Source organism: Nyctibius grandis, chromosome 5 (genome assembly GCF_013368605.1).
Source record: "Nyctibius grandis isolate bNycGra1 chromosome 5, bNycGra1.pri, whole genome shotgun sequence".
Taxonomy (NCBI): Eukaryota; Metazoa; Chordata; class Aves; order Nyctibiiformes; family Nyctibiidae; genus Nyctibius; species Nyctibius grandis.
In genome coordinates, this window is record NC_090662.1 from 17,161,313 (window position 1) to 17,283,208 (window position 121,896).

The 121,896-nt window shown below is 40.5% G+C and overlaps 2 protein-coding genes across 4 annotated transcripts; one reads left to right on the forward strand and one right to left on the reverse strand.

The window, feature by feature from the left end:
* The first annotated feature begins 4,596 nt into the window (after nt 1-4,596).
* Nucleotides 4,597-31,244, forward strand: ERGIC2 (ERGIC and golgi 2). 3 transcript variants are annotated; one of them, XR_011048259.1, is made up of 15 exons: nt 4,597-4,782; nt 7,193-7,338; nt 11,966-12,074; nt 14,076-14,122; nt 15,268-15,359; nt 16,929-16,969; nt 17,698-17,799; nt 19,279-19,374; nt 21,139-21,194; nt 22,034-22,132; nt 23,268-23,365; nt 27,024-27,186; nt 28,413-28,492; nt 29,168-30,133; nt 30,720-31,244. XR_011048259.1 is itself a non-coding variant. In XM_068401967.1 (14 exons), exons 2-14 carry the CDS (start codon nt 7,233-7,235, stop codon nt 29,231-29,233), a joined length of 1,155 nt encoding a protein of 384 aa, XP_068258068.1. In that variant the 5' UTR covers nt 4,597-4,782; nt 7,193-7,232; the 3' UTR covers nt 29,234-31,244. The 3 variants fall into 3 exon arrangements, 2 of the variants coding, with proteins under 2 accessions (XP_068258068.1, XP_068258069.1); XM_068401967.1 differs by having other exon boundaries at nt 29,168-31,244; XM_068401968.1 differs by having other exon boundaries at nt 15,289-15,359; nt 29,168-31,244.
* A 16,319-nt stretch (nt 31,245-47,563) lies between these two features.
* On the reverse strand, nt 47,564-121,447 carry LRRK2 (leucine rich repeat kinase 2). The gene is made up of 51 exons (XM_068401038.1): nt 121,118-121,447; nt 120,930-121,015; nt 116,520-116,626; nt 114,506-114,594; nt 112,451-112,585; nt 110,666-110,800; nt 107,073-107,204; nt 105,399-105,518; nt 104,111-104,235; nt 103,475-103,554; nt 102,503-102,609; nt 100,706-100,835; nt 99,418-99,542; nt 97,615-97,745; nt 95,798-95,942; nt 95,354-95,493; nt 93,865-93,993; nt 93,608-93,778; nt 92,081-92,336; nt 91,674-91,862; nt 90,120-90,241; nt 89,259-89,328; nt 88,575-88,795; nt 87,814-88,064; nt 86,377-86,525; nt 84,456-84,549; nt 82,387-82,573; nt 81,818-81,999; nt 81,033-81,262; nt 76,624-76,751; nt 75,143-75,361; nt 72,134-72,335; nt 71,402-71,490; nt 70,238-70,425; nt 69,154-69,308; nt 68,008-68,154; nt 67,663-67,854; nt 66,770-66,916; nt 66,338-66,438; nt 65,978-66,168; nt 65,165-65,325; nt 64,187-64,357; nt 62,239-62,339; nt 61,383-61,577; nt 60,180-60,373; nt 59,809-59,881; nt 58,792-58,976; nt 57,265-57,417; nt 56,043-56,251; nt 52,805-52,879; nt 47,564-50,871 (listed from the first exon to the last, which is right to left on the reverse strand). The coding sequence occupies exons 1-51, from the start codon at nt 121,278-121,280 to the stop codon at nt 50,750-50,752; spliced, it is 7,599 nt and encodes a 2,532-aa protein (XP_068257139.1). The 5' UTR covers nt 121,281-121,447; the 3' UTR covers nt 47,564-50,749.
* Between the last annotated feature and the right edge of the window lie 449 nt (nt 121,448-121,896).

Sequence of the window (121,896 nt, forward strand, 5' to 3'; positions counted from 1 at the left end):
CCAGCACCTCAATGTCTTTCTTGTAGTGAGGGACCCAAAACGGAACACAGTATTCGAGGTGCAGCCTCACCAGTGCCGAGTACAGGGGGACAATCACTTCCCTAGTCCTGCTGGCCACACTATTTCTGATACAAGCCAGGATGCTGTTGGCCTTCTTGGCCACCTGGGCACACTGCTGCCTCATATTCAGCCAACTGTCGATCAACACCCCCAGGTCCTTTTCCGCCAGGCAGTTTTCCAGCCACTCTTCCCCAAGCCTGTAGCGGTGCATGGGGTTGTTGTGCTCCAAGTGCAGGACCTGATACTTGGCCTTGTTGAACCTCATACTGTTGGCCTTGGCCCATCGATCCAGCCTGTCCAGATCCCTTTGCAGAGCCTTCCTACCCTCAAGCAGATCAACACTCCCACCCAACTTGGTGTCATCTGCGAACTTCCTGAGGGTGCACTCAATCCCCTCATCCAGATCATTGATAAAGATATTAAAGAGAACAGGCCCCAATACTGAGCCCCGGGGAACACCACTTGTGACTGGCCGCCAACTGGATTGAACTCCATTCACCACAACTCTTTGGGCTTGGACATCCAGACAGTTTTTTACCCAGCGAAGCGTACGCCCATCCAAGCCATGAGCAGCGAGTTTCTCCAGGAGAAAACTGTGGGAAATGATGTCAAAGGCTTTACTGAAGTCCAGGTAAACAACATCCACAGCGTTTCCCTCATCCAGTAAGCGGGTCACCTTGTCATAGAAGGAGATTGGGTTAGTCAAGCAGGACCTGCCTTTCATAAACCCATGCTGACTGGGCCTGATGGCCTGGTTGTCCTTTACGTGCCCCATGATGGCACTCAAGATGATCTGCTCCATAATCGTCCCTGGCACCTAGGTCAGACTGCCAGGCCTGTGGTTCCCCGGATCCTCCTTCCATCCCTTCGTGTAGATGGGTGTCACATTTGCTAACCTCCAGTCACCTGGGACCTCCCTGGTTAGGCAGGACTGCTGATGAATGATGGAAAGCGGCTTGGTGAGCGCTCCCGCCAGCCCCCTCAGTACCCTTGGGTGGATCCCATCTTGCCCACAGACTTGTGCGGTGTAGCAGGTCGCTAACCGTTTCCCCTGCGATTATGGGGGCTCTATTCTGCTCCCCGCCCCTGCCTGCCAGCGCCTCCCTGAGCGGCACCGCGGCACCGGACCAGCGCGGGCTACCGACGGCGCAGCTCGGGGCAGGGGCCGGCGGCGCACAGCTCCCCCCGGCGGCCGGCGAGGGCCGCACACTCCCGGCGGCGGCCCCGTCCAGCCCCTCGGCTCCCCGGTTCCTGCGCGCGTGGATCCTCCCGATTGGCCGCGGGATCTCCCGCCGTCATCGCCGCTCTGTGGGGCCCGGCGGCAGCGCTGGGGCCCGCTCTCCCCCACGGCCGCCCCTCACCGCCCTCACCGCCGCCCCTCGCTGTCCTGTCCTGTCCTGCCCCGCGCCCATCTGCCCCCTCCCAGCCCCTCCAGCCCTCACCGCTCGGCCCCCAGGACTGATTTTCTTCCCGTCCCCCACCTTTCCAGCCACTCCCTCCCCCTCATCTCCATATTTGCTCCTCTGCACCTGTACTTCTTCCTCCTTCTGCTTCCTAAATGCCACCTGGATGCCTCCACGTTCCGGTAAAGCGGCTGCTGTCCCCGCTCTAGCCCCTGCCTCGCCTCATCCCCTCCGCGCTGCTCCCCTCCCTTCCCCGCCGCCTCCGGGCTCTCCCAGCCGCCGGAGGGGCGGCCGATCCCCGGTCACCCCCGCTGCCCGGCCCGCTCTTCTCGCCCTTTCTCGCTAACCGCTTCAAAGCGCCTTTTCAGCCGTCGTGAACCACCTGTGCAGGCGACTGTAGCAGCAGCAAACCATGCGGGCTTGGGTTTACTCTCGAAATGCTTTAGCCAGGTTTTTAATTCTGTGTCTCTTGCATACGGTTTCCAGCATGTTAACACCGAAGTGTGCTGAAGCGCAGGTGGGGAGTCTGTCCGTGTTTACATTAGCTGCTCTTCTTTCGTTTACCACCTTCTCTGTTCCTGGCTCTGCTATCGATGTGCTTCATAGCCTAATATTCCTGGGAATTTCCTTTTTTTCTGTCCAGTTTAATTTGTGGTTTGCTAAACTGTACGGATATGAGACATCTTAGGTGGTTTCCCCTCTTTGCACACATCAAGGGACTTCATAAATCACCAGTGTTAAGAAGCGCTGGGGTTTTTGGCAAGGTAGTTGTATTTTTATGTAGATGACTGCACTCAGGTCTCAGGGTGCTTTAGGATCTTGTTAAATACCGTAGTGAAACAAATGTGTATAGAGCAGCAGCTGAGGGGCAGCCCCTTGGCTCGCCTGTGTGGCTTGCAGTTCACAGCTGTATTCCTTCCTGGTTCCCTGCTCCCTTCAGCCTCCTGAAGGTAATTTGGCAGGTGCTCACAGGCTGCTACCACTGAGGTGGGATCAGGAGAGCAGAAAACAAGCACCCTGGTGCATAAGGAAAGGAGCACGGTTTGAATCGGAATAGTCCGGTGTTTGGTAGGTGCAGTAGGATCACTGTTATGTCACTTTAGCACAGTGCAGTTGAATATATAGCGTCAGTATAATGCAAAGTGTTATCACTATATAATTTTCTCCATTTTTCTTGAATTCTGAAAAATGTTTACTGCGTTTTCCCTCATAAAATACTATAGAGACATCTGTAGTTAAAAATATGACTATGATGGTGCAAAGCTGCAAGCAGTTTTGTCCCATGCCACTTATCTATAAGCGGCATCTCAATGCGGTGTTGAGCACTAATGCTAAAACTGTTTTTGTCTGTGAGCAGATTGGATCGCTTTAGTTCCTAGCCTGTGAGAACAGCTGTTGAGCATCTCTGCTGCACAGCTAACAACCAGATCTATTAGTTGCTCTTTCCAGGCCTCAGTGCTGAAAACATTTAAAGGGAAAATAGGGCTTAGCCAGCAAAATCCCTGGCTGCTGAATTATACCCTACAACCATTGGCATGTCAATATAAGAGCTTTAAGTGCTGTAGCTAAAGCTGTCTGCTCTTTCTGAGATGAGGGAACATGCACACATAAACATATTTTCGGCCTGGTTATTTATCTCTTGTAGTATTGTTCTCCCACCCCCTTTTTCTTTCTGACTCTCTGATCCAGTTGTTATTATAGTTGCCAAAATGATCAAAACAGACTGATCAGAATCCAGTGACAATAGTAGCATGTTGCTGTGTCTTCTTTCCTTCCTGGAAACCCACTGTCTGCCTGTACCTAAAAAGCAAAAAATACTCTTTGCATCTGTTCGTACTACTTCCTCATTTTCAGGTTCCTTTCGTTCTCAAAAGCTGTAGATACTCAAACAGTTGTTTTCTTCAAATTATATATACTTTAGCATGCTACTTGAGACTCTTGCCATCTACTTTTTCCTCTAAACTATTAAAAAGAGCAAATCTTTATTAATGCTGTGAAACTCATCACTTTCTATGTTTCTGGGGTGTGACTTTCATTTGCTTGCCTCGTAAAAAACTACTGGAGTCTTCAGTCTCTCTCCTTTCTGACCTATGAATATAAATGTTTTGTATAATTTTTTTTCTTATTTTAAAAAAAATCTTACATAGAGCACTTTTCCCTGAATAATTTTGATGTCACCTAAGATGTCACTACTTCCCAAAAGGTATTGGAGTGCTCTCCTTTTGGCTGTAGGAGGATGTCTAGGTTGGCTCAGCTCCTCATAAACTTGCGGGTACGGTAGCAGTAGCATAATGTCACCCTGTGATGAGTGTGTAAGTCTGGGTAGCAGCACAGTTGTAAAGACTACAGGGGACACCGGCATAGAGGAGAATGAATTGCTGCAATTGTAAGGGAAATATCTGGAGATAAAACTAAGAACGCTGTTACTAAGGGGGTAAGGTTTGTGGTGAGAGGCAGTGCCTTTTTATTAGCTCCACCAACACAGGGAAAATAGAGATTTTGGGCATAAATGAGCCCTCTTACTTTTTTCACTTCAGGTTTGAAGACTGGCTTGTGAGCTTAAAATCTGCCTTTCCCCACCATTACAGCCCACTGTCTTAAAGCCTTTTCCCTCACCTAAAAGAAGACACTGCCTCTTCTTGCTTTTGAAGATTCTCGATATACAATCACTCAGTAACTCGCAGCTTCTCAAGTTCCCGCTGACACCTATTTTCCCCTCTTCGGAGCAGTTATGTCCCTTCTGTCTGAGCATTCCTGCGGGGGTGGCGTTGGGCCCCAGCGCTGCAGGACGCTGCAGTTCCCGGGAGCCCAACACAGCTGAAGCTCTGCTGCGGGTCTGTGCGCGAAGCCCCCGGGCTGTTCCCGGCTCTGCTCTCCAGCCGGGGCTGGCAGCGACCGGCCCCAGCGCGCCGCGCTCGCGTTACGGCAGCCGCCGCTCCCTCCGAGCCGTACGGGCAGGGAACAACGCCCGTCGTTGCGTATATACGTGTTTGTTCTTAGTCCCTCCCGCTCGCCAGGTCGCGGACCCGACCCTCCCTGAGGCGGCGGCCGCCCTCCGCCGCTGTCCCAGGCCCGCCGGGCGGCGCATGCCCGTGGGGCGCCGAGCATGCGCGCAGGCGGGGCGGGCGGGGCGCTGGCGCCGCCGCTGCTCCCGTCGGCCTGTGCCTCCCGCCGCCGCCGGGCGTCGGTGGCGGAGCCAGCCCGCCCCGGGCCACAGCGCTGCCATGGTCAGCGAGGCGGGCGCCGAGCAGGGCGTTGCGGTTCCCTTCCCCTCTCCGGCCTCGCCCGCAGCGCTGGGTAACGGCGAGAGAAGCAAGAGGTAGGGGAGGGCGAGGGTGAGGCGGCCGGTGCGGCCTGTTCCGTCCCGTCCCGTCCCGCGGCTGCCCGGTGCCGGGCTGCGGGCCTGCGCCCGCCTCAGTGCGGTAGTCGGCAGCGCCCGCGACCCGCACAGGCGTGTGGGCTCGGAGCTGACGGCCGCCTTCCGGGGCCTCCCTCGGCGTGGGCAGCCGGGCGGGGGTCGGCCGGCCGGCGCTGGGTGCGAGGGCCCCGGGAATCAGGCGGGGCTTCGCTCCGCGGGTGTGGGAGTGGGTGTGCGTGTTCAGACGCGCACCGGCACGGATAACGGCTTCGCTTCCAAATTGTCCGAGTAAGAGAAAACTGCCCGAGCCCCTCAGGTGGGTCAGGGTGCGTCTCAAGTGGCATTGGCGCTATGCTTTTTCCTTCTTTTAGCTTGTAATTTATTTTTTTTTTTTAACGCAGTTGGCTCTTGGAGTCATAATATGTTACTTTTGTAGCAGTGGTTTCCAAATTTTATACTTTGTGTTTCTGAGGTACGGGTGTTGAGATGGGCAGCAGGGAAGGTATGAGATGTCTGTCTCTGTTACAGAAAGTGAGTTTCTGTATGTGGGATAAAAGAAACAAATGAATAAGTTGGATAACTGTAGCTAGATTACAAAAATCTGCATACTCACTGATGCAGGATGGTTTAGAAAGTTTCTTACTAAAGTACTCTTAAATTCTCCAGGTTTTCTTGTACCGCTTTATGGTGTGCTCCTACACATGTGATAGCAGAGGAGACATGGGGAAAATGCAATGGTGCTGAGTTGACTTCAGTGCTGCCCGTGTAGGACAGCAGGCAACCCTGTCCAGTGTTTCCGCAGTGCTTACAAATGGTGTGGCTCCAGTCATTGTGCCCAAGCAGCTGCTTTGCCATCTATCTGTGTTCCTGAGTTTTCCAACTTTTCCTTAAGCTACTCTGAGTGGAGTTTAGGTAATTCTTTAAAACACAATTATGTAGTGTAGTGAGGACAGGACCTTGCTTCGCTGGTTTTTTTTTTTTTTTTGGTTGTTGTTGTTGTTGTTTTTTTGGTTGTTTTTTTTTTTTTTCTGATGCTTTAAAACTGAAATTCTGTTCCAGCACCCATCTTCTCTGCCCACTTTAACTGTGGTTTCTTTGAATCCTTTGCAACACACATAGTATCATTTTGTTGGTCTCTGCAGGCTGACTTGACTGATGCTCCCGCCAAGTGCAGAGTCTGTATCTTCTCAGTGAGGTCTGAAGTGAGTTTGTCTAGTGAGGAAATTGCAGGCATAGATCGTGATTCTCCATGTGTGGACTTCCAGTAGAGCCTATTTCTCTGTTATTGCACAGTACGAAGCCTGCTCAGCACCAGGGCGGGGCAGGGCAGGGAACAGCTCTTGAGTAATTTCACTAGGACACACTGGAGGCTGGATGTGCTCTTGAAACAGGGGACATGAGTTAACAGATTTTTCTACAAGACAATGATGAGGACTGTCTCACATGTTGGCAGTGTAGGTTAGCTTGCCTGCTTTGCTGTCTTTAAATAGGGGATGATAATATGATATATTCTCAGAATACAGTAAATGCATGATGGTTTTCGTAGCTTCAGAAATTCTGGGCAAAGTGCAGCATTTCCTCAGAAGGAAAAAAGCAGTGTCAACTTGTTAAAACATGCAGTGTATTGGCAGGACTGGGTTGTGAGCATATTTGCATGACTGGGAAACAGTTTAACACAGTATTTCCTGGGCAGGCTGCTTCTCTCAGCATCCTGCTGCTTAACGTATCAACGCCTCCAAGCGGAGCAGAGATTATGTTACGGACAAAAAGGATTCTGAAGGATGGAGCTAGGATTTGATACTCCATTTGCTTTGGGCAGCATTTTTATACAGGAAAAAAATGCTAATTTTATTATGACCATAAAATTCTACAGCTGTAAAAATGTGAAATGCACTTTTTTCCCCCCCTTTAGCATATAGTATGTGCCCACATTGGCTGAATATAGGAGCACAGAGTGGTTTGACATCCTGCTGAGTTTATGCAGCCTATTAGATATTCCCTGCTAAGTCAGTGACTTTCATGCATTGTCAGGTCTGTTTAGCAAGCTTACTTCAGGACTGAGTTTGTTTTTTTTTTTTTTAATTTAAAGTTCAGTATATCCAATACAAATAAGAATTTAATTGAGAAGGAAATTAGTCATAGTGATTAAATGGTGAATGTGCTGGATGTGTCTGGAACGTAAGCAGCAGTTTCCATGCCAATTTTAACAGTTTTCTTGAAGCAAGAGAGACCATCCAGTTGTCGAGCATGTGTTTCTTGGAAACATATTTCTCAGATTTTAATTGCCTTATTATTGCTTTATAATTATAGCCAGTTGGTTTGAGCAATATTGCTTGTGTCTTTTAATCACAATAATTTATCCTCAAATCAGAGGGAATATATGAAGGAGAAAGTGGAGGAGCGTGCTGAAGATGAGGCGACTGAATCGGAAGAAGACCTTGAATTTGATGAAAGAGTTGGATGCCTTTCCAAAGGTTCCTGAAAGCTATGTGGAGACTTCAGCGAGTGGAGGCACAGGTGGGCTTTATTGAGATGCTGACATGATTCATGTTGACTGTTAGCTCAGTCTAGCATGCTCTGGGAATAGAAACTTCAACAGGAGGAAGACAGGCATCTGTGCTCATTTGAAACTAGCCAAAATTGGTTTCTTGATTTCTTTTGTGGAGTGACAGAGCTCATCTCCTTCAAGTAAAGACATAGTATCTTATCCAAATAGATGCATTCATCACTCATCTCAAGGGAGATTTTTGTGTAAAATAGTGAGACTCAAAACAATGTAAAGGTTCACTGTAGAAACTTCTAACCGGTTACAACTGGAAGTGCACTGTACCAAGGCCGTAATAAAACTTTCTCATTTTTTGTCTCGCTAAGCCCTTTTCTCTGTCAGGTTTCTGGGTGAGACTGTGTCAGCATGAGCTGAAACACAGGTTGGATTCAGCTCTGTGCTTTCATAAAAGAGGAAAAATGTTTTCCAGAGGTGTCTAAGAGCTGGCTAAGTTAAGCATCAGGATGAAGAGCAGCTTTCTAAAGCTTTTTGTCTTGAAGATGTAGTTGATTTTAAGAGTAAGGAGAGCCCTTTGAAGAACTAAGCACTTTACTCCAGGGCATGTGCTTGTACTGTCCTTAGCAGTCGCTTGAGCTTCTCTCAAAAAGCTGTAGCTGTAAGAAGTACCTTTTCTATATATATCTGAATAGAAAATTGTGCCTGTAAGTTGGGTTAAGAGGTAGCCTGATCTGGAAACTGAACTTCTGGAAGTGACTTCATCTATCAGACTATTGGAATTGTTTGCAGTTAGATAGGAAACTGCTAGCAGTTAGTTTGAAATGGAGGACAAAACTCTTTCTCATGCGACTATGTCTGAAACTTGGTTGGATAAAAAGTACATGAAGCAATTGCAATCTACAGATAAGCCTTCAAAATCATTACTCCACTTGTGTAGAAGTAAATATCACAAGGATCTTTATTACTTTGCTGTTTCCTGAATTGCAATGTTAATAATTAAAGGATTATTGTATATAAAACAATCTCTAAGAGCTGACTGAAGAACTCTTTGTTAATATTATTCCCAATTCCTGAGAAAGCAAGTGAGTTGTTTTTATATTGTAATTCTTAGAAAAACAATAAATGCGTAAAAATTCCTTTTTTATAGCATAGCACCATCCTTCATGAGAACTTCACTTTGGTGAAGGGTGCCTTCAGGATTTCTCAACACCAGAAGTTACTTTAGCATTCCTTAGTTTATCCCAGTAACCTTATAAAGGAGTGTCTTATTCTATGCCATTATAAAATGTTAATATAATATTCCCATTTCATTCAGGATTAAAGTGCCAGGCTTACTTTCTGATGTGACAGGGATGCAAAACATACCAAGGCTCTACTCTCAGACTTCCAGTACTTTAAAACCAATTGCAAAAGGAGTACCGGTCTATCATATGGGCTCTGGGGCTAGGAGAACCTTCAGAAAAGAGGATCTGTCTTTGGACATTCTACAAGACTTTATTTTCCTGTTCAGATCCACAAATACCTTTGCTCAGAATTACCCAGAAAGCAGCTACAGCTCTAATAGTTCCCTCGTGTTTGAATAGACAGTATGGCTCCAGCTTTCCTGTTGCAAAGCTAGGGTGAGTCTGGCCTACTGGGCTCCAAAAGGAAATGGATAGCCAGAATAATTAACTGGTTAGTGCATCTGCTTTCACAGTATGCATTGACATGAAGGTTTTCATATATCACAGAATCACAGAATGTTAGGGACCTTGAAAGATCATCTATGTGATCGTTACATAGCTTCAGCTGAAAGCTAGAACTTGAAATCACAGAATCACAGAATGTTGGGGATTGGAAAGGACCTGAAAAGATCATCTAGTCCAATCCCCCTGCCGGGGCAGGATTACCTGGATCATATCACACAGGAATGCGTCCAGGTGGGTTTTGAATGTCTCCAGAGAAGGAGACTCCACAGCCTTTCCAGTGGCAGCCTGTTCCAGTGTTCGGTCACCCTCACCGTAAAGAAGTTTTTCCTCATATTTATGTGGAACCTCCTGTGTTCCAGCTTGCACCCATTGCCCCTTGTCCTGTCAAGGGATGTCACTGAGAAGAGCCTGGCTCCATCCTCATGACACTTGCCCTTTACATATTTATAAACATTAATGAGGTCACCCCTCAGTCTCCTCTTCTCTAAGCTAAAGAGACCCAGCTCCCTCAGCCTCTCCTCATAAGGGAGATGTTCCACTCCCTTAATCATCTTTGTGGCTCTGCGCTGGACTCTCTCTAGCAGTTCCCTGTCCTTCTTGAACTGAGGGGCCCAGAACTGGACACAATATTCCAGATGCGGCCTCACCAGGGCAGAGTAGAGGGGGAGGAGAACCTCTCTTGACCTGCTAACCACCCCCCTTCTAATACACCCCAGGATGCCATTGGCGTTCTTGGCCACAAGGGCACACTGCTGGCTCATGGTCATCCTGCTGTCCACTAGGACACCCAGGTCCCTTTCCCCTACGCTGCTCTCCAACAGGTCTGTCCCCAACTTGTACTGGTACATGGGGTTGTTCTTGCCCAGATGCAGGACTCTACGCTTGCCCTTGTTATATTTCATTAAGTTTCTCCCCGCCCAGCTCTCCAGCCTGTCCAGGTCTCTCTGAATGGCTGCGCAGCCTTCCGGTGCGTCAGCCACTCCTCCCAGTTTTGTGTCGTCAGCAAACTTGCTGACAGTGCACTCTATTCCCTCATCCAAGTCATTAAGGAATATATTGAATAGAACTGGTCCCAGTACTGACCCTTGAGGGACTCCGCTAGACACAGGCCTCCAGCTGGACTCTGTCCCATTGACCACCACTCTCTGGCTTCTTTCCTTCAGCCAGTTCACAATCCACCTCACTACCCGATCATCCAGACCACACTTCCTCAGTTTAGCTGCGAGGATGCTGTGGGAGACCGTGTCAAACGCTTTACTGAAATCAAGATAGACCACATCCACAGCTTTACCATCATCTATCCACCGGGTTACGTCCTCATAAAAGGCTATCAGGTTGGTTAAGCATGACTTCCCCTTGGTGAAGCCATGTTGAGTGCCCCTAATGATCCCCCTATCCTTGATGTGCCTAGAGACAGTACCAAGGACAAGTTGTTCCATCACCTTTCCGGGGATGGAGGTGAGGCTGACCGGTCTATAGTTACCCGGGTCCTCCTTCTTGCCCTTTTTGAAGACTGGAGTGACATTCGCTTTCCTCCAGTCCTCAGGCACTCCTCCAGTCCTCTCCTGTTCCCCATGACTTATCAAAGATGATGGAGAGTGGCCTAGCAATGACCTCCACCAGCTCCCTCAGCACCCGCGGGTGCATCCCATCAGGGCCCATGGATTTATGGACGTCCAGATTGCTTAATTGGTCCCTGACCCAGCCCTCATCAACCAAGACAGATTCCTCCTCTATCCTGACTTCTTCTGGGGCCGCAGGGGTCCGGGGCTCCTCAGGACAGCCTCCAGCAGTATAGACAGAGGCAAAGAAGGCAAAGAAATGTTGCAGATCAATGCAACAGTCAGTGCTGCAGCCAGTGGTTTATTTTCTGATCCTGTAGGACAGTGCCTTTATGTCCCTGCGGCCACCTCTGGGCTGTAGACCACTGTGTAGTGAATTGAGGCCTATCAATAACAGGCTTGTTTTTTCTCAAGTTGCCCTTCACAGACTCCATAGAAATAGTCCACAGAATGCAGATGGAAAACATATACTGTCAATAAGCTGTACAAATCACTACTGTGCTCCATAACTGAACTTTTTTCCAACTTAACAAAAGCCATGATTTAATAAAAGGGGCGTAGCAGGTGCTTCTGTGCATCTGTTGCTATGTTTCTGACTATGTGCAGCAGGATGATCTTCCTTTTGCATTGTACAACTTTGCAAGTGTGATGAATAGTCTGCTTTGGAGATAACTGAGGCACATATGCAATTAAAATATACCAATTAGTTTTCTTCCTAAAAATAATTTCAGATCAGTTCTTCACTTATTCAGCTGTTGGTAGAGTGGATAGCTACGTGTTGCTTATTGCCAGAGGGAGAATTGTTTGAAATATTGGGGTAGGCGTCCTGACTGTGCAGCTATACACAAGTAATACAATCAGGGTGCCTTTTTCTAACTGGACAGTGTATATAATGCAAATTATTTCTCTTGTCTGCTAGCTTCTTGGCTCTAAAACTAGATATAAAAAAAATTGTTATAAAAACTCACGTTGTAGACAAGTGGTGGCTTGAAGGGACTTCAAGGTGCACCTTCTCCCTCTTTCATGCTTGAATTTAGGATTGAGTTTGCCCAGACCATCCCTGACAGTGATTTGTGGGCATTTTGTTTTATATGCAGAAGAGAATCTAGCCTGTTCTTAAATCTTCCATACAGGGATTTCACAACCTTCCCATCATTCTAGTATTTGACTGTACTTAATGTGAGAAGTTCTTTCTTGATGCAAAGGTAGGTCTTGTTCGTTTCCCCTCTTATGTAAAGGCGAATACTGTAGCTATGAAAATATTCTTCTAAGAGCAGCTTCCAGATTTATAAATCAAAGATACCAGTATTGTACTGGTAATGCTCAGATTCTGGAATAGTATTTCTGAATACTATTTCTCACAATCTAAACTTTTTCTTTTGACCCCTCAGTTTCTCTGATAGCATTTACAACAATAGCTATCCTGACTATAATGGAGTTCACAGTGTATCGGGACACGTGGATGAAATACGAATATGAAGTAGACAAGGATTTTACTAGGTAATTTTTATTCATTATAATTTCTTTTAAAATTTAAGTTGTCTGCATTTCAGGACAGAATAGATTTAAAAAGTTTGTGTGACTTGTAAGTAAATTATGATTAAAATGAAAAATGAAGTACTAAAGGGACTTGATTTTTCTTCTGTTGATTGATTTGGGGTTTTTCTTTTCTGGAATGTATGAAGAAAAGAGATTGAGATTTCTGCAATGAAGAAGTCAAAATAATGTAGGTTTGTTGGTGGACTCCCCTGAGGAATTATTTGCTAACAATTCAGAGGACATTGTAATATGTCGCTCCGCATCAGCTATGTAAACCCACCAGATTCGCATGACTCTTATTCAAGTTTATACAGTTAGTACATTGCCATTATACCTTGTGCTGCTGGAGGTGAACCTTAAGCACTCACAACTTTGACTACGTTACCTAGAGATTGCTACTGATCTTGTCTCCAGTTACAGCCTCTAAGAACAGCTGAAGATTTGCTGTTGGTTTCATGTGCTTGTCTGGAGTGCGTTCGCCTTTCTTCCCCTGAGGTGGTCAGGCACCCATGAGTCCATGTAAAGTTAATGGAGATTTTGTGTACTGAACACCTTTCAATGTTTGCGTCTGGAACTGAAATAACTTTAAAAGCTGTTAGACTAGTTGCTGGGGTAACAAGCTAAAGTCACGTATGTTAGCTGGATGTCTTGTACGTCAGAAATACCAAAGGCGTCTGTGATGAAAAAACAAATAATATGAGAAATTTAAGGGAGGTGGATCAAAAACTCAAGTTAGAGTAAATCCATTCAGACAGATGGGAATTTCACATTTAGGTCTTTGCCAAAGTAGGTTATTTCCCTAGTGAAGCTATCACACACGAAGACTAGTGGTTAAGAGACTATTACGGGACTTGGGAGACGTCCTGCTGCAGATTTTCCAGTTTGATTGTGGGCTAATCGCTGAGCCTGCGGTTCTGTGACAATTCAAACCAATGGAGTTGGTATCACTTTAACTGCTTTTCTTCTGTCTGCTGACCATGTCTGATCCCAGGTTGAGCCGACGTTGGATCTGTTGCTTACGTGGTTTGTTTGTGGTCAGCTAAGTTCTCAGAAGAAGCTCCTTGGAAGTGATAGGACCATATGACTATAGTGAGGGAGTTTATTAATTATAGTTTAAATGACTTTTGTGAAACTAACATGAAAACCAATAGGAAATGCCCAGAATATTGTGGAGTGCCACACAATCAGACTTTTGGTGTGCTGGAGTTTTTTGGGGTGTTGGTTTTGTTGTTTTTTTTTTCTTTTTCCCTGATGGGAAGAAGTATGTTTCACCTCCCCTCATTATGGAAACGTTCAGGATAAAGATCTTAACGTACAAGGCATTTTGCTATTATGATATGGGAGCATTTTTGAGAAAAGAGCTTTTTCCAGAAGCACTGCTAGCAAGACCAATGATCCTTATGACATGGCAGCATTTTCTGGGAACTGGGTTTAGCAACTTCTCAGCCTGATCCTGAGTGTCACTGTCCTGAGGAATTCTGATTAAGATTGGAAATAAAATGGCCTGACTTAAGGACAAAACAGGAGGAAGGTGCTGAAATATTTATTCAGCTTTAGATTTGTAACTTCTACATTGTCCTGATTCCCTGCATTCTGTGGAATTGATTGCACTGTTGTATTTGTGTGCAAAAAAAAATGTGTAAGATATTGAAAATTATATATTCTGACGAACTCTTGGGCCAGTAATATTTCCAAAAAATCTATTAGGAGTTTCATAGTAAAATTCAACAGGGAAATCTGATGCTTTTGTCTCTTAAGTTATGAGTGGTCATCAGTGCTTTAATAATTAAAAGTCCATCTTGGTTCACCCAAATTTTAAACAGTTTAAGTTTATATTTATTGCTGTAAACTTTGTTATTTGACTGTGTTTCTGCAAGTAATCTGAGAATTTTAGTAATATGTCTCTTGATACTTGTACTCAATGTTACTCATTAGCTTTTTGCCTTTTTTTTTTCTTTCCAGTAAGTTAAGAATCAATATTGATATTACAGTTGCCATGAGGTGTCAATGTAAGTATTCCTTCAGTGAAAGTTTTGAAACACTTTAAAGGCTCTTCAGAGTATGTATTTGCTTGCAATATAGTTTGGTATTGTTCAAAATATTCTAACAGTGAGATTTCTTCTGATCTTGGTGGTATGTAGTGATCTTGATAGCATATGAGTCACTGAAAGAATTGGTAGGAGATGTGCAGAAAAGTATTTATGCCATCTCATTCGCATCTCGCAGAACTTTGCTTTGTCTGTCAGCAAAAAAAGGATCTGTCATTCCAGTTTCTCTCTAGCTGGAATATTCTAAAAGTTCATTGTGAGACACAACTCAGCAGCAGGAATTTATCACAACTTTTATTTATTTATGAACTTGGCAAATACTAACTTGGTCTATTGTTTCACAATACTGGAACCATCAGGTAATTTCATCCTCCTGATGAATGTATGGATGCCTTCCCATTTAAAGGCAATGCTTACTATTCTTTTGACGTCATTTAGGTAATTATTGTTTGGACTGGTTTTGGTTGTCCTAGACTGAGAAAGAGAGAGAATACTACTTCTACCAGGAATGCAAGCAAATCACGACTCGCTTTTTTGGCTAGCTTAAACCTTGCATTAGTTGTATTTGTATTTGTCTCACAAGTATTAATTCACAAGTCATCCCTTCTTACTCTTAAAATTTATTTTTATATTTTTCAATTATTTGCCAGTTAGCATAAAAAATTTTGAAAATTCAGATTTGTTTTTTATTTGAGAAATAAACGAAACTTTATCCTCTGTTTTGACTAATCTTGGTTTGGTTTCAGTGCTTGTGAAACGGGAAAAAATATGTAGGTGTAGCAGATTCTAGAAAGCTTGTGTATGTAGTTCATACAACATCTCTGAAGGTGTTACATCAGTAAGAAAATATTGCTAATCTGAAAAATTTGTTTCTGGTCACTGTGCATCAGTTGATGATACTCTGATACAATAGGTTGAAAAGTAGGATTCTGAGTTTTCCCCCTACCTCCCAGTAATCTGCTCCTTGCCAGATATTTTTTTCTTTTGGTTTGGACTTTGTTAATAAGGAACAGTAACTTATACTGAAAGTTTGCCGCTGTACTGTGAAACTTCATTTCAACTTGAACTTCTTGTTTGTTTATGATCATATGTATGACTCTTAGTAGTTTTCTTTGTGTTTAAAATAGATGTGGGGGCTGATGTTCTGGATTTAGCAGAAACAATGGTCGCCTCTGCAGATGGGCTAACCTATGAACCAGTAAGTTGATTTTTACCTTTTATTTAAGTAGGAAATTGCTCTTTACTTGATGCGGAGCGCTGCTGGGCTGGCTTGCTTTCTTGTATTTTTTTTCTCCACAAATGAGCTGCACAAATCTTCCCCCAGTATTGTCTGAATCAAGGATGGATGCAGTGAGGTCTGCAGTGCTTACCCCAGGAATCTGCTAGGGAAAAAGGCTAGCATTGGGATTTCTGCGTGTTCACACTCTGCAAATACAGGAGATTTGAATACAGCAGACTCCCAGATCAGTGCTTCTTAACAAGCTAGAGATTTCTACAGCTAGTTATTTTCACATGTGCAAATTCTAGGGGTAAATGCTAATAGTATTTGATATGGAAGGAAGACTATCAGAGCTCTCATAAAAAGATAATTGATGTAACTGCTTTTTAACTAGAAGAATACTATGATTCTAAAAAGGGGTAGAAAGTCACCATGATATCCTTATGATATGGGATGGTGTTAAAGATTGTACATTAGGTTAGTACCCTTTTAATTTCTGTATTGTGAACTGAAGGCTCTTGAACTGTGTAAGCCTGTGCTCTTAAAGTTGTTTTGCTTGCATAATACAATAAGCTTTGATATAATTATGCTGTGTGAAAGTAATTTATCATTTACAGAAAACCTATTAGAGAATGTAACTTCTTGCTGTAATTATTACATTCTCTAATAACTGAACCGTATTCCAAACTATAACAGTTTTGTCCAAATTCCTGCTTGTGTGTGTGCAGGCAGAGATGGCCGAATGGAAGGATGCACTTGGGAAGGGGAAGGAGCTTGGTTTTGTTTGTTTGTTCTCCTTGGAATGTTTCCTCTTTTTGTCTGGACAGTCATCTCTGCGCTGCTGTAGCTGCTGCATGCTAGCACTTGCCCCAATTATTATAATCTTAGAAAGAGGAAACTCCCTGTATTTGATCTCTTTTGGCCATAGCTCTGGGTAGGTTTGAGCATTAATTACAATTAAATTTACTCTCTGGAGTACATCAGTGTTAACAATACATGAATATGAATTCAGTGCACAGATGTTATTGACGGTATTCTTGTGCTGATTGAAGTATAGCAGGTCTGGTAGCTTGTCTTAAAGAAGTACTCAATGCAGGATGACCCTAGAAGTAAACAATCTGCACCTGGACACTTGTCTTTCAAAGATTGCTCCTCTGCTTGTTTCATTGCTGTTTGCATCAAAACCATGCATGTCAGTGATATCACTTAGAATTAAATTGCCACTCACTGCTTCTTCTAGACCATGTCGGTCAAAGACTAGAAGGGTAGAGACTGCTGACTCAAGTTACAAGAGCTTTAGGAAAAGATGCTGAAGTTATAAGTGCAAACAGGTGAATAATTCTGGGAGGGAAGGGACAGAAATTTTCATACTTGAACACTGAAAGTGTTATTTAAAGTGCAAAGTCCTTTCATAAACTCCAGCATGTGGTACCAAGTGTGAAGTTAATTATAACTCCCCACCTCTTCCCACGCCCCAATTCTCTTCTGGGTTTTGTGGGACTTCAATGCTTCCTGTATGTTTTATTAGATGTGTTATTTTTGTTTCAGGTAGTATTTGATCTCAGCCCACAACAAAAAGAATGGCAAAGGTAAAGCACTGAGATGCGTGCCTGTGGTTTGTATTATTTGTACTGGAGGTGACTTTGAGGTACACCAGAGTCACATGACAGACCTATGTCTTGGGTCTAACAGCTCCTGCTTTTAACTTAAGAGTGCAAACCTGTGAAAAGATATTAATTTACTTTACTTTTCTCATGATTTGAGATCTCTGTTATGGAAAAAATTGGCTTTGGACTTACTTGTGGAATTGGGTCATGCAGTTGCAAGCTGAGATGTATGGACCCACTCAAATATGTTTCCAAACGAATGCTTGGTAGCACAAGTTTTAATTATGGGTTCAGATGCATAACACAGCTTGCCATGTAAATGTCAAAGCTGAACCATAGTAACAAATTGGCATGTTCTTGTGAAAGCAAATGAGTTTGAGTCCTTCCTATAACTGAATTGATATACTGTTTATCATTTAAACTGACATAGCTTGGTTATGTATGTGATTGCTATACTGATAGTCTTGTAATAGAACCTGAAGCTTATTTGGGAGTCTGGCTATTTTTGGTATTTTGGTAACACACTGCTGTGAACACCAGAGGTTTAAGCTCTGTATAAAATACCATTCTCAAATTTTAATATAACACTTTAATACTGACATGAACCTTGCTAACTTCTCAATTTATAATCTGCAACTGAAACTGATAATTGTGAAGTTAATTTGTGTTTTACTGTTGCATGCTTTCACACTTGTCTGTGTAATCTTTAGGATGCTGCAGCTAATTCAGAGTAGGCTGCAGGAAGAACACTCTCTTCAAGATGTGATATTCAAAAGTGCTTTTAAAAGTGCTTCTACAGCACTGCCACCACGGTAAGAAAAATTGGGATGTTGTGTCGTCATTCCCCTCTGCCCTGTTTAATTAGACTTCATGTTTTATTGCGGTTATGATTTTTTTTCCCCAGGAGATAAGGTTGTAAGAAAAGAAGACCTTACTGCTTTTTATTGCATTTTAAAGCATTATACTTGATACTTGGTTTGGAGAGCTGTTGTTTTATGAAAACCTCTGGGGTTTCCAGCCTGGAGAAGGTTTCCAGGTTTTATGTGTGTATTTATACATATATATGTATGCATAATAAAGACACACACCTTTTTAGTCCATTTTATCTGATCCTTCCTTCTTAATGTGAATTAGTAATGCCAAAGCAATACTAAACAAGAGTCTTTTTTTTTAAATGAAATAATACCTTTCTGTCCAGCAACTTTTAAACAAAGTCCTGCTATTAGCTGTGACTTAATACTTTATGGTTTTAAAAGAATCAACCTTTGAATAAAAATGTATTTTGTTAGTAAATGCCCTGGTCAAAGATAGCACTGTTAAAGCTGTGTGGAGAAACCTTGCTGTTTACACTTTATTCCCGCTACCCACAAAATGCTGAGAGACTAATGCATAGAAAGCTTGGTCTGCCTAAATCTAGATGCTATGTGATTCCTAGCACCCCCTGGGAAAACACTTTCTACATGAAAGCTGAAATTTGTTTCCCCTTCAAAACAAACAAAAATACCCCACACAAGCAAGCCATAAATAAAACAAACTCCTAAAATGCTGTATGCACTTTCCGTGTTGTAATCTCCCTGTTTGATGACTAAGTACATCCTTTCTTCCTAAGGCAAGGCTGAAGAGGGCTCAAAAAAAAAATCTTTTTTCTCATTTAGTTGGTGTCTTCAGATTAATTAAGTCCATCTGTGCCTCTATGATACTTGTTAGTGCAGTATGTGAGCTGGTATTTATGTTTGAGATGTGTTTAAAAAATTGTGTTTTTTTTTTTTTCTTTTTACCTCCCTTTAAGGAGCAGATTTGGAAATATGTTCTGAGTTGTGGACATCCCAACAAGCATGGGAAGAGGAAGGTTTCATAAAAAATAAATGTTGAAAGCTGTTCTTGCTACATTGTCGTTAACGTGACTAATATATTTTGTTCCGTTCATTGAAGCATTAAAAATTTTCCAACAAACCATTTTTGGTAGAAGTAATTGAAAAAAAATCCTCAGGACAGCAAGATACACTTACGGTCTTAGGTTTTCTGTTCACACATTCAGGTATCATAAGTTAGCTTTGCAGGCCCGATCTCTGAACACAAGTATGAGTGAAAGCCTACTGGTTTCATCAGACTGACCTTTATTAGTTTCCCTCCCTTCCACCATTGCTGCTATAATTCCACAAGAATACGATAAGGAGAGGTAGATGATAACGCTATATCTTTATGCTAGGAAAAAGAAATCTAACTGTATTGCTGTTATTTCTGTTAGTGAATATTCTCAAGTACTCTTTATGTTGTTTTTGTCTGAACAGGGAAGATAATTCATTACAGTCTCCAGATGCATGCAGAATTCATGGTCATCTCTATGTCAATAAAGTGGCAGGGAACTTTCATATAACTGTGGGCAAGTATGTTCTGTTCACTTCCTGAAAATAAAAAAAAGACTTGACTTTTACATTTTGTATATAGTGCATGCGTGTATACGTGTGCATATGCTTTTACACTTCCGAGTTAATGACTGTTTTTTATTAACCTTCCTGTACACGTGCTTTGTTTTATTTTCCATGTGGTATCTTTTCTTGCACAGTTAAAAACTAATTTCTTCTAAGTTAGTAAAACAATGCAGTGCAGTGTATTGTTGCACGCAACATAGTGATTAGGTATTCCAGTGTCTTACAGGATGAAAGCTCAGTAAGTGTGTGACGTGGAGTGGACTGCTTGTACTTGCCTTCATTCTTCGAGCCTGTCCAAACTTCTCCTTTCTGTTAGTACACAGTTCACTAACATGGATCAAGTGCAGATATGTGCCATTTCAGTGCTGAGATAACAGTTATAGAACCATAGTTAGGGAGCTAAATGCCAGTTCATCTTGATTTGAGGAGAGACTTTCTGATACGCTTCGGCAGTGGTGTTAGCTTATATACACTGCATACAAACTTGTGTTCACTTTTCTCTGTGCTCTCCAGCTCTGCTGTCCTCACTTGTCTTCCTGCCACCTCTGTCACCAGAGATCTTAGCACGCAATCTCAACTCTCTAATTTATCCGCATGTAATTCCAGCTGTTGTCTTTGTGTGGGTATTTCTCCAAATGTCACTTCTGTCTGGTCTTGTACCACCTCTCTGATTTGCCCCTAGATGTCCACTTTCTTAAATGCTGTTCAGAGCTGATCGTTTCAGCCTTCATTCTGTACTGCCATCACTTCTCTCTTCCTGTCTCTAGTTCTGCAACCCTGAATAATCTTCTGCTTTCCTTTGCTTCCTTTTGCTCATAATTACATTTGTATTTCTGTTAAGTTGCTCTTTCTCTTGTAGTTTTTTTTTTTAAATAGCTTTTCTCACTGACTGCCTTTGTCCCTTATTGCCTGGTTATTTATTGTAGTCCTATCTTGACTGATCTCATTGTCTTTCTTCACCTTCTGTTTGTCCAAAACTTACATGCATTTGGTAATGATTTAACTTAAGCTAAGTAGGGAAAGATTCCTGCATTATTGGCTGGACTGATAGGGATGAAATGTGGCTGAGAGACTTTTTTTACTTGCCAGACAGAGTTGCACTTTCCCCCCGCTGCTCCGTTCACACTGTTACCAGCCTCTGCATTGTACTTTCTTTGCAGGTCTATGAACAAGTGTCCAGACCTGAAGTTAACCTGCTTAGTCAGGGAGCAAATACAGAGCGTAGTTAACTTGCTTAGTCATAGAACAAGTATGGTCAAGTTTTCATTAGTCACTTGAGCAGTTCTGCAGCTTTTCACATGGTAGGCCCTGGTGGCTCTTCTAGTAGCCTGGTGACTTGATGTGTTTGACATTTCTAAAAATGCAAGACACTAATTTTGTGTAAGAGGGTTTTCATGAGTCTAGTGTTTCTGTACCTTGTCATTCAGGCTGTCTGTACTCGGCAGTAATAAAAAATGTCTTTTTTTTTTTTTGTTAATATAGATACAAACAATTTTTATAGATCTATAAGTTTGTAAAGCATATATATAATATTTATATATATATTTAAACATACATATGTTATATATATGCACATTTTTATATATATATATATAAAAAGTATTTATTGAAGTAGAGGGGGAGAGGTAATTTTTCTACATAGTCCTTTTTAGGAAAACTATGTCTTTTGTGTGGATCCGTTAAACAAATTTTTCATAAAACATATCGTGCTTTCTTTAGGGCAATACCACACCCTCGAGGCCATGCACATTTGGCAGCCCTTGTAAGCCACGAGTGTAAGTTCTTTCTATTATCTCCATATGAACGAGTATCGTTTTGTTCAGACTGCTGTCTCCTAATTCATATGTCAATATAGGTTGCTGTTGTAAAGATGTTCTAGCCGAGCAATTGCAGTGTAGAAAAAAGTGAAGAATGTTCTTTGCAATGTTATGACTCAGTAGCGACTTACTTTCATATGTTTAACACTAATAGTGTTATCTTCAGGTTGTTTCTACAGTAATGATAACACAGGAATCTCAGATGTACTTTTGTTTTAACACAGATACCACATGGAATTCCCATATTTCAGTCCAAACTACCTATTTCCTGCGAAGTCTGGTTTTTATAAGGTTAAAAATTTCTGACCTTTGTCTTTAGAAACTTCATTATGAGTCTAGATACTAAGTGTGTGTTGCTGCTGTACTTAATGTGAGACAAGGGTGACTTACTGTGAAAAATGAACTTGGTGTTGGTTAAACCTCCAAATGTCTGCCCATGAATTTATTTCAACACAAGGGTATTATATTACAGAGCTTAAATATCTTTGCAACATCAGGCAATGTAGTACCTTGGTAGTTGCCTTATGCTTCCTCTGTACATCTCATTTATGGAATTTTAGTCTTTTAAATACCATTACATACAAGAACCTGAACTGTGGAATAACTTCAGTATTTGGCCAACTAGAAATTTCCTGTAATGAAATTTTAACTCTCTTCAGCCTCAGGACTGATTCAGATAAAGTTATAATTTGTTTTAGAAGTTCTTTTCTAGAGAAACAGGCACATCTTTTTCTTTGAGAAGAGTACAGAATCTCATAGTTAAAAATGTTGTTTCATTCCTCTGTATTGTCTTTCAGCCTATAACTTCTCTCATAGAATAGATCATTTGTCATTTGGAGAGCTTATTCCAGGAATTATTAATCCTTTGGATGGAACAGAAAAAATAGCATCAGATCGTAAGTGTTATGTGTTTAAAAAAGCTTCTTGTTGTCTATATTTTTCCAATAATTACATTTAAAATACTATCACGTTTCATGCATGTTGTGATTTACTAATAGCATGTCCTGCTGAATTTGGTAGTGAGCAATGCACTGTTCAGTTATCTACATGGCATCTTAAATAGACAATTTAATATCAGTATCACTGTACTTTGCTGTTTCGCTGAAGTTGATTTGCAGTTTCTTCCAGATTTGTGTTGTGTTGAAGTTACAGTATGTCTCAACAAATGGCAAAGAATTCTGCAGCAGTATGCTGTGGTAGAGATTCATAGATCTGATTGTTGTCGTAATGGGGAAAAATAAGTCTGACTTGGTTTAAAAAAAATAGCATCAGGAGTCTTGGATTCTGTTCCTGTACTTGCTTTGTCACTTCCAGGGTGTATTTTGTGAGGCTACTACAGGAAGGGTTTGTGTATCACTTTGTTTCCTCATCTATAAATAAAGGAGTATAGTGACCTACTTTGCAAAGCTACCTACGCCTCATCTTCTGACTTGCATTCCCCATGAGACGAATACCCAGAACCTTCTAAAGCTTCTGTTGTCTCAGAGTCAGTCAGTCCGTGGGCTGTTCCAGCCAGAATGGTTTAGGGTAGTTGAAACATGCTGATTGCTTTAGAGGAATTCTCTAGAAGTCTGTCTAATCAAGAGAAAAACTGTAACCAGTTTAGAAGGACTTCCAGCATTGTATAGACAATTCAATGGCTAAAATCTATTTAAACCACTGTCAAGATGTATGTATCATGCAAAATACGACTGTGTGAAACTTGTGCAGTTCTAGTGCCCTGGAAAACACTATCTGTGCGTTTCGTTTGAAGCTTTGAGCGGCCTGACCTTAATGAATCTGTTCATTACGTGTGTAAAATGTAAACTTCTGAGTACAAATGTGACATAGGCCTTGCCCATGGAAACTAACTTTGTTCATGCAGATGTTGCTGAAGTAGTCTTGGCAGTGCTGGGACTCCTTGAAGAATGTCCCTAGTGTAAATGCTTAGCTGATTAACCACTTTAAATATTATTTGTTTGATTTATTTGTGGATGTCTCAGATGGTTTTACTCTGTACTTAATTCAACAGTGAGATTTGTTTTCTTCTAGACAACCAGATGTTCCAATATTTTATCACAGTTGTGCCAACCAAACTCCATACGTACAAAATTTCAGCAGAAACTCATCAATTTTCAGTGACAGAAAGGGTAAGTAAAAGTAATAAAAAACCATGCAGAGAGAAATCTAACAGTGATTATTCTTAACAAAAACTCAAATGTGAAACCAGAGACTTCATTGTACCATGGTTTTGAAAAGTCCTTTAGCATGAAGAGAGTCTTTGTAGAATGTTCCAGTGCACTAGATTTATCTGTAAATAATTTAATACTGATGGTAAAATATATATGCTTGGTGACACCTGCTAACTTCTTACATTAGTGTTTTGCATCCATAGATCTGGAGTCTGATATTAGAATTAATAATAGATATCCAGTCATTTCTACTTCACTGGATGCTAATAATGGTGGTGGTGGGGAAATCCTCTAAGTTTTAGGTCTGTAATTTTGTGTGTAGCTTTACAAATATTTAATCCACCTTTAGCTTTTTGTCCATGTGGGAAGCAAACCAAAAAATGCAGCTCTTGAATGTCATGAACTTGGTTGTGGAATCTTGGAAATGGAAACAAGGTAGTTTGTATGAAAAACTAATCACACAGAAAGCATCTGTGTCTCTCAGCTGTCTTGTTTAGCCTTTGTTGAGCCACCAGCTTTAATTATTCTCCACACCAGAGAGCTTCCACTTCTGGGCTTGGAGAGGGTTTTAATTCTGAATCCACAAAGAAAGTAGTTATTGCAACATAGTACATAGGCAAATCATAAGGTAATAATTTTAAAGACTGCTGTACATAAGAAAAAGGCCTTATGTGTACCAGTTACATGTCTCATTTCCAGACACTGAGTTCTGTTTTGATCTTTTATTCAAAAGCCAAAAAAACCCCACCATTGCAAAAAGTTTAGTTAAAAATGACAGATAAAGCGAGAGGTAAGAAGGAAGCCTTGGGCTGAAAGGAAGTTCAGACATTAGGATGGCAGTTCACTGTAATACGGTTTGTGGTGCTCTCCAAGGGAGAAATATCTTTATTTCCTCACAATTCTGTGCTGTGCTTCTGAAAAATACATAGCTAGGGGAAGTAGGATAGAGGTGATGGCTTGGTGTTCAACTTGGGACATGCAGGCTGCTGAAGGGAAAAGTTCACTCTAAAACTCATGAAAGCTGGAGTGAAGAGAGGAATGAATAGGAATTTCATAATGCAATGTAATCCCATCTCCTGCTGGTCTAGTAATCTGCTTTGTTTTCTCTGCACAATCTTTGCAACGACTAAGGCACTTCTTAAACCTCTGGACATCGGTCAGCTGCTTATCTTACTCCTTATTGCATTTTTTTCATCTTTTATTAACTGTTTCTCTCCTGCTGCTGTAAAGATGGTTCCTGTCAATTAACTGTGCAGTCTTAGTTAGGTCTTTAATTTTTTTGTGGGGATGTATTTTTTATTAAAGTTGCAATACAGTTACAGGTTGCTTAGGAGAAAAGCTTGTGGATAGTGGAGGTAAAGTGGTATTAACGTGCTTGTTCTCGCTGCCTCAGTAGTTAGCGTTGTTGCCTATAAAGATTGTTTGTGTTTATCTTTGGAAACCGAATACGCCTAGCAGATGAGCTGGGAAAGGCTATTAACAAGTTATTCACTGAACAGCTTAGTGCATTAATTTTACAAGAGTAGGCACATATGCAGGCCTGGAAAAAGGTGGTCAGCTAGCCATGGCTAAACTGGAATACAGTGAGAGAACAGACTGGGAAGCAGAGTTTGAAAGGTGTGGGCAGAGTCATCTCTGCTGTTGTTGATGTTTGAGATACTGTGTTTATCTAAGTTGAAAAGGTTTAATTCTAGCAAGGCTTCACTGATACCTGAGAGATCTGATGCAGGGCTAGTGATTTTCAGGAGGTTTTAGCAACCAACAGTTAAATCTGCAGCAGTAGAAGCTAGAAGCCGACCAAAATGGTTTGTGGAGAGAGAATTATGTATCTTTTGAGGGTGGAGTTTGGGGTGTTCTGTTTAACTTTGTATTCTTTTTTCAACATCTGACCTCAAAAGACCAATAAGGCTTAGGGAAATAATAGAGGAAAAACAAACAAATCTTTTTTTTTTTTTTTTGTCCCGTGCCAATGGCGAGGTTCTGTTTAACTACCTTCAGTCTTCCCTTCCTTCTTAGGTATGCCTGGTCATCCATCCTTTAATGCTGAATGTTACTGTGCTCTTGAAATACAGAAAGCATTCTGTACTGTTTTGGGGGATTTTTTTTATTGCTGTTTTTTTTAACTGTTGCAAAGTTTCTGTGACCTATTGTCATAACTGATGCATTGTTTTGGCATCCTTTTTACTTTGTTTGGTAGCAAAAGAAACAATATGGTTTATGTCAACATTAGCTGACTGGAGAAGTTGCCTAGTCTGTATTTTTCCAAAGGGGTATTCTCCTTTTTATTTTGTACTATGTTCTACACGGTTTTTGAGCACAGACTGTTAAATCTACAGGTGAAATGGAGCTGTGATATATTGCTTTTCTGTTCAGTCTTGCTTGTCTGTCTTTTCTACTCTTAATTAGCCAGACATGGCTGAGTTTGTCTTCAGTCAGTTGTGTTCTTTTCTGCTGCCCTTGTATATTTTCATCCAGGCTTACCTGGCAGTGCATTTATGAACACCTTTCACTAACAACAAAATGATAGCAAACTTCTGAAAGAAACTTAAGATTGTGTTGAGGTTTTTTTCTCCTGAAACCTTTTTTAAAAAAGTAGAGATTTATACCGGCCACACCCTCCTCTTTGGGGTCTTTTGGTTTAAGAATTGGGGCAAATGAGAAGAAATTGTAGAAGTTCTTGGATTAGGACTGAGGCATCTGATCTGTTCAGAGTCATCATGGCGAGTTAGTTATTATTTTTAGTGAGGTATATTTCTTGGTGTGTGATTGTTGTCTGAAATGACCTGACTGACAGAAATTTTGAGAAGAGGCTCAATAGTGGTATTCAGTTTTCGGACCCCAGAAATTTTGATCTTTTTCCTTTTTTTTTTTTTTTTTTTTTTTTAATCGAAGTAGTGGATTATGGCATATATGTAAGTATGTACTGAGTTAAAAAATATGGCATTGATCTAATTTAACTTAAGCTTCTGAATTTCTGTTATGGTATAGTCTAGTTTAGAGTCTTCCCTGATACTTTCAAGAACCAGCAATTAAATCCTCTGTGGCATGTGAATCTAGAGGTATGCTCCAAGGAAGGAGGAGGATGAAGCCTAATGAGTCTTAGATGCAGGGTGTAGATTTATATACACCCTCTGGGAAAACTGCCATTGCTGAGGCTGTTCAACAACTTAAGTGTCTTCTGAAGGTCTCATCCTGATTTAAGTGATTAATAGTAGCGCATAAAGTAGGAAGAATTGGGGCACTGCATTTTACCAGTGTACTCACTTGAGTTCACAGGCTAGACGAGGTCTGTGGCGCTTATCCTCATAGGTACCAAAAGTAACCTAGTTATATACATCCTTGTTTAAAGGACCACGTAAGCAAATCTTGAGAGGATAGTACCAGAGCATGGTAGTGAACATTGATGTGCAACACAGAAGACCAGGGACCAGGAAAATAAGTTGTCATTCAATGGTGTTTGACTTTTACAAGGTACTGGCCAAAGTTATCTAGATGTTCCTTGGTCGTCTGTTGATTGCCAGTTGATTAAGTAGCTCTTTGTCATCACATCTATTAAGATTGTTTTCCTTGTGACTAATAAGAAGTGACTAACTTTTGTTTCTCTCTCTTCTTTTAGGAAAGAGTAATTAACCATGCAGCTGGCAGCCATGGGGTGTCAGGAATATTCATGAAATATGACATCAGTTCACTTATGGTGACAGTGACAGAAGAACACATGCCTTTTTGGCAGTTCTTAGTGAGGCTCTGTGGCATTATTGGGGGAATTTTTTCGACTACAGGTAACTATCAGTGCATTTCCTCCTAAGTCCTATTAGAATTTTTTTTGGTCGTGGTGATGATGTTATGGATAAATTACAAGGGAGTCCTGCATCTCTACTAGGTTTAAGACAAAGCACTCATTTGTGCACACTGAAACGTCCAATGAAAGCGACTCATTTTTGGTGTCCCAGTATGCTGTTTCTGCTGTTCTGATGGCCTGTTGTTTCCTCTTTGGTAACTATAGCGTAGTTTATTTATTTCTGGAAAAGCAAGGAGATATATATATAGAGAGAGATACATACACACTGACTTCTAGTATTCTGTGTATGACCTATAGTTGGGATCCAGTGCAAAATCAGTGCCCAAAAGCTGAGATAAGATTTCCATCTGAAGTAGCTGGGAGGATTTTTCTTGTGTAACTTGTCAATATACTGCAGGATTTGGTCCTTCAAAGAAAACTAAGTTGAAAAGGCACGATTCACTTATTAGTCAAGACATAATAGAGTATCTTGATTACAAGTTATTTCGTTTTTTGTCTTTCACTTGAAGAGAGCATAGGGAAGAGACCTTGAAGTAAGAGCTGCCTTTCAAAGTAGATATTTGTCCCACAGAACGTACTTTCACCTATGAGAGCTGGGCAGAGAGAATTACATTTGCTTGGATAGCTTTGGTTTTGCTTTTATTAATGCATTTCAGAATGTTAGAATTCCCGCTGACCTCGATGTTTCCTTTTTATGTTAATTTCTCAGTGTTTTACATACGGGTTTACTGCACTGTATCCTGTTAAGTATCGTGTGGAGTTTTGTTGTTTAGCCTGGAGAAGAGGAGGCTCAGAGGTGACCTTATTGCAGTCTACAACTACCTGAAGGGAGGTTGTAGTGGAGTGGGAGTTGGCCTCTTCTCCCAGGCAACTAGCGATAGGACAAGAGGACACAGCCTCAAGCTTCGCCAGGGGAGGTTCAGGTTGGACATTAGGAAGCATTTCTTCTCAGAAGGGGTCATTAGACATTGGAATGGGCTGCCCAGGGAGGTGGTGGAGTCACCATCCCTGGATGTGTTTAAGAAAAGACTGGACATGGCACTTAGTGCCATGGTCTAGTTGACATGGTGGTGTCAGGGCAATGGTTGGACTCAATGATCCCAGAGGTTTCTTCCAACCTGATTGATTCAGTGATTCTGTGTAATACATCCATAAATACTACAGTTTTACTACTTGTGACAATTTAAATCTTGTTTGACATTGCAGGAATTTTACATGGCCTTGGAAGATTTGTAGCAGAAGTTATTTTTTGCCGTTTCAGACTGAGCTCTTACAGATCCACATCGGTAAGAAAAACTTTCTCTAAGTATTAAATAAGTGGTACAGCTACCTGAGGATGGATGATAAGGACAACTTTGGGACTCAGTCCCAGGAGAATTTAAGATGCTTGCAATAAACCCTCCCCTTGACATACATATGAGCAGAGATTCAACAGCTTTTAAAAATAGTTGGAAAACCTAACAGGTAAGGAAGCAAGGTGTTTTTGAAGAAGCTGAATTAATGAAACCGAGTCTCTTAGAGGTTTCTCTGCTACATTCCCTCCATTGTCCTTACTATATTCTTTTTATTTTCATATTGCTACAAAAATTACATGTTTTCCCAGGCCTTGTCAGTCTCCCTCACATATTTTTCTGCTTGGCCTGCTGACTGAAGAAGAGACACTGCCTGCTGCAGGGGTTCAGTGTTGCTACTGCCAAGCTACTGCTAAGCAGTGTGTAAGAGCTGAGCAGTCTTTACCTTTCTCTTCATTGGGCATCAGTAGGATTGCTCCTCTAGCAACTACTTGATTTTATTTTACTAATATAAAAGAAGGGAAGGCAAGCAGATTTGTATAATTTTTGAGAGACCAGGCAAAAGACATACAAGAAATGCCCAAGAATAAAGTAGTGTGTGTTTTGGGGGAGGGAGGGGAGATTCTGTTTCTGGACAGGCCGTTAATAACACTGTTTTTGTTTGACTAGGTCCCAGTTCCTGATGGCCACACAAGCAACCACTTACCTCTAATTACAGACAATAGTATGCATTAGCCTCCTGAGAAGACTTACTTTCTTCCTGCCTGATACAGAAGACATTTTTTTATAACAAAGAAAACGTTGTGCAATATGCTGAGACAGTGCTGACGGGCAGCAAAAAATGAAGCCTTTACAAAAAATAACAACACAACAATTTGTGTAATTTTTTGTCTTTCTATGTGCACATGGGGTCATAGGAGATTGTGAGACCAGTTAGGTGGACCATCTTCTGGAGATTAAAGGAGCATTGCTGCCAATACAGTATTCATGGTCGAGCTGAACGTCTTTGTGATGACTGCCATTGACCACTGAAGTGATGTTGGTTCTGAGCCTGGGAAGGCTGGCAGGCTGCACGGGGAAGAGTTGCAAGTGGGATGTGTGGAAGGGCCGGGCAGCAGGTGCAGAGGGACAGTAATAGAGCTGGGGTTTCTCTTAGGTGTACAGACTGGGGTTTGGGTTTTCTTGTTCTTTTATAATGGTGGGGCTGGGGGCTAAGATGCAATTCTTACAGGTGGGGAGCGATCCTAGAGAATCCTGTAGAAAAGGGAGACGAGAGAGAACTCAGGGAGTAAGGCAGAGCCCAAGCCATTATGTTGGTCACAGCTGCTGCCATTCTGTAGTCCCACCGTTCCTTAGTGGAAGAAATGTAATGTGAAGCAAAGGAGTTCCTCTGTGCTTTCACACAGCTGCTTCGCCACCAGTGAGAATATCACTTCTGGTGTTGATGTGGAAGTGCCCAAGGACTCTGAGAAGGGGCTCCGGTGAGCACAGTTTTTTTGACTTGGAATAAGAAGCATTTGACTGTAGTTTTGATAAAAGGCAAGACTCCCTAGCAAAACATCTGGAAATCTTTCTACACCTCTTTCTTGGTAAAGGAATTGCTTTGATGCAACTGTCGTCGTACCCCTGCAGCTGGTACGTAAGCCACGGTGTGTAAATCCTGGAGGTGGGGAGGAAAAACAGCAAGAAGGTGCCTTGCTTTGGTTCAGCTAAATACTGCAGAAATGTGGAATTCAGGGCAGTTGGGAGGTATGCTAGTGCCCAGGCAGGGAGTGGGGGAGTTGTCTCCAGGTGGTAGGTGACTTCAGGGAATCTGAATCATTTTGCTGCAGACAGATGATAAGGGGTCTGCAGAATTAATCCATATTGTTCATGAAGGTTTTTGTAAAATAAATGAAGAGAGCAATATCAGTTTTATATTGTAAATATGCTACTGAGAATGAATGTTATTAATGCAGATGGTGCTTTGAGAAACTAAACATCCTCTTACTGCTGAACTACTGGCATACACCTGTAGTTAAACAGTTACTCCCCCAGGGTAAAAATTAATAATATGATTCCTTCTCAGCAAAACTGATTTAATAATATATTAGGAGATGATGCTGACCCTGGCCTTACTCACCAGGGAATGAATATTATAGTTGAGAGGACTAACTATGGAAAAATAAAAATCTCTGTGGCGTTGTCAGATTTTGCTGACTTCTGTTAATGTGCTTTACAGGGCGCTCGGATCTTGGAGATGAGCACGGCGTAAATAATATAGCTGATTTGCTCTGCAAAGCAAAGGGCTTCCTAAACGGAGAAATGATATGAAATAGTAAATAAAATGTGGGAAATGAGGAGAGACCTTTGCTCAATTCAACTTGTTGAGAAAGACAGAATTTCAAAGAAGCCAGATCCTTGGGGCTGACAGCCAGGTTTGGGGTGTTCTCTTTTGTGTTGTTTTTTTTTTTAACACTGATTAGAACTCCAGCAACTTGAGAAACTCTTGTCCTCGGTGAGCAAGAAAATCAAAGGCTGTAAATTTTTGGTTCACATTTCTCTTTGGCATTTTCCTCTGAGGTTTCTTCTCTACTTCTGCTCAGACTGGGTCTGCTTTGTGCTTTGTCCTGACACTTGCTGCTTCTCTGCCTGGAACAGACTGTACTGGTGGGAGATACTGATCTCAGTTGACTTTCTGTACCAGAACTTAAATGTTATTTTCTATTCTCACATAAAAGAGCCAAGCGGCTTGGTGTGTCTTAAATCCTTGTGTGGCATATTCTTGGTGTTCTGTCTAGAGCAAAGCTTGTGTCATGGCTGGTTGCTAACGGAAGAAAATTTGGGTTCAACCTGCAGACGTGAGATGCTGCTTTGTGGAGTGAATACAGGATCGGTTGAACCTGTGTTGCTGTGCCGTTTGCTTTCTGTCCACAGAGGGTTTAGTTGTTACAGCCAGTACCACTTACCTGTGTACCACACCTTGTCATTAGCTTAACCAGCACGTGCAAGGGTGTTCCAGAGAAAATAGTAGTTTATTGCAATGACTTATTTTTGGTCATGTTTATTTACGTTCTGGGCAAAAAGTGAGTGTAGTATGGAAAAATGAAAGGAATGGGTGTCCCAAGGGGAACAGAAACCCTGATGTTGATGCAATGTAGATTCTCTGAAAGGAGGTTAGTAGATAAAAAATACCATCTTCTGCGTCAGGAAAGATGGTCAAAATTAGGTATTTTTCTCTTTGGCTCTTACACGATGTTGGAGAGGACCCAGGGGAAGAAAGTTTTAACCTTCATAAGGTGTGTTCATAGCATGCCGTTTGCGGACTACTGTGGCCCCGCTGTCCCCCTCAGCTGTCTTTCTGGGCAAAATGTCTTCCCTGCATCCAGCGTGTGGTTTGGGTTTTGCTCTGCTGCTGCTGTGCTCTCGCAGGGTGTAGGCTGCGTTAGCAGGAGCACGGGCGCCTTGACTGCCTCCAAGACCTGGAGTGCTGCACTTGGATGTGGCTGTCCCCTGGGTCCCTTGAGCCGCACTCCAGTGTCACAGACAGCCAGTGTCAGCCCCAAGAGGTGGGGAGGGGATGGCACCGGGTGTTTCTCACCTAACTCTGTTCTTAGGGCTCAAGAGGAAACACCGAGCTGAGATTTTAACAGGACAGAGCACCTTCGGCCCTGCTGCCTGTGAGCCAGTGTCATGCGGCGTTGAGAAGAAGTCGCTGTAAAATCTCCCGAGTTCAGATGACACACTTCACTCCTGTGTTTGTGGATGTATTTCACAAAAGATTTCTAAGTAGAGAAAGAAAAAAGCACGGATGTAGCCAGCCCTGGCACCTGCAGGAGTTCAGGAAGGGCGCTTGTTCGCTTTGCAGTAGAGCAGAAGACAGGAGGAGACATTTCAGCGGGCAGGGGAGGCCGTGCAGGGCAGGTACCTGTTCCGTGGAGGAGGCTGCAAAGGCAAGCTGGCGGGGTGGAAATGGGAGGTGTGATTGAAAGCCACAGTTGTGAGAGAATTCCTGTGCGGGGGGGTGGGAATTGATCGTGAGCTGACAGAAGGAGTAAATTAATGTAACTTATAATAATGTTGTCTTCTAGCTGAGTGGTGTGCTGTGCTCGAGTTGTGCGAGATGTGCTGTGGCGGGTGTAGGTGAGCATGGGCATGGGGGAGGCTGCGGAAGTCGGGCTGTAGTGGATCCTCCTGTACATTTTGGCTACTGTCTTCATGCCGCCCGTTGCCACCTTCTCTGGTGTGTGTGTTAGTGCCGATTGCAGGACAGACCATGAGAAGAGAGGGAAGTGGGGGTGTGAATGGAAATTTCCCTGCTTCAGCTCTTTTCGTTCTTCCCTCCTGACTTTTCTAGCAGATGATCTGGGGCTCTCGCTGGCAGGGAGATGAGGAAGAAACGCACGTGTCTCTGTAGCAGGAGAGGGGTTGGGTTAACCAGACTTGCTTTAAAAAAGCAAAACCAAGCTGCTCTTCCCTCTCCTGAAATTCTCATCTTAGAAATAGGTGAGTAATTTGAAAGAAAATTCAGCTCTTTCCATCTCAAAAGCACCCCGGTGGGGACCTGCACTGCGGGTGCAGTGCCCGGCCTTTCTCTGCGGCCGCTGGCTCTGCCTGGGGCACCTGTTTGTGGGTTGGTCCATGGTGGGATGGGGAGATGTGCCGGTGCAGTCGGTCTTGCCTGGAGCTGGGCAAGGACTCTCCCTCCTCTGCTTTGCCTTGCCCAAGATCCTGTTAAGCTTTTCAGGGACTGATTTGACAAACTGAGCCCTAAGCAGTCAGCGTAGTTGCTTAGGAACGGTCAGAGGCAGATATATATTTGGTATAAATGCAGCTGTGATAAACTGTACAGACAAAACCAAGGTCAGGGAGGCAGCTCTGGCCTCGTTGTTTTGCTATCTAGTTCTCTGTGAGAAGGTTCAGTACTAAGGATGTCTTGTATAACATGTTACTGATGCCGTAACGTTGGAGCAGGAGGGATGTGCTCACCTTGGTCACATCTCCCGTGGCATTGATGATACGAAAACTCCCTGCTCTTGTTTCTTCAGAGGTAACCAAGTGCTGCAGCTTTTTTCTGGCAAGATGGGAAATGAGAACAGCTTGTTTGGGGATACTTGCAGAGCTCTCCGTCTCTTTTTAAAAGGCACCCCAGAAGGTGGGGTTGTCGGAGGAGATATCTACTATACACATCGCTTACTTGGGTTGGTGCTTAGATGCAAAGTTAATTCTTGTAAAGACACTTTTTTTTTCCTACCAACACTCAGTTAATGCAAATCACATCTAGTACTTGGCCTTGGCAGTGGTCTGTTGTTTAGAGAAGAAATCCTTGCCTGCATGTATAGTTAATGTATAGCAGTTAATGCTTCAGGAAGCCTTAAGGGACTCTGCCTGCTGTCTTCGGGGCCCTGGCAAAGGTTTGGTGGTGTAGGTCTGTCCACCGTCTGCCCTTGCACGCCTCACTAGAGCACTGGCTTGTGTTTCAGCTGGTTCAGTTAAAATGACATGACGTGCTTCATCTTTTCCTTCTGCCATGGCTCAGTCTCCTGTCCAAAGCCTTTCTGGTTGCTGCTGGCCCAGGAGCAAGGCAGGGTCACCTTTTCCTGTCTTCAGGAGAGTCTTCTGAGAGATGGTCCATAAATTCATACAAGCAGAAACCTTTAAAGCTGGGTGGTGCAGCATGGTTTCTGTGGGGGAGAGCTGAAGGCACGCTCTGCGAACGCAAGCCTCTCCCTGGCTTCGACATACCAGAATCCAAGCAAAATCTCCTTGTGCCTTGTTTCTTTTTTTTCTTTTTGTTTTGTGTATATAAATAGAAATGTCCAGAGTCCCAGGACCAGCAACTTGAGCTGTGAAAAACAGAAACCCAGACTGCGCTGAGTTCATGAGGACCCTGGTATGGTGTTTGGGCAAGAGGCGATTGCAAACAAGACAGCGGGAGGCTCTGGGCGAGCAGAGCTCCTCCAGGCTGCCGTGCTGGTGTCACTGCCTGCACCATCACAGACTGGAGGTGTCATGGTGTGCTTCTCTGAGCGAGGGCCCTGTGCTCCCCTGCCCGTACCGAGCCCCAAAGCTGTTCCCCAGGGTGCCTTGTGTGGGCTGGAGCAACGGGCAGCCTGTGGCCACTGCGCAGGACCCTCACCATGGGCAAAGCGAGCTGAGGGGCGGCTGTGTGGAGCTGGGCTGTGGGAACATGGTGTCCCATGGCACGTGGGTCTGCAAGAGCTTCTGCTGGAGGTCGGAACTCCCAGCCTTGGTCCTGAGGCTTTTCCTACAGGGCAGAGAATGGTGGGTCCTCGAGTGAAGCTGGGAGGCTGATGTTTGTGTCTGTCAGCAGTGATGGGGCAACTGAGCAGCCACAGCAGTTCTGTGCTTTGTTCTCCTGTGGTCTCAGAGATGCCCATGTTGAAGGGGAGCAGTGCTGGACAAAGCTGAAATGGTCTAAGCCCAAAGGGCTTTTAAACTAGAAAGCAAATTTTGTCCAGGATAAAGCCTTTAACTGGAGAAAAGTGGATAGGTGAGGTGGGGCAGAACGAAAAATAGCTGGTGATGTGCTTCCCTGGCTGTGGGCCCTCATCTCCAGGCCTGAATTTGGGCAAGCTGGTGGCTTTCCAACCTCCCCCAGGAAGGACTGTCCCAGCTCCTCTCTGGGGCCAAGGCCACCAGCATCCTCTCAGCAGGAGCCTCCCGCTGCACCCATCTGTGACCACCTCTGTCACATGCTCCTCGCAGTGTGTGATGTACCAAGGTGTCTTGGTTTGGCCTAAACCAGGCCGATTTTCCTTTCAGTGATTTTTACTTTCAGCTAAGTCTCCTCTAAGTAACTGCACTTTCTGAAACTAACTGCATGTTTTGCAGACAGTGTCTGCTTCCAGGACTGATAACGCTCAAAGTTTGTAGTTATCGCTGAGGCACCGGTAGGGATGTTGTGCAGTAAGGCTCTTGCTGTACTTTTTCTTAGAGAAACCAAGGTCACTGCTGAATTCCTCACTGCTTACAAGTGAAAAGCCGAAGGGGGGTCACAGCTGCAGGGGGGAGCAGACAGGGCAGGTGACCCAAAATTGACCAACGAGGGTATTCCATCCCATACACGTCATTCTCAGTATAAAGCAGGGGGATCACGAGGGTCTCGGGCTTCTTGCTCTTTCTGCTATGGCCGGTGTCCAAGGAGGACTCCGACTGTTTTCCTGCTGCCCCCGATCCTGATCCGTGCATCCCTGAATCCAGCTCTCGACCATCGCTAGGCCCAGCCTGGGCCTTCCCGGAGCCTGCCCTGCAGTGCCGGTGGTGACGTTGCTGACATCGGGGGAGCTCGATCTTGGTTTTGTATATATATTTGTATATATTTGATTATTCCAATATTATTATTATACTCTTTTTCATTATTATAGGTTTATTAAAACTGTTTTAACTTTCCAACCCGTAAGTCTCTCTCCCTTTTCCCTTTCCCTTTCCCTTCGGGTGGGGGGGGGGGGAGGGTTAACAGAGAGCGTCTGCTGCAGGTTTAATCGCCAGCCCAGCTTTAAACCGTGACAGATTTATTGGCGCCCAACGTGGGGCACGAGAGAAGCTCCAACAGGTTCCTCTGATAAGTCGAATCCCGGCTCCGGCGGGAGGAGACCCGGAGAGCTCAGCTGAGAGAGTATCAGATTTCTTCCTTTGAGATTTACGTGGGGTTGGAAATTAAAACAGATAGCAAAGATGGTAATGTCATTTTTGAACGCTGTGCTATCTCATCTCTTTATAAAGCCTTTTACAGAGTTAAGTGTAATGATGCCTTACCTGCTGTGGGCACTGTGTTATTGTTTGCTTCTTATGAATGTTTACATGCAGTTTAGCAGTGGGCGCTGGTCGAAATGTATTGTTTTGGTATGGGGTTTGATACTGATTTATGTCGTGATAAACTGGGCTGTTACTATTCTGACCGCAGTAGCAGCGATTTTATCTGCGGACTCCGGGCGTCCTTTAGCTGATTGTGTTAATGATTACACTTCCAATTTTACTTCGGGAAATAGTACCTTCTCCTTTTCTGCCAAGCTGATTCCTCTAGATTTTGTGAAATTCGGATGGTGCTGTCTAGGTGGCATGTTTTTATTTTCGGTTGTCCTGAATGTGTTTCTGATGTGGGATAAGATTAAGTATCGGTGCAGGGACAGTTGTAGGTGTTGTGCAGCCACCTCAGATCCTACAGCATGTGCTGCCGCTACAGCCACTAAATCCACTGAAACCTCAGCAGCCTGCACCACAGCTGCTACACCCCCCAAGATGGCCACTGCAGCTACTCAGACCCCAGCATCTAACGAATCTGTACCAATTGCTCCTGTAACCAGGAAGAAATACCAAAAGAAATCAGCTCGTGAAGAGGAGGATGATGACTCAGAGCCTTCTAAGGCAGAGCCATCACATGACCCAGGTGAGGGCCCTTCTCAGGCAGAGTCAGGGCCTGACACAGATGGGGGTTCCCTTGATCGTCATTTTAAAGCAGACCCATCACAGAAGAAAGGTCCTTCTAAAGCAGAACTATCCCAAGAGGAGGACTCGGATGTAGAGATAACCTACCACTCCTTATCCCTGAAGGACCTGAGAAATATAAGGAAAGATTTCAGCCGTTATGATGGTGAGCCAATTATTACCTGGCTGCTCCGATGCTGGGATAATGGGGCAGACAGCATGCAATTAGACGGCAGAGAAGCCAGACAGTTGGGATCCCTGTCCAGAGATGGTGGTATTGATAAGGCGCTTGCAAGAAAGTCAAACACTATCAGTCTCTGGAGGCGATTCTTGTCAGCTGTAAAGAGCAGGTATCCCTATAAAGATGATGTTATGAGCCACCTGAGCAAATGGACCACTATAGAAAAAGGTATTAACTACCTTAGACAACTAGCTGTGCAAGAGATCATTTATAGACACCCACGGGACATTGTAGATCCTGTAGATCCTGATGAAGTGGAATGCAACCGATCCATGTTCTGGAAGGTTGTGAAGAATGCTCCACCGACATACACCCATACATTGTCAATATTAGTCTGGGGAGAAGATGCTATGGCACGTTCTACTGTGGGTGAAATGGCTAACTGTATGCGACAGTATGAAGATAGTATTTCTTCCCCACTGCAGACCCGCATCTCAGCTGTGGAAAAACTGACTAAGGAAAACAAGGATTCATTTAAACAACTGTCAGACAAACTGTCCATGATTGAGAATAAACTTGACTCTCTACCTACACAGGCCCGCGTTGCAGCTGTTAGGAGAAAACGGCCTCCTACAGGACCAGCTCAAAGGAAACGGAACACATCACGAGGTATCCTGTGGTTTGCCCTGCGTGGTTATGGGGAGGACATGAACAGATGGCATGGACAACCTACCAGTACCCTACAGGCACGAGTACGTGAGTTGCAAGCTAAAAGAAATACCAGAGAGAATTTTTCTAGGAGGATGGCTGCTCCAGTTACCAGTGAGCAGGACCCCAGTCAGGGTAGATGGGCCTCAAATTCTTTTTTCCAAAGTGTGAATAGGAGAAATGAAGGTCCAGTCCCTGTGAGCAGCATGAATCCATTTCTTAATTAGGGGGGCCCTGCCTCCAGCCAGGTGGAGGAAAGGGACAACCGAGTTTATTGGACTGTGTGGATTCGATGGCCTGGCACATCAAAACCACAAAGGTATCGAGCCTTGGTAGACACTGGTGCACAGTGCACCCTAATGCCATCGGATCATAAAGGGGCAGAATCTATCAGTATTTCAGGAGTAACAGGAGGATCTCAAGTGTTATCTGTATTGGAGGCTGAAGTGAGCCTAACTAAAAATGAATGGAAAAAGCACCCCATTGTGACTGGCCCAGATGCTCCATGCATCCTTGGCATAGACTACCTCAAGAGAGGGTATTTTAAGGACCCAAAAGGGTATAGATGGGCCTTTGGTGTAGCAGCTGTAGAGACTGAGGACATTAAACAGCTGTTTACCTTGCCTGGCCTCTCAGAGGATCCTTCTGTTGTGGGGTTGCTGAAGGTTGAAGAACAACAGGTGCCAATTGCTACTACCACGGTGCACCGACGACAATATCGCACCAATCGAGACTCCCTGATCCCCATCCATAAACTGATTAGACAATTAGAAAATCAAGGAGTGATTAGTAAGACTCGCTCACCCTTTAATAGTCCTATATGGCCAGTGCGAAAGTCTGATGGAGAATGGAGATTAACTGTGGACTATCGTGGCCTAAATGAAGTTACGCCACCGCTGAGTGCTGCTGTGCCAGACATGCTAGAACTTCAATACGAACTGGAGTCAAAGGCAGCCAAGTGGTATGCCACCATAGACATTGCTAATGCATTTTTCTCTATTCCTTTGGCACCAAAGTGCAGGCCACAGTTTGCTTTTACCTGGAGAGGTATCCAGTACACCTGGAATCGACTGCCCCAGGGGTGGAAACACAGTCCTACTATTTGCCATGGACTGATCCAGACTGCACTAGAAAAGGGTGGAGCTCCAGAACATTTGCAATACATTGATGACATCATTGTGTGGGGTGATACAGCAGCAGAAGTTTTTGACAAAGGGGAGAAAATAATCCAAATTCTTCTGAAAACTGGTTTTGCCATAAAAAGAGGCAAGGTCAAGGGGCCTGCCCGGGAGATCCAGTTTTTAGGGATTAAATGGCAAGATGGGCGTCGCCAGATCCCGATAGAGGTGATCAACAAAATAACAGCTATGTCCCCACCAACTAACAAAAAGGAAACACAAGCCTTCTTAGGCGTTGTGGGTTTCTGGAGAATGCATATTCCAGATTACAGCCAGATTGTACGCCCTCTTTATCAAGTGACCAGGAAGAAGAATGATTTTCAGTGGGGCCCTGAACAACGACAGGCTTTTGAACAGATTAAACAAGAGATTGTGCATGCAGTAGCCCTTGGACCAGTCCGTACGGGACAAGATGTTAAAAATGTGCTCTACACCGCAGCTGGGGACAATGGTCCTACCTGGAGCCTCTGGCAGAAAGTACCAGGGGAGACTCGAGGTCGACCCCTAGGATTTTGGAGTCGAGGATACAAGGGTTCCGAGGCCAATTACACCCCAACTGAAAAAGAGATACTGGCAGCATATGAAGGAGTTAGAGCTGCTTCAGAGGTAATTGGTACTGAAGCACAGCTTCTCCTGGCACCTCGATTACCAGTACTAGGCTGGATGTTCAAGGGTAAGGTTCCCACTACCCATCATGCAACTGATGCTACATGGAGTAAATGGATTGCATTAATTACACAGAGGGCTCGAATAGGAAACCCTAATCGCCCAGGAATCTTAGAAGTGATCATGGACTGGCCAGAAGGCAAAGACTTCGGAATGCCACCAGAAAAGGAGGTGACACGTGCTGAAGAAGCCCCACCATATAATGAACTACCAGAGGATGAGAAGCAGTATGCCCTGTTCACCGATGGATCCTGCCGTCTTGTAGGAAAGCATCGGAAGTGGAAAGCTGCTGTATGGAGTCCTATACGACGAGTCACAGAAGCCACAGAAGGACAAGGTGAATCAAGTCAATTTGCAGAGGTAAAAGCCATCCAGCTGGCTCTAGACATTGCTGAACGAGAAAAGTGGCCAAGGCTGTATCTTTATACTGACTCATGGATGGTGGCAAATGCCTTGTGGGGGTGGTTAAAGCAGTGGAAGCGAAGCAACTGGCAGCGCAAAGGTAAACCTATTTGGGCTGCTGAACTGTGGCAAGATATTGCTACTCGGCTAGAGAAACTAGTCGTGAAGGTACGTCATGTAGATGCTCACGTACCTAAAAGTCGGGCAACTGAGGAACATCGAAACAACCGACAAGCAGATCAGGCTGCTAAAGTGTTCCAAATAGATTTGGACTGGGAACATAAAGGTGAACTATTTTTAGCTCGGTGGGCTCATGACACTTCAGGTCATCAAGGAAGAGATGCAACATACAGATGGGCTCGTGACCGAGGGGTGGACTTAACTATGGACTCTATTGCACAGGTTATCCATAATTGTGAAACATGCGCCGCAATTAAGCAAGCCAAACGGTTAAAACCTTTGTGGTATGGGGGGCGGTGGCTGAAGTATAAATATGGGGAGGCCTGGCAAATTGACTATATCACACTCCCTCAAACCTGCCAGGGTAAACGCTATGTGCTTACCATGGTGGAGGCGACCACCGGATGGCTGGAAACATACTCTGTGCCCCATGCCACTGCCCGGAACACTATTCTGGGCCTTGAAAAGCAAATCTTGTGGCGACATGGCACACCAGAGAGAATTGAGTCGGACAATGGGACTCATTTCAAAAACAGTCTCATAGATAACTGGGCCAAAGAGCATGGCATCGAATGGGTATATCACATCCCCTATCATGCACCAGCCTCTGGGAAAGTTGAACGGTATAATGGGCTGTTAAAAACTACCCTGAAAGCAATGGGGGGTGGAACCTTTAAAAACTGGGATAAGCATTTGGCACAAGCTACCTGGCTAGTTAACACCAGAGGATCCATCAACCGAGCTGGCCCTGCTCAGTCAGACCTTTTACATACAGTAGAAGGAGATAAAGTCCCAGTGGTGCATGAAAGGAATCTATTGGGAAAAACTGTCTGGGTTCTTCCTGCTACGGGCAAAGGTAAACCCGTTCATGGGATTGCTTTTGCTCAAGGACCCGGATGTACTTGGTGGGTAATGCTGCAGGATGGTGGAGTCCGATGTGTCCCTGAAGGTGATCTGATCTTGGGTGAGAATACTTAATTCTGAACTGCATGATGTTAATTGCTGCATAATACTAACAGTGTTCATAAGTGTCTTTCAGGTTAAGACAGTGGTGACGAGACCAGAGCTAGCTGCAAGTGACATGTCTCACAGAGCTGCCCAGCGTGGGCACGCGTGTGCAGGGAGCTTGCAGGAGCAGCACCGCATGGTCCCTCCCGGATGTCTCTGGCGCTGCTTTTATTGGCACTGCAGACACTGAATATTGATTTTTTTTTTTGTTGTTGTTTTGTTCTCATTTTTTTTCCAGCTCCAGCAATGGGGATTGCAGAGTCTTCCAGCAGGACCGATTGTTCTGCACCAGCTTGCTGCTGGACCAGAGCTGGCTGCACTTCTGCCCAAGTGTTTGTGTCCCTGCCTGGCTTTAGCTGTAAAACCAGGGAATTGAATGTTGTGGGTTTTTGTTTCCTTGCAGGCTTTCCTGTAATCACAAATAACAAGGTGGGAGTGTGTTCTGCCGTGAGATTTTCCAGTTGCAGAGTGCTCAGCACATACTATTATTTTGGAGGAGGAAAAAAGGAAGTGGAGGGAGGTGAGTTTTGACACATGGATAACACTTAAAATCACTGTTTACTAAAGCTGAATTACCTGGCTGGTAGGTAGTTATTAAAAGTGGGTATGAACAACCGTGGCATTTAAGCCAGGCAGCCTGGGCCTCCGGCTCTCTGCCCGTTAGGGGCTGCTGTTGCTCTGCTTCAGCCTGGAGCGTGGGCTCCAGCGGCGGACTTTAAAGAAAAGTTTAAAAATTCACTTTTCCAATGCCGAATTTCTTCGGAGCAATAGGAAACTCATTAAACTTTACTTGTGCGCGTGCGATTTAACAGCATCCTCTGAGTTTTGCCTAAACCTGACAGTGTTAGACTGATGCAAAAGAGTTGACGCCGTAGCAGTCCATGGAGGCGAGCGGAGAGGGGGAACGTCTTCCTTTACATGGTGGCATCACTGCAGGGGGAGTGGACAGGCTCTTGGTCCTCCATCAGCAGCACCCAGAGAGCCTGGCTGGGGTGGAGAAGGGGTCAGCCCTGTTGCATGGACGGTTTCCCCGCAGAGAGGGCTGGGGAGCATGTCTAAGCCCTCGTGGCTTGTCTCAACATCTGAGGTCACCTCCCTTAGTCCTGGAAGATCAACCACAGGTGCAAGTGGAGCATCCTGGGGTCAGCACCCACTTAGTCAAGCCCCGAGGGCATCAGCCCAACTCTTCTTGCTTTGCCCACCCGTGGATGTAATTCAGCAGAGTACTAAGTTTCAGAGCAGTGGGCTTTAAAATGGCAAAATTCACATGAGTTTTATGTGGGCGTTCATCAGGAAACGCTTATGATCATGTAAGAAAATCGCTAGTGCATAAAACTGCCCTCCCCGCACGTTGGCGTAAGGTGTCACCCACACCCGGCTGGGTACAGCAGCATATTCCTGGCCGGCAGGCACAGACCTGTTGCTTCCCGGCCCCCATGAGAGATGTAGGGGCAGGCGCCAGGTGGCCGTGGGCAGGATGGGCTCATGTCAGAGCACGATGCACCTCCCTGCGAGGAAGGCGCTGGGAGGACAGATGCTGCCAGAGCAGCTGCTTTTGGCTGCCCTGTGTCTTGCCAGCCCCCAGACACGCTATTGCTCCAGGGTGGGCGGCTGGGCCTGACATCCCTCAGCCCTGCAGAGCCTTTGCTGAGAAAAACTGAACAGGTTTTTCCCCTCTTCAGGCTGCTGCGGACTTGGTCAGGGAGCAGCAGCGAGGGAGGGGAGCTGTGCTGGGGGGCCAGGTGGTGCTAGGGATGGCCACTGCAGAGCTGCCATTGTGTCTGCTGGCAGCTTTGCCACCACAAACCAACCCACTCTGTGCTTCACCAGCTGCAAGCATTGCTGCTGCTCTTCCAAGGGCTCGCAGCTCTGCAGCTTCTTATTTTTAAAATGTATTTGCTGTGACCTCTGATGGTAACAGTGCGACCCCAATGTTTCTGAGCCTCAGCCTTAGCTCAGTTGGTTTAGAATCCAAATTCAGAGCCCAGGAGCCTGGCAGGTGGCCATGGGGGTGGATGGTTCTTGCTGCCTCGCAGAGAACAGATGTTTTCAAGGCAACTGCTGAGACATCCAGGCAAGAGAAAGCAGAACTGAGCATCAAGGACCTGAAGTTAATGTGTTTGCAGTGCAAAGAGCTGGGTGCTTCCATTGTCATGGTATGATTTTAGATGATATTTAAGGTCCCTTAACCCAAACCATTCTATGATTCTATGATTTTCTCTCTACAACATAAAGGCTTGTCTGCCATGCTGTGTCCTCTTGGCCGATGGTCCTGGGTGGGCTGGGCTCTGCAGGAGCTGCTGAAACTTGGAGCAGGGAAGGAGGTGGCGATGCTGGAGGTGTGTGACCCTCTGTGCTCCTGTCACTGTGTTGGGCTGACCCAGGGTCTGCAGGGGAGCCCACGGCCTCTCCTTTCCCTCTGTGATGAGTTCTGGGTTGTCCTTCCCTTGAGAAAGGATTTAAAATGGGAGCTTGTCATGAAGTATTTTATTCCCATTTTGCAGCCTCATGACTAAAGAGGCCTGTGCAGAAAAGAGATGGTGAGAAGAGCAAGGCTGGCTGTGGGTGCTTGGCCTGGTCCCCTCTGCGGAGCCTCCCCCGGCCATGGCAGCCCCTGGCACCACCCCCCCACCCCCTGCAATTTATACTTGTTCAAAGGCCTTGAAGAAGGCTTTATATAAGAGAATGTGCAGGTCGGGACAGTTGTGGGATGAGTTCATAATACAGCTGAAGAACTAATTCAGACAGAAAAACCACAACAACTGCTAGTTCTGATCAGAAAATTTGGTTCTCTTCAGACAGGTAACAGGAGCTATTATCAGATTTTTTTAAATGAATGACTTAAAGGACAGAAAATAGTGAGAAGAGGAATTGTTCACACATTTTTCTTCTTGAAAGACTGACAGAAAACTATGAATGTAATTGTCTTTTCCTCATCCACTAGCCTCATTCTTGTCCCTTACTACTTCCTCATGTCTCTGGTATCTGAAGAGTTCATCATAAAATGGATCATGTGTCTTGCTCACTTCAGGTAGGCGGGTGTGGTTATTAAGTGGCAGTAGTGACAAATGCCTGCGTTTGGGGATCAACTCACACCCAGGAGGCCTCGTTCCCTCTCCTCCATTACACGTCCCAGTTTTGCCCCACAGTAGTACGTAAAGAAGTAACAGGACAATAGTAAGAGATGCAAGAGGAAGTACGAGATTTGAGAGTAAGAGGAATGCCAGGATATAATACAGAATGGACATGAAATCAGGCTGTATAATTGCTTTACAGTGGGATTAACCAGGAACTGCTTGTAAAAGAAATAAGGTTAAAATTAAAGTACAGATGAACCAGATGTCAGAGCCAGCAACCAATAAAACGAATGACTCTAATTAAAGGCAATAGTGCAGGAGGGGAAAGATACTTAAAAAATAAAATTAATACCTAGTCGAGCATTCAGCTCACTCTGCACTTTGTCTCCTTGTCTTTAGGTCTAAACCCCAATATTCTTTAGCTGCACAGTTCTGAGGAACACAGGGTTAATTACACGTTCCAGCTCAGGTGTACACCACAGCCAAACCATACTGCTTGTTTCCCATGAGCAAACAGGCTCTTTTTTGAAGTAAACATCATCTTTCTCTTCTCAGGTGCTGGATGTTATCCCAAGTATACAGGAAGCATTACAGAATCACAGAATCACAGAATCAACCAGGTTGGAAGAGACCTCAGGGATCATCGAGTCCAACCGTTGCCCTGACACCACCCTGTCAACTAGACCATGGCACTAAGTGCCATGTCCAGTCTTTTCTTAAACACACCCAGAGATGGTGACTCCACCACCTCCCTGGGGAGCCCATTCCAATGTCTAATAACCCTTTCTGAAAAGAAATTCTTCCTAATGTCCAACCTGAACCTCCCCTGGCGAAGCTTGAGGCTGTGTCCTCTTGTCCTATTGCTAGTTGCCTGGGAGAAGAGGCCGACGCCCACTTCACTACAACCTCCCTTCAGGTAGTTGTAGACTGCAATAAGGTCACCTCTGAGCCTCCTCTTCTCCAGGCTAAACAACCCCAGCTCCCTCAGCCGTTCCTCGTAGGTCAGACCCTCCAGACCCTTCACCAGCTTGGTCGCCCTCCTCTGGACTCGCTCCAACACCTCAACATCTTTCTTGAAGTGCGGGGCCCAGAACTGGACACAGTACTCAAGGTGTGGCCTCACCAGTGCCGAGTACAGAGGGACGATCACTTCCCTAGACCGGCTGGCTACACTATTCCTAATAGAGGCCAGGATGCCATTGGCCTTCTTGGCCACCTGGGCACACTGCTGGCTCATGTTTAGCCGGCTGTCGATCAGCACCCCCAGGTCTCTTTCCACCGGGCCGCTTTCTAACCACTCTTCCCCCAGCCTGTAGAGCTGCATGGGGTTGTTGTGGCCAAAGCGTAAGACCCGGCACTTGTTCTTGTTGAACCTCATGCCGTTGGTCTCGGCCCATCTATCTAACCTGTCCAGATCCTTCTGCAGGGCCTTCCTACCCTCCAGCAGATCGACATTCCCACCCAGCTTGGTGTCATCTGCAAATTTGCTGAGGGTGCACTCAGTCCCTACGTCTAGATCATCTATAAAGATATTGAACAGCACCGGCCCCAGAACTGAGCCCTGGGGAACACCGCTAGTGACCGGCCGCCAGTTGGACTTTGCCCCATTCACCACCACTCTCTGGGCTCGGCCATCCAGCCAGTTTTTAACCCATTGAAGAGTCCACCCATCCAAGCCCCGGGCAGCCAGTTTGTCTAGGAGGATGCTGTGGGAGACAGTGTCGAATGCCTTACTCAAGTCTAGCTAGACTACATCCGCAGCCCTGCCCTCATCTACTAAGCAGGTCACTTGGTCATAGAAGGAGACCAGGTTGGTCAAGCAGGACCTGCCTTTCATGAATCCATGTTGGCTGGCCCCGATGCCCCAATTGTCCTGCATGTGCCGTGTAATGGCACTCAGGATGATCTGTTCCATCACCTTGCCTGGCACCGAGGTCAGGCTGACAGGCCTATAGTTCCCTGGATCATCCTTCTGGCCCTTCTTGTAGATGGGCGTTACATTCGCTAATTTCCAGTCAGCTGGAACTTCTCCAGTTAACCAGGACTGCCGGTAGATAATAGAGAGTGGTTTGGCAAGTTCATTTGCCAGTTCCTTCATTACTCTGGGGTGAATCCGCCCATAGCCTTGTGGGTGTCCAACTGGCACAGCAGGTCACTAACCGTCTCCTCCTGGATTACGGGAGGTTCACACAGCCCCCACATTACATCTGGTAGAGCTCACACTCTTACATGATCACATCCTACTGGTTTCCAACCAGCTCCACTAAAACCAGAGGGCACACAAATCACGGATCTTCTTTTTTTTTTCCCCCTCCTTCCTTACAGTTTGTCAGCTTCTGGGAAAAGGTTTCCTTATAGTGCAGGTTTAAATGGTTGTTACACAGAAGCGCTGTTCTTCCCCTTGGTGGCATGTCCCAGCTGGGAAGGGGATGCCGGTCCCTGAGTGTGCCTAAATGGGACCTGCACAACTTACTGCCTGCCAGCTTCTGGCCAAACAATTTTGCCGCCACCTCCTTCCACAGCTTTCCCATCCTCAGGAAACAGATGGATGCTGAGGGCTGTCCACTTTATTTGACAGGATATGCCCCAGCACTGTTCTCTCCAAGAAATGCCACGCTCTGCAGACAGGCAGCTGTGCAGAATGAGCTAAATAGGGCTCAAGACAACCGGAGACGCGCTTCCCGACTGTATCAAATGGCAAAGAATAACAAGAAACACCAACACAAGATCTTCTCCAAATCTTTTTCTCTAGGACTAACAACTATTTGGGGAGGAAGCAGCTGCATCACTGCTCCATAGGAATAAGTGCTGTATTGCTAAATAGTCACAGTGGGTTACCCCTGGTCCAGAATTTTACCCTCTCACCACTGATAATTCCACAGTGGCCAATATAGTCAGGGTTGTAATGACCTCCTGTCCCCTGTTCGGTTGCTGTTGTCTCTTTCGTTCTTTGCTAGCCCTGTAACACCTACCACATAGGCCAGACTCAGCCTACGGATCATTCTTTTCCGGAGAATCTCGGAAGAATGACTAATGACTGCAAGGACAACACTGCTTACAGGTCACCTTCCAGCTCTGGGAAAGGCTGCAAGGAACACTAAGTAGAAGACAAAGTGGGGAAAGGAAAAGGGCTCAAGATGTGCACGATGAGGCAGAGAACAAGTGGGAATGCAGCTGTGTCAACACAACCCACAGAACTGGGACCTTGCATCATCCTCATGTAAGGGATTAAGCACCACAAAAACTGCACACAAAAGCTCCTCCTTGGAAATTCAGCGATGAGAAAGTAGACTATGTTATTAAAAAAGCACAGTTTTAATAAAACGGTTTAAGGCTTACATCTCAAAATGACTTATAAATAAACATAATCACAATACATATAGTCTTTTTTAAAAAAACTATTCATTATAAGACAATATATATTTTCTGAGTTATAAAATCCCATATAAATAGCAAATTCTTCTCAGAATGCAGAATACAAGAATACATAAAAACTGGGGTGCATATCTGAAAGGAATCCTGAGTACCCACTCAACAAATGGCAGAGAACAGAACAATGATACGGTTGGACACAGTAAGTGCTGTTGGCCTAGTATATAATTTCTCCAAAAATGTAAAAATGGAACCGAGAACGTCTTGGTTGCTCAACCTTGTTCAGCTCTATAGACATAAACTCAGAAATGGCTCTGGCTACTCCACTCCTTGAGATTTCAGGAGCACCCTATAAGATTCTTTTGTCAAAAAAGAAAATGACATCTGTCTTCTGAGGGACAGAAATAAGGCACTCGATATAGAGGAGGTCAGTGCAGGCTGTAAGCAGCAGCCTGGACTTGGAGCCAGAGAGCAGTAAAAGGCATGTGTTGACTGAAGATGTGTGGCAACAAATTCTGGTAGTTACATGCAAGATGTAGCCAATTCTTACACTACTCAAGGTTCCCCTGTTTACCCTCAAAATAACAATATAAATTAAGAATAAGTGGAAACTTTGCATGTTGTAAATATCAAAGTGAAAGTTCTCTTTTTTTTTTTTTTTTTTTTAGATTGAGATAAGCAAACAACCAAGTTGGACTAAAAGCTAGGAGTAGCTACAGTAGCATGCTGCTTTCTTTGTGGTACCACTTGTAGCAGCATTTAGATCATGGAATCATTTAGGTTGGAAAAGACCCTTAAGATCGAGTCCAACCGATAACCCAGCACTGCCAAGTCCACCACTAAACCATGTCCCTAAGCACCACATCCACTCGTCTTTTCAATACCTCCAGGGATGGTGACTCCACCACTTCCCTGGGCAGCCTGTTCCAATGCTTGACAACCATTTCCATGGAGAAATTTTTCCTGATATCCAATCTAAACCTCCCCTGGTGCAACTTGAGGCTGTTTCCTCTTGTCCTATCACTTGTTACCTGGGAGAAGAGACCAACACCCACCTCACTACAACCTCCTTTCAGGTACTTGCAGAGAGCGATAAGATCTCCCCTCAGCCTCCTTTTCTCCAGACTAAACAACCCCAGTTCCCTCAGCCGCTCCTCATAAGCCTTCTTCTCCAGACCCTTCACCAGCTTCGTTGCCCTTCTCTGGACTCTCTCGAGCACCTCAATGTCTTTCTTGTAGTGAGGGACCCAAAACGGAACACAGTATTCGAGGTGCAGCCTCACCAGTGCCGAGTACAGGGGGACAACCACTTCCCTAGTCCTGCTGGCCACACTATTTCTGATACAAGCCAGGATGCTGTTGGCCTTCTTGGCCACCTGGGCACACTGCTGCCTCATATTCAGCCAACTGTCGATCAACACCCCCAGGTCCTTTTCTGCCAGGCAGTTTTCCAGCCACTCTTCCCCAAGCCTGTAGCAGTGCATGGGGTTGTTGTGCCCCAAGTGCAGGACCTGATACTTGGCCTTGTTGAACCTTACACAATTGGCCTTGGCTCATCGATCCAGCCTGTCCAGATCCCTTTGCAGAGCCTTCCTACCCTCAAGCAGATCAACACTCCCACCCAACTTGGTGTCATCTGCGAACTTCCTGAGGGTGCACCAGATCCCCTCGTCCAGATCACTGATAAAGATATTAAAGAGAACTGGCCCCAGTACTGAACCCTGGGGAACACCACTTGTGACCGGCCGCCAACTGGATTGAACTCCATTCACCACCACTCTTTGGGCTTGGACATCCAGACAGTTTTTTTACCCAGTGAAGCGTACGCCCATCCAAGCCATGAGCAGCGAGTTTCTCCAGGAGAAAACTGTGGGAAATGATGTCAAAGGCTTTACTGAAGTCCAGGTAAACAACATCCACAGCGTTTCCCTCATCCAGTAAGTGGGTCACCTTGTCATAGAAGGAGATCGGGTTAGTCAAGCAGGACCTGCCTTTCATAAACCCATGCTGACTGGGCCTGATGGCCTGTACGTGCCCCATGATGGCACTCAAGATGATCTGCTCCATAATCGTCCCTCGCACTGAGGTCAGACTGCCAGGCCTGTGGTTCCCCGGATCCTCCTTCCATCCCTTCTTGTAGATGGGTGTCACATTTGCTAACCTCCAGTCACCTGGCACCTCCCTGGTTAGCCAGGACTGCTGATAAATGATTGATCAGATCAGAGCTTTCACCCTGTATTTTCTCTCGGCTTTTCAAAGTGAGCTGTATAACAAGTACATGTGAATGGTAATGTTCATAACGATGTGACTACATCTCCTAGAACAAGGCAGACTGCAGTACTGCAAGAGGACACCAACTTGCAGATGCTTGTTGGTGTATTTAAATTCTGAATTCTGAGCTATTTTGTCGTTGTACCACAACTTCTTTTTCTGATCATAATGAAAAAATGTCAATTATTCATGGAAGAAATAAAGACTATTCTGCCTGTTGTTTTCAAGGAGTAATGTAGTCACATGTTCCTTTAAACACTGCTATTATATAAAATACAATGTTTTCTTTCATATACTCAGTCATGAGCTCTGACATTACTAAAACATGAATCATCAGAGCAAATCATACATGCAAACTGCAATAAACACATAGAGGCTTAAATTTTGCTTCTTATTACAGCGTCAACTCAGTAGAGATAATGAAGTAAATAAGAGCCATTTATAGTCTTCTGGCTTATTCCCAATTTAACTGGGATCAAAAACCGGATGCACAATGTTAGCCTGAAGTTGAGCCATAGTTGCTGAGAGCAGAACTTCAGAATTAAACAACAGATGCATGATACACTTTAGATTCAGAAATTCTCAATAGTTTTCTGTCCTTTCAAATATTACAAAGAACTTATCCTTTTTTCTTGGTATCCTGTGGATACCAACTGCCTCTTTCATGGCAATTTTCTTCCTGGTTTTCGGTTAAAAACCCCAGCAACAAGAAGTTGTAAATATTGCATAGTAAGTTAGGATGGAAGACTAGAAAAGAGAATGGCACTTGCAGGGTGACTTTTCAGTCCAAAGAAAAGCTCTTCATTTTTTCTGCTAATTCCTGTCTCATTTCTATATGTTTTTTCAGGTTTTGCACTTCATGGGGCAGGTTAATATCCCACACTGACACGCAGGATTGTAATTCTGGAAAAAAAAATAAAAGTTGAAATATGCAAAAGAGAAAAATTATTGCATATTTAAAAGTGGGTTTGCTTATCTGCTTATTTTTTAATTACTCGTAAATTGCCTCAATGAAGCATGATGCTTAGGACCTGGAAGACAAGTTACATGACAATTTCTCTGTGAGGAAATGCAGTTATGGGTTACAACCTGTCTGTACTTGCACAGTGATTTGGATTCCAGTTCCTAAACTTAGAGTATACCATTTAAAAGCAATTGAAAAACCATTTCTGGTGCCTGTGGGCCATAAGGTACTGACCTGAGCTACAGCTAATGCTAGTACTGAGGTGCCTGCATAAAATTTCATCTCTGTTTTCCTGAGCAGATATACCCTAAATGCTTACAAGACTCAAAACCCATTCACTGTAAACTAAAAGTCAGAACTGATTTCATAAGGCAGTGAGTATACTGGAAAAAGGCCACTTCTTCAGTCTCCCCTCATGCAAACAACTCTATTCATGTAGAATTCATGTTGCTTTTAGTGGAATAAGGATAATTGAGAACACTTGCATGAGTAGGGGCTCACAAACTAAGGACCCAAGGTTTCTGTGAGTCTCTGATTCCTCTCTGTATAATGAAAGGCACTCTTAAATACAATAAAAAGGCTAAAAAGGCAATAGGAGTTCTTATGGTAATGATCAGGGAATATCAGAGCATAAAACCCACTGCTCTAAGTTTGATTCTTATTTTACTCCAAACAGTCAGCTCATCTACACTTGCCATCCTTAACTTTATACTGTCATTGCCACATTTTTAGGAGTCACTGAAACTGGGATGAGATAAAGGTGAAGAAGAGCATCAATCAGAGCATCAACTGTAACTGTTCTTAGAAAAACCCAAAGATGGAGATTTTCTATCTTCCTATGCCAGCACTTTGCTATCCTAATTGTCAGGAAGCTTTTCCTGATGTCTGACCTAAATCTCCTTTGCTGTAACAGAAACTAGTTGGTCCTTATCCTGTCTACAGGGAATATGCAGAAGTCTTTACTCCCTTTCTCTTTATTTATGTATTTGAAGCCTATTATCATGTCCTCTCTAAGCTTTATTTACATTAACCAACTTAAATTCCTGCAGCATTTTCTCACAGGTTGCATTTTTCTCCTCTGGACTATTCCTAATAGTCCAGATCATTCAGCAATGTCCCAAATGGGTATGCTCCTCCTGCAGAGGCCACATCAGCACTCAGCAGAGTGTAAAAATTAGCTCATGTCTTACAGACACCACTTTTCAATTGGTGTGAGAATAGTGATTGCCTCTTCTGCAGCAACGTGACACAGTTGACTCATGTTCAGTCTGGGATCAATTATAACCGTTTTTCTGCAGCACTGCTGTTTAAGCTGATCAGTTCCTCGTGCTGGCACAACAGATCATTCCTAATTAAGTAAAAGGTCTTGCATTTGTCCTTACTGAATTGCATCCTATTTCCTTCCAGACCACTTGTTCTATTTGTCAAGGTAATTTTGAATTCTAATCCTGCCCTCCAGTGTGCTTGTGGCTTTGTCTTAGCTGAGAATTGTCTGCAAATCTGAAAGGCACATTCACTATTCCTTCATCTGCATCATTCATGAAAACCTTGAGGATTCCTGGCCTAGCACAGACCCCTCTGGAAATCCATTTGATCCATTCTCCAATTAGACAATGACATTTACTCTCTAAATACATTTTTCCAGCAAATTATATTATATACTTGAAATAGTGGCTTCCTCTGATCCATTTTTGGAAGTTACTGTTAGTTTGTATGGAGCCCAGAAATGCAAAAGACAACAAAAACTAATAATGACAATTCAATAAAATTATATCAGATCATGACCATCAACTCTCCACTCTCAGTGGGTAGTCAAACATAATAGTGTCTACTCCACTAATAATACAAATTAATAAAATACAGTTCAGATACCTTTGTGATACTTGTTGTCTTCGGTGTCACTCTTATAGCAATATCCCAAAACCAGGACCGCATTCTTGAGACTCCCTTTTTCAAATAAATAAAATGTCAAATTTTAATTTTAATGGGAACCTTGTAATTTAAGGACAGAAAGAGTAGGTGACATCATGCCACTACAAGGACAGAAAGCAGAGTTCAGTCAACTGGACCCTTTATTCGAAATCATTGACCATGAAAAACCCAGACACGAAAACAATGTAGTTCACGTCTCCATTTAATGTAGGGGTTTATCGGGGTTCAAAGGCATAAGCAGTGGATCAGCCAGCCAGCCTGTTCAACAAGCCCAAGAACAAAGCACCCTATTATATGCCACAAGCAGAGGTAGTAGAGTCACAGGAAACAGGTACCACAGTGAAGGGACAGGCTGCAAATGAAGTCCCAGTGCACAGCAGAAACAGAAAGTGCCACTCATCAGTTTGGTTATGAAACAACCAAAATAACCAAATATGATACAAACTAAAAGTGTTCCGAACTAATGATGGCACGTAGGTAGAAGGAGAGTTAGCAGGGAAGTAGAAATAGGGGACGGATCATAGGAAGGTGCCTACTGAATAATGCAAAAAAAGACTAGGAAGGCAGGAGTGGCTGGATCACGGAGGGATAAGTTGAATGTGCCAGTGTTTCAATATCAACTTCCTGCTTATTGCCAACAAGACATGTTTACAAATGTCTTGCACGATAGATAGAAGCTGTTACATGTTCTCCTACCACAGCACCTCTCTGTCCTACTGGTAGCACAACGAGGGCAGTGAGCCCTTGGCTGTACCCTAGTAGAGGAATACAGGACCCAGCCTACGTACCTGGGTCACGGATCAGCAGCCCTCCGTGTGCAGACACCCCAGCTGCAGGACTGTGCCCCACACCTCCCCAAACCTCTTCATACATGAAACCTTACACGCTCCCCCAGAGAAAAGATGAAGAGGGGGTCAGTTTCTGGAGGATAAACAGACTGGAGTATGGCTCACTGTGAAAGCCAGAGTCTTGGACGTCTTGTGTGACCACTCTGCAGTGTGTGTCCCACGATACGTTCCTTCTGAATCATCAAACGTTTCTAGTGGTTCCCCCAGGACCTCCGCAAGGTAGAGAGAGATTTTTCCTGCCCTGTGGAAATCTGCAGTATATTCCCCTTTGATACTGATGTAAATCTGCTTATGGTAGATGAGGGCTGGTGGGAACCATACACATCTCCCATGCTCAGATTTTTCATCACTTTTAATTTTTTCTGCAACTAATCCTATAAATACACCTTACATAAGTGATTGGAACTTAAGTATAATGTTACTTATTCAGACTAGGGCCCTTTCTTACTATATAGAAGTCTAATTGTCACTTGCAAAATGAACTACAGATTTACATATAAATCATTCTCTATGATAAGTCTCATGTCTATTATACATCAATGTGTTAGGTGAGAGAATTAGAAAAAGACTTTATATTTCCATATTCATAGATGAACTACAGATAAAATTGATGTCTCAAAGTCTGGCAATCTCTTTTCCCTGAAATATTTACATCTGATTGACATTATGTATTTTAGTCTTAAATGAAATTATTTAAAACAAATACTTCCCTCTATCTTCTCTCATTTCACACGAGCAACGCTTTACTATTGAAGAATTGCTCATCAGCCTGAGCAGAAAATCCCAGTAAAAACAAAGTCTTCGAATTTAGGAAAAAACCCAACCCTTATAAGAGTACACATCAAACTGGACCTCACTTGCCATTCTTGAGATTTGTGCAAACACAGCTAAACTCTTTCTCCTGAAGTATTAACTTTTCCATACATAAAATTTTGATTAAAAATGTTGAGGTGACTAGAAACAAAGAATATGAGACTCAAGGCTTTTTAAATCACACTGTATTATTCTATACAATATACTTTCCCTATCAAGGACAGGAATAAGTGAGGTTGAAATTTCGTTTTCAAATGCTAAAAATAAAACATCCCTTTATAGTACTAATATTGTAGCTATCAGGACCATAAGGACTGAAAATACTGTGCTAGTGAATCTGGACTCTATAGCTGGCACTATAACAGCTGAGGACTGAACAGACCCTACAAACTTGCTGTCTCAGGCAAAGGCAAGTCAGAGGAAGATGGAGGTTCTCTGACTCATACAACACTGTCAGCACTATGAGCTCACTGTAGTCTATGGAAACTTCTGGTGCCAGAAAGGAAAAAAACAGTCCCCAAATTAAGTTCACAATGGTAATGAGAAAACATCCACAGCCTGCAACTATGAAATTTGCTAGCAGGATTACAGTGTGCTTCTGAGTCCATAACAGCTTCAGAGTCTTTTTTCGACAGCAAACATTTTAAATCACACTGACAAGGGAACTCCAGAGTTGCTTTCAAAACGCAGTGGAAGGCAAGTGCCTCCACAAGTTGTGCCACAGAGTACTTTTTGAAGTAATGTGTATTTTGAGCATACCCACCACTGCAGTACAATGAACTCTTGGAGTTGGTATGGCCTTTATTACTTTTGGGAGAGATGCAGGAAAGTGTACAGGTGAAGGAAGTTACAACAGCCAAGAAGTGTCCCATACTCTGGCTGTTTGTAGTTACCACCGAAACCCCAAAACTACTGTCTGCCTACAGCAGTTCAAAACAACTGGCCCTGGTGACGGGAACAGCACATATGTACAAGTTTGCACCCTGAGTCCAAGCGTGTAGCACTTCCCCAGCTTTGCTGTGATCTGCCTGTAACCCAAACCTAAAAGAACCATTCCTGAATAAGGATGGGAGAAGAAAACTAGGCAATAAGCAATTAAGGAAAAAATATTAAAACCTAACAAGCTCCATAGAGAGAGAAGCCAGAAGCGTAAAACTTAAGATTGAGAAAGAACACAGGAAGACACAGATCAAGATGAAGACTATCGGAGAGAAGACGGTGAGAGCTGTGCTGAAGCATGGCACAAGGATGCAGTGAGAGTGGGGTGTGTTCACGTGCTGATCAGTGACAAGCCGGGAAGAGCTGTTGTTCATGTGGGCACAGGTATGACAGCCTGCTGGTATTCAGCTAACACCGGAGTGTCTGGCATTGGCTGCCAATGATAGCAGTGGAATAGAATGAACGAACAAAACATGGAAAATGTTAATCTGTTCCTAGAACACCATGCCAAACAGGAGACAGCAATCCTAAACTTGGCACTGATTTCAAAGTACTCGTCATTTGATGGTTTTACTTACCCAGCTGAGCTGTTATCATGACTCTAACAGAATCACAAAAGTTGTCTATAACTCGCACAGGACGACGTGTTGATAAATCAAGCAGCAAGATATGTCCTCCTCCTGTCCCTATCCACAGTGCAGTATTTTTCTGCAGGCAAATTGTCTTCACTCTTCCAGAATAAGCCAGTTTATGTTTTGATTCCTTATTTAGTTTTTCCTCTTTGTCCCTACAAGTACGGAGAGAATTTGTATTAAAATCTGGTAGCATGCTATTCCACAACTGCTAAAACGACTCTTCTAATACCAGCGTTTTAAACAATCATTCATCTAGAGAAGCCGCAAAAATCTCATGATAATCAATTGTTTGACTTGAAACCAACTGGGATGAAAACTACTGGGCTTCTAAGACCCAGCTGGTCTGCTTCCAAAGACCTTTAAATAGGAAGCAGGTATGCTTCTCTGTTCTCTCCCAGTCTGCAGGGGAACAATGTCACTGCGAAGTGGGAGGAGCACACCTAGAGCTGCTCCTAACCTCACCATGAAAATCACTGTCACTGTTAATAAAACTCCGATCTCCTACTGAATCTGTGCACTGGAGAGAGCAGACATTCTTATTCAGGGGATGCAGGAAGTAACTGGATGCAAAAGCATTAGTACCTGAAGGATAGCAAAAGACTTTCTTCTTTCTTGAACAGAGTTCAGTGAATCTTCTCGACATCACAGACAAATTGTGAAATATAATAAGGGTCTTAAAAAAATTTAGATTCTGCATGGGATATTCTGAAGTTCTGGGCCAAAAGAGAGGAAAGGAATTCCACATTTTCCCAAAGAACTGGGCAAATCCCTTACCTCCAGCAGGTTAAGGTACTATGCTAGAGAAGGTAATCTCACAGAATCACAGAATGGTTAAGGGTTGGAAGGGACCTCTGGAGATCATCTAGTCCAACCCCCTGCCAAAGCAGGTTCCCCCAGAGCATGTTGCACAGGGTCGCGTCCAGGGTGGGTTTTGAATATCTCCAGAGAAGGAGACTCCACACCCTCCCTGGGCAGCCTGTTCCAGTGCTCTGTCACCCTCACAGTAAAGAAGTTCCTCCTCATATTCAGATGGAACTTCCCATGTTTCAGCTTGTGCCCATTGCCCCTTGTCCTGTCACTCGGCACCACTGAGAAGAGTCTGGCCCCCTCCTCTGATATTCAGCTTTCTATGCATCAGGCCATCAATCTGAAATACAACACTTACTTAAGGAAATGTGCACAGTCAATTAGTTCTGAAAGTTTTTCTGTCTTCTTGTCCCAGATTTCCACAAAATGGCTGTTTTTCTTTGCCAAGTAGATGGATTTATCTATCGCTATTGAAATAATATTTGCATCACTGTAAGCATTATGGCAGAAACTAGAAAAGAGAAGAACTCCAGTTAGATACACAGAAAATATCTAGTAGAAAAACTTGACTGTTACGAGTGGGGTTAGCTTCCCTCTAACTCTTACAGAATAATTCAGCCTTAAACCCAAACTGGGCTCGGATACAACTGAAAGGGTTTGCTCTAATCTTCCTACAGTTCAACACAAATTCTCACGGTAATGGAGTTATACTGATGATATCCCTGGAGGAGCATTAATGCCCCAAACCTATTAATAAATCTTTCCCATCTATCTGCCCAAATCACATATGCTCACATCACAGCAGGGCAAACTTACACCTTTCCCCTGCCACTCTTTCAATGTTTGGGGACACTCGATAGTTCTTACAGGGCCCACAAGACCATAAGGGGTCACTCAACACAAAAGTGACTAAGCCTAAAAAGTTCACCTTGCTCTGCTCGTTTCACTTCAGCTGACAGCTTTTTTGACTATTCTCCTCTACACACGAATTTGTCTCTCATGCCAGATCTGTGCCTACACGTATGAAAATATTATTTGCCCTGCAATTTAACAGCATTAACTTATTTCACTGACACTTCAATTCATCTTGAAGAACAGCTCAAAATCACAGGCCGCTGATAGAAGACATTCAGTAACACTGCCACTTTTCCTAATGTTACTTGTTTTTGACAACTTTATTTTCAAAACTGCATACAGTTTTGCCTCCACAAAGCTCAAATTATTCCTGTGAAGTATTTTGCATCTTATCATTGAACTGCATTTTACTGACGTTTTAGTTTCTTGCTTTATATTAACACATTATTTCCTAAAGCAAATTAATTCCCCAGAATAATGATCTCTACTAGCATAAAATCAAACACCGTTTTCCCTGCTCAGGAAAAACTCCTCTTAACTTCAGAGCAGGATTTGTCCATGTAAGAATTATATCCAACACTCCAAAAACTTCAGTCTCTAATTTCTAAAGAATGAGAGGTCAGCAGTCATACATGATTTATGCACACATATCATGCTGACAAACATGTAAGGACAAATACTAAGTATATATGTATAATTCTAAATAAAGCAACCAGGGCCTGGACAAATGCAACTGGGGGAAAAACTGATCAGTTGCATTTATACATTTTCTGAAGAGATACTGACTTCATAAATCCTTTATATAGTAAAAATGCATATCCCTTGTTTAAAACCAGCAATGAATACTTTAATCACTACTCACTGATCTTACTTTAATGCACATTATATTCCATCTGTATTATGGAAGGAAAAGAACGGAAACAAGAGAACTCAAAGAACGAACTCTAGAACAAGACATCAAAGTACTGTCAGAAATCTTTAACAACGAAAACAAAAGAGCCAAGTAACATCACTTATAAAAAAAACTTACAGTTGACTTGTCTTTGTTTCAATGAGCTTTTGAACAGAGAAATCGCTAGTTAAGGCAATGATCTTTGTTCCACAGCCTCCCCAGATGACATTTTTTTCAGATAAGCATGAGGATTCGTTTAAGCACATCAGTGGTGTGCTAACATTTCCTATAGTTAGTATCTTTAAAGGTGTAGCACCCTTACACTGCAAGAAAAAAATATACTCTCTATTAGAAACAAGGAGTATACAGACAGTCAGAAACTGTTAAAACAGGGCCACACAGCCTGCTGAATTAAATTTACGCAGCCTGATTTTCTGAACCATTATGGTACCTTTCCAGAACGTTAGAGACTGAAAAGCACCATAGTCACATTATAGGTGTCCCATAGAAACAGTCTGTGTGAGTGGAAACAGGACAGAGCTGGGACTGATACTTTCTGCAGCCCCTGGCGCAGTTCAAGAACTGGATGGAAAGTCACATCCATACCTTGGAGAAATCCCACACTGGACCATATTCTAGTTCTGCAATGCACTGCAGCTCCATAACTGCTCTAGGTTGCATATGGTCAGGATCTAACCCTCAGGAACCAGCTGATATGAACAGCTCCCAACATTTCTTTATCTGTTCTGTGAGCAGAACGCTGACCTACAGAAAATCTAAACAGTATCTTTTTGAAGATATCTATTCTATGAAAATTTCATGTGAACAAAAAGAAAAAGGAGCTATAGCAGTAATAAATAAAGGAGATTAAAATTGTCAGAACATTCTTAATAACAACCATCAATGTCACTCTCTAGTCAGTTTGCCAGGCCTTTCAAAGTCCTACAATGAGAAATAATTTCCCTCTCTTAACACTATTGGTTAAAACAGATACTGTAAAACATGTGCAATTCCCCTAAGACTGCAGTAGAAAATTATTTTTAGTTTTAGAGAAGCAATTAAAAAATAAGCTGCATGAAATAAAGCTACTGTTGGTAGCTGCTTTACATGTTACTGATAGTATTTTGTAGAACAGACAGCAAAGAACAAGTCTACCTTTACTGCTCTGTCTTCAAAAACTGCTAGTCTGCCGTCAGCTGTGCCTACCAAGAAGAAATTCTTCTGTTTGCTGAAATAAAATAAAATACAATAATGAATTCTAGAAATGCCTTAATCAGGTATGGAAAATTTAAATGAGTAGCCTCTGGTATATGAAGAGTTTCATTGAACACTAAAAGCAAATACAACTCCCTGTGGTCAGGAATGTAGTCTCCAGTTACAGTGGGTGCAAAATTAAAGTGAAAATACAGACAAAATAAGGAGTTGTCTGAACAAAACTGCATGAGTGTACAGATGTCATTTTCTGAACATCTCTGTTTAGTTATATTTTGAAAATGTAACCCAAAATATTTAAAATTCATTTATACCTTTGCTTTGAAAGAGAATTACAGTATAAACAAGTGATGGAGTCTGACATTTTCTGCAGACGATGCCTTCTTGCTTCATCTTCTGTGTTAACTGCCCACAGAGAACCAGACTGGGTTCCTGCTACAATCCAGTTTTCTTTCTCAGTAGGAAGGGTCACTAAGGCCAAACTTAAAATTTTACTATCTGCAATATCCTAGATCAGAAAAAAAAAGAAAAACAATGTGGTTATGATTTTGGTAACAGTAAATGCTAGTAAATTGCTGGTAATAAAAATAAAGTACAATCTTCTCGTACCCTGGACAGACCCAAGGCCTAACCTCCCCATTAAGAAATCTAATTCTCTATTACCAGAATACATCTTCACCTGTGCCATCTATCTTCAAAGTGCTGGGAAGGACCCCTCAAACAGTACACAGGAAAATCTCTAAGCTGAAAAAAATATTCTCTCTCTCTAGTCTAATGAAGGTCTCAAAGCCATGAGAGAATTAAGCAAATGGAACTACACTGCAATATACGTTCAGTTTGATTGCTAACAATAAAAGTACTGGTAGAATACTTCTTTTTCTCATTTTAGTTTTAGAAAAATAAGCCATATAATTTATACCAAAGCTACCAATTCGAATGTATCATGGTCAACAGATGGCAGATGGAAATAAAACTTAGAACAACTTTGATGACGAGTCACACTCAGTTCTGGCACACATATTCATCACAGCACATCAAGCCTAGGTTAAACCTTTTCCCTCTTCTGATGGCACAGGACTGAGATGTACAAAAAGCAAATGAAAAGAGCTGGAGGGTATTACCCAAAGTGGCACAAGGAGGTGGCACCCATGGGAAGAGAAGAATCGCTAACGAGACTAGCTGGATTGTTAGGGGAGAGATACAAAGGGTTGTTTAACTACTACTTCTTGTTCTAGCCTCTGTGCTAGAAATAGCTTTCATCTGAGTGAAAGAAAGGAATGCAGTAGTGGAAAGACAGTATTATGAGAAAGTTCAGGATGAATGGTAGGAAGAGAGGAAAAAGTGACTGTGTTTCAGCTTCATTTCATGGATACAATGATGAGTCAGTTATGAGCAATCTTTGCTCTCTCAAAGCTTAGCTTTCCAGAAGTAACATCCTGCTGTTAAAATGCAATTAATTCTTCTGAAATACATCTGGGTGCCAAAAAATTAGAATTAATGGCAACTTTAGCACGTACCTCACAAGTATGTCCATCTGTATTTAGGTTAATGAACGAAAGCTGTGCTTTTTCTGTATTGCCATTGCCTATCCAGACTCCTGCCTTCTTGCAGCTTTGATTGGCAGCTACCATGCACTCTGCTGTAGACGTGCTGGGTATTGAAACATACCTCATCAAACATATAAGCTCTGCAGAATTCAAGATCTCATAAACCTACAAAGAAAGCCACAGCATGCATATGGTAATAACAATGGCTTGTACAGTGATAAATAAATAACAAGCAATGGATTAACAATGTTTAATGGAATATGGACATAGTATCTCAGCAGGTCTGCTCATTTGTATTATCACTATTAATGAACAATCTTTGTGCACTGAGCAACTATATGTTGACTCTTATTTTTATGTTAAAATTTCAGGAAGTCAATGGGGTTAAGGCATGTTTGAAAATTTCACCCATTTCAAAAAGCAACACGATGTGTGATAACAGACAGTAGGTTTCAGATCCACACTGCTGTTCCCTTTCTCACATGCATGGAGTAGTGTAGGCTAACTGCACTGATACTATATAACAAAGTCCTTCTTGCATAGCTCTAGTAAAGACCATGAAGTATTCCAAATCCTGTTTTGTTACAGTCACTATACAGCAACACAGGGAAAAATAGCACCCTAGAATAAATGGTTGGTAGATTTGAACGGAACAGTTTATCCTGGATAGCAAGAGCAGGCAATATTCCACAGATGTTTCAGTTCCAGAAAAGAACAGAAAAAATCTTGTGCCTCTTACTAATTTAAATGCCCCCTTCCTTTTTAGAAAGCACAACTTCATGGTATCATCTATCTCAAAAATACAAATAAATACACTAAGTAATACCTGCGAAGATGTTGGTCTTTCCTGAGGGTTTTCCTTCAAGCACTTTTTAATTAAATTTTCGACTTCAGGCCAGGGGGCACACCCATATTCTTTGACAGGATCTAAAATGTAAAATTAGATAACTTCTTTAGTTCAGAAATGAGAGTTCTGCATAACTTTCTTCTTATTTTAAGAATTCATCTAACTTCTTACAGAGCTGTTCTAAGAAATATACTCTTAGGTAAACCGTCAGCATGAACAGCTTGAAATTGCTCATCTGCCATTAAATGCTAGAGCATGAAATGCTAGACCTCTAGTCCTTTTCATTAAAAGCAGTTAAAGCAAATGGATTTTGCTTTAACTTTTTTTTAATGTCCCTATACCTGGGACTGAACCACAAATATGTGCGAGTTGTGTTTTGATTAATGCTGACCATTCAAGGGCAGGTCATTTCAGTCTGTAGTCTTTCCAATTCCTGTGAACATTTTTCTCCATCTTTATTCTACTGTGTTTGGACAGAGTATATGGAACACAGATGAACTTCCAATAAAATGTAATGCAATTTAGATAAACAACTCCATATAGTATTTATGAGATACGGAAGTTTAAATTCCCACTCCGTGCTTTGAATATATATTTTATAACTATAGGTGCTGACCTCTCTAAGAACAAATCACTCATGAATAAAGATGCCTGTACTGATTTTGCTCTTAGTTCATCACAATACACAGCAGATATTCCAGTCCTACATTAGATAGAGGTAACATTAATGATAAATACCTGCAAATGAACATATCCTGTTCAGCAAATGATAGGCACTGTTTACTTGTGAGCTCAGCCAGCCCCTTTTTGGGTGGAAACATATAAATGATGAGCATGTGCACAGATGGAACTATACTATCTCCAGAAACTAATACTTCTGATTATTTCATAGGGCTTATAATACAGAAAACAGCCAAACGGACAGCTGCACTCAAGAGATACTTAGTCAACAGTTCTTGGGACGGCCTCTTTAGGAAGGGGGTTTAAACTGTCTGAATTGTGAATTGGGCTATGCTCCTTAAGGAGCAGAAAATGTATGAACTCTCTGTCTCTCCTAATGGAGAAGCCATGTCAGATTAAGTTGCTGCCCTTTCTTTGATGGAGTGACTTTTCAATCTTAAAAGAATGTTTCATGAGTATACCCACTATTGCAGAGCAATAAATAAGAACGCCACGCATTAAGCTTGTAGTACTATAAAACTTCAACAGCTCTTTACAGAGAAGTTGCCTAATACTGAGTTACACTGTCCAGCTGACTACACCATGTCCAGCCTGATAGCCTGCTTAATCTTCCTATTGTAATGTAGATGGAATATGAAGAATGTTATGTAGCTGGGCAGGGACTTCATACTCTGGACAAGTTAAAAGGGAATTCCTATTTAAAACCTTTAGGGGTGGCTGCTCTTTTAAGGGAGTGGCAATTTTTTTTTTTTTTAAATAAGATTTCAAGGTTTTTTAAAAAGATTTTAAGATATACAGCTTCTCTATAATGGATTTTTTAACACAATGTATCATGATCAAAGAACAGAAGTGGAATTGTGTTCATCTTAGTGCATGATATGCACTATCACAGTAATATGTAAAGGTCAAGTCCAGACATGGTATTAGAAGGTACTTTCAGCAACATCCATTTTAGCTAGGTCTGGATAAAGTCCCAGGTATAAAACCCCTCTATTTTGTTGTAAAGTGAACCAGCTAGATTCCCTGAAATTGCAATGAAATTATAACCAATGTGATGTTGAAAAGATGCCTATTTCTCACTATTCCCAGACCATGTGAAATTAGGAGAAGCTTCTAAAAATTGCTATTATTTAGTCTCCTCCTCTTATCACTGTCAGATACAACATAAAACATGAGAGGTGTTATTTTTGGAGGAGGCAGGACAAATGGTCGCTTTCCTGTTGAAACTTGAAGAAACAAGGCATACCTGGTAACTTTCCTTGTATTGCTAATTCATCAAATTCATTTGGAAACTTCAAGCCTTCCATTATTCTACCCCCTCCTGTTAAAATGTCATAAAGCAGCAAGCCAAATGAATAAACATCAGCTTGCTGATTGTAAATAACGTTTCCTCTAGCAACCTCCGGTGCTCGAAATCCTGCAAATAAATCATTCATTAATAGTTATGAGTCATGCCAAGCTGAAGCCATCTTTATCGTTTTAAGAGCAAACACTCATTGATGAAAATGTCACAGGAAGTAAACCAAAAATGGCACACTATTTCTGGGCTGGCAATAGTTTGCATGTGGCAGACCTCCAAAAATATCAGCAATCAGTATAAATGAAAGGGACAGTACATCAGTTACAGAGCTCCTGCACTATTACACGTAAAAGAATTCATTTAGCAATGAATACTGAAAATGAAGGGCAAGTCCGCAGTCTTTACTGAAGGCCTAACATTTAACACTTGAAGTCACGCCCTCATGCACAATTTCCAAGACCTAAAGGCACTTTTCAAAGTTGTTGAATTATTCAGTGCTTTAAAATGGATGTTAATATGTTCTCTCTAAAGTCAGTGAAAATTAAAAAAAAAAATTAAGACCTACCTATGCACTACCGAAAATTAAAACAACAATTTTAGCAGTATAATTTTAATATCCCAATAACCGTGCTAAAAGAAGACAGAAACAAAAATTAATGCATGTCATTTAATTTGTACTCTTTTTAAAGAGAAATCCTTGATTCTAAAGACTATACTCCTTGATTCTTCTAAAAGGGGTTAAAACATGAATAGGAAGAAAGGCCAAAAGGTATAAATCTGGCATCACAACTTGTAGTACGATTAGGACTACATTTCGTGATTTTGACTAGAGTACAGATTTGAGTTACTTCTCACAGACTAAATAAAAAACATATTAGTTATTTTTTGACATAATGCAGTGTAAAACAAAGCATTTTTCCATACCTGGTGTGCCTTCGGAGGTTTTTATTCCCATGCGGCAACAATACTGGGCAATGCCATAGTCAGCTATTTTTGCAATAACGGCTGAATTGGGATATAGGGTAAAAAGCAACACATTGTGAGGCTTTAAATCACGATAGATGATCATTGCTGAATGCAGGTACCTGTTAATCAAAGAGGTATTTATTGAAAGCATTCATAATTCAGGGATGCACCTGTACACACACACTGAATGCATTATTCCCACAACAGTAAATGGTGCTTTCAAATGTTATTGTGTTAAAATATGTCAAACATCACCAACATGACACTGCCTTACTGGGTATCGACTTTAGAATTGTTCTGAAATACTGTTTACTGGCACATAAACATTGCAGTACTTTAGTACCAAGTTTTACCTGAAGTGTCACGGGCAGTTTGAAAATTGAATCATAGAAGTCTAAGCTTCATTGGTCCCTAAGCTCCTTTGTAGGTTTTGTGGTTTTACAGTCACACTTCAATAGCTCCTGAGGACATTCACGGACTTTCAGCACTAAATTAATTTCTTTAACATTTTAATAAGAAATAACAGCCACATAGAAATTCCACCCAGAGCTCTCGCTATTTCTGTGTTTATATGAGCGCCACTTGTTAGCAGAAAGAAACAGGTAACAGAAGTCTGTGTTATATATCAGCTAATCAATCATAAAAATACAAGCATTTGTCTGGCCCAGGGAATACTCTGCTTGAGATATAAGAAAGATAAGCTTTTCATTTGCAGTATATCCTATTTGCAGCTGTATCCTGTTTTTACAGCAATGTAGAAGTCACATTTACCTTAAGCCATCAGCTACATGTAGAGCTATCCTGTGCTGAAGTGTTCTAGTTAAACTCGCATTGTCTTGTTGAAGCAAACGATCGAGAGACCCTTTAAGGGCTAATTCCATCACCAGCATCCGGGGACGGATTGCAGCAGCCAGCAGAGACACTAAACTCGGGTGATGGAGGTGACAAAGCACTGCAAGCTCCTGTAAATTGTAAAATCAAATGAAATACTGCAAATAGCATAACCTCTGTAGCTCTGAAGTAAACTCAGAAATGTTTTGGAGTGAAGTCTTGCACTTAAGCTTTTTAAGGTCTTCACTAAGGTTGGTATTCCAAGAGCAGCACTAGAAAAAAACAGGCAGTACTTCTTACTTGTCTTAGGAGCCTGAGGGAAGTATGTTTATTGAAAATCTTTACAGCAACGTCTTCTCCACCATAGGATGCACGGTACACAGATCCAAACCCACCATCACCTTTTCAAAGAAAAAATTGAAAAGAATATTAAAAACAAGGGGATATCAACCATTTCTTAAAAAAAAATAGCTGAAAGTGTTCAATTTTAAAACAGTTGGATCATCTGCTGTGTTAAGCTTCACAATCAGTAATCTAAACAGATAAAAAACGGTGTCCTAGCATGCAAGTTAATGGAAAAACAAAACTCAGTAACCTGAAATTCAGAATACCTTAAAAAATACATTTCCACAGAAAAGGAATCTCCAAAATGTTTTCTGTACGTTGCAGAACTGACTTCAATAGATTTGTTTACATAAGCTCTGTAAAAAAACCCTACCAAATAATGCTTACCCAAGAGAAATTCAGGAGCTTCGTCAAATTCCAGGTCATCGTTGTTCAACATAATATTTCTAGGCAAATCAGCCAGTATCAGATCGGGAGCAATCTGAGCTATTGGAATGGTATGTCTTGGTTCATCTGGATTTGCCAAAAGGTCACCTGAGAAAAATAAATGAGACCAAAAAAAAGGGTAGTCATCATTCAAAAGGCACTGTAAGGTACATGGATCTCTGTGAGTGCATATGATCAACGTACCTAAAATTCAATTAGTATGTGTGTGTACATATGTACATATATAAAAGCACACACATACATAAACATACATATATACATATATATGGAACAGACCACTAATTAAGTTTGCCATTCAACTTAATGTATCTATCTTGTATGTTTAAGTATTTTCAAGGTTCTGTATATGTACCAATCAAAAGTGGTAGCAACTGCTGCTATGTAACAACACGAAACTAACCAAGAGATTATTCTTCTGTCTATAAAACGAAAAAATTCTCTTAGGATGTAGAATGTTATCATGAATATTGCCTTTTAAATTACTGTTGTATGTGGTCCAACCAAAAGATCTAGTATCAGTTTTACCATGTGCTGGATTCAGTTCCATGAATGGAGTTGCATTATCAGCATCATGACAAAGCGATTCTTTTCATTATTGCCATTTATACATGACTATACAGAGTAGCTGCAATCTGTCCCATATTCTATACTCATACCGACGGCTCTTACATAAAAGGAACAAGTTGCTTTTGACTCATACCATAATTATTTCTTACAGAAACAAAACATTTTTATATAACGTGAAGTACCCAAATGTTATAAAGGGGATGTCGTATAATATTTATCTGTTTACAGGTATACCTCTCTATACCTCAAATGGCATAAATATATACCTTCTTCAGCTTTTTTAAGTAAGTCATCAAGGAGTATTTTTTGGTGTTCTTCACCATCCTGAAAGCTGTAGAGAGCCCATTTCTTCAACAGTGTTTCTCCTTCACCACATACATCTATATCCAGCAAACCTGGAAACCATTCTTCCATAAGAGAATCTATGTGATCCACAACTTGCCCCAAAAGGATGCACCCTTTAAGAAACCAAAAGAGGGAGATTACAGCCTCAATCTGCCATATTTGTAATTACAAAGCTAAACTCTACATTCCAAAGGCAAAAGCACAGCAAACCAAAATGCCAAGCTGCAATCTAACTGGAGCAAAAATCAGGCTCAGGAATAATTAACCTTTTCTGCAAGATGGTGCCGTAATTTTCAAAAAACTGTCTGGGTTGTTGTCAAATACGGCTGATTCCACTAGACAATAAGCTTCAGGAGACCAATTCAAGTAGATGCCTTGTCTCCAATACATTCTATTAGGACGAAGAGCTCGCTCTAGAAAATACAAAATTAGATTAAAAATCTGATCTCCAATATGTATGTCATATTTTAAAATATGCAGAATAATTCATGGAACTTTAAATATTTGATTATGATTGTAGGTTTATGCCCACCCAAAAACCAAACAAAATAAAGGATAACAACAGAATAGTCCCACAAAAGCTGAATATATGTCAACTGGTGTTCAGTTCTATAAGGCATATCCACAAACTAAATATTTACTCAGACGGTAAGTCATGTAGCAGGTGATGCATGTAGGGATTACAGAAATGCTTAGGTACATTCAGGTTCAAATACAGAATATTTTAGGCAACATATGAAAAAAAGTCAGTGATTTAAATTTTCCCTCTATCACATACACGTGAAATAGCAAGATGAGACTGGAATTCTATGCTCAGGAGGAAATCAAATGCCAGGAGAGCAGGGAGTTATAAATCATATTTGTAGAGCATTAGCAATGCGTATTTTTCATACTTTACTTGTCACCAGTATTCATAAATCACACATTAAAAAACCAAAGACGAAAGAAATTGCAAAGTTCAGCAGATAGATCTCATGTCAAAGAATGGAATTATTGGAAAAAAAAATTAAAGGCCCCCTCCCCTTCTGATAAAAGCAAAGTTTTTAAAGGGTTAATCGATGAACCTGAAGAAAAGCAGTTTGTTTTTCTGTATGGAAGACATTTCCTTTCCCGTGTTCCTTGTAGAGGTAAATGGCAATATTACATAAATATAAGGATTTCCTCCATCTCTACCATGCGAAGGAGATAGTCTGTTTGCAACCTTCACTTTCTTTTGCACACCACTGTAAAGATCAGGCATTATCTGAATATTTCTAAGTTACAAAAATGACCACTGTTCTTTTTTTCACATTTGTGAAGTGGCCAGAAATTAGCTAAAGCAAAACAATATTGGGGATTAGAGCTTTAACATGCAGGTGTTGGCATTCAAAACAAACATGCTCATTATTACTTTTGAAGATAAAGATTTGTACCTCTTCCTGACAGCATGTAAGGCGATATTTCAAGCAACCTGTTGATCAGCCTGGACCAAAATCCCATAGGGAAGTATGGCATCTCATAAAGCCTAATGATAATTTCTGAATTTTCACAGTGGGGAAGCTCTATAACAGGTCTGTGATCAGACAAACTAAAAGAATAAAAATATTAGACAGTATTTAATTATGTACTTTATCCAAACTGACTGATGACACATATTATTTATTATGTACAATGTATTATTTATTAATGAATGAATGATTCAAGTGATCAGGGAGCAGACAGCGTATATGCTTATTCTGCTTGCTTGTGCTAAGGTCAAGTTCTGCTGTAATTTAAACCCAACAGAACCTCAGTAACAAGCATTAGATTTCAAATATAAATGTGAGAAAAACCTGAGACACATATAAGGCAGGTACGACATTCAGATAAAATCTTCCTATCCCAGGACTTTGAAGAACGTAGAAACTCCAATCAATGCAACCATGCAAGACTCTCTCCATTAAGCAAAATAAGCATTATTAAACACATTATGGAAATCTGTAACTGAGGCAGAGAAACTGTTACCTGCTTCAGATAAAGCAAAAACACCGCATTCAAATTCATAACACTTTTTTATTACCACATTTAATAACTAGACTGTTTGGAGGAGATACTGCCTCTGAGTAACTTGACTGTAGTTCTCACTCCAAGCAAATAGGCTATAGAAATTCATGGTTATCTTTTATATTGCAATAAATATCTGTAATGCTGGCACACAGCGATGTAAAGCTGAATTATAATCTTCCTGCTGTAGTCTCAAAGCATGGTAACTGTAAAAGAAATATTATCCTCATAAAGCATTTTATCATTTATAGATTCCATTTACCCATCACGCTAATATGATGTAAGCTTTACCTGCTACAAGATCAACTTAACATGTCTGTGAACGCATTTACTAAAATGTAGTGTACTAAGTATATATCATGCTTTCATATACCAAATTGCTTTGATGGTCAGTTAAATTAGTTAGCCTGATGGGTAGTGTTTATTTTGATTGATCTCTATGGCTCTCATTTGTGGGTTTAGCTCTTTGCTTACCTGCTTGGGATTAGTAGTTGATCCTCTCCTAATGGCAAAGCAATCTGAAACTTTTCCAGAAGCTTAAAGTATTGTGACATGTAGATTTTGGGAAATTTGCTCTTCTTTAAAAGGAATTTTTCCACATCTGAACGCTTTACAATTCCCTTAGGATATTTAGAAAAGCCTTCCACTTTCACAGTCAGAATCTTTCAAAAAAAGTCAAACAATTTCAGGTGTACAGTCATCATGATATTGCATTCTCCTGGCAAACTTTGTTCCCTAAAATATTTGGTAGCCTATTATTTAGGGGAAAAAATGGACTGAATTTCACAGTGAAACCAAACATTTCCAGAATGCTAGCCAGCAAGAAGATAGCAGTGAAAAAATCTAACCTGTCCAAGCCACTAGTGTGCTACCATACTTCAGTAGCTTTCACTGTTCTACATTATATGGAAATTTATTCTACAAGTTAATTTGTGAAAGTGTTCTCTGAAAGAACCCTATGTACAGTGATTTTTCATATCAGCATTTCACACAAGCATACCGGTATTGACAACATTATCTCCTAGGTCTTTTCCCACTTTAAACCCAGCAGCTTTAAAGGTTCAAACTTACATTTTTGCCATTCCATTTCCTGCACTGAATGAAAGGTAAAGTTTCAGAGGTTAGGAAATCTGAATAGATATAAAAAATTTTGAGAGTGTTTCTAGATCAACATATCAATGATGGTTTCACTTAAGCAGTCAAGTCTGCTACTCTCCCGTCCCAACACGTGAATCCCTATCACTCACTTTCCTCTGCCATCAGTACCAAGCATACAATGACCATTCTTCCCCCATTCTTACTACTTCAATCCAAAGTTTCAGCTTTCACTTCAACCTATCACAACATATTGCAGGATTACTTTGCATCCCTGGGGTTTTTCTATTCTACATGTACTTTTGTGTCCGGTGTAGTTTACATGATATTGGACATTACAGCATAAGAACATAGAACCACTGAGACAGACAGTTGTCTAGAAAGGAAACAGAAAGAGCCAGGTAAACCAATCTGGACCCTGAGAAAATTCTAGATCACGAAACGGTAATGAAATGGTGAAGAAGAATCACTAATAAGTTACAGTGGTTTGAGACAGGGGCAAAAGTTCCATGAATGTAGATACAAAAAGTAATCAGATCTAACCTGTGCCATGATTTTACACAGCCACTTAGGATCTACAAAATACAGATCTCTCAGCTGTAGTGCTGGGTCTTGAAAATGAAGGAGTACACCTGTGCAAAGAATACTGTAATTAGCAATGCATTGCTCAAGCTCCATATTAGGCAAAATAAACACCCTACACTGGGCTGTTTTTCTTATGTGACTTGACATAAGCAATTTGAATAATAAATACAGATATCGAATTTATGTCAATATCTCAGGCAAGCAGAATGCAATCATCATTTGTTCAGCTTTACCTTTATCTTCAGATGTCTTGTTAGATTTGTAATCTGACTTGGATTTTTGCCAAGCAGCTATGCTCTGTGTGGTTTATTATTTAATCTTATGAAGTCTGTACAGCACTAAGATAAGCTGTTACATATATATTCACCTAACCACTGTTTTACTCGAGCTATTAATAGCAATTGCATCTTTCTTCAGAAACTGTGCTGTCTAACCAGCAGGTATGAAGTTTTCAAAGAGCGGTGAGATATATAAATTGTTACAGTAGTGATCCTTTATATAATGGAATTCCTTTATGACATAACAACCTGGATTATCAAATGAATGTTACCCAAAATGTTACCCAAGCTTAAGCTTTTCAGCTCAACACTTTGTGGCAACCTTGTGCGACATTTAAAAATGCCTACAGGTCTGTCTGCTGTAGATTTGCAACAAAGTGCTAACAAACATACATTGAAAATAATATTTTACCTGATTCATTCAGAAAGTGAATTGCGTGAGGGAGTTCGTTTTCATCCAATTGTAACTGGCTTTCTTGTACCAGTTCCAGTAAGCGTTTCTGATCGATCACAGGAAATTCAACTGGGACATTTTTCCGTTCCAGCAAAATTCTCTTCTCCAGCTCCAGGTAGCTGTCAGGAATTAGCTGACCAACGACTGGCTGATCTCTGATCTGTATAATTAAGAATAAGAATCTTAAATGTCTTAATTTATTCATGTGAAATGCAGACAATAATACTAAGATGTAAGGTGGGTATGTCCACTCAACAGCAGCAGCAAGAAGGAACAGAAACACTCATTTATTGACTTACATGGCTTCTGAAAGTTAGATGTAACTAATTCTTCTTTCAGAATTATATTATGAATGTCTTTCTACAAATGAATACTCAAAGAAGAAAATATTTCCATATTACATGCACATAAAAAATAAATAATGATGTCTTCTGAGAAGTTCAAAGAGAAGCTTTGATTTGAAGTAAAAGGGAAATATTCACTGTATGAACAGATGATGTCAGGTTAACACAAGACAATAGGCAAATGAATAAAAAAAAGGATACCTCTTGTAATCTGTAATAGCTGTAGACACGTGTTTAGATAAACTGGGTGGAAAAGGGCAGTAGCTCAATTCAAAGTCTCCACTGCTGATAGTTAGTGGACAAGAGGAGAGGAAGAAATAAATTTGGCGAGGTTAGTGACACTTAAGGGAAACACAGTCGGGTGCTTTTCCCCTGTTTCCTGACCCTGAGTTCCTTCCTGGACACATCCTTTGACCTTTGGTATTAGCTAGCACCCGACCAGGTTTTTCATTCTCCATGGGTGCTGAGCTAGTCATTTTTTTTGAGAAAACGGGAAACAATTTTCCCAACATTTCCAAATTGGCTTCTTAGTTTGTAATCTTCCTCTCAAAGAGCAGATTTGAGAGGACCAATGCACTTTAGCATTTTTATGTGTCAAAAATGTGAAATGTGATTAGTACCTTGTATAATTTCAAAGACTCAGAGCACTTGATGACAATGTTGAATACTTAACTCGCTTTGTCTAACTTCTAAGCAGGTACTTTGTAACACTCCTTTCACAAAGCGTCTACATTATTTATGGAATTAATTATTTATGGAAACTATCTAATTTCCTTTAGGCTACCTTACATTTCCGTAGAAGTTTAAACATTGGTTTAAGTCATAATTGCAAGAGAGGTGGATGTTACAGGAACAATTTTTAGGTACCTAAGAGTCAAATGTTTTAAAAAAGCAGAACTTCTCCTGAGTGTTGAAGAAGCATGGTGAGATACAGGGCTACATATACCTTTACAAACACCAGCTCTATTCATGCCTACTGGATGTATGAGAAGTGGAATTAATCCATTCCATGTGAACAGGCCACCTCACTAACACTTAGCACTGAGTAGCTATTCCTTGAACTGTGGAATGAAGTTAGGCAAATTATGGATGTGGCTAAGCCAGTAGTTTCTGAGAGAGAAACAAGAGGTATGCACCCTCTTTCATTTGTAATAACACCAGTGTGAGGCTGGTCATAAATACAGCATTTGCTTTATAAAATCTTCCAAGCAGTAATTTGGGCTTGGAAATTTGGGCTCTGCTATGATTTATGAAGTTCTGCCATTGAGTTCAGTAGCACAGGACATCACCTTTTCTCTTTAACACATTATGACACTATACATGTGTGATGGATGCACTCCTGTTTGAAGTAACTGACCTTTGGTCCAGGCAGATGCTCAGCAAGTAAGCCTAACTGAAGTTAATCCTATAGGATATTACTCCTGTCCTATTGTGAGATAGTTCTCACTGAGGCTATCAGTGAGAACACGGCACCAAAACCAAAAAATCAGTTTGACTGGAGGCTGGGCTGATAAGTGGCTGAAACTGCATTAACACAGCAGAAAATCTAACTATGAATCAACCACTATAAATATCTGCAGCCATCAGGGTCCACTGAGCTCTCCCTCCGTAGCAGCTGGCTGCGTGGCGGGGATCTCCCCTTGAGTAGGGACGCCTCTTAAGGTTACCCCTCGAAGCTGAGAGGTCCCTTACCTGACACCAGACCTTGATGGGTGGGTAAGTGACATTTTTTGCATGCATGTAACATTTAAGATACGTATAGTGAGCTTACGCGATAATCTTTGTATCCCATATCAACTTTAACTGTAGTAAATAGTAGAGTACTGACCACCAATCCACCTGTACTTATTACATATTTCACAAACCTAAATTTACTGATTAGAACTCAATAAACTAACTACTAGCTCAGATCTGTTTGAGTGATCTCTGACTCTTCTCCTGCGACAACATGATTGATAATGTATAAATAAAAAAATCTAAAAATGTATATTCTTTTTGCTGCAGATTGGATCCTATCTTCCTATCAGCTCCATGCCTGGGCTAGTCTCTTCATACTGTGGTAGCAATGACTTTGGAGACAACAGAACTACGAGTGCGTATTCTCCAATTTAGGAGGAACACTCAGTCCAAGGGATCTTCTTTTCATGCTTTAATTAATTTTCCTCTTTCTAGAAATAGTTTCACACTATGCAAAATGAAATCAGTGAATGGAGAATTAGCTGGCTTTCAGAAATCAGAAAATCTTATTTCCTGGCCCCCTGAAATCTTGTTAATACTTATTATTGCAATTACATGTTGCCATCCAACAAAAAAACAGTTTTTGACAGATTTTCTTCTAAGAAAAAGATGGCCTATTTTTAATTAATATTCTGTTTACGGCTCTAGTGTTTGAAAATAAAACTTAGCTGAGATTTTTACTAAGTTGATTTTTTTGGTAGAAAATGAAATGAAAACAAAACTGGTGATTTGCCTTCATTATTTTGCTGTGTGTAACATTTTATCCAAGGCAAGATGAGTTTGCTAGCACACTAAAAATGTATTTATGTGTTTAATTACTGTTTTAAAATGTATTTACTTAACTAAACTAGGATGTTTTCAACATTACGAACAGCATGTAGCTTACCTTGAAGTGAAGACTCTCCTTTATTATGATTTTCCGAAGTCTGATAATGGAATCGGATTCTTCCGTAGCATTCACAAAGTGATAACCTTGGATTGCTGGGAAGCCTCGCTTATTCAACAGCTCTCTCGTAATTTTACTCATGCAGGCCTTACGTTGCATTTCATCAGAAACATCTAAATGAGTGCCAACAAGAATGACGGGGGATGTTGAAGCTCGAGCCTGTCAGTAAGATCCACATAGTTGATTAACTCATCAGTGAATGTTGACATTATTTTTTTATATCCACGTAAAATGTGAGCAATTTAGTCAAAACAATCAAAACAATTAAAAAAGCAACTGTTTCTCCCTCTTTAAGTATACCTCTTTTAAATAAGTTTGAAATCTGACATGCTATTTCATGTCTTTATTCAGAGTAAGTTTAAACTGCAATCCCATATAAAAGCCTTGACTGGATAAGGCAGTAGAAAGGCATCAGCTTATAAATACGAAATATTTTTTTTTAACATACAGAGAGCAGTCTATTTCAAAATAGAAATATTAAAAAAATCAGCTTTTTCTAAAAGGAAGTGGTGTAGATCTGGATTTCATATTTTGCAGATTAATAACATTGTCAGTAAAATAGAGGGATGACTGTATTTTTAATTAAAAATGCCCAACCAAATGGAAAAGCAAAGGGTATTCTGCTAGTTGTCATCAGAACAGTGCAGCAATGAAACACCAGCAAGTACTGCATAGCAAAGGAGAACACATTAGTAATGGTCTTCATCCACACTAAACAGAATGTAACCCCCTGTCCTGTATCACTGCTCAAGGTGAAACGAGTGAAAAAGACAAGTTTAACAAACAGGCTCGGTATACAAAATCTTTATGCAATTGCATTGCCCAGCCATGGCTAACTGTCATACAAAAGGAAAAGACAAGAAATGCTCACCATGGGGTGATTCCATGAAATGTAAATAAAACACTTAGAGCAAAACAAAAATATATAGGTAGATTCTTAGACCAACTTCCCTACCACAGTCCTGGAATAACTCCTATTAACAACAGGATGCAAAGCATACACTTAACAGCATGATTTCAAACCTGCATCTAGTCAGTTTTAAATTAGTCAAATTCTGATTTCCCCAGAATTTACAACAGCATACAAGAAAAAGCAGGTTTAACTTGCTATCCCTTTAATACTACCCCTTTCTTATTTTTATCAGTCAATTCAAAATATTGCCAGAACATACAAACTATTCTTTTGTACATTACTTTGTACCATTTTAAGTACAAAATGATGCTTATCATGTCTTTGTATGTCTCCAAATACTTTCATATCCAATATATGATGTATTTCAGCTCTTGTTTCATCTTACTATTTTTATTTGCTGAAGAGCTTCTTTCCTTTTCCCATCTCTGAAAATATTTGTGGTTAATTTCCTGTTCACCAACAGCTCCCTGGAAAGTGGAATTCCATTCTGTATGTATCTATGGCTTACCTTGATGTTAAAAAGCCACGGCTTCATAGCATCCACCTCTGCTTGTCCTTTGCTGAGATCATAAACAGCAAGATATAAAGCTCTTTGGGTCATAAAATGAGGATGGGTACTGTAGAACTCTTCTTGTCCTAATGATAAAAAACTTCCACTGTTTAGTACTTCCCTCATTAAACATCTTCAGATCACAAAAAGCCAGCAGAGCACTTATTCTCAGATCACTAATCTACAAACGAAATTAATACTTACAGAAAATTATCTAAATTGACAGGAAACCTGTAATAGCTATGAATATCAGGTAGGTACTCTGTGGTAGCTCATTGACTGAAGTGTAGTGTTGAAATATGTAACCTATTTTTAAATCAAGAAGTGGAAGATTCAACAACTGGATAAATGTGGTTGCTGCAAAGACAACCTGAAAGGTCATGATTCTTTGAAAACTCCAATGTTCAGCTTCTCCCTCACTCCTTCCTTCCCTTCCTTCCTTCTTCCCTCCCTTTCTCCTATCCTTTCGGCAACTTCAAAATAAGACTCCTAAGTTCACCTGATTAAGCACTTAAAATCACAATTGAAGCTGGACATTCAGCTTGAATACTGCTCTTCTGTGCTTATCCATTGTGATACAGACTGTATTTAAATGATCACAGATGTTTAAAAATAACTTTTCTATAGCCTAAAAAAACCCTGAATTTTAGAAGTGCTTCTGGAGTCTCCCAAACTTAGAAAGTTTTCCAAAAACCCAAAGTTCAAAGCCTTCTCCTAAGTGCTTTGTTTTTTGTGACCTTATGAAATAGTGATACTGTTGCGCCTAGGGAGACACAGATTATAAAAGGGAGAAACAGAATTACTCTGAGTAGAAGATGATTCTTCTGATTACAAGCAGCTTCTTACTATTCTGAAATGACAGTTCTAGAGTGCTACGGTTGAAAGGAGCAGTCAGACCACATTTGGTGATGAGAAATTCACAGAATCAGAGAATGTTACGGATTGGAAGGGACCTCGAAAGATCATCTAGGCCAATCCCCCTGCCGGAGCAGGATTGCCTAGACCATATCACACAGGAACGCGTCCAGGCGGGTTTTGAATGTCTCCAGAGAAGGAGACTCCACAACCTCTCTGGGCAGCCTGTTCCAGTGTTCGGTCACCCTCACCGTAAAGAAGTTTTCCTCATATTTATGCAGAACCTCCTGTGTTCCAGCTTGCACCCATTGCCCCTTGCCCTGTCAAGGGAAGTCACTGAGAAGAGCCTGGCTCCATCCTCATGACACTTGCTCTTTCCATATTTATAAACATTAATGAGGTCACCCCTCAGTCTCCTCTTCTCTAAGCTAAAGAGACCCAGCTCCCTCAGCCTCTCCTCATAAGGGAGATGTTCCACTCCCTTAATCATCTTTGTGGCTCTGCGCTGGACTCTCTCTAGCAGTTCCCTGTCCTTCTTGAACTGAGGGGCCCAGAACTGGACACAATATTCCAGATGCGGCCTCACCAGGGCAGAGCAGAGGGGGAGGAGAACCTCTCTTGACCTGCTAACCACACCCCTTCTACTACACCCCAGGATGCCATTGGCCTTCTTGGCCACAAGGGCACACTGCTGGCTCATGGTCATCCTGCTGTCCACTAGGACCCCCAGGTCCCTTTCCCCTACGCTGCTCTCCAACAGGTCTGCCCCCAACTTGTACTCATACATGGGGTTGTTCTTGCCCAGATGCAGGACTCTACATTTGCCCTTGTTATATTTCATTAAGTTTCTCCCCGCCCAACTCTCCAGCCTGTCTAGGTCCTTCTGAATGGCTGCGCAGCCTTCCGGTGCGTCAGCCACTCCTCCCAGTTTGGTGTCATCAGCGAACTTGCTGACAGTGCACTCTATTCCCTCATCCAAGTCATTAAGGAATATATTGAATAGAACTGGTCCCAGTACTGACCCTTGAGGGACTCCGCTAGACACAGGCCTCCAACTGGACTCTGTCCCATTGACCACCACTCTCTGGCTTCTTTCCTTCAGCCAGTTCACAATCCACCTCACTACCCGATCATCCAGACCACACTTCCTCAGTTTAGCTGCGAGGATGCTGGGGGAGACCGTGTCAAACGCTTTACTGAAATCAAGATAGACCACATCCACAGCTTCACCATCATCTATCCACTGGGTTATGTCCTCATAAAAGGCTATCAAGTTGGTTAAGCATGACTTCCCCTTGGTGAAGCCATGTTGAGTGCCCCTAATGATCCCCCTATCCTTGATGTGCCTAGAGACAGCACCAAGGACAAGTTGTTCCATCACCTTTCCGGGGATGGAGGTGAGGCTGATCGGTCTATAGTTACCCGGGTCCTTCTTCTTGCCCTTTTTGAAGACTGGAGTGACATTCGCTTTCCTCCAGTCCTCAGGCACCTCTCCCGTTGCCCACGACTTAGCAAAGATGATGGACAGTGGCCTAGCAATGACTTCCGCCAGCTCCCTCAGCACCCGTGGGTGCATCCCATCAGGGCCCATGGATTTATGGACGTCCAGATTGCTTAATTGGTCCCTGACCCAGCCCTCATCAACCAAGACAGATTCCTCCTCTATCCTGACTTCTTCTGAGGCCTCAGAGGTCCGGGGCTCCTCAGGACAGCCTCCAGCAGTATAGACAGAGGCAAAGAAGGCATTCAGTAACTCCGCCTTCTTTTTATCCTCTGTCTCCAGGGCCCCCACCTCATTCATCAGTGGGCCTACATTGCCTCTAGTGTTGGCTTTACCTGCAATGTATTTGAAGAAGCTCTTTCTGTTGTCCTTGACCTCTCTTGCAAGGTTTAATTCCAAGAAGCTTAGCTTTCCTAGTTGCCTCCCTACATCCTCTGACAACAGACTTATATTCCTCCCAAGTGGCCAGCCCCTCCTTCCATGATCTGTACACCCTCTTCTTCCACTTGAGTTTGCCCAGCAGTTCCCTGTTTAACCATGCAGGTCTCCTGGTACCCTTCCTTGACTTCCTACCTGTTGGGATGCTCTGATCTTGAGCTCGGAAGAAGCAGTCCTTGAATACTAACCAACTATCTTGGGCCCCCTTACCTTCTAGTACCCTGTCCCATGGGATTTCCCCTAGCAATTGCTTGAAAAGGCCAAAGTTGGCCCTACTGAAGTCGAGGGTTGTGATTCTGCTAGCTATTCTGTTCCTGCCACATGAGATCCTGAACTCTACCATCTCATGGTCACTACAACCAAGGCTGCCCTCAACCTTCACCGCTTCAACCAGACCCTCCTTGTTAGTGAGGATAAGATCCAGCAGCGCTCCTCTCCTAGTTGGCTCATCCACCATTTGCATCAGAAAGTTATCATCAATGCACTGGAGGAACCTCCTGGACTGAGGATGGCTGGCTGAGTAGGCCTCCCAGCAAATATCAGGGTAGTTGAAATCCCCCATGACAACCAGGCCCTGTAATTGAGAGACTGCTCTCAGCTGCCTGTAGAAGGCCTCATCACCTTCCTCATCCTGATCTGGTGGCCTGTAATAGACACCCACAACAGTATCACCCCTGCCAGCCTGCCCCTTAATTCGCACCCACAAACTCTCAACTCGCTCCTGATCCGCCTCTGGACAGAACTCAATACATTCTAGCTGCTCACTCACCTAAAGAGCAACTCCACCACCTCTCCTTAGTGGCCTGTCTTTCCTGAACAGGACATAGCCATCCATGACCACATTCCAGTCATGCGAGGCGTCCCACCAAGTCTCTGTAATTGCCACTAGATCATAGCCCCCCGACCGAACACGGATTTCCAACTCCTCCTGTTTATTCCCCATGCTGCGTGCATTGGTGTACAGGCATTTCAGGGAGCGAGCTGGGCACACTGATTTCACCCCAGGGGGATGGGAGGCCTCCTGGTCTACCTCAACACTAGAGCGTTGCCCCAGTGGTGCAAGCCCAGCTACTACCCCATCCCCCTTCGAATCTAGTTTAAAGCTCTCCGAATGAGCCCTGCTAATTCCTGTCCCAGAACCCTTTTGCCCCTACGACATAAACCTTTCCCATGTATTACCGTCACGCCTGGTGTCTTATAAAACCAGCCATTATCAAAGAACCCAAAGCCCTGCCTGTAGCACCAGTCTCGTAGCCAGGCATTTATAGAGAGAATCCTACTATTCCATCCCACGTCATCACCTGAAAATGGAAGGAGGGAGGAGAAAACAACTTGTGCCCCAGTACAAGGGGCTTTGTATTAAATTTTTTTCCTGAGGCTTTGTATTAAATTTGAGGGATTAGCTGCCATTTTACAGAATTCAATAATTTATAAGTGGTCACTTGACTTTTGGTGTAAGTTTGCATGATTCTGCTGTCAACAATTTGAAATTTCACAGTCTGACTCTAAGAATAAGTAATGCACTAATGTGTTAGAAAAGACAATAGTAAAGGACAATAAGCTCTTGAAATACCTCCAAAATCCCACACATTTAATATAAGCTCTTTCTTCATTTTGCCCTTCCCTTGAATGATCCAGTCTTTTACATCAATGCCTACTGTAGCTTTTGGACAGCCCAATTCTGTTCGTTTGCATTTCATTAGTTGTTGTAGCAGGGTAGTTTTCCCACTGCCAGTGTTTCCAACAATCATAAGCTTCATTCTGTTATAAGGTACAGCCTTCTTCAGTCGTTGTTGAAGAAATCTGGCATAAAAAAGTTTGCAGAATTCACACAAGTGTATAATAAAGAAAAATACCAACAGAACTGAAGACCAAGCAAAAATCTAAAGCCATAAATTTTCTTTAAATCTTCAATATCTCTTTGATATGACTGTGATTTTAACAGTTTATTTTAATTTCTGATTTGAAAGTTAAAGCTTAATTCAGAATGTGTCTTTTTTTTTGTTTTGTGATTACCCAAAAATGTGCTCTGTGCAATGCACTTGGGAACACAATAAACATATTAGAAATAATTGGTAAGGACCATTTATTGCATGGTTTATAGAAGCATGAAATTCAAGAAGTAGTCTAAATTACTATAACCTATTTTAGGTTATAGTGTGTGTCTTGATATGATATGATATGATAAGATATGATATGATATGATATATGACACGATATGATACCTTCCATAGAGTAGCATGCTGGATTTCATACGACAAACCAGCACGTCTTTTCAAAAGGATATGTTGTTTTCTTAATGCTTACTGCATATCCCAAGAACGCAAAACAAGAATATTCAAGAACAGGGCAACAAACCTGATAATGTCTCTGGCTTTGTATCCCACATGTTTGAAGTCTAAATTAAGATGGAGTCCTTCCAAAGGAAGATCCCAGATTTTGGACAGTCTTCCCATTTCATCTGGAAAGAATCTCAAATCGGGGTTATGACTTACATCCAGAGAAGTCAAGTTCTCTAGGAAGCCAATCTGAGGAGGAATCTAAATAAAAGATCATTTAATGGGCAACTAAACGTTAAAAAAAATGTACGAGCATGAGTACACTAAATATTTAACAAAACTAGGTATTATTTTCACCACTGTAGTTTAAATTTTTTTAATAAACAGGCCTAATATCCCACACTAATAGACAAAGGACCTCACGATGAATTCATTATACAAACTGATTATATGACACATTCCAGACAGAAAAGCTTAATAGAATATGGTGATCTTCATTCACAGGAAGTACTATTTGCACTTACATAACATTTTACTAATAAAATTTACAATTATATGTGAGGTGACATGAAAATCAAATGAACATTGAAAAACTGCATTCAATTGAAAAGTGACTTCATTTTCTTTAAGTAGAATCTTACACTTTACCTCCTTTAACTTGTTGTGGGACAGGTGTAGCTTTTCTAGCCTAGACCACGCACATGCCTTTTCACTCAAGTCCAAGGCATCTATTTGATTATGATTAAATAACAGCTCCCTTAAGTTTAATGACTTCCAGTGCATTGGTCCAGGCAGGCTTATGATCTTGTTTTGGCTTAAATCTACTGATCGCAAACTAAAAACATGAAAATGAAAAAGAGAGGTTAGCAAATAAAAAAAACCCAAAACTGAGATTAACTGGAACTGTATTAATTTTTAATAAATAAACAAATGGATTAGATATCAGGACATTTTTCTGACAGGAATGTAGATAGAAGAAGATAGAGAATCACTACTACGAGCAAAAGTAATTAAGATTTTATAAGTAGGTCTTCATTACCTCAGAAAAAATTATAAGAAAATACATATGATTGATTCAGTATAATATTCTTTTAATGTATTTGTCTGTAAATGATATTGCCTGATCATGAAAATAAACATCCACACTGCACTGTGTGTATATGTTTCAGATAGTAAATTAAAGAGTCACTTTAAGTAAGTGTACATATTGTGATAATAGTCCACTTCCTTCGTCTTTCTATGATTTGCAGACATGCATGGGTCTGTTCAGATTAGTAGAAGACACAGATAAATATGGTTCGCACTCCTGTAGTGCAAATATTCAGTAATTCAACTGTAACCAGTATAGTTAATATACATTTATACCCAGGTAACAGAGAATAGAGTTTAGCTCAGGATTCCAGTTACAAGTGAGTGCTGGACCATGGAGTACCCTGTTACGTGCAATGTCTAACTGAATAGAATAAATGTATTTAAAAAGTTAATTGCAATCTAACATAACACTACTATTTATTTTCATGTGCTTTTTTATAAATTTCAAATTTAAAAAAAAAGCAATGGGGAACCCCCTGGTATTACCAACTTTCTAGAACCCAAGATTCCACTAATAAACTATGGAGCCTCACTAGGTGACCTGAACTGTGCTCTTTCTTGCTCCTAACTTACGAGACTAAGATCAGATGGTATGGACACCTCACTCTTCCATCAGAATGTTTCTATGAATATATGTTTGTAAATACATGTATGTGCATGAATTATATAATTCAACGACACATGTATTTAAGAACTACATAAAAAAGAACATTCCATTTCTGTAAGTCAGCTGTTGGACAAATATGCTGTTTATGCTACTGTGGAACATGAAGCATGCAAAAGATCCATGCAACTCCTTATTGATTTGTCTGGGCTGGGAGATGCAGAATCTGAAAGCTGCATCTTTTTCAACAAATCCATTAGATTTGCTGCGGTGAATGTAAATGTTAGCATGCTGAAACAGTGTTAATCATGTTAATAATGATGTGTTCTATGTTAATTTGATTAATGTAAGTTCACAAATCTGTGGATCTGCCCTTCCCATGGTGGCATCAGCACTTACATCTACCCACATCTATCAGATAACTGATCTGATCATCCTCTCCAAGCACTCCTTCTACAATCTGATTCTAGTAACCTGTTAAGGTCAGTAACTTCTATAAAAAAAAGCTGAAGTCTGATTTTCACATGAGTAATTCTTTGAAGGTATAGCAAAATAAATGTCACATGCATTTTTATCACAATTCCATCTAGAGGAAGTGTCATTCTTTGAGAATAAATATCTTGTGATATTTAGGAAGTGAAAAACTAATCTCAGTAACTTTGTGCAAAAGGCTGCAGAACTTCTTGAAACAGGAAAATTGCCAGTATCTTTTTACTGTTAGTTTCAAGAAAATAATAAATTCATTGTGGTCTTCTCAGCAAGAATTGTCAGCTTCAGCAGTCAAACAATTATATTCAGTAACAATGATTTGAATCTGAGGAACAGAATTTCTCAAAATAATGAATAAAATGTGACTGATTTGTCTCAGTTAAAAGCTACTAAGTTTGGATTTAACCTATTAGAGAAGATTTCCTGAAAATCAGTAAAACATGAAGAATCTTCTGCTTAACAAATGTCTTGCCATCAGATTTTCTTCATCAAGAACTTGACATTAATTTTAATAAATAAAATAATAACTTACTGTGGTAGAAGAAGAATTGTTTCCGGAACATTAATAAAATGATTTTGGGATAATTTTAAGCTTGTTATGCTGGATGACAAGTCAGGTATTGTTTCTAGAGTAGAAAAAGAGGTTAATCCTATTACTTCTCAGAACTGTTTATAGTATTTTTAAGACTGGAATTTTCTAAAATCAAAGATAGACTAAAAGGTCAGTCTATCATCTTCTATACACAGGTCTGTACAAGCTACTAAAGGCAGAATCGGAATCTTTTTTTTAAAGCTTATTTAAAACTAAACTCCCAAAATGAAAGAAGTTTAGAACCAAGTTAATGTATTGGCTTTTATCACTTTACATATTATTATACTTCATATCATATTGGCATTAAACACTGAAACAATCTTACTTAAACTTTACTGTATGGCCAGTATACATAACATTCCCATAATTCATCCAGTGAGTGGTGGGTTTTTTATGCATATAAAAATTACTCTAATGGTTCAGTTATGTTTAATGCAGGTATAAGAGCTACTTCGGAAATACTGTGACAATAATTTCAAAATGGAAGATTTTATGTCTTGGAAGACAGAAATAAATTCTGACAGTAACTTCTGAACTCTGCAGCATCATTAAAAACTCATTTATGTAATTTGTATTTTTCATAGGTAAATTAATTTTGACACCTTTGCATAAAATATGCTAAGCCACTGAAACACATTCTGAACTCCATTCAATTGCTTAAACATTGGGTTCTAGTGAAGGTGATCTGCCCTATGGTACCTGAGCTATCTGCACACGGCTTGGAGATACAACAGGGGAGCTATGGAAGACCTGCTTTTTCTGGACCAGAAGCTGTAAGTCATGTGGGATACTTCAGGGCATCTCAAATGACACCTGCGTTCAGGAAAGTGAATAAAACATTCTGTCTTATTCAGAAGACAATGCTGGATATAGTGTGGCAATACTTAGAATCATAGAATCATTTAGGTTAGAAAAGACCCTTAAGATCATAAAGTCCAACCATTAACCTGGCACTGCCAAGTCCACCACTAAACCATGTCCCTAAGCACCATATCTATACGTCTCTTAAATACCTCCAGGGATGGTGACTATACCACTTCCCTGGGCAGCCTGTTTCAATGCTTGACAACCCTTTCAGTGAAGAAATTTTTCCTAATACCTGATCTAAACCTCCCCTGGCACAACTTGAGGCCGTTTCCTCTTGACCTATCACGTGTTACTCGGGAAAAGAGACCGACACCCACCTCACTACAACCTCCTTTTATGTAGTTGTAGAGAGCGATAAAGTCTCCCCTCAGCCTCCTTTTCTCCGGACTAAACAACCCCAGTTCTCTCAGCCGCTCCTCGTAAGACTTGTGCTCCAGACCCTTCACCAGCTTCATTGCCCTTCTTTGGACTTGTTCCAGCGCCTCAGTGTTTTTCTTGTAGTGAAGGGCCCAAAACTGAACACAGTATTCAAGGTTCAGCCTCACCAGTGCTGAGTACAGGGGGACAGTCACTTCCTTAGTCCTGCTGGCCACGCTATTTCTGATACAGGCCAGGATGCTTGTACGATATGTATTTCAGTACAGTATTAAACCTGTATTAGTACTAGATTTCCAAGCTAACTTTGAACAATTTCCTCTACCAATTTCCTCTGCCAATTTCCCCAGCAGTATGTCAAACACACTCAAACACACTCAATCCACTACAAACGCAAAAACAAGATGAGTTACACTGAGTCAGATCAAATGTCCATCAAGCCCCATCAAAAGTATACTGATTGCAATAGTGATCAAAAGCTGATACTTAGGAACTGTATAAACAAGGACAAGCATATTCTCCTTTTCTGTTCTCCCAAGATTCCAAAGGCTGGTGGCTGAGGAATTTTGTGCCTTGGAATGGTTTCTAGAAGGTGGATCCTCTTTTCAAAGATACTTACCCAGAGCATTCATCTTGGCATTGAACTGCTCCAGTTTTGTACAGCCCATGAAGACATTCTCAGCAAGGGATGAAATATTGTTCTTACTAATGTTTAAAATTTTCAGTTCTTTCAAGCATATGGGTGAACATAAGCATGAAATTTTGTTTCTATGATGGCAAAAAGAAAAAAACCACAATTCTTATTTTATTCAGAAACTATTAGCTAAAAAGAGAAAATAAAGAGTATTGATCTGACAATGCCATCCTTACACTGGTAAACCAAAAATCAGACTTTTATCTATATAAAGACTGACCAGTCAGCAAAAATACTGGTACATGTAGCAACATGGAATAACATGACTGATATTAAGATTGTTGTAATTAATTTGGAGAGCAAATGTTAGAATGTACTACAAGGGGTCATTTCCTGATTACACACTACAGCTCAATCCCACACAAAGAGGACTGTTGCATTTGCACGTACTTCTGTTTACTAAACATATGTGTTTGCAGGATTACAATCACAGAATTACTATCAATCTAAACAAAAAGAAAGAATGGAATTCCATATAGGGGACACAATTCAGGATGAGTGCATAATATTACAAACAGTGTATTCTGGGAAGAAGAACACCAGAAAGAGACGAAGATCCTGAAAATACAGAGATAAAAGAACCATGCAGCACTGTTTTGCAAGGGTAATATTGCTAACAAAGTTCAAAAGAAAGCTAACGAAGAAATGCAACAGGATTTTGAATTTAAAATATTGCTTTTGTAAATTTGATTTTAATATGTAATACTGCTTGCTTTAGTTACATATGTTGCTATCTTTATTCTGCGTGAACTTCTGTGTAAAAAATATCACCACCTTATTTAAAATAAATGATGGGAGATGAATGAGACAGTATCTGCAGTTTACAGAGCTACCAATAATAGCGTTCTTAAGAATTCCGTATAGGTATGAATTATCTCACTCAGTAACAAATATGATAAAAAGCGCTGGTAAACAAATATTACTTATTTCTCTGCTTTTGTCATTTAAAACATATCCATACCAACAAATGCAATTCCATGAACCATACTTCCAAAAAACCTTTGCTGAATATGAAATACAGTGGAAACTGTATTCTGTATACAGAAAACCTAGCTGAACGTTAGACAACACATCCTGTGGATTAGTAGTATGGCAGTAGAAAAAACACTGAACTACAACATCTTTAGTATGTTACCAAAACTGCAATGCCATTAGATTCTATCAAGGCCCACAGGTATTCTCAAGTACTCTGTAACACAACACTGAAAATTGTAGCAATTTCCCCATTTGGAAGATAATGTCAGTGTTTCACTGCTGCCTAAACAATGCTTTTCATGCTATAACAGTCATCATTCTGGACGACAAATATATTATTTTCTGTTGTATTTGTTATGCCACAGTCCTTTTAGTAATGCTACTCACCCTTCTAGCAATAGCTGTTCCAGATTTTCAGCTACATTCGTAAGAAACTCAGGAGTGCACACCAGCTGATTGTATGAAAGATTAAGTTGCTTTAGAGTTGGACATCTGAGGTATGGATCCAACGCAAAGGAAGGTCCAATGTCATTTCGAGAGATATCAAGATTTGCAATACAATTCATTTTCAGTAAATAAGTTGGAAAAGAAGTAAATCGGTTACTGTGCAAATCCAAGTAAGTCAGGCATTTCAAGTTCTGAAAGAAAAGGATAATTTGTTTTTAAAAAGTTAAATGAAAATATTAACTTATAGGTTTTAAATTGAGTTATATTTTATAAAATTTATTAATTTACTTATCTTGCTCTCACTAGGAAAAATAGCAGAAAATAGCAATCGTACCAATGTAACCCATAACATTTATATTAGAGAATAAAATATAAAGCATTCTTGAAAATTAATTAACTCAGTTTCATAAAATTTAACAGATATGAATTGCCTGCAGTTCTCGCTTCCATTTATGTTATGTTACTCAATATAACATGTCCTAAAGCAGTTCTCTCCAGTACATGACTTAAAACAATTCCATGAAAATACTTTTATTTCTAGCTGAACACAAATGCCCTAAATGAAAATTGAGTGAATGTATGAAACATGCAAAAATATATACCCATATTCATGAGTAGTATTGTTATGGGTACATTGTTAGAGACAAACAATTTACTGTAACTAATCTCAACTTGTATCACATAAAATCATGCAGAATTACTTCACACAGTTGTTCTGGAATGTTTGCAAGAGCATTTTGGTGGAGCTCCAGTTTCTCAAGATGTTCCAGATGACTAGTTAAGCAGCTATTCTGGCTGATGGCATCAATGTTCTCCAGCTCATTTGACGAAAGATCTAGTGATTTAATATATTCTTTCTCTGAGATCAATGAAGAAAGACTGTCTGATGGTCTTATATGTGGTGAAAATTTTGAGATGCCTTCTATTAAAACAAAAACATGGGAAAAATAGCATGATTTCACTTATCACATAATTAAAATTAAGCTCAATCAACTTGGCATCTAAAGATGCAGAAGACTGTGAATGTCTGGATATTGGTTAAGATCCAAATCCAGGAAGACTTCTGTGAAGAGACAGAAATTTATGAGACAGTAGAGAAGAGATGGATGTTTATGCACTGCCCAACAGAAGTAGCTTTTGAAAGCCAATAAAGGGACTAATGGAATTTCATTGCCTGTTTAATTCTACATAAATTATTTCTGAAGCCCAGGAAAAAAATAATTCCCTATATATGCATTATTTGTACTCCACTGTAGTATTTCCAAAATGTATCCCCCACTTTGTAAACAAATATATAATCTAACTAAAATCTTTGCAGGCTATGCTTGTGAAACGATTAAGGATGAAAAATCTGTTATACGTGTTAAATTGTACAGTTTACTTACTGAGGGATTCATCTGAAGGCAAGAATTTTCTTCTTTGTTTCATTAGTGGTTCATAATCTGAGCCAGGTCCCTGGAAAATACCAGAAGAGAACAAAAACCAGTTATGGACATATGCAGATATCTGAAATGATCTGAATTCAGTAAATTTCTTTTTATTATGGTTTCTTTTTATCAGAACTTCCAGAGGGAACACAAATAAACTGTACATTTCAACTAAACATAAGAATAGGTCACATCTTTATAAAACTTACTGATCCATGCAATATGAAAGAACAGTAGATATAAAGTGCAATGGAAGTAGTGCATTTTTTGGCAACCTAAAATGACTTTCACTAGGGTAGGGTGATAGGATGGAGCAGGATATTACAAAAAATAACTTTCTCTACAGAAGTCAGTCTCTCCAGTTTGCTTTTACAGTCAATGGAAAGAGATAAGCTCCTTTCAAACGACCCTGACTTTGACTCCACTGATTTGTCCTCTTATGTCTTCTTATGGTATTGGTCTCTCTTCATTGATCGCAGCAGCACTCTGAAGATTAGCTTCACTAAGGGCTAGTTAAGTCTTTGTGAATAACCCTCAGTTTCTGTACCTGCCTTTGAACATCAGACTGGAAATTTGAGCAATTCACAAGAACGTGTACTTTCTACTGATTGTAATTTTTTGCTGAAATAAACTCTCATCTGTACAGTGATCTGGAGTACAGTAATTGCACAGCAATAGAAGGAAATATTAAATGGCAACAGTGAGACAAGAGCCCATTCAGTTACATGACCTTTCCTAACACTTGATTATTAACAATTTTGCTGTAGGCAACACAGATGGACTTATAAGAAGCCTGGAATGGATAAGGACCTGACTTACCACAGAGTATGAATGTCGTGGCAAAGTAGGAGAACCTCTTTGAAATGCCATTTCCCTACAATATAAGTCAGCAACTGCAATGGAATTGGACTTCTTTTTTGTAAAAAGTGAACCTTCACTTCCTAGTACAAAACAATAACACAGGAGGACAAATAAGTAAAAAAATGTATTGAAAGATGAAGCTCAGAATTCAACTATAACATAGATGCTGACATACAAAGGAGAGAGACATTTCAAAAGCACCAATATTGGCAGGATCTCACTGGTTAATTGTGTGTGCAATAGGCCAAGAACGTTGTCCACGTGTTTTAGAATGCCTGGGCCATGCTCCAAATATGACCTGCAGCTTGTTACATTGATGCTTTATCACTTAAAATTTCCAGCAGGTTGGGATTATTATACATGTTTCATAACACGTTTGTGCTACTGCAGTGTAAATAACTTTTTAAAATAGAATAAGTTTGTATTTTAATAGACAAATTTGCACTCCCACATTTATTGAGAATGGAACATCAAATGCCACTCTGGCTTTGGTGATTTAGGGTTGTCTGGACCCATTTAGTGTTCCTCTTCTCAAAGCTACTTTTAAAACTCCTAAAATCACTCCTGTTATCAAAGCCTGTATTTTTTTAACCATAATTTATATATGACAACAACTTTTCTATGTGGGACAACAAATAGTACCTATTATATGTCTGTGCTACAGTCCTACAGAAATGAAAAATGGTGCTGAATGATGTAACGGAAAAGAACAAAACAGAACCAAAAAAATCCCTTAGGATTCTCTGATTCCAAAATTCAAATTCTTCATCTGTGATGATTTTAAGTATCCAACAGTTCTAAAACAACAGTGACATCTGAACAAACAAAAGGCATGTTGCAAATTAAGGCCACTTACTCTTATTAAGTTACCAATATTATAGACAGAAATGCTGGTTTTTATAAGTTAAAGGCATTCAGATTTACCAAAACTGATGTTGGACCGAACATAGACTTGTCATTTACACTTTCTGATCAATTAGATATCTTTGCGATAGGGCTTGTTTCACCTACTTTATTTATTAACAATATAGTCCTCTACACCAGACTCAGCTGTGCACACTTTATTCACAGACTACCCAGGGAATAGGGATTTCTAGATCACAATACACCTGACTTCATGATGAGACAAGTTGTGCTCTTGAAGCACTTGCTTTTTGCTACTGACTATAAAGGCACCATACAAGAAAAAATCAGAAACAGACATCAAAATAGACAATATCTAAATCTGGTTGGATGAATCCCACTCTTTCTCTCTACAAGAAACTGAATGCATGAAGAACTAATTTTAAATGGATAACTGAATAAAATGCTTTAAGGTCCTAATTTTGTAGATAAATCACATATTCACTCATCGTAAACTATTTTCCAACGTTACCACAAACAACATTTTAGATAAAAGTATTTTTTTCATGGGAAGTGTTTTACCTCAAATACAAATAAACAACCGATTTACAGCTATGGTCTAGCCCTGACACTAGATTTGGATTATAAAAAGAAAAGAAAAACAATTACCTTCACTATCAATATCATCACTCAAAGGAAAAACACTGTCCACTAGTGGGTCAGAAATAAAATTCCAATCATAGTTTTTATCCACTCCATCTTCAGAGAAGTTTAGATCAGAAGAGGCTCTTGATCTATCCTCTGAAATATTCTTCATCTGGAATTTAAGCACCATTCTTGCCAGTGCAGAACCTGCATCTGTATGTATAAGAAACCAAAAAGATATCCAAGAAATCCAAATAGCTTTTAAAAAAATACAGAAATAACTTGATTTATTTGCAATGCTTAGCAGTCTTTCTATAACCAGCTGAATGCTATGAAGAGATTCTCAACTGAAGGTCTTGATCTAAAACACTTATATAGTACCATCAAGAGATATTAACACATTTCGTATAGCAAGTTCTGTACATACTCACTTTGTTTTCTTAATGGAGTAAGTTTATCTGGGAACAAAGGAATGAGCCAGGAAGGTTCTAGTCTCCCAATACCAAATCCTCCAAGACATATACTGCTATTGGCGACATCTAGGCTAAGCTTCTTCAAGAGCAAGCTGATGATTTGGCTATCTCCTCTCTTTATACTGATGGTTAAAGCACTTCGAACATCCTGCTCTCGAGCACCATTGGCTAATAGCAATTCCACCAATTTAGGATTATTTCCTTTCTCACAAACCTAACAAAGAAAAGCAATTTAAAAAGTTTATGTGAGGCATTCAAACAACAGCTCAGACTGCATTAAGAGACCTGTCTCAAATTCAGACTCGCTGTATTTTTAGGATCATGTCTCTTTTTCCATCACACAATTCCCTACCCCTCAGAGCATATGCCTGCCGAAGCCATCTGAGTACCAACTCCCATTTTCCTGAAGTCTTTGCCCAAAATATAACAAATGCCTAAGTTCTGAAATTGTAATTTCTGCCATGAGTGCACACAATTTCCAGGCAAAAGTGAACAGTAATTTATGCAGTTCGGTTATTGCATGTGGTCTATGGCAACTCCATTTATTTATCTGTTCAGTGGAAAAAAGACACTTAGGGGTTATTTTGCCATGTCATCTGGATATCAGATGAACAGGCAACAATGGTGAGACTCATCAGGCCTTGCCTAGTGCTAGGGAGCTCAGGTCCACTGGCTTCAGTCAGCTTTACTCCTTCCAGTCTCTCAGCCTGCATTGCAGCACCAATGTATTTCAAATAGTTGATGCCCTGGATGTGGCCACTGTCTGGATAAAGCTCTTTGCAGCTAGTGTGACTGCAGGCATTCCAAGATGTTATATTACTTTAGCTGTGTTGATAGAAAGTCAGAACTCTAACCAGAACAGTTAAATCAGCACAAAAACTGATGACTATATTCATCGTTAAGTACAACACAAAGTAAAAAAAAAAATCCACCATTCCAGGGCAGGCATTTTGGGCAAAGTCTTCTTTGCAGGTCTAGAATAGAGTGGGACTAAGCACATTGAAACCTATCTATGCACAGTGCTGCCAGCTAGTCCATCTGTACTTCAGCCTCACAGAGCTCGGAAAGAGCTGAATTTGGAGTATCAGTTCATAGACTGGGCTCTTTAACTCTTCTTCCTCAAAAATACTCCAAAGCTAAGGCTAAGTCAGTACTTGATTGAACCCAGGTCTGCACGTGAACAGGGTAAACAATCAGAAAGTATGGACTTTAAAGTGAACTTGTACCAGAACTGAATTGGCAGTGTGGGCACATTCTAGGTGACAGTGACCCTATGAGCTTCAATAAAGTGAAGGGTGTTTCACTGAACATCAGACTGAGCCTGAAGTCACCGTGATAGCAATGGTTAACACCACTCAGGACACAGTTAGATTGCACTGGGTATTGCTGCTGTGTTCTGCCAAATATATGTTTACATGAAAAGAGAAAAGATCCCAAAAAGACAAATTTTAAAGCTATAAAACTATATATATGTCCATATATTACCTGATAGATCAAAGAGTTTGTCTTTGTCTTCTTATTAATATCAGCTCCCAGTAGAAGTAAACATTCAGCCATAATACTATTGTACTCAAGACATGCTTTTTCTAGCATCATATTCTTTAAATCATCATTTTCAGCTATTTTAGCAAAACATTTGCAACACAGGCTTTGAAACTGAATGGGAAGACAAACAATCACAGTTAGGACAAAAAAAGCACCAAAATTTTTCAGCTGTGGAGCTGTCAAAAGAGAGAAGATACCTGTCGATCTCGCTGGTCAGTGAAACACATAGACATCTGGTAGAAAATGACCGTGTCAAATGATTCATGTACCAGCAGCTTCGCAAAACATGGTGACAAAGTAAGAATTGACAAGATTGCATGAAATCCCTAAGAACACAATGCGAAGATTGAAAGAAGTACAGTGTTAAAAAGTGTCATTTTAAAACAGGTTGTGCAACAAAATAAAATTTCAACCAAAACATATGTGCTTTAATTTTTTTTGTCTTGCTTTTAAACATGCAATGATCCACAAATCAGAGAAGATCAGGAGAGAAGGCAGAAACACCTGGTGTCTCTGTGTTTACATAGCTGTAGCTTCATGCTTGTTTAGCGGACTCACTTAAACAGATATTAACTGACACTTTGAAAAGCCAAATTATGCACCATAATATCTGACAACATCTTGCCTGGCAGTGACAAATGTACTCATGATTTCCTGAAAATGTACAGAGGAAACAATCCCCTTCTAAGGATATGGGATGAAGATGCATCCCCTGTCCCAATGTGTTGCTCTGTAATCCTTGAATTTGAAACAAATACATAGGCTCAATGGAAAACTTAATGGGTGTATCTAAAAACTAGAAAGAAATACAAAATTATCTCATGATTCTGCAAGTAAAGTTCACCTAGAAGGGTGAACTGGGTAAATTACTGACTCTTTGTCCAAACATAATTGAGACTAAATCACTTTAAGTAACTTCCTTATTTCACCACATTATTTTGATTTGTCTCTACACTGGTTGCTAAGCTCAACTTGGAAGGGTTGGGGGAAAAACAGCAGTAAAGAAGGGAGGCTGTACTTGTGATATTTCCATACTGATCTGAAACAGAACAACAGAAACTCTCACAGGAAGCTGACCTCACAGGCAAGCTCCATTCCACCAGAAAAAATGAAACTGTCAACAAACAGGGAAAGCTTCTGAAGCAGAGGAAATAGAACTTTCACACAAGGAGGACTGAACATGTGTTTGCAGACAGAGTAAGAGTTCTCCTTCCGTATTCAGAAGCAGATCCCAAGTCTGACACAGTATTTCAGTAATATCCTTCTAAAATACAGCATTCCTATACTAAGCTTATTGCTGGTGACAGGGCTGGGAACTAAGCTATTTTCTATTACTTTTCAAAAAAGGGCAATGAATACTATAATGACGGTTACTTCATAAAATGGCTATAGATTGACTGAATGATGGACCATGACTGAGAAATTTATTCTAGTTTGCACATCTCAGAAGTCTTAACACCTAAACCTACGCTTGCATATTCTAGATTGAATATATGCCTCCAAGAAAACCGTCTCTACGGCAAACATATTGGTTTAATTTTAAAGGCTTACACTAATCTAGTAATTGCAATAAAATCAAAATGAAGTAATTAAAGTAATGAATTTACTTCAAACATAACTAAATTAAAATAAGTTTCTAAAGTTTTGCCTTTCACTTTTATCTTTGTACACAGAAATAACACATACATGCATCTGGATTTCAGTGACCTCTTTAAATCTTCGCAGAGTAGAAACCAGAACTGTTGACAGGACGTGCATAGTTGCAATACACAAACTCTTTCTTGTAATCAAAGAGCGCAGAAGACTCAAACCCAAACGCTGTATGTCTAGAAGAAAAAAAAAAGATTAATTATGTTGATTATTCAGACATTTGGAGTGGAATAAACCCATGACCTAAGTAGTGTTACATTACTAATATTCCAGAAAGTTATTTGCATAAGCTGTTATAGGGCCAGGCATAACTACAAAGTGGATGAACCTGAGGACTATGAAGTACTGCAGCCTTTTCTTGCCATGTAATCTACATCACATCCAGTATTGAAGAGTGTAATAGATAGGTTGCAGCTTCTATGGTGAATCAGCCCCTCCTGCTACATCATTCACATTCAGCTAACAAAATACCTTCCCTACCTTGTTCGTCTGGATACATCTGTAGGGTGTGAAGCACAGTGTCAGTAGCTCCTTGCTGGGTTAAAATTTCTAGTGCACCGGTGCACTCAGCTACAGAAGCAAGTAGTTTTAATCCACACTTCTGGATGCTAGGATTTCCAATAAACTGATGGAGAAATGAATATAAAATCAGATCAAGTCTGTTCTGCTTACAATGGCAACAGAAGAGTTGCTTGTTCTTGAAGTTGTTCTCTAAGAGCAAGCAACTGTCATTCTTAAAGTATGTGAAATTACAGCTGATATGACAATAAATAATAATCACAATTTCAAAAAGGTCTCCTTTTCAACCATCAGATTCAGCTGCTCATAACCTCCCCAGATTTTCACCTTTGATTCTGAAAATATTCCCAAGCTAGTTTTTTAATGGAGAGTGGGATTTTTTTCCCCTCAAAGTTTCAGTACAACCATTCACAAGTTCACATCATTTTGCTGTAGGATGAGGAAAGTGAGAAAATGTACTTCCTTTGTGGTTAAAAAGGAACAAAAATGCGTTTTTTGAGAATAGGCACAAATGATAAATATGGTGGCAACTGAAGAAAGTATTAAAAGATATGAAACAATATACCTATTACCACACCCCGTCAAGATCTAAAAAGTTATGGTTTTAGTTATATAGCAATTCAATAGGTTATTTGTGATTATTTTTTCCAATTTTCCCCCACTTCTAGATGGAGGAAACCTAGATGAGGGATAGATCTGAAAGTGTGCCTAGCTCTCACAGTGACTTGCAAATCTGCAAAATTATTTCAGTGGAGTCATGCCCATCTTCCTCCCTATTCCTTCTCTATTTTTTCATTAAAATATGTTAATTTCTAGCTCTTCTAGTTGATATTGTAGTACCCCAAAACACAAACCAGCTGGGTCAGAAAAAGCAATCAGGATGGTCACAAAGCACTGGAGACTGTAATACATTCTGAAGTAAAAATTATTTTGCCTTCCTTGTTAACTCCTATATCCTGTATCTTCAGGACAAGAAATGTCCTTCAGATGCTCTAGCACTCTTTTGCTGATGCATTATTTGCTCTGACTTTTATCATAAATGTAAGAGACATAAATTTCCTTGACTGAAGGTGTTTGGCAAGCCTAAAATTGTTGAGAGGCTTCTAAAAAATTGTGAATTGCTACATCCGTTTTGACTGTGGCCATGTGAACTTTGTAAACCTTGTAGCGGTGGGATTCTTCTGAAGGCCGTGAAGTTAAATCTTTCCTATCACGAGGATTTAAGGTTAATTTGCTGTGCAAAGTGCCCAGTGCTTCCTTTGTTTAGACTGGGTCTGCTTCAGCATTTCACTTTTCAGCTTCCCCTTCAAGGCACTGTGATCATTCAGTTTTCCAGCGGCTGGAAAAAGTTATAGAATTGAACAGTGAAAAGAATGGAGACAACTGAGAAACTCTGTTCTGTTGAAAGCAAAGGAGTATGTATCTATAAAAGCCATATTAAAGAACCACTCAGTTCTGTGTGGAGTTGAGGTGCAGGTATGAGGACACTTTGCATGTATAAACTAGTTCATTAAAAAATCACAAATAAACTGTATGCTTACAAAAAAAACCAGCCTTGTTTTTATAAATATCCTTTAGAGTTACTACATAAAGGATCATTGAATACACTCCAGAACAGAAAGTAAGAAGAAAGCCCAAATGAAAAATGAAATGCAGGAGTTAAGATTAATTATATCGAATCAATAGGAAAATCAGTGTGGAGCTAAAACTCACAAATGATTCACCATTGCAAGAGTAACATAGTGACAAAATTCATTAGAATAAAGCTTTAACTATACCCTGTTCAAAGCATTAAGCACCAACGAATGAGTTCCCTCCAATAGACACTGGCTTTTCATGACTTTTACTGTAAGTGCAAAAGCAGCATCTCCCACATCTCTGGAAGAACCATTCTGGTCATTCTTTGTATCTGCAACAATGGAAAACAGCCTTCCTCAGAAGAACAGATTTCATGTTCCCCCCGGTATTAACCCAATATTATCAACCCAATATAACAATCAAATTGAACACACAGATTTTAACAACTGACTCAGAGAGCATATTTCAGATCTTATGACATTTTCAGAACGCTGTAGTCACAGAGACTGGAGTCCCTCCAGATTTACAGTGTCGCCTGAGTACGTTGTGTTTGAAATGATTTCACCATATGTTTGCTCACTGCTTACTGTGAAAATGCAAAATCATGCCAAAGAATTTTGCCTAAGGTACACTGCAATCTATACTTTTTTGAACTACGGGGTTTCTTGGTGCTCCTGATACCTACTTCAGAATGCCTCTTCCTTCTGGAAAGGAGACACTATAGAGAAGCTACAACTAGTTGGCCTTTCTCACTTGGCAGCATATCATAGGCCAAATTTTACCCACAGGTGACGTAAGTTGAAGGTCAGTACAAATAAAAGAACAGAGAAAGGTCTTTCAGATTTACCTTTCTTGTAGCTATTTGCACTTGCAGTCAAGTGGCACTACAGAAAGCACCCAGAAATCCTTTAAGTCACTTCAAGCACTCATATTTATTCACATTACTATTTTTCCCATGAATTACCTTTTATTCCCTAATTAATCTGCAAGCTCCAACATCCAGTTGGTGCTCTCTTTCTTTGATTATGCTTTAGAAGGGCCTTTCTTCCAGGATACTGGAAAAAAAAGTGCCTTGCCTACATCTTAGAATACATGTATCAAGTGTTACTCCTGCTGTTTATTGAAAAAAAAGGAAAGTATTAGGATTATAATTCAAAGAATAGAAGGAAACTGAAAACCTGCAATCAGTGTGCATATTAGCCAAGTTACTAGTTTCAGAGTTATTGGTTTTGTAAATGTTCAACTAAACTGCTGAGAGATACTTGCAAAAAGTTGTTCTGAAAAAAAAATCAGTACCCCATGTCTGTATTCTCACACTTAGTATCAGAGGAAAAAAACAGGATGTACAGCAGCAAACGGATAAGAAGAGTCAACACCTTCCCCAAATGCTATTAAATGTATAGAACTAACAAAGAACATATTTTTCCCACTGTAGATTGCCTTTAAAGAGGATTTTTTTTGGAAAGGAATTTCTAAGCTGGTCAGTTTGGCTTCTCCTTTTCTGTAGAAAATAGCACATAATAGTATATTTCATATCTTGAAATATTTATTTTTTTGGTGTCAGAGGTCCAATTTTTACGTTCCTTCCAAGAGATCTATTAAAAATATTGCATTTTGTGGTACAACAACGTTAATGTCATTATCACTGTTTGATCTCACTTAAAGGGCATCTATGATGAAAATACATGATCACAGCGATAGCTCCACACTCATTCTCTGAATTCCTTAAAAGTAATGGAGCTAACTCTTCACTGCTAAAATCAAGGGGAAATCAGCAGTGATAATTTTTGTCTGTTACCTTCAATACCTCAAAAGTTTTCCTCCATCTTGTATGTTCTTAAAGAGTCACAGCTGCTCTCCGCTATGTACAGAACTCCAGTAAATTTTTTGATGTTCCGTTAAAGGCTGTCTCATTAGATAAGAAAGACTAAAACCCAGCTAGCTCATTCTGTTCTCTGATTTGCTGTATGATGCCACACTGATTATACTTTTGGATGACTTACCGGGCATCATAAAGTGTAAAAGGACTCGAAGTGCTTCCAGTTGTACAGAGAGTGATTTTTCATGTTTCCTCATGGCTTTTACAACTTCTGATGCAGCTACTGTCATTATATCCAGATGAGGGAAGCTGAAAATATTGTTTGTAAAATAAATAAAAAGAATGTATTTCTAAACTTTACATGTATGTTTCCTTAATTAACACTGCGTGATAACCCTTTTGAACACTGTAAATCTGGTTTGAGCTACAAAATATAAATTAAACTATGGTACTTTTCTTCATCATAGCAAATATATTATTTTCATGCCATTCCATGAATTCAGTTTATGTAACTAATTCCATTCTAGACTACTGAGAGGTAATTTTTCAATCCAGTCCAGAACAGTGATACACAGCGCATAGTATTTCATTCAGGGTGAGTGGTGGATTCATATATTTCACTTTGATTCCAGTCCAGATATGTGAAAAGACACATCTGCCTTAATTTAGTGCTCCACAACTGTCATAAAGTACTGATGAATTGTCAGATACTTGTAGAATAAACAGAAAAATATAAATCATGTTATGTTCTAATCTTGAAGAAAAACCAATAATCTCAATCTCATCAGCATTCCTAGAAATGGCAGTAGCCAAAGGCCACTAATTCACTTTTAACGTTATTTTCTTCTTTCACTTTATAATACTTCTTATTCCTATGACATGTTTGTGGAAGTTTTCAGATTTTCTTCTTTATAAAATTAAATTATTCAAAAGAAATTCTGTGACTGTATCTTGAGTCTGTCATTTTTTCACAGACAGCTTAGCATATATGAAGGTTTCAGGGAAGGCTGGAAAAACTTGGCAAGACACTTGGAATAATGTTCCCACCCTGTATACCAGTATTTATGAGTCACAAGTTTGTTTTCCAGTCATGTTCTAGAGCATTTGCAAAAGCCAACACAAAAGTAATACTAACACAATGTTATTTTAATAATCAGAGCTAATATTGTGGGAAATTTCTTAGCTCTCAGTGGAATTCAGTGTGGCTAACAGGAGGGGACACCACCTAGTGATAGTCTATTCAAACCTCACTGGTCAAGAACCATGAAGGGAAGAACATGCAGCTCCCTAAACGTATCCACCTGGGCATCTGACTACAGGGCTTACAAAATTCAATGTCTTGAACAGGCCTGTCAGCCTGTGGTCGATTTTAACATCAGTGAAACAGCCAATAATTTAAATGTAATCAATTACAGCACTGAATCTCACAAACCTTCACTTTGGAAGTGGCCATGTATTTTTAAGTGTATTACCTTCCTTCGAAAACGTGATTCAGAATTCTGCAGGCACTTTCAGCCACTTCAGGAGACTCTGGATGTTTCCTCATTATATCCAAAACATTCATATGAATTCCTTTAGCCAAAAGTGTCTTCCTAATAGTTACTACAACACAAAATAGCAAGCATTCTATAAGCAAATCTCTCTCTCCTTATGTATAGTTCTCAAAACCAACAGAACTGCTAACTCCCCCCCCCCGTTTTCGATTTTTTTCTCCTCACCAAACACACGTTATAGAAGTATAAATTAGAATGGGAAACAATTCGAGCTGAAGCTGACATTTGTTTGCATAGTATAATCAAAAGCATTATAATTCCTGAATGCCTAACAATTTTAAATACATCTGCTATTTTTACTTACTCAAATTTAACTTAAGGGAAGGAGAATGTACAGCTTTACTTTTATTTTCAAAAATGCTTATTCTTACACAATTTTTTCTCTTAACTGCACTCTGTGATCACGTAGTTAAGCTAGAATTTAAAACTTTCAAAAAAACTTCTAACTTCCAAAATAAGGCTTCAAAAATGAAAGCATATTTATTCACTTAATTTACTTTGTTAATTCTTTTTTTTTTACATTAAAATACCCAAGCACATGCTGTAGCTATAACTGTAACCAATACAGCTCAGAACACTATAAAAATATTCTACATTATCATGGTAACTATGACCAATTCTTGTCATTCCCAGTTCAGTACATCCATTTCAAATGGTTAATTCAAGAAATATTGCATTGTGTCAGAGGGTTTTACTAAGCTTCTTTATGTCTGTCATTTCTGGTGTAAGCACATTCATTTTGGGGGGAAAAAAAAGAAGAAAAAAAAAGACAAAATAAAAACTTGCTTTAGATTTCCAAAGGGAATCAGAGGCCCACTTGTCAGTAACATGTTATGGAAGTACCTGGTATAATATACGATAACACTATGCATACATTTATGAGATCTGTTTCTTGATATAGATACATATTTACCTCATAAATAACTATGAAACCCTTTCATTGTTAGGTTTTATGTACTTGGATGGCTCAGTAAACTACTGATAAAACACTTTCTCACCTAGAGAATGGTAATTAACTGCTAGTCTTTATCTTCCTATCTAGCCAGTGGTTTTCACTGTGCAGTCTACAAACCACTTGAGGTCCATAACCATTTCAAAGGGTTCTGGGAAAGGTATCTAATAAAAGCAGGCCAACTGTAAGCAGGCTTAAATACTCTACCCAGGGGTCCACATCTCCACTGAAAAATTTTGAGGGGGTCTGCAAATTGAAAAAAGTTAGGAAACCATGTTAGGGACACAATCAGGACTAAAGCAATCTTGAAAACTGTTATGCACGTGCTTAACTTTCTACACACAATTTGATTCACTGAAGTCAAGACTGCTCAAATCCCCTGTGTTAAGCAAGAAAATGGTATTCGTCGGGTTGTAGTTCTTACCCGTGATTTTCAACAAATGCTGCTCTTGATGAACTTCAAACGTGATAAATATTTAAACAAGCATACAAAGAGAACATACTCTTTGCACGTCTCCTGCTCAAAAAAATAGCAATTGCAACACATGAACTGGCAAAGAGCTCTTTACTTCCATATACTCTCTTCAATACTAGCCAACAATAGCTTTTTCAAAGCAAGGAATAAACTTCCGACTAAACACAACTGCATAATATTCTAATCACAGGGGATATCGTATTCATGCAACAGCACAGTAAATATTCTTTAATATCACAGTAATAACTTTCTGCTGACTTAGAAAGTAAAGACAATGAAATTCCCTTACCATTTTGTTGTGACAAAATTGCCAAGGTACGAGCAGCTGCCTGAAACACTTCTTTTGAAGAGGTGTGCATCAGCATGGAGAGCATCACTGCTCTGTCTATTGGGAACCTTTCACAGAGAGAAACAAATCACTGCACATTGATCATAATACAGCAGCTACTTCATAACTGTAGTTCAGTTTCCTAAAAAGGTATTAAGTGACACAATTAAATTTTCAGATGATTGTACTTGGCTTCTAATGTTTTTCCAGAGCAACAGCTGACAGAAAGTCCTTTGCAAACTATGCATATTAGCCTCTGAATCTCACCAAATTCACTTGGAACCATGCTTTCCAAGTGACTCAAGGTCCAGAAAGGGCTACAAAACAGGCTTGCTACAACTTGAATGGTTAAAATCTTAAGCAAATCTGCAAAATAGTTTAAGTAAAATGAAAGTTGTGTCTTACCCATGCCTAGATTCTCCCTGATGAGGCAGCACCCCCTCTACTATGCCCTTTCATCTGATTTGTGGGAAAATGAGCACTGCTTTTCCATACTTCTTACGTACTAGGTATCTTAATCTTCTCCATTTTCCCTACTCTTACATTCTTTAATGCTTCCTATCCTTGTTGCAACTGAAGAAATTCCTTGTGAACTGTACAAATTAGCTCTACTAGGCTGTGTTCTGGCCCTTTATTAAAACACTAGCAATTTTGCCTGAGTCAAGGTTAGCACACTTTTCAAGAAAGAAACTTTCCCAAGTATTGATCACCATGCATTTCATCATATATTAGAAAACAAGAAAGAAAAATCCTGCCCCGGCAGGGGGATTGGACTAGATGATCTTTCGAGGTCCCTTCCAATCCCTAACATTCTGTGATTCTGTGATTCTGTGAAAAATAAAAATAATGGAAATATCAGACCCCCAGATGGCCTAACAATAGGCTTTAATTTTTTTCATTTCCAAAAATACAGTTCAAGATATTAACACTGACTGATTATCTCCATCTCCAATCTTCTCATGAAGGTTGCGTTGATACAGAAACAGATTTTTCAAAGCCCAGCATGTAGCCTCCTAAATATAAACCAAGAGAAGACAAAAGGATTAAGAAAATATGCCTTTAGAATACTAAAAATATGTGAAAAAATTAAATAGTTTAACTGTTTTTCAGTTCATGACAAAGGTACAAGGTGCTTTACGTAGAAATACAAAAAGGTGTGGACTGTCACATTCTTTATAGCTGGGATAGGTCTGAGTTACAAACGTGCCACATTCTCATTATTTGATCTGCATTTTGATACCTATTTTAGGCCAAGATTAATTCTTCTGTTGATGGGCCTTGCTTTGCTGCTGTATACAGAGGAGCTATGTAAACAACAATCTTTGGATGGCCAAAGTTTCAGGTAACAAGTCTCATCTTAACTACCTACATTTGATCCAAAGGAGCAACTGAAACCAGTTGAGGTGAACAAAGATAAGAAAGGCAAGAAAGGTAAGATTTATTCTAAATCTAATCCGGTCATTAAGGCCGTGTTTGCCCGAGGATATATGGGAGAAAATGTTGTTGCTAAACATTTTATTTAATGCATAACGCAGTCTTTCTATATCCCCTTCATCCAAAAATTCTCACCAGCACATCTGTGTTTTTTCGGTGTAGTTCTAATGCTCTGTAACATGCTTCCAACCAGCATAATTTCTCTTCCTCCTCCTCTTCTTTTCTTTCCTCTAAGTCTCGGTTTAAGAATATTGTTTCAGCTTGAAATATAAAATATTTACAATAAATTCTTATTGTGAAAACAAACAGTTATGTCTTAACCTTCCTGTAGTCATGGAGGCTGTCACACTGCCTATGTGCAAAAATCAGTGGGAGCATTAGCCTTTTCTGGGAAGGGAGAAGTCTTTTGATATAAACTCTATGACAGATTTGAAAACATCTTTAAGGTTATAAAGGGACTAAAAAACCTCATTATAGTGTAGTAAATTAGGTACATAGTTACAGATCAGTCAACACTCAGGCTCTAAAAAGACCTGCACATACTTTTTTGTGTGTGTATTTACATACAGAATACCACAGACATATATAACTGATTCATTTGCATGTAACCACTTATCACAGAGGCATCTACACTCTGAAGCAGTGCCATTAAAAAACAAAATGCAAATCGCAGTTGCCAAGAGAGGCATATCTAGTCCCAGAAAGTGCAATAGAATTTAAAAGAAATCATTTTATACCTGTGATTTTTCAGCATTTAAGGAAAAAAAAAACTGTATCAACACTGACCATACTATCAGAGGCTTACTGGAGTGTATACTGATTTCTCACCTTTGCTATTTTGAGGACTCTTAAACAGCATTTCTACTGACTTTTGTATGGAACAATTACTCAAAGACTAAGAGGATCAGATCCTTAGATTTTTGCCACTAGCTAACTAACTTCTGTTTCAAAATACTACCTGGAGTGTACTCAAGGAAAAGTTTAAATCTTTTACGTGATTTCAGAACTCAAGCACAAGCATTGATTTGGTGTTGCTATTGACTGCCACAATATAACCAGTACTGTTATACATGGAAAACATAGCATCAAATTAGTGTTATCTCTAGAGATTTTATGTTAAGTAGGGATTAGCCAATATTTGCCTATAAACAAACAGGTTGCTTTGTTAAGACCTGTCACCATAACTTACGAGCTCTGAACACTCTGAAGACTTTAGGCATATGGTATGAACACAGCCATGTCACAGCAAACAAACTGTAAGCATGTAGGAAATCTAGCTCTGTCAAAGCTATCCTGCCTGAGGCTTTCATGTTAAAGAAATGGAGTTTGAAATGATTACAGGAAATCACCAGTATAAAAAAAATGAACAAGGAAACAGATAAATGAAGTAATTTATTTAGTACTTAGGAAAGAATTTACTTACTCAAAAGAGCTAAACAACTGAGAGCAGCAGCTTGTAACTTTGCATTTTCAGGATATGTTTTAACAGCCTTCACAATGACTTCTGGAACCTTATGTAATACAAGGATATTGAAAAAATTTCCTGAAAATAAATATTAAATGAATATAAACACATATCTAGAGCTTTACATGCATTTAACACAAATTTCTCAGCACACAATGCACAAACTTTGTAGCAAACGTTGGATTTCTTATTACAGGACATGACGCAACAATGTTTTATTTGTGGAAAGAAAAGGTCAAGGATAAAAACCAGCTGGGATCTAGGTTCTTTGTGTTTTTTACAAAGGACTGAGGTTTTATGAAAAATGAAGTGCACATTGTCATCAAAATAAGAAAAATACAGTCACTGTATCACTTGCAGGCTTCCTGCCAGGAAGCAAATGCAGTCCTGGTCTTGAATTTCTGCAATGATTTGATTTATCCTATCAAGCAAGCGGTTTAACCCTGTTTTGCCCTCTGTTTTTGCCCTCCTCATTAATAGATCAAGGTCAGAATTATAAATACAGAATACATACATTCTGGAATAGTAGGAAGAGTTACCTTTTGATGATAAATATATTTAAAGCATAACTTTTATCATAGGCTGTACAGTATTTTATATTATAGGTTGAATATAAGGAATTCTGCAAAAAGCAAGCAAATGAAAAAACTTTCCTGTTTGTTGTAAAAACAAGTATTATGCATAAAATAATTCAGTAACACTCACTTTGTAACATACAGTTTGATAGCTATTGTTTCTATTTTGATATTCAATTTTGTTTAATTCTTGATTAGTAAAAATGAGAATCACTAGCAACATGAAAGGTCAAATTAAAATCTGTATCAATGTTTCTCAAACCCTTCAGATATGGTACAAAATATAAGGTATGAAATTAAGAAGTCTCCCATATTTAAGCATCAAAAATATAATTACATACAGAAGAAAAGCTAATCTCACTGGCAAGAAAGAGCACAGAGCTGCTAAGAGGCGCAAAAAATATCTTTTTGACATTGTCATCATTTCTTTTGATGTGACACTGGCCCATGTAAGCCCAGACAACCAAAGTACTTTTGGCCAAGTCAAGGGAAGTCCAGGAACCAGTGGTTCTTTCACTGCTGCAGCATAGGGGACCTCAAGACAGGCCCCACAGCTGGGCAGGAATGCAGCACAGGTCTCTGAAGGTAAATGCGTTGCAAGGAGGAAAACACAGTCTTGGAGAATACCTCCCAGGTAATTCAGCAGCACCAATTGTTTCTCACACATTCAGCATTGCCACTTCAAAAGACATCTAGAAAGAATTTTCTTCCTTTCTATAATAACTTTATATAGAATGGGATCTATTGATCTCCCATTCTCATCTTGTGCTTCTCCCACTCTTTTGACTCGTTTTTTTCCCCACTCTAGTCTTTCATGGCAGCTTCTGTCATTGTTACTAATGTTTAACAATGGATACAACAACCATAAAAGGATAACATATTGACTGTGGCCAGTGTTACCTTAGTGTGTTTACATCATTAGAGATATGGAGCTATACACCACCCTGAGGGTTAACTGCAAGAGTAATTCTCTTGTTGCCTGTAGCACTTGCTGTCAGTTAACTCCAACTCTTACAGAGTCAGAGCAAGCTGACTATAAACAACTTTGTGAACTTACCCAATGTAAGCTTATGCAACAAACAGCAACTCACTTCCTGAACTGCTTCGCTATTGCGGAAACTTTTCATCATTTCCACTATAACATTGTAACAGCGAACATTTCCAGACATGAGCACTTCAACATTGCTGGCTAAAGAAAGAAACAGAAACAAAAATTGCTTCTTAAGGCAAAAACCCATGTTCATTCAATTCTAATTCAGACTTCATTTAAATAGATTTAATTAGAAAACTGGGCCTATGTTTCAGTTTTTGCCTTGCAACTTGAGAGAAATGTGGCATTTGTTTCTTGGTATTGCCATAGAAGACATTAATGACTACCAACATTTGAAAATAATTCATTAAGTTCAGAGTCCATATTAACATTTAAAGATTTGTTCCATTCTATGTCAGGCCATGTAACAGAAATCTCCTCACAAACTATTCTGATGTAAAATTTTTCTTAAAGCTGAACAAATTGTTTTATAAATATTAATTCAATCTTATAAATGGTGTTTATAACATGGCTGTGATCAGGTAAACATTTTACAGTATTTCACTAATATTCCCAGGGGCATACAATTAAGAAACAACATAGAAATGTTTTTTCCTAATAAATGTCATTTATTTGATTTAATCATGTTTTCTTAAGTTTTCCTTCTTTTTTAGGGGGCAAGTTAGCAAGTTATTCTTCTCATTTAAATTAGTTCTACTGTACACCAATTGTATACTGAGGGAACAGAAATGTTATCTATCTAATGTTCCTGCAATATTTTGAAATTCATTGCAAATTCTGTATTTCAGAGAATCACAGAATGGTTGATGTTGGAAGGGACCTCTGGAGGTCATCTGGTCCAACCTCCCTGCTCGAGCAGGGCCACCTAGAGCAGGTTGCCCAGGACCGTGGCCAGACAGCTTCTGAGTATCTCCAAGGCTGGAGATTCCACAGCCCCTCCAGGCAACCTGTGCCAGTCCTTGGTCACCCTCACCCTATTTCCTGCTTATTACGCAGGCCATATACAGAAACCAACAGGACATTCACATGAGCCAGGAAAAACACAGAATGCATCTTTTCCTCCTGAGGACAGGGCAATCCCATGTGCAGTAATCCAGGGCAAAACAGCATCATGGTAGTTAAAACACAGTGTATGAAAGCATCCTTGTAGTATGTCTATCCAGGGTATGAGACAGAATGCAAACCCAAAAAATCTTTGACAAAATCCTGGCCCCAGTGAATGAAAGGGAGTCCTGTCAGTGACTCCAAGGGAGTTAGCATTACTCTGCTGAGGTCTATAAACTTTCTTAATCGTTCTTTCAACAGCTTGGCTTTCCTGTATTCAACGTAAGAGGAATATTCACAACTGTATTATTAAAGATAATTAGGCTTTTTAAAGCAGTAGGAGATCTTCAAGATAATATATCTCTGAATATCAAATAATGATACTCTATAAGTCGAAAAAGCAAACCCTGAGTGGGAAGCATTTTTGAAGCACGTTATTTGATAGTGAAGGAAGGTACCTTTCACAATGCTTTAAGATAACAGAGATTTATTCATGTCATTCTCAACTGAAAACACCTTTTTAAAGGTATGTTCCACAAAATAGTATTGCATAACTTCACAGTAAATTATCGTTTCACAGGTGACAATTACAAACATATTAAAATACTCAGAAGATTCTAAAATTGTTTACTACAGAGAGAGCATAACTAACTGCATGTTTAAATCCTGCAAGAACCAAGCAATGGTACATTTGCAGAGTCACCATTTCCCAGAACACCTAGAGAAAAGGAGGTGGAATGGATCTCATTTAATCTTAACCACCAAAACTTGGTCATCTAGGTTCTCACAAGAACTGATGAAGAGATCTGAGCACTACTTATCCCACATGCAACAGATACCTCTCTTAGGGTTAGGTAACTTCCCCCTTGAGGTGCCTGTTTCTCCCCATTAAACAGAGGAGAAGCCTGGGTGCCTGCCTATGACTACCATTCAGTTTGCTAACATTCTGTAACCCGTCACCCCCTATGGATTTTGGAAGACAGTCAGTCATCAGCAAAGCATTTTCTCATTCCATCGAAACTACTCAGATTTAAAAGAGTTCTTGTACCATATTGGAATAAACTCTTACCCTTCAATTTCTCATGACATACGAGCTGAAGAAAGTCTGCATGTGTATTAGTGAAAGAAGGCATAGTGAGGTACAAATCCTTGATGCAACTCATTTGGAATAGAGACTTGAACTTCAGGGTATGGGGAGACAAATGTTTTACTACTGGATAAGCTAGAGTGTGTACTTAGAGTGAATGATTTTCTCCATGGTGGCCTTGAAGGAAAACATTTTCTTGCAGGTATTGTGGGATGCCATAGATCAAGAGTATGAATGCTGGCAAAAGCCTAGCTTTTTTTTTTAGATTTCAGTCTTTCGTATCAGAAATGAGAGTCCTAACCCCAAAATAAACACCTATTTTAGAGCAGGTCTTTGTCATGTGCTTCTTTTGTTATGCTTTGTACAAGTATTTACTGTTTTAAAAAGCACTTAAAATCTGGCATCCTCTTCCTCAGAAAATGGCAGTAACTTCTGGGCTAGGGTAAAATTATTTCTGGCTCGAGGAATACTTTTTAGACACAAATGAACAGCAAGAAGTTTGAGAAACAGGAACTAAATAGCTTGGACTCTGATGAAATGTGGGACACTCCAGTCTAGTTCTCATTTTGTGGCATACATGGGGCCAGCACGGTTCCTACAGAGCCAGACAGGATGTAAGAGCAAGGGTTTGTGAGGAATCATGTCTGCAAGAGTACAACATTATGTATCTCAAGGAAGACATGGAGAGCAGGACCTTGCTCTATGCTTGCCAAAATTGTCACTACCAGCAGGAAGCTGACAAGAGCTGCCTCTGTGTCAACAAGATCAAATTGCTGTCAACAAAGTGACACAAATCATCAAGCACATTTCTCAGGACCTGATTTTGCCCACAACAGGGACTGCTGTTATCAGAAGACAAGACATAATGAAGACATTTTCTTCCAGTCTTACTGCACAACGCTCGAGCACACCGTAAGACTCTATAACATGCGCAGTGCTACCAATGCTTCTCATTGCAGCAACCACTGAATGATCAGAGAGGGATGTCTTGAGCCCAGATACCTTTTCTTGGCCCTGGCCCTTGGATTTGCATGGGTGATTTTCCCCTTGTGGAACAGCTTCTGCCAACTGTATTCTTTACCTGCCACCCAAACTCACTGAAGATTTATTTAGTTAATAAATGTATCTTATTTTTCAAGTATTAAAAAAAGACAGGGCAGGGTCTTGAACTTTGACCTCTACAACCATGATGAGCATCTTCTTTACCACTTATTCCAAGCAGAAGAAAGTCTGTTTCTGTTCTTTATGAGAGATTTCAGATTTATCAGAATGGCTGAATATGAAAATTTCCCATGAAAAATTACAAATCAGTATTTCCCAAAGAAAACAAAAAAGTGATTTGTCTGGCAACTCCCAACCCATTCTCACTGATTTTTTACAATTACTGAAAGATTACCACAAATTGAGGTGAGCTGATGCATGCCGTGGGAGATGAGGAATTGAAAACAACTTCCAATAATGCACTTACATGGACCAGCTAAGGAATGTAATGAATAAAGTGCAGGAAGAATCACCTCTTCTTTCTCTGGAAACTCTTTAAATACTTTCAGTATGATCATATGATCTTTGCTTTCAACAAACTCAGTCAGCTGCTCTTCTGGAACTAAATTGAAAAGCATGAGAGATACAGTATGTTTTGAGGAAATAATTCATATCCTGGTACAACATAAGACAATTGTTTTTATCAAGTTTCCTTATATTTATTTTCTGTGTTTCACAGAAATAAGGTACTCTCCATACACATCATCTTCCACAGTTATCACTCCTTTTACTAAAAACTGAGCTACCTTATAAAGACCATTTTCTAGCCTACATTTTATGTAACAGAGTTATCATTTTAAATGCTTCCCTGTGAACCAGTATTTTAAAAAAAGTCTTTTAGTCTTTTTCACAGAATGAACTTCAGATATTCCTCACCCAGACAGTATATAAGTGAAGGAATGGCTAAGCATACAGTGAAAACAATTTGATGGAATGCCATTTTGCATACTCCATGATTTTATTTCACTCAACTTTTTTTTGATAATGGAGTTCTTTCCATAAAGACTACAGGCATGCTTTAATAATATCTTACCTTCACTGTAATAATGGCTTAAGGTTTTTCCGTCCCTGCCCCCTGTCATTTGTGCTGACATAACTACATGACTGTGCAATGAACCAGATAAGGAAACTGATCCGTGTTGAGAAAGCTTAACTTTTGTAAGCAGAATCATTTTCTGAATCTGGTTCAAGCAAACATTCACATTACAATAACTGACAAGGTGGCTCAGAGGCAGGAAAAACTAACCAAGGGCAGCCTAGGAAGTAGTTACATTAGCACTGCCATCAAGAAGGTATGCAGGTCTGTATCTGGAGCACTCTGTAGATCTGTAAAAATCAGGCACTTATAAAAAGCACGCACAGAAAACCTAAGAAGCTCAGACCTTTGTGGAGACTGAAGAGAAAATACAGCAGGACAGAAGTATTTAGAGTGGAAGTGGGGAAGTGGAACACAGAAGATAATTCCAGGCACACATGTGGGAGGAAGACTTAGAAAAAGAAATATAAAATGGTGCCAGAAAGAAAAAAATCTGAAGAATTGGAGATGATCTTTTAAGCAAAGGAGTACAGTGGACTTGGTAGGAGTGTTAGTATTTCTCAATATTTACTTTGAAGCAAGAAACTCAAGGAAAAGCAAGGCTGCTACAACAATGGGATTTCTGGCAATTACATACACAGTTCCTGAAAATTTTGCAGAAATTCTCAACACACGGTGACTTCATTTCTCAGAAGAAACACAGGAATATCATAGAGATACATACTGATCTTTCAGCATTGCCAGGATGAAAAGCAGAATCACATATTTTTCTAAAGTGCAAACATTTTGCTTTATTTTAGAATTGTTCACACCACACTTTACTAAAATTTTCCAGTCTTTAAATAAAGAATCCTGTTTTTTGAGAATTAAAATAAAATGTCACTACTCTCTGTTCCAGTGTTACTAGCGTTGAATCCCATCTTTTCAGTTAACTCTAGAGTCAGAAATGAAGAGACATTTTGATTTTTTGAAAAGTTCATATTCATTGTTCTAATTTAGAGAATTTGTGATATTGCTTGGAAAACCTGTTTTGTGCAAACTCACTCAAAGGACAGATACAATATACAAAACAGAATTTGGAATGTAAGAATTCATTTATTGCAGTTAAATAAACATCTGCAGTCCCCTCCCAACCTATACATTCTTCTAACCTAATAAACTACAAGATACAAATACCTTTCTCAAAAAGTTTGTGTAATGCTTTACATCCATGTTGCTGGATCTCTTCATTTTTAGGGAAAGTGTGCATGGCATTAAATACCAAGGAAAACACATCCACCTCTTCTTCCAAGAGCAGGAAAGCAATTACATCTGAATAGCAGAAGAGATTACATGTTGCACTGATCAGTTCTCAACATCTTTATTGAAGCGTTGTACTTAACCATTAAAATCCATAATTCTTTAATACTGTCCTTAAAATTGACTCTAACGGCTCAAATCCAGGTTTTTGTATAACACATGAGGATGTTATCTCTTAAGGCAGTATTTTAAAACTATGTTCTAAAAATGTTCTAAAACATTACTGCGAAAAAGACAGTTTCCCCTCTCCACTTTTGCTCCCACCTTGCACTGCTTTGGTAATTGTCTGACCCCTCAATGAGCCAGTTCAACTCACTAAACTGGCAGAAAATCAACCCACCAAAAAAACCCTTTTTGCAGTCATAGCAAGCTGAAAAGTTTCACTAAGAAGCAAGACTGGTGGAAGAAAGAGGGCAGGACTACAATGCCTGAGAAAAGCAAGAAGGGATTTGAGATGTACCTGTCAGTTACAGTGAACCATGAAATCACACCATCTGTGTCATGAAACCCTATTCTCACTTTCTCAGCCATTCATTCAGCATGAAACTGAACTAAAAAGCCAATCTCACTGTTGCTCTTACAACATTAAAAAAATTCTGAAAAAAAAATGACTCTCTCTATAGCATGCGTAGGCAAAAGGTTCATATTTGTGACAATTTTTCAAGCTTACAGCAATAACAATAGAATTCATAATGCTTATTCCAGTGTTTCAGCTGCAGCTGGTTTTTTTTGGTGTTGTTTTTTTAAAAGAAGATCTTTCTATATGTCATTCACACTGGCCTGTCAGCTCCAGCTATAGTGCAAGTCAAGTTTACAGACATAGAGAAATAAAGAATACTAAGATTGTTCTGACAAGGTACAATTTCTGAAGTAAGGTAGTTGAAATGAGAATTTAAGTTTGGTTAATCAACTGCTGAGAAGAACAGTAGCAGTCAGGAATAAACTGTTATGGAATATATAGTCAACAGTTTAGGACCCTTTACGATACTTCACAATTAAAAGAAAGAAGCTGCTGGTTACAGTTACTCACTAATAGCCAGATTTTGTTATTATTATTATTATTAATCACACAGTGTAATGCCATAATGAGACCCGATTTCAGAAATAAAAAGTTAGGCATCCAGTCCAAGCTAGTCTTCCAGACCTCTCTACAGTCAAAAGGGAGATGAAAACAGGTTCAAGATGTAACTGGTGTTATAAAACAGACAAACGAATAGCACGAAGCATCCTCTGAAAGTGCCTGTCTCACTCTACTGCCTACAGCAGAAGCTTGGACAGCTGGTTTAGCTTTACCTACCTAAAGGCAAGTCTAATCCTTAGTTTGTAAATAAGGCTGATTCCAAAGACTGTTAAAATCAATGGAAACATTCCTATTCTAACAATAATTTCTGCTAATATTATATGCTAGCTCCAATAAAACTAGCAGAATCTCTCCCTTAGGGTCTCTTTTTAATTTCAACAGAAGATCAAGAATCTCAGCACCTTGAGAAAAGTCCTCAGTACCTGGTAAGATTAGGTCTCTGCAGAGCAGAATAACAGAAATCTCAGAGATGATTTTTCAAAAGTACTAACCAGTACTAAAGGAAGCAAGTCAGAATGTCATCAAATTTTTACTTTGGTAAGAAAAAATAAGCTCTTACTTATTTTACTTAACTACTTAACAGTGAGTATTTGTGTCTATGCTAGTAACAAGTTGGCAAAATTAATCGGTCATGTTCTTCACAGTCTTGCAATTTGGAAAATCCTTTCTACCTGGGTAAAAAAGGTGCACAACAGTACTCTTATTATTTTGTATACAAGTACAAATGACAAGTGACCTTACAGAGTAAAACAGAGAGAAAAATCAGGCCCAACATGTACAGTCACACACTTTATATCACAGTTCTGTGTTTTAAAGGCTTAGACAAAGTAGGAAAGTAAAACACACAATACCTGACACGAGGAGTAGATTTAATGCTTTCAGTCCTATTACTGAGAGATTTATATTTCCTTTGTGGACTGTAAGCATTTTAAGAATCTGCCTAAAAATTGAAAAAAAAAAAAAGAAAAAAGAGTTATGGCTAAAGAAATATTAATATACACAAAATTTTATCAAACATTTACTTTAAAAACAAAAATAGTTACAGAAATTAGCAAAAGCTTAAAAAGCTCCTGATTTATTTTTTTAAAAAAGTTTTATTTCAATTTATGTTGTTTTCAAGTTAGTAATGAAACAACGTTGGCACTTAAACTATGTTCGTACTTCATTGAAATAATGATGCATAATTTATAAATTTTATTTTAATGTTTAATTAGTTATTAATTCTACAGGGAACAAGTCTCATTCAGGATGGGGTTACTCTACGGAAAGCAGGGTTGCGGAGTGCAGCAGACTGTGGCCAGTATGGCACTGTTCTGCTTGTAGCAAGAGCTCAGTTGGAGTGAACGATCAAGGGTTTATTGGAAGAGAAGCAGCAGTTTCCCAGCTAAAGAACAGCATCTTGAAGAACTCTACCCTATCTAAGTTTCCACCATACAGCACTTACGTGATATTGGACAAACCGGCAAAAATAAACATTTCATAGACTGCCAATTGTATACTCATTACTTTCTGGGTGGCCTAACTTGAGAAACAGGGATATTAACCTCTGAAATGCTGCATCAGAGTCAACCAAAGTTGAATATTTAAACAGAGAGCACGCCAAACAACACTAAGTACTCCGAAAAATCCAGTGCATATATCAAACTGGGCACTCAAAAATCAGTTGATACTTTTAACATATTTTGCTCAAACTACCATCTGTAAAATAGTGACCACAAATCCATAAAACCTTCTTAATAAACAAAATTTTAAAAGCTCTAGACAATACTAATGAGCACTAAGAAAAGCTGAGAAGCAAATGAATAGGCCAGTTTTCACATAAGGTATCACTAATGAACAGTAAATAAGGCAGTAGGCCACACAGTGAATGACACTGATGACAGAAAATAAATAAGCATTGATTTTGCACTGAACGAAGCATATCTCACAAGGGGGAAAAAAACCCAGACTGTGTAATTAAGAACTAAATAAACATGGATAGGCTCACACAAAAAAACCTCAAGAAACCTTCATTTTTAAATTTTCATTATTTTGGACAGCTTGACTCTGCAATCTTAATAATTTTCAAATGTGAGTCTTTGTGTACATAACATCTAATAAAAATGGACTGCGCAGTAGTTTGCAATACTTGAATAGATATTCTTGACCTGTCTTGAAAAGCAAAAAGCAGCACTTAAAATTTCATTCAAGTTTCATTCCCCAGCTCTAGCAATGATGTTGTTTGCCTTGCTGAAATCTAACTGTATAACCTAGAATGAATGTATCACTGGTTTATTTCTTTTCCTTTCATACTATGATGTTGCTAGCTTCTCTCTCCTCTGTTGTAGCACTGGTGTCATAGCTATGATGACCAAGGTACACATAATAGGCAAAGTCTGATGGGAGATACAATATCCTCTACCTTTTGCAAGACAGGAAATTCTAACAGTACCAGTCCAATAAAAGTCATATTGTCTGTTCATATAAACCATGCCTTGCTGTGGTGGGTTGACCATGGCTGGATGCCAGCTGCCTACCAAAGCTGCTCTATCACTCCCCTCCTCAGCTGGAGAGGAGAGAGAAAATACAATGAAAGGCTCTGGGTCAAGATAAGGACAGAGAGAGATGACTCAGCAATTACTGTCACAGGCAAAACAGACTCGACTTGGGGAAAATAAGTTAATTTCTTGCCAATCAAATCAGAGTAGGAAAATGAGAAATAAAACTAAATCTTAAAACACCTTCCCCTTACCCCTCACTTCTTCCCAGGCTTAACTTTACTTCTGAATTCTCTTCCTCCTCCTCCCCCCGCTGCCCCAGCAGCACAGGGGGACACAGAATGTTACAGCATTCCAGAAGACTGTATTTTGCTTACAAAATACTTACTGGTGAACACCCAGTACTTCCCAGTCCTTCCCAACATCCTTAGGAGCTATGTTCTGTAGTGTACTTGGACAAATTTCTATTAATTTACAAAGAAGTGACCAACCCATCTGTAAAACAAAAATGCAGCTATTTTAGAACAGATATTGTGTTTGGAACTTCAACGTTGTCTTCTAATATTCTTGGATTTTGGAAAATGGATGTTCTGAAAAGTTATCTAGCTAAATCAATAAGAGAAAATTAATTAACACAAGACAAGACAAACATAAAAAGTCCATAGATGGAGGTAAAATAGATATGCTATTGATTCTGAATGTAGAATCATTGTAGTTAACACATCACTCTCAGTATGCTTCAGCACTGCTTGAGGATAAAGGACACACAGTTAAAAAAGATGCTGACAGAGAAAAATATGATGTGATCCACAGTATGTCATCATGGGCCAGTGAAGACCACTGCACTATTACAGGTAATCCAACTTCATTGAAGAATTTGCCATCTAATTGCAAATTATAAGGAGAAAGGATAGGTTTTAAAAGGTGTCTAATGTTTTAAAAGAGGATGAGATACTTAAACAATACTATATATTTCATATTTTCGACATCAACCCTCAATACTGTGTGCTTTCAAAATGTAATGAAGGCAGTGAAAGTTTTGAGATCATAAGGAATGAAAGATGAACTAAACCCAATATATTTGTTCTTAATAACTACCTGCTCTATCCTATGCAAATTCTTTGACTTTCAAACATCTCTAAATAATGCCAAAACCGAAAAATGTTCCTCTTCGGTCTTCCGTATTGGAGAAATCTGCTCTCTTATGAATGCCTGCAGGCTGACACGATTGAATGGGCTTTAGTGAGAATGCAGTAAGCAAAATCTGTACAAAGGATTAACTGATGAGCAAGAAAACCCCACTGTATTGAAAGAGAAGAAGTGAACTGAGAAATGTCAAAAGTCAAGATGAAGCAGATTTTGCAAAAAGGCATTAAAACAAGGCATAACAGTTTCCTTGGCCATATAAATAAAAAGAAAAAAGAAGTGGAAGTAGGCCTGTGTGCTTTAAGCATAGGGTCAAGACAGAAGATAATCTAAGTATGGCTCAAAAACTGTATGTGTAACTGGATCAGTTTTCGACAGAAGAGCTATGTAAAGCAAAGGGGTCAGGACAGGACAACCAACAACAGGAATGTAAATGGCTACCTCCAAAGAGTTTAACTGCAAAGTTCATGCAAAGTGCATGATCTCTCACCCCGTGGTCTGTGAGACTAGAGACACGAAACTGCAAGTCTGGTAGAGACACCCATAGGAACAGCATAGGCTTGAATCTAGACAGCTTTCGTGACAGCTTTGGTGAGTATGAAAAAGGTGAGGTAGCTCCCTGGGAACTGGAATTCTGCTTTTATCTTTCACGTACTTGGTTACCTGAGCTATGTTCACACTATCTGCAGGAGTTTTGTTTCTGTTTCAGTTTAGATTTGCAGAGCCAAATGTTTTAAGCCAATTACAACCTCAGTGTCTGCAGATTGAGCTTGACCACAAGCCAGTTTCCATGCTCTTCTCTTGCTTGGACAGCAAGCTGTCTTGCTCTACATGAGACTGCAAACCAATTACTATGGACATTCAGGAAGATTAGGCTGGTCCGTGTAACTGAGTCCCGACTAAACATAGGTACAAAGGATACTCTTAGCAACCATCAGTCCTCCTCAAGATGAGGATATGTAATCACCTAATTTTCCATATTCCAAGCAAAGCAGAGTTTATCAGTAACAGTCAATCAGGTACAAATTTCGAATCTGCATAGCAAAGGCATTGTAGAGGTGACCATTAATTCATACACTGTATGACTTAGAAAAGGTTTTATTTTAGAAGTCCCACTTCATGCCATCCTGACTGTTCTTGTAAAATACAGAATCTGATGAAAATTAGCTTAATGACTTTAGAAAATCCCTTTTTGTATTAAAAATGTTTCTGATGAAATTTATATTTCCATTCAACATTTTCATTTGGATTGTTGTGACTCCAAGTATTGACAAACATTTATAAGAACTGTGGGTCCAGAGAAGACCAATGGAAACATGTGACTTGCTGACAAGTGGTCTATTTTACAATATTAAAATCACAACTTGAGATAACAGAGAGCTTATTATCTGTTTAATCATTACATAAGAAAGTAAGAGTCTTTTAAATAACAGCATACCTAAAGGTTACAGGGAAAGAAAAAAAAAACAGTAAACAAAGACATTCTTATAAACACTTACACAGGTCCCTATACACAGAAACAGCTGGTGGCAGCACTGAAAGTCTGTTATTTTTAAATCAGACCCTTTTCATTTCTAGCATGCAATGAATTTATATTACATTAGGTCACACCTTCTACATGAGACAATAAAGCTCTGCTGACTGCTCTTTACTCAAGTAAACATGTTTTGCTCTAGAGTTTCTCAGCTTCTCTAATCATTGCCAGAGTAACTGCAGAAAGAAACTACCAATATACTTAGACATCTATTTTATTTTAAGGCACTATTGACTTTCCAGCCCAGTACCTTCCTACTTCTAAAGAAGCTTGCAGGGTTTATGCCTGTCTGACTTGCACTGGTACTTGCAATATATTGATCTCTTAAGCAAATTTACTCTTATAAGCCAGTGCAACAGCAGCACAACATGATACTTTGTAACCAGTTAAGGAGGGGAGGGAAAGAAAATCCTCACTTCAGATATGTCTCTTACTGTGTTATCTTCTCTTACGTGAGCCAATTTTATTACAATGCCAAAAGCAAAAGAGGTTGATTAATCCATTTATTCAATGAAAATTCATTAGCAGTGTACGGACACTGAACTGAAATCAGGACTACGTTACTTCACCACTGCCATAAAGTGAGAATTGTGTATTCACAAAGACTGTAAATGAATAGCAGTGAATGAAGCAAGAAGACAGAGCTCTACTAACATATTGTGGATGTTTGTAAATATCATAACTGAATGTGAAGGAAGAGCTGCCTATGACATTTTATAAGGAACATGATTTGAGCTTTCCACTGGAGCTCCAAAACTTCTAAACTGAAACACTGTACGACTGCAAATGTAGGCAGAGAGAAGATTAAAACTCATTTTAAAATTCTGTAGTAAATCAGTGAGGCATTTTAACACTGTTCAAACGAAAACTAAACAATCACTATCTTCCTTATGCACTTCTGAGAGTCTTGTGCTATCATTTCAGACCTACTTCTGCTTGTGGTTGGATTTTGTATTTTTTACTTCCTAGTCTAAACTTCTGGCCAGTGTTTTTGTAAATTGTTATATATACATAATATGCTTTATCCTGAAAATAACTGCTGATTCATTCTTCTGTATTTCTTAATGACCTTACAATTGAATAGTAAAATAAGTTAGAACTTCAGAGTCTGCACAAATATTTAGTCTTCAAAGGAAACCCGAGATCACTGTTATTACAGATTCATCACTACACAAGTACAATTTTATATTTTAATCTGAATTTTATGCTTTTGACCTCTAGCTAAGGTCTACTAGACAAAAAAGCCTCTTGAAATATACTGTTATTTAAGAGGTATTTGCGATATAATTTATGTTTTGCCTTCTAGTTGAATTGAAAAAAAGTAAAAGATGCCAAAAATATTGTAACCATACAAATGGGCTTAATGAAAAAAACAAAAATCAGGTGAGTTGCACAGAAATCTGGAGCTTATAAACATCCTTTAAGCATAAAATAGTCAGAAATTTAATATATGCCTTCCAGGAAGGAGCTGTTTCATATGACAAGTCTGGCAGCTGTACCATAAGTACAACATCAAATTGTGCAAGTGCCACACCTAATGTAAATGGGCCAATGCTAAGTTACAGGAGCTGCCAAGCAGAACCTCAAACTGCAGAACCTACTCTCAGCTAAAAGATTTCCCCGCCCTTAAAAAACTGGGCTACCACAACTCTTTCTAGGATAGGGCTACATATGTACGAATTTATATCATAAAATTCTGCTTTTCATAAGTTTGTCTAACCATGGCAAAATTCAATATTGACACATTGAAAATATATTAGATAACATTATCGGTAATTTAGAAGCCTATGCCATACAGTATTCACATTGCTTAATTTTTATTCTGTACTTGGCCTTCTTTTGCCATTTAAATAGAGATGTGACGAGTGGCATCTGCAAAAAGCTGGAACACTTGTCCCTTTAAGTGCAAGCGGGTACAGCGCCCTTTTACAGATCAACAGCACTTCATAACGTGGCCCAGAAGAGAGCAAGTTAGAAAGAAATAAGCAAGCCGAGCTGTAACTTTTATTCCGGGAAAGGAGAGCGGTGCTGGACCCATCCCGAGGAGCGAAGCGGGAGCGGCGGGACGCGGCCCCGGCCCCCGCCCTCGGCGGCCCCTCAGCGCCGCGCCGCCCTTACCTGCTGCACGCCCGCCGCTCCCGGGTACAGGTCCACCACCAGCAGCAAGGGCACATGGACATTTTTGCCGCTGAAGAGCCGGGGAGCTGCGGGGGGACAGAGACAGGCCGCGTTAGCGACCGACGGCGAACGGGGCCGGGCAGGGCAGGGCAGGGCTGGGCAGGGCGGCCGGGCCGCCCGCGCCTTACCGCTCTGCCGGGCCGCCAGCTCCAGCAGGTCGCTCAGGGTCTGCACCAGCGTCTCCAGCCGCTTCCTCTCCTGGACGTTCTGGAGCCGCACGACCAGCTTCCTCAGGGCTTGTTCCTCCCTCGCCGCCGCCGCTTCCCCCTCCTCCGGGCCGGCGCTGGCCATGGCCGACCCGCTGCCCTCCGCGGCGGGCGTCTCACCCCATCCGCCAGCCACCGCCGACAGCGGGGACGAGGGCTGGGCGGCGCGAGCCCGTCCCGCCGCCGCGCTGCCCTGTCACAGCCGCTCGCAGTGCCGCCCGCCCGGGCGGCGTCACCCGCCTGCTTCGAGCCGCCCTTCCCGCTGCCTCCTGCCCCTCCCGCCGCGCCGGGGACACGACGGCGTCGACGCACCAGCCCCGGCGGGCGGACGGGAGCCCCCCCTCGCTGGCACTAGGGGGCGCACACGTCGCTCGCGGAAGGGCCCGGCGGAGGGGCCAGGCACGCTGGCAGCTCGCCCGTTTCCAGTGATTGACAACACAGCTGTCCAATAGAGCCGCAGAGCTGGAGCCTAGGTTCCGCCCCGTCGTGCTCCTCTACGCTATAAAGGGAGACGGCGCTGGCGGCTGAGGTGAGTGTGGTGGGTCTGTGTGGGGTTGTCAGTGAGGGAGCTTTATGTTTTGTCTTTTCGGCGTTGTCGCGGAAGAAAACATAGATATATAGTGTCCTGCTGGGTAGGGGAGCAGCGGGGAAGCAACTGTAGCCAATGTACATACCCAATGTGCAGGTCCCTGAGCAGGTGA

Coding starts and splice junctions, on each gene's coding strand:
- LRRK2 (XM_068401038.1), bottom strand. CDS start 121,280: ATGGCCAGCGCCGGCCCGGAGGAGGGGGAAGCGGCGGCGGCGAGGGAG. Junction 62,340..64,186: donor AATACAAGGAAAGTTACCAG/GTATGCCTTGTT, acceptor TTTACATTTTAG/ATCCTGTCAAAGAATATGGG. Junction 61,578..62,238: donor AAAGACCAACATCTTCGCAG/GTATTACTTAGT, acceptor CTTTCTTTGTAG/GTTTATGAGATCTTGAATTC.
- ERGIC2 (XM_068401967.1), top strand. CDS start 7,233: ATGAGGCGACTGAATCGGAAGAAGACCTTGAATTTGATGAAAGAGTTG. Junction 16,970..17,697: donor CAACAAAAAGAATGGCAAAG/GTAAAGCACTGA, acceptor TGTAATCTTTAG/GATGCTGCAGCTAATTCAGA. Junction 21,195..22,033: donor AGCCCTTGTAAGCCACGAGT/GTAAGTTCTTTC, acceptor ATTGTCTTTCAG/CCTATAACTTCTCTCATAGA.